The 116,474-nt window shown below is 47.1% G+C and overlaps 4 protein-coding genes and 1 long non-coding RNA gene across 9 annotated transcripts in view; 2 read left to right on the top strand and 3 right to left on the bottom strand.

The window, feature by feature from the left end:
* Nucleotides 1–25,454, top strand: part of LOC311351708 (CUB and sushi domain-containing protein 3-like) — a gene marked incomplete at its 5' end in the record, with an annotated part of 223,472 nt that extends 198,018 nt beyond the window's left edge. The window contains 9 exons of the mRNA XM_084471868.1: nt 3,159–3,232; nt 5,422–5,533; nt 15,300–15,479; nt 17,188–17,253; nt 19,236–19,394; nt 20,221–20,336; nt 21,298–21,385; nt 23,868–24,009; nt 25,217–25,454. Coding sequence (XP_084327994.1) covers nt 3,159–3,232; nt 5,422–5,533; nt 15,300–15,479; nt 17,188–17,253; nt 19,236–19,394; nt 20,221–20,336; nt 21,298–21,385; nt 23,868–24,009; nt 25,217–25,388 — 1,109 coding nt within the window. The 3' untranslated portion in view covers nt 25,389–25,454. The remainder of the gene's footprint in view (nt 1–3,158; nt 3,233–5,421; nt 5,534–15,299; nt 15,480–17,187; nt 17,254–19,235; nt 19,395–20,220; nt 20,337–21,297; nt 21,386–23,867; nt 24,010–25,216) is intronic.
* Nucleotides 25,455–44,710: 19,256 nt separating this feature from the next.
* LOC311351300 lies at nt 44,711–47,905 on the bottom strand. Of its 2 annotated transcripts, none has more exons than XR_014636727.1 (3): nt 47,767–47,905; nt 46,597–46,718; nt 44,711–45,047 (listed from the first exon to the last, which is right to left on the bottom strand). It is a non-coding gene; the product is annotated as an uncharacterized lncRNA (long non-coding RNA). The 2 variants fall into 2 exon arrangements; XR_014636728.1 differs by having other exon boundaries at nt 46,590–46,718.
* A 76-nt stretch (nt 47,906–47,981) lies between these two features.
* Nucleotides 47,982–57,595, top strand: LOC311352037 (protein lifeguard 1). 3 transcript variants are annotated; one of them, XM_084472215.1, is made up of 11 exons: nt 47,982–48,103; nt 48,911–49,044; nt 50,386–50,575; nt 51,496–51,574; nt 51,952–52,005; nt 52,455–52,545; nt 53,051–53,088; nt 53,556–53,643; nt 54,058–54,147; nt 54,647–54,694; nt 55,507–57,595. In XM_084472215.1, exons 2-11 carry the CDS (start codon nt 48,949–48,951, stop codon nt 55,657–55,659), a joined length of 927 nt encoding a protein of 308 aa, XP_084328341.1. In that variant the 5' UTR covers nt 47,982–48,103; nt 48,911–48,948; the 3' UTR covers nt 55,660–57,595. The 3 variants fall into 3 exon arrangements, with proteins under 3 accessions (XP_084328341.1, XP_084328342.1, XP_084328343.1); XM_084472216.1 differs by having other exon boundaries at nt 48,018–48,103; nt 48,933–49,044; XM_084472217.1 differs by lacking the exon at nt 47,982–48,103 and adding an exon at nt 48,266–48,330.
* A 194-nt stretch (nt 57,596–57,789) lies between these two features.
* Nucleotides 57,790–98,446, bottom strand: LOC311351591 (ankyrin repeat and IBR domain-containing protein 1-like). 2 transcript variants are annotated; one of them, XM_084471765.1, is made up of 20 exons: nt 98,068–98,446; nt 96,069–96,376; nt 93,759–94,059; nt 92,522–92,704; nt 89,188–89,305; nt 86,391–86,599; nt 84,769–84,857; nt 84,203–84,347; nt 80,265–80,434; nt 78,968–79,056; nt 77,837–77,967; nt 73,734–73,868; nt 72,549–72,635; nt 71,720–71,786; nt 69,350–69,495; nt 67,991–68,172; nt 66,834–66,885; nt 63,840–63,951; nt 62,138–62,175; nt 57,790–60,272 (listed from the first exon to the last, which is right to left on the bottom strand). In XM_084471765.1, exons 2-20 carry the CDS (start codon nt 96,254–96,256, stop codon nt 59,223–59,225), a joined length of 3,492 nt encoding a protein of 1,163 aa, XP_084327891.1. In that variant the 5' UTR covers nt 96,257–96,376; nt 98,068–98,446; the 3' UTR covers nt 57,790–59,222. The 2 variants fall into 2 exon arrangements, with proteins under 2 accessions (XP_084327891.1, XP_084327890.1); XM_084471764.1 differs by having other exon boundaries at nt 62,138–62,178; nt 98,068–98,440.
* Nucleotides 98,447–102,451: 4,005 nt separating this feature from the next.
* LOC311351709 (eomesodermin-like) lies at nt 102,452–106,389 on the bottom strand (the record flags this gene model as incomplete). The annotated part of the gene is made up of 7 exons (XM_084471869.1): nt 102,452–102,720; nt 102,769–103,382; nt 103,941–104,002; nt 104,280–104,438; nt 105,218–105,339; nt 105,530–105,684; nt 105,839–106,389. The coding sequence occupies 7 exons, from the start codon at nt 106,387–106,389 to the stop codon at nt 102,452–102,454; spliced, it is 1,932 nt and encodes a 643-aa protein (XP_084327995.1).
* Between the last annotated feature and the right edge of the window lie 10,085 nt (nt 106,390–116,474).

Here is a 116,474-nt window from a genome sequence, read left to right on the forward strand (position 1 = left end):
ACCAGAACTACAACTCAACCTTGTCAGTAACACTAGAACTACAACTCAACCTAATCAGTAAAACCAGAGCTACAAGTCAACCTAATCAGTAACACGAGAATGACAACTCAACCTAATCAGTAACACTAGGGGCCCTAGTTAGACGGTCTCAAACGCAGACGTGAAGCGCAAAGTCAAAGTAGCTTTGTGGGCGGTTCTATGGCGCTGTTGCTATTATGACGGCGAGATAAATTAGCTTTGCGCCCTACGCAAATCTAAAATCGGTTGGTCTGAAACCAATGAAAGTTTCATCTCCCATCCCCTTTAAGAGCCAGCACATTTGACTTGACAAGTTGATATTTTGACAGCTCGTTTGCATTCTCTGCTGAGACAGATGCATGCCCACAAGAATTTCAAACTTCAAATGGCTGTTTATGGCCAAATATTAGGCATAATTCACACATGGAATAGTGTTTTCTTCTCCAACTTCAGAAACACTGAGTGGTCATATAAATTGCGGCAAAGACAACTCAACACATATATGATATGCGGTGTGGGTCTATTTAATGATATGTGGCAATACATTAATAAACATTGTTTGTTACCAGTATTGTATACATTATCGTTATCGACTGTTCATAATATGCATGTGTCCCCCCGTTAATATACATCGCCATGGACTGTATTATGCGTTGTGTTTAGTTTGCGTGTGTTTAAACAGATAGGTGCGCACACACACGCGCCCCAAGCATCACCCGCATTCATTCATTCTTTTAAACACTCACTCGCGGTAAAACGAAAAAAGCCTAACCCTTATTTACATTTACATTTATATTTAGGGCATTTAGCAGATGCTTTTATCCAAAGCAACTTACAATAAGTACATCTGTCATAAGAAGTGAAACAATATATCACCATCGGTACAGTAACGACGTTCATAGAACCAAGTGCAAGTACTAACAATCGCCAGGCTAACCCCATTCCCTGTATACAGCAGTGATAGCTAGCTACTGCAGATGCTACACAACTAAGTACATGCTACACAACATGCATACACAACACAATTAAGTACATGCTACACAATTAAGTACAGTGAATGAATACAACCTGCATTAAGTGCGTTCATCAAATGCCAGGACGTACAACAAACAATAGTGCAACAGACAAATAAGGGACTGAATGGCTATGTAGAGTCTAGGTGAACTCTGAACAGGTGGGTTTTGAGTCGTTTGCGGAAGCTGGTGAGCGACTGCGGTCCTGACATCAGCAGGGAGCTCGTTCCACCACTGTGGTCCCAAGATAGAGAAGAGTTGTGATTTAGCTGATAGTGCTCTTAGTGATGGCGGGTACCAGACGTCCAGCTAAATATTCATCAATCCTGAAAGTTATGGGCTTGTATACGATGTCTGTCAAGAAAATATGTGTTTGCTGTACAGTGTTTGCAGATGCATTGATTTAAAAGTACAACTTACCGCTGTATCAGCTGTTACACGAGATTTTAAAACAAGATTTTGTTTAGGGAGGCTGGAATATACTTTGCTCGAGTTTATTATTGTTATTATTATTATTTAAACACATGGCATAGCCTACTCTACTGTGTTCATTCATGCAGCCCCTATGGAAAAAAAAAAGTTTCTAGGGTGCAAACTAGCAACGTTACATGCGTCGGTGTAGAAAGTCAATTGCGCTGGGTGCAAGATAGGGCCCCTAGAACTACAACTCAACCTAGTCAGTAACACTAGAACAACAACTCAACCTAGTCAGTAACACTAGAACTGCAACTCAACCTACGCAGTAACACTAGAACTACAACTCAACCTACGCAGTAACACCAGAACTACAACTCAACCTACGCAGTAACACTAGAACTACAACTCAACCTACGCAGTAACACTAGAACTACAACTCAACCTACGCAGTAACACCAGAACTACAACTCAACCTACGCAGTAACACTAGAACTACAACTCAACCTACGCAGTAACACCAGAACTACAACTCAACCTACGCAGTAACACTAGAACTACAACTCAACCTACGCAGTAACACTAGAACTACAACTCAACCTACGCAGTAACACTAGAACTACAACTCAACCTACGCAGTAACACCAGAACTACAACTCAACCTACGCAGTAACACCAGAACTACAACTCAACCTACGCAGTAACACCAGAACTACAACTCAACCTACGCAGTAACACTAGAACTACAACTCAACCTACGCAGTAACACTAGAACTACAACTCAACCTACGCAGTAACACCAGAACTACAACTCAACCTACGCAGTAACACTAGAACTACAACTCAACCTACGCAGTAACACTAGAACTACAACTCAACCTACGCAGTAACACCAGAACTACAACTCAACCTACGCAGTAACACTAGAACTACAACTCAACCTACGCAGTAACACCAGAACTACAACTCAACCTACGCAGTAACACTAGAACTACAACTCAACCTACGCAGTAACACTAGAACTACAACTCAACCTACGCAGTAACACTAGAACTACAACTCAACCTACGCAGTAACACCAGAACTACAACTCAACCTACGCAGTAACACCAGAACTACAACTCAACCTACGCAGTAACACCAGAACTACAACTCAACCTACGCAGTAACACCAGAACTACAACTCAACCTACGCAGTAACACCAGAACTACAACTCAACCTACGCAGTAACACCAGAACTACAACTCAACCTACGCAGTAACACCAGAACTACAACTCAACCTACGCAGTAACACCAGAACTACAACTCAACCTACGCAGTAACACCAGAACTACAACTCAACCGTATATCTTCACACTAGATCTACAACACTATAGCTACAACCAGGCCCGGGCAGCGCTGGCTGTGAGCGAGTGACACCACCGTTGACTACACATAGCCCGGCACTAGATTAGGTGTTTATTGGCTGACCCAGACTGGAATTACAGTGAGGCTAACGGGGCCATTAGGGCGGGTGGGTCTCGGCGGTGGTAATTGACAGCATGAACTATTTAGCGGGGGGGGGGCCTGTTGCAGTGGAGGGCTGGCTGAACCCCTCCCCCGGGACGCATCCCTCTGCAGCCTCCGGCGCCCCCCGGAGACGCCTTATCGCAGCCGGCTGCCCCGGCGTCCTGTTTGTGCGGGCCGTGATAAATCTGCTCTTCTTTTCCAGAGCCGTCCAGGACCAGCTGCGAGAACCCGGGCACGCCGCAGCATGGCTTCATGAATTACACCACTGGGTTCAAGGTACGTACCCCACGGTACTGTCTCCCAGGGAGAGCAGGGTCGATTAGAGGGGGGGGGGGGGGGGGATCAGCGGGCTGGTTCCTGAACTCTCATAAGCTCTATCTATCTCTTTCTGAAGGTCTATCCCACCTGTTCTCTCCTAAGCTCTCTGTCTCTCTCTCTGTCTCTCTGTCTCTCTGTCTGTCTCTCTGTCTCTGTCTGTCTCTCTGTCTCTCTGTCTCTCTGTCTCTCTGGCTCTGTCTGTCTCTCTGGCTCTGGCTCTGTCTGTCTCTCTGGCTCTGTCTCTGTCTGTCTCTCTGGCTCTGTCTCTGTCTCTCTGTCTCACTGTCTCTGTCTCTCTGACTCTCTCTCTGTCTCTCTCTCTGTCTCGCTCTGTCTCTGTCTCTCTGACTCTCTGTCTCTCTCTCTCTCTCTGTCTCTCTGTCCCTCTGTCTCTCTGTTTCTCTCTCTCTCTCTCTCTGTCTCTCTCTCTCTCTGTCTCTCTCTCTCTCTCTCTCTCTCTCTCTCTCTCTCTCTCTCTCTCTGTTTCTCTGTCTCTCTGTCTCGTTACTGATCCGGAGGGATGTATGTCTGCCTCCACGTCTGCTCTGGACGATGCTAGCCCGGTCCTGTTTGTAATGTTGAGGTTATTCTTTGGTTTTTCCATTTTTTTTTTCACTGTACACAAAGCTGTGGTCTAGTTATTTTTTACCATTCGTTCTTCCCTCCGTCAACATGTAATCCCTCCCCCTCCTGTCAACCACCAGGGGTCCCCGCTCTGAAAGCCACTTTAATCCACTCCACAGCAGGGATGTGGTGGGTGGTCTCCCCGCCCACCCGGTTTAACTAAGCACACTTCAGTGCTTACTTTCGCCATACGCTACTCTTAGTATACAACACCGATGCTGAGAGTGCCCTGTTTTTTCCAGACATACTTGGATCTCCTTGATGTTACATGCACACGTACATACACACAGACAAACACACACACGCATCTCTTTTGTGTGCAGGAAAGAAAATAATATAAATCTAAAACGGGTCGAGTGCAGAACAACCGCATATGTTTATCAGGGAGTCATTCAGTCTTCTCTTGGCGTCCACGTGCTCCAACTTCAAATAGTCCTGGTTTGAATATTCAACCGGGGTGACCAACTGGAGGTCTTTGCCCAGGGAGGGAGCAGCGTCCTGGGGGAGATGGGCACCAGGGGCCTGTAGATAGGGGGACTGCAGGCGACTGGAGACTATCTATAGCTGAGGTCCCAGGTGGCTCTCTCACGCGCAGTCATTGTTTATTCCGTTGGATGACGAGATGTGGCTGCAAGGACGTGCAGAAACACACAAAAAAAAAGTGTTCCCAAGTTTTATCCCGACCGGGTGTACAGGAGACAACAGCCTGTGTTGCTCTTTTTTATTTCACTTCCCTTGCACTTTTACTTTCACTTTTGCTTTCTCTCTGAGATCCTTTTTTTGTGTGCTTGTGTCTCTTGTCCCGATGGTCAGCAGACATGGTGGAAGCATTTCTATTTTAGAAAATAGAAGAAAAGTTGTTCGGTCGTGTGTGTATGTTTTAAAGGGTTTTTTTTATCGTTAAAAGACTGCTGGCAGTTGGGGTGAGGAAAAAGCAGTTGGGACTAGTCTTCCCATCTTGGGTGCTAACTTAAACCGTGTTTATATTATTAATCTGTGTTTAATATTATAAAAACTGTTTATTGGCAGGGAAACACAGCAGCTGTCTCATCTGATATTGACAAATAATGTCGTATCCATCTCCATCTTATTCACAAAAAAATGCTGTACTCTTGGGACATCTGGAAACAATTGCTGCACACCAAACGCACATATGCATGCACACACACACACACACACACACACACACACACACACATATTTACCAGTTTACACACATGCAAACACTGAAACACTGACATAATCACCAATTCACACACTTGCACACATATTCACAATTACCAATTCACACACATGCACACATACACCCTCACATGTTTACCAATTCATACACACACCTTCTCTCTTACGCATTCACGCATGCTTTATTTATAATATTAAAATGAAAGCACCGCGTTGACTTTTGCATTATATATATGTGCGTGCGTGTGTGTGTGTGTGTGTGTGTGTGTGTGTGTGTGTGTGTGTGTGTGTGTGTGTGTGTGTGTGTGTGTGTGTGTGTGTGTGTGTGTGTGTGTGAGCAGGTGGGCAGCAGGGTGGAGTTCCAGTGTCAACAGGGCCACCTGCTCCAGGGCTCCACCACCAGACTGTGTCTGGCAGAACTCACCTGGAGCGGTACACAGCCTACATGTGTCCGTAAGTACTCCTAGCCCTCTCTGTCCTGCTCACTCACAACCTCTCTCTCTCTCTCTCTCTCTCTCTCTCTCACAGTCTTTCTCGCACCTGCTTTCTCATAAGCTCTCTCTCTCTCTCTATGTCTCTTTCACCTGCTCTCTCCTAAGCTCTCTCTTTCATGGTACCTCTCTCTCTCACCTGCCTCTCTCTCTCTCTCTCTCTCTCTCTCTCTCTCTCTCTCTCTCTCTCTCTCTCTCTCTCTCTCTCTCTCTCTCTCTCTCTCTCTCACACAACCTCTCTCTCTCTCATGCGCTCACGCACCCTCTCTCTCATGGTCTCTCTCACTTTCTCACAGAACATCTCTCTCGCTCTCTCTCTCTCTCTCTCTTGTTCTCAAAGAACCTTTCTCTATCTCTCTCTCTCTCGCGCGCAGAACCTCACACAGACACACACTGACACACACACACACACACACAGACACACACTGACTCGCACAGACACACAAGGACACACAACTCCCCTCATCACCCACCAGCTCCTCTGCTGGAGGCATGAAACTGATACCTCTCCTTCAGGTCGATAAGTTATCGACCCCCCGGGGCCCGGGGCCCCCCTGATTAAGGGTCCCTGGGTTAGACCCCGCCCCCCCCCCTGGGTTAGACCCCTCCACAAGAGGGTTGAGATGGATGGACGGTCTTCACTCGGGCCCTCCAGGGAAATGTTTCCCCCTGCCCTGGTAATCCATCTGCCAGAGCGCTGGTCAGACACGGGGCCCCCGCCCTGGGCTCCCGCGCTACCCCTGGTGCCAGACCGGCAGGGCCTTCAACAGACAACATTTAGTTTGTTTTATTTGTATCTTTTAAATCTATTTGTTGTTTATTTAGCCAGGAAGATCCCGTTGAGATACATGATCTCTTCTTCGGGGGGGGGGGGGGGGAGGGGGGGCGGGGGGGGTTGGCTGGACCTCATCCTGGTCATGACTTGGTTCTGGTCAATACCTGGTCCACATGCATGGCTGTTTGTTTTGTGTTCTGATGATAGTGTGTGATGATATCAACATTTATGGGACTCGAATCAGAAGAACAGGCGTTAAGGCACGGTCAAACCCAGTATGCAACCGTCTCTGTGTTTTCCTCTGAGGAAGCTACAAAGCCGTTACAGGAAGGGGAGGGGCCAGGCACCAGACCGCAATGCACTGTGCCGCAGAGGGGGCTCTATCCAATGTCTACATCATTTCACCTTTGACCCCGCACACAGCATAAACGTAACGCGCAAACCAATAGCCCCAAGACGACAGCATGTTTTAAATTAAGGCTGCTGTTATATTTCAGCTTATTTCTAAACTGTTCTCTGCGTTGTGTATATTCCCAATTGTAGTAGTAATTCTTGAAGTGTAAATCAAGGAAGCTTGACAGGTTGGATCAGAGTGGATGGTTTGGTTGGATGGATGGTTTATTCCAGGATATAATACAGAAAGATACAGACTTAGGTTGAATGATCTATAGTGTAGGCAGGTGGGGAGCAGTCTCCTGACGTGCTCCTTGGCTGTCGATCCCTCTTCTCGCCGAACCAAAGGTTTGGGGCGAGTATTATAGTAAGAAAATGTGAATAACGAAAGAACAGAAGCAGTCTCTCCCTTGATAAAGTATACGGCCCTGGCTATGCCCCAGACGACCGGGTTGGTTCGTCCTCGTTGGGAGATAACAAATGGAGGAATGTTAGAAGTACCACCTGGTATCAGTTGGAGAGGCACTGGCCCGTTCATAGAAGAAAGAGAGACACTAAAATACACCAATATTCTACACTGCTTTTGTGTGTGTTTTGAACACATGTCAGTCGGCCAGTGGAGGCACCTTTACACACCCGAGCCTTCCCCGGTGTAGAGCCCAGTCTGAGGAGGAGTTGTGGGCGGTTGCCTACAGTGTGTTCTGAGAGTCTGGTCTGCCCTGCGTACAGCAGTGTTGAGGAACAACAGACTGTTGCGGGCCGCTGGAGGGAATGCAAATGATATTTAGTACAGCATGGTTCCTTATCCAGGCCCAGGATGTAATACCCAGCAGAGTTTCCTCCTGCTGAGCAGGCAGAAACACTAATACCTTAGCCTTCACAGTCCACCTGATCCCTCAAGCACTGTGCCCAGTGCGAGTGTGTGTGTGTGTGTGTGTGTGTGTGTGTGTGTGTGTGTGTGTGTGTGTGTGTGTGTGTGTGTGTGTGTGTGTGTGTGTGGGGGTGTGTGTGTGTGTGTGTGTGTGCGCTTGAAGGTGTATTTGTATGGGTGGGTGTGTGTGTGTGTGTGTCCTTCTCTGTGTGTGTTTGCGTGTATATTTACGTCTGTGTGTATTAATGTGTGGGTTATTGTACGTTGTTATTGTGGTTATTGTACGGCTGCATATTTGACTGCTGTCTCTACAAGTGTGTGTGTGTGTGTGTGTGTGTGTGTGTGTGTGTGTGTGTGTGTGTGTATGTGTGTGTGTATGAGTGTCGGGCCCTGGGGTCATCTTAGAATCCTCTCAGATTCCTTTCAGGCAGATTGACTTTGACTTTGGCTGCCATTTAAACTCTGCCTAAAGTATGAAACTCACGGCTGCTTACCGTATGAGAAAGAGCTCAGGGGGGATTACCACGGACACTGTTACACTTTAATGGAATACAATCGATCTAATGGATAAAATCACCAAAGTTCACAGGCATCGCTCCGCTCATCGCCCCGGCAACGGGCACATATTGACGTCAAAACAACCATCAAAAGCTGCATGAAATATTCAAGAAGTTTTCACTTTTTCTGCTACCCCCCCTCAGCGCCGGCGATGATACTCCCAGCGTTGCGTCATTAGCATTCCCTCAACCTTTTTCAGACCGTCTTAGCAACGCAGCCGTCAGGATTGGACAGAAGGTGTGCCACTGGACGCGCTGCACTTACAGTGGAGCCCCGGGGTGTCTGTGTTTTTGTTATTCCTATACACAGATAGTTATACGTAGATAGTTGACATGATCGGTTGTAAAAAGTTGTTGCCGGTGGACACAGTCACAGCAGGGAGCATGTTTGCGTTGACCCAGTTTCCTTCACACACACACACACACACACACACACACACACACACACACACACACACACACACACACACACCTTGTTGTGACAGGCACATGTCAAACCTAGCTGCTGTTCCCCTTCTTCCCTGCGTGCTCTACACACCGTTTGAGCGTGTGCGCTCGCGTGGTTGTTTATCTATGTTTTCAGGGGGATGTTAAAAGTAGCGCAGCAAGGTGACCCAGATTACCGGCACACAGGCGCGCGTGTCGTTCTCGCTGCCGCATTCGAACGCCGCCGTCGTCGTCGGGCAGAAACCAGCCTGCCTCGGTCGCCACCGCTGCCCCGTATGCGCCTGGCTTCGTAAAGTCTTGGTTAATGGTAAATGTACTGCGTTCATATCGTGCTTTTTTTGTAACCAGTGGCCACCTAAAGCGCTTTGCAATACTGCCTAACATTCACCCGTTCATGCACACATTCACACACCGACGGCGGTGTCAGCCACGCAGGGCGACAGCCGGCGCGTCAGGAGGCAGTCAGGGTGAGGGCGTCTCGCTCAGGGGACACCCCGACACTCAGCTAGGAGGAGCCGGGGATGGAACCAGCAACCTTGCGGTTGCCAGCCAACCCAGCTCCACCTCCTGAGCCACATGCCGCCCGATCGCTTGGTCTTCCCGTGGCGTGACTTCACTCCGGATACCGCTCTGATACCAACGCTGCCGAGCTGCCGAGCCACCGAACCTCAGGGGCATCGCGTGTTTTTTTTCTGAGCCGCAAACGGCCTCCGGTACTGCTAAAAGGGCCGATTGACCTTCCGTGTCTTCTGCGGGGCCCTTGAGAGGCGATAGATGTAGGATGCCGGTCCCCGCGGTGTCGCTTTACACGGATCTCGGCGGCTGCAGACACGAGGCTCCCGTTGAAACACATTCTCGACGCGACGCGTGGGGAGTCGGGAGTGGGTGGAAGTGTGTCCTCGCTCTTGTTTTTTTTTTTTCGATTTCTCTGCGTTGTTGTTTCGTTTCGTGCCAGTTCTTGTTGTTCTTCGCTCTACGCAACATGTATTTGTTATTCTCCATGCATGGAATGTAAACAGAGATTGCAGGCGGGAGGTCGGCATGAATAATGCGGCCAGTCATCTTCAGAAATGGTGGTGTAGGTGGGGGGTGGGGGGGGGGGGGGGGTGGGGGGGAGGGGTATCAACCAGGAAGAACACCAACTGCTCCGCTCGCACCACCTGCCCGCCCGCACGCATGCCAGCCCGCCACCTGAATCGACAACACTTTCTCAATGCAGATTACAAACCTCTTCCGAGGCTGAGCTTTTTTTCTCTCTGCATTTATTCTGGTGCTCTCTCGAAGGAAAGTCTATGCTAGGGGGCACGTTCGTCGGAACACATCAGACGAGGTTTTTCTGGGGCGACTCTCCGCCATGTTGAGGGGACTCGAGAGGGAGGGAGAGAGACAGAAAGGGAGAGAGAGGGAGAGAAAGAGAGAGAGAAGGAGAGGGAGAGAGAGAGAGAGTTGTAGTTCTGTAGGATTCAACATAGTCATCATAAATATACCATAACCGTGGCTGATGAAATTGTTGTTTTTCCCCGGGTCTCCCATGAGAAACCCTGTGGCGGTTTCTAAACACAAGAAGTTCTCCCCGTAATGATAAATCACTTCACGATTTGTTACCAAACAATGATAGAAAAGTTTACATTTACAACATCGCTACGAACAAAATAACCTGCATTCCGATGCAAGTATGCTTCCAAAATGGAGGCGGTCATGGCTTTGTGACAATGCAACAGTGGTGATTTCTGCAAGGGAAGCTCAGCTTCCTCTAAAATAAAAAAAATTAAATGGTCAAATATATACTGTTGTGTTAACATTTCATTGACTAAAAATGCGTTAGAACACGTCCATCTCGAAGACGAGTTCGTTCAGAATCAGCTGCTTATCACAGGTCGACTGACTCAATTTCCTTCTCATACATTCCCGTAGCGTCACAGTGCATTTGCCTGTTGAAGCTCAGCGTCCATCCACTTCAATGGGGCTGAATAGAACAGCTTTTTTTAGTGTGTCGAAAGTTGACGGTCATTGGATAATGCTGCGATTATGTCCCTCCCACGGACGCTCAGTGTCTCTGGGGGTGAATGGAGGAGTGGGCTGGCCTGGACGCTGGGCTTCTGCGTGATGATTGGAGGGTCTGCGAAAGACTGAGTTGCCGTTTGATTGACAACGATTTTGAACTATATAACGTTGCCGGAGCTCTCTTCAGTCCTCAGTCCTATTGCCGATTCGAAAGACGAACTGCAACCTATTTCTTGATATTTGCTTGGCGAAATTGCTAGACAATTTTCATCGTACATTTCATACACTTATACACACAATTCCTTGCTTCAGTTTAACATAATTCCCACATTTCCTTGTTCAAGTATAATATATTTTTGGTAGTTGGCCATCACTTTGATTCAGGGAGCCTGAGGTCTGAACTTCAAGTCATGTATTCAGATCAGGACTTGCAGGGTGACAGGGGAAAGCTGTGTGATTTCTTGGTGTTCCTTAAAGACATGGAGTTGGACAGTGCAATGCATCAGCTTTACAAACTGTTCTCATTAGTGGCAACAATTGTAGCTACATCTGCAGGTGTAGAAAGGAGCTTCTCCTGTTTAAAGCAGCTCAAGTCCTACACCGATAACACAATGGGCCAAGGCTGTTTAAGCAGCCTAGCTCTGCTGGCTATTGAGAGGACACTGGTCAAGTCACTGGAAAAGACGGCTAGTTGGTATGACAGAGCATTGCCTTGAAAAGAAACAGAGAGGATAATTTACATTCAATAAATTGACAATTTATATATAGATGTAGGCCGAAAATGAGCATCCCCTCTTTGAAAGACCAGCAGCCGCCACTGCAATGCAATGTACAAGCCCTATAGCCCTAGAATGCAACATGTATACAGTATATACATTCATTATAAAGGAGACGGGCAGTCAGCGGTGATAAGCTGCAGAGCAGATGAGTCTGCAGAAGGTAACTGGACTACCTGGGGTTTTAACAGTGTGTTTTACTGCACACAACTCACCTGCAGTTCCACTCAAGCCCCCTCTCTCCGGGTATGTCTCTATCTCACATACACCCACATACAAACAGATGCATGCATGCCTCCATGCATGCACATATCGTTAGCCTCATAGCATATGAGTCATATTTGTCATATTTTGGCCAAATTGTGATATCTAACCTAAATCTACTCTCCTAACACTGCTGATTCACTGTGCCTCAATGGCACACACATGCACGCACGCACGCACACACACACGCACGCACATATATATACACACGCTTTTTACATTCCATAATCACTATCTGCCTATGTCATCAATTTGATTTTTGATGCAAAAAACAAGATGAACCTTAAAATATGAGGAAATTGTGCTACGAGGCTAACGCTATGCATCATGCATACACACGCACTCACACAAACACACACACACACACACACATACACACACGCTTAATATACCTCACAGTGGCAGCATTTGGTGCCCGGGTGCAAAATAGTTTTTTTTTGATTGAGAATATTCAAAGCTGTCGCATTATTACGCATTCATTTCATCCAGAGGGCTAATGAGTGTTTCAAAGGAGAGCATCATCACACCGATTCGAGGCATTATTAGAATTAATAACGACACACTTTTAACCACTTTCTATGAAGTTGTGCGCTAGTCGTTTGAAGTGGCGAAACACACGCTTTGCGCTTTGAAATGTTGAATATAAAACCCTGGCTGTAACGGAGGCGCTCCTTGTCGACGGAGCTCGCCAAACGTCGTTTCCACGGCGGGCTTTTAACATTCTAGAAGAATTACCCCGAGACCAAAGGCTGAAAGCACCTTGCTGCCAAAACACCAGCCCCCGACTGACAACACCGGCGGCGTGTTCATGTGCGAGCGTCGACGGGCCTGCTCAGCCTAATTAAACAAGCTATCGTTGGAGCGGCAATGAAATAAACAAATGACTTGTGAACAGGGTGCGAATAAAGAGCCAGATGAGGGAGAGAGACTACACTATGCAGTGTGTGTGTGTGTGTGTGTGTGCGCGCGCGCGCGTGCGTGTGCGTGTGTGTGTGTCTATATGTGTATGCACCTGCCTGTGTGTGCGTTTGTGCCCACCTGCCTGCCTGTGTGCATGTGTGCGTGCATGTGTGTGTGCGTGCGTGTGTGAGCTTTCGGTGACAGCGAGAGAACAACCAGGGCTAAATGCGCGGCTGGTGACTGAGCCGGGTTCTGTCAGAGAGGCAGGCAGCCCGGCTGGTGACTCACCGCCACGCTAAATTGGCCTTTCATGGGCTCTTAATGACATTAGCGCGAACGCGGAGGAGAGGAGCGGGGCCAGGAGAGTGGAGTGTGGAGACTCGGGGAGTCATCTAAGACATGTTTAGGGGGGGGGGGTAAGTACTGGGAGGTGGGTGGGCAGGGATAAAGGGTCATGTGACGGCTGGGGGTGGCTTAACTCAAAAGGTGGGTGGGTGTTTGTAAGTGCGTGTGTTTGGATAAGTGTGTGTGTGTTTGTGTAAGTGTGTGTGTTTGACACGAATATGACCCTCGGCTTCCCTTTGTCATGCAGAGATCCATGGAAACACACAGCTGTCCTCCTCTAGACAGGCCTTTGATCTTTGCACATAAAGCTCTCCTCGACGCTACACACACCCACCGCTTCTTTGATATGGACTCATCTATTGTTATCTATTATTTTGATATGTTTAATTTTCCTTATGAAAGATGATTATGTTTTGCTACAATAGAAAGGCGTTCAAGTCCTGTGAGTGTCTTATGTACGTGCGCATGCATGTGCACCTTGTGTGTGTGTGTGTCTGTGTGTGTGTGTGTGTGTGTGTGTGTTTTTTTTGTAGCTCCTATAGTCCAGGTTTGTGACGTTGTGACTCTACGTCCCCCGCAGAGACTGCAGACTCTCTGCATGTATTCCCCGTATCTCCCTCACACCACATGACTGCCATACATGTTCTCATTACATTTTTAGAAGGCAGTCAGGCATGTATGACTAGTTTGCATGGAATGGGAATTCATAGTCTTCGAGTGAATAGGAATATTCTGGTGTGCCTGGTGTTAAAGCCTAGTCTTAAAGCCTGGTCTTAAAGCCTGGTCTTAAAACCTGGTCTTGAAGCCTGGTCTTCAGACCTGGTCTTGAAGCCTGGTCTTAAAGCCTGTCTTAAAGCCTGGGCTTAAAGCCTGGGCTTAAAACCTGGTCTTAAAGCCTGGGCTTAAAACCTGGGCTTAAAACCGGGTCTTAATACCCAGTCTTAAAGCCCGGTCTTGAAGCCCGGTCTTGAAGCCCGGTCTTGAAGCCTGGTCCTAATGCCTGCTGCTGCTGTTACTGTGGGAGCTGTGTGAGTGCTCCTGTGTGACTGTGCGTGACCCGGGCTCCACACCATCCACCCCCAGCTCTTCTCATCAGCCTGCACAGTGTGTGCGGGGGCCCTCTGTTTGACGCCTCATGGGGAGCTCCTGGCTATGGATTCCTAATGGGCTCTCTTATGCCTGCTGTGATGGTAACATCGGGAGCTATCGATGTCGGCTGTGGAGTCTGATTTGAGTTATTTGTGTTCAAGTGGATCTATTGTATTTTTCAATATATTTACTTGCTTGTCCTGTGCAATGCAGTAACCATTGAAGGTAGCTATACGCATACACACTGCACATACAGAGCACAGGTTCAACTGGAGGCCGGCTTCACGTTACTGAATTTTTTATGTCTGTAAAATAAGTTTGTAAATAGCTTCTGGTGTACCATAAGGTTTGTCTGTTCCTGTGGCAAGAAAGGTGTTCCTTTTCATAAGGAATATGCGTGTGTCTGTGTGTGTCTGTGCGTGTCTCTGTGTGTCTTTGTACACTGGGCCCTGTGCCTCACAGTGCCCAGTGTACAAACCTTGGTGGAGATGAGGCTGTAGCTCCTATAGTCCAGGTTTGGGACGTTACATGTTACCAGGAATGCACCTGCTGTGACTCTACGTCCCCCCGCCAGAGACTGCAGACTCTCTGCATGCATTCACCGTGTCTCCCTCACACCACATGACTGCCATACATGTTCTCATTACATTTTTATAAGGCAGTCAGGCATGTATAGAATTTGCATAGTTTGCATATTTGAGTTTGCATAGAATTGGAATTCATAGTCTTCGAGTGAATAGGAATATTCTGGTTCTCTAGGTTACTTTATTGCATAATTCCTAATTCCGTAATTGTTCTGTTTTATATTTCTAATATTTTTCTTCAAGCCTGGTCTTAAAACCTGGTTTTAACGCTCGGTGTCCCATGCCCCATGTTGGCTGTGGAGTAAGATGGAATTGAGTTATTTGTGTTCAAGTGGATCTATTGTAACCATTGAAGGTAGCTATAGCATACACACTGCGCACAGGTTCAACACAGGCCTGGAGCTGAAGGTTGGCTTCACATTACTGAATTTTTTATGTCTGTAAAAAAGCTTCCGGTGTACTGTAGGGTTTGTCTGTTCCTGTGGCAAGAAAGGTGTTCCTTTTCATAAGGAATATGTCCCTCTCATCTCTCTCTCTCTCTCTCGCTCAGTAAAATCCCCAGTTACAGGGATTCATGGACAATATAACATTATAACCTCTCTCTCTCTCTCTCTCTCTCTCTCTCTCTCTCTCTCTCTCTCTCTCTCTCTCTCTCTCTCTCTCTCTCTCTCTCTCTCTCTCTCTCTCTCTCTCTCTCTCTCTCTCTCTCTCTCTCTCTCTCAGCCCACTCCTGTAAGCAGCCGCGCAGCCCGTCCAGTGCTGACGTGGTGGGCCTGGAGCTGCCCTCCTATGGCTACACGCTGGTGTACGCCTGCCAGCCCGGATACTTCCTGGCCGGCGGCTCGGAGCACCGGGTCTGCCGCTCCGACGGCAGCTGGACCGGGAAGGTGCCCGTCTGCCGAGGTGAACCCTCCCCCCCCCCCTCTGCCTCCCTCCTCCCTCCCTCCTCACCCTCCTCATCCCTCCTCCCACTCCTCACCCTCCTCCCTTTCTCCTCACCCTGGTCCCCCTCCTCACCCTGGCCCCCCCTCCTCACCCTGGCCCCCCCTCCTCACCCTGGCCCCCCCTCCTCACCCTGGCCCCCCTCCTCACCCTGGCCCCCCCTCCTCACCCTGGTCCCCCTCCTCACCCTGGTCCCCCTCCTCACCCTGGCCCCCCCTCCTCACCCTGGCCCCCCCTCCTCACCCTGGCCCCCCCTCCTCACCCTGGCCCCCCCTCCTCACCCTGGCCCCCCTCCTCACCCTGGCCCCCCTCCTCACCCTGGCCCCCCCTCCTCACCCGCCCCCAGCTTGTCTTCCCTCTCCCTCCTCGCTGGGCTCTGGTGTAGGAGAGCGTCGCCGTAGTAACAGGCCTCATGGCTCCGCTGGCGCAGCACTCAGACTGCCGCGTGCACCGGGCCCTGAGAGGGTTGGAGGAGCGGTGTTGTGTTGTGTTGTGTTGTGTTGTGTTGTGTTGTGCTGTGCTGTGCTGTGCTGTGCTGTGCTGTGTTGTGCTGTGCTGTGTTGTGCTGTGTTGTGTTGTGCTGTGCTGTGCTGTGTTGTGTTGTGTTGTGTTGTGCTGTGTTGTGCTGTGCTGTGCTGTGCTGTGTTGTGCTGTGCTGTGCTGTGTTGTGTTGTGTTGTGCTGTGCTGTGTTGTGCTGTGTTGTGTTGTGTTGTGTTGTGCTGTGCTGTGTTGTGCTGTGTTGTGTTGTGCTGTGCTGTGCTGTGCTGTGCTGTGTTGTGTTGTGCTGTGCTGTGCTGTGCTGTGTTGTGCTGTGCTGTGCTGTGCTGTGCTGTGCTGTGCTGTGTTGTGTTGTGCTGTGTTGTGCTGTGCTGTGTTGTGCTGTGTTGTGTTGTGTTGTGCTGTGCTGTGCTGTGTTGTGTTGTGCTGTGCTGTGTTGTGCTGTGCTGTGCTGTGTTGTGCTGTGATGTGCTGTGCTGTGTTGTGCTGTGCTGTGCTGTGCTGTGTTGTGTTGTGTTGTGCTGTGTTGTGTTGTGCTGTGTTGTGTTGTGTTGTGTTGTGCTGTGTTGTGTTGTGTTGTGCTGTGTTGTGTTGTGCTGTGTTGTGTTGTGCTGTGTTGTGTTGTGTTGTGTTGTGCTGTGCTGTGGGGACAGTGCCACCGTCTCCCACCGACCACTCGGCGTCCGCCTGTGAACCGGTGCCATGTCGACGGCGGTGAAAGCTTCTTTTGTGCGTGGCTCGCGGGGTTGAAGTGTGCTCCGAACTGCGTTCATTCAAAACAACGTCTCATATGTATTCATTCAGCCGCCGGGAGAGTGACAATGAGCAACGCGGTCGCACACTCGTGCCCACCGCTCAATGATAAGACCGCACAAACAAAAGAGTTCATTAAAAGTCACTTTGCTACTCCATTGTGCGCTACATGCAAATATCGATAATTTGTTGTCGTGGTTGTAATTTTTAATGTGCGCCACCACACAGTTTTTGCTACACACGAAACCACGGAGGCCGTGTTAAAAAACGCCGAAGGTTGTGTGTGTGCGTGTGTTTGTGTGTGTTTGTGTTATCTCGCCCCTGGGTCGCTCAGCCTTTGCTGACCGTCCATTTTGTGTCTCTTATTTGCTTCTTCCGTGCGTGACATCCATTCTCTCCTTCCCTCTCCGCTCACAGCCGGCTCCAAGTCACAGGAGAAGAACACCAAACCGATGCAGGGGACGGCCAGCCCCAAGATCAACGGTGAGCGAGCGCCGTGTTCTCCTCCGCCGCCGTCGTTCTGCCAAGTTTACGCTCCCTTTCAGATTGTGACACTTCTGCACACGACACTATGGACCCGCGGGTGTAATAGTGGTGTAAAATACACATAATGTACCCCTGGAATCTCCAATAAAGACGTTATACTACAGTATCAAAATGTGCTCCCCGTATTCTGGTATAGGGCTGATTATGGTTCCACGTCGAACCCAGTCGCTTCTACGCAGTCGTGAACCTGTTTGGGTTCTGCGTCGGGTTTTAGCGAGCGGATCAATCACAGCCCTTGCTGCTGCGTCGCCTCGACGGAAGGTTACAATTTTTGGGAGGCGCGCGTCAGCCCTTTACTGTGTACCTAGTGGTGTGTGAGTACTGGTGTAACAGTACTCGCATCGGTTGATAAGAGGCAATGGGTCTGCAGATCAAATACACGCAAGGAACACTTTTTTATAGGGTAGTTGTATACATTGTTCTGCCGATGTCTGCTCCCTTGTCAGAGTCTATCGACTCATGCTACCCTATCAAAATGTGCTACCTTATGTGTTTGGTAGCGTATTTCATTATTTGATGAGTAGCATAAATTGCCAGGACACCGGCACTTGCTCCCCAGTTGCACCTCGCCGTGCCGTGAAGGGAGTCGGCGCGGTGGGGGTCTGCGTCCTGTTCTGGCCCCTCCAATGATATAATGAGCCGGCGATACGCGCCCCGCTCCAGTGATCTCTGGGCATGAAGTGGAACATCCCGTTCCACCTGAGCGTGTCACCGGGGCCGACTGTAAGCACAGACTCAACACAGGTGTCATGCCGTAACAGGGCTTGTAATCAACTGTTTACTGTACGACCCGAGCGGCCCCCGTTTGAGGACCCTTATAGCCTCGGGGACGACTCCGAATAAATTGGCCACTGCTGTCACAGGAAGTGTCTCGCTGTTGGCTTCTTCGCTTCTTCTTGGAGTTAATCAGATACACCGCGTTTACACTGTAAGTTAACTCTGCGGGGCGTAAATCACGGACACCCCGAGGAAGGTTTGCATGTTGTGGCGCGTTTGAAGCAGTTGATGCTTCTTTTGGACACGTATGAGGAAGAGAGGAGACCAACTCAGGCTAGCTCATTTAATCTTTAAGATAGCCGGACCATTCCACGTATTGCTTTATTCAGAGACAAATATGGTGGAATCATCATCATCAGCAAAAACGTAATAATTTAATAATTGGATTCCCATTAAGGTTGAAGGCCGCCATGGTTTATGTTGATGATGACATCAGGCCGTAGCTCTGAAATGATGACTGATTTCAGAGCTGTAATTCAGAGTTTGACAACCAATCTGTTTGTAACAAGTTGGAGCTTGTTTTTACAAGTTTTGAGTTGTTTTACACACCAAACAAAAGTTACAACACATTTAGTTCAATGTCTCTACTGTTGATGGGGCTTTAGGTCAAAATAGACATTTTCAATTATGATTGTCAATTATTATCACAATGAGACAATATCCTCACATCATAATCCCATGCAAAGATAATTAAAAGATGCTTATCGACAGATTGGATTTCTGAAATAAATAAGGTACTTACGAAGCATTGCTGTGTGGGTGCAACTGAAATAAATTATATATGATAATTGCAATGGTATAGATTGATGGATAGGTGTCAGATCCATAATAATCAGTTAATGAAACAACAAAGTTAGAATCTATAAGCTTAACGTGACGAAACAATTGGTGTAAAAGCATTGTATCCGACCCTAAACATGGGAAATAATGAATATACGATGGAAACCATCGTCCAGAACCCAAAGCAGAGTCATCAGTATTCAGTATGTGTATTCCTGTTGCTTCTTGAGAAGCTTCATTTGCGTCCCAGGGAGTGAACACGACGTGTCTAGGTGTGTGTTCCGGCGTCCGGCGTTCCGGCATTCCGACACAAACGGTAACCGGTAGTGATTCCTCCTGTTGTTTGATTCCACCCTTCCCAGTCCCGGACGACGTGTTCGCGCCACACTTCCTGTGGAAAGGCTCGTACGACTACAAGGGGAAGAAGCAGCCCATGAGCCTGACCGTCACCAGCTTCAACGCCTCCTCGGGCAAAGTCAACGGGACTCTGACCGACAGCAACATGGAGTTCCTCCTCTCCGGTAACGAGAGGGTTTTTAATGTTTTTTTTATAAAATCATTCCTTCCCTCCCCCTCTTCATCCGCCTATTCATTCTTCTCTTCATTCTCCTCTTCTTCATCCTGCTTCTCCTCCTCTTCCACCTCCTCCTCTTTATCCTCCTCTTCCTCCTCTTCTTCATCCTCATCCTCCTCCTCCTCCTCCTCCTCTTCCACCTCCTCCTCTTCTTCTTCCTCCTCCTCCTCCTCCCTGTCTTCCCGTTGTTGGCCACTCTCATTTGTTTTGCGCTGCACCTCCTGTCAATCCATCAACCTGCGCAGCGTCTCATGCATGAGAGGACGAGTTAACTATTGGCTCCTAAGACGGATGCATCAAGTCTCGGGCCGCCTTAAAAAGTCTGGCTCCTTCTGCCTCCCCTCTCCCTCCCCCTCCTCCTCTTCCTCACTCTGACTTCTCATCTATCCACCTTATTGCTTCTACCCTGCCCCTCCGCTCACTCAATCTTCCCTCGCTACCTTCCCTTCTCCTTCTCCTCCTCCTCCTCCTTCACTTTCCTGTTCTTATTCAATCCCTGCCACCCTCCCCTCTCCTCCTCAGCCTCTCCTCCTCTCCCCCTCAGCCTCTCCCCCTTCAGCTTCACCCCCTCTCCTCGTCTCCCCCTCAGCCCTCTCCCCCTCTCCTCGCCCCCTCTCCCCCTCCCCTCTCCTCTCCAGTTACCATTTCTCATTTATTCTCTTCGATTCCACTTTCACAGTGCCCCTGTGTTTTTGTTGTTTGTGCGCGCGTGTGTGTGTGACTGTGTGACTGTGTGTGTGTGTGTGTGTGTGTGTGTGTGTGTGTGTGTGTAGGAGTGTACAAGAGCCAGGAGTCGCGGCTGACGCTGCTGCTCAGACAGGCGCGGGCCCTGGCCCACGGCTCCTCCTTCAGCAGGATCACACACGACTCCTGGGCCATGGACGGATTTGTGAGTACACACAAATTAAGTGTGTTCCTCCACACACACACACACACGCACACGCAAACACGCACAGGCACAGGCTCACAGACGCACATGCGCGCATGCACACACACACACACACACACACACACACGCACATGCGCACACTCGAAAAAAGTTTTTTTAGGGAGGGAGACCTGATTGAAAAGTGGATTACTCTGGGAAAAAGTGAAACTGCAGTTGAATTCAGCAGTGGGGCTGCAATGTGCATGAATATAAGCGACTGATTGACACAACTCAACTTATTTTTCTCACGGTCCTTTCCCCATGTGTTTATATCAATCACAAATGAACCGTGATGATGTTACCACTTGACTCTTATGTTACACGACTCGTGTATACATGATGCACTTTGAAGACGTGAAGATGCCACAGGGGTGGAAGAAAGAGAAAAGCCTGTCCATTTTAATCATGCGTCTAATCAACGCCATTCCGCCGCCGCGCGCCTGTTACCGTACGTGCGCCCAGCCATTTCCACAGACCCCCCTTGAATCATCGGGATAATTGAATTATGCAGACGCGTCGTCCGGGATTACAACAGGAGCTCGGATGGTGTTTTACCCGGGAGATGTGCATGGTCATTGATTGCACTGAATTTAAAAAACAGTGCTTGGGATTTCATCTTCCTTTAATAAGGTAAGCGGTGCGACTGCGTTGTTCACAGGGGGTCTCTCCAACCTTCTGAGAACGATAATGATCACATACGAGTCCTTGTTCTCGTCTCCTCCTCGCTCCTCCTCGTGTGTATTCACTCCTTGTGTGAATACACACACACACACACACACACACACACACACACAGACACACAGCCAACAGAAGAGCTTACTTCCTCACAATTCTCCGTTTTGATTTTTTTACCTTTGCTGTTGTTTTTGTGCGTTTACAACAAGTGCGTATGTGTGTATGTAATGCGATGTGTGTCCTTTAGGTTTCGGCGGAGCCCGACGGTGGCAGCTACGTGCTGCAGGGCTCCATCCAGGGTAAAGACTACGGGCAGTTTGGACTGCAGAGACTGGGTACGTGACGCACACATTCCCTCCAACTCTTAAAAAGCTAACTTTGAGAAAGAGAGCAGACTGCTCGAAAAACCACTGGATACCATGTCTGTGACCTCTCCATCAGGTCAGAGATGCATCACTTTATTCCACTACCGTTTTTTCAGGCAGTTCTGATAGATGGGCAGTTCTGATAAATCTGATGGATGGAAATTTGTCGGAAGAACACTCTGTATTGTGGAGGCGAGCCGGACCTCTGGCAGGGGCTGAATCGTCAGCCTGACGTGGCCTGTCAATCATTCAACACAGACGTCCTTTTTTTTTTTTTAGGGTTAGGGTTAGCTAACCCTCTTATTAATGAAACAAAATGTTTCAAGGTCAATGCTACTGTTTGTATTTTGGGAAGGGGAAGGCCTCCGCAGAGAGCCCCAGCCTGATGAACATGTATTGACGTGGGAGGGCTGGAGATGGGGTGAAGGTTTGGAGAAGTTGGCTCCCTCTCATGCGGTTGGTGTTTCTATAACGGTATCTGGCTTCAATGCCGGAGGAATGTCTCCACGGCACGCGCCTCGCTGCATCGGCTCTAAGGAGACCCAACCGTAAAACAACCTATTTGAGGGAAAAAAAAAGTGATGAAGGGTCGACGCGAAGCTGGGAGAAGGTTTTTAAGAAAAGTTTGACAGTTTGTGGGGACTAGCTCCACACAATGTTTGGTCCGTCACCATCATCCACTCCCAATGGGATTCCCACCATATGCCTTCTATATGTTTTCTACAAGAGGATTTACCCAAGAAATAGACAGCTTTTCTAACCCTAGAATCCCTTCCCCCCCCCCCCCCCCCTACCCCACCCCAGGGATAAACTGACATACTTCCACTTTATTTGCTCTTGGAGGTGAGATATCTCCACGCAAAGGGTTAAATGTCACATGTGGTGGCAGGGTGACATATTTAAGAATCCTATCACCATCCATGAAGCCATCCCAGGGAACAGCCATAGCGCTCCACTCAGGTCCTGAGTCATCCCTCCGCTAATGAACCACTCATCATACACATTTGTGGGTGAAAAATCAAATAAACCGCAGATAAAGGAAATCAAAAAGCCTAGATCCTATAAAAGGTGACAGTTTGTTGGAACCGTTCTCGCGCCTGTTGAATGGGTGTCAAAACCAAAGTGTTTATCCCCCTCCCAACAATGTTCTCTCTCTCCGTCTCTCTCGTGTCCTTCTGTTTACTTTTGTGTGAGTGATTCATTCATCCGTTCACGTATCCTTAAGAAGTCAGAGCCAACTTTGTCAGAAGCCGAGTCTATGATGAGAATGCCAACGCTCCTCGAGTTGAAAAACCAATCAAAGTTCCAAAAGGGAAGGCAGATGTGCTCCGTATTAGCGGATAATAGATCAGCAGCTGCTCATTAGGAACAGATGCTGATATCACGCCACTGCTGCCTCCTCCTTCCCCCCCCCCCCCCCCCCCCACCCCTCGCCTCACCGCCACCACCACCGCCAATGCTGATGTCCTCTGCCGCCACACTGCTGCTCCTATCCTTCCAGGATCAGCCATCCTTAAAGTGGACACTCCCCGTCCATTTCACCCTCGCAGGCATTTTCATCATCATCATCATCATCATGGTCGTCGTCGTTAACGTCGTTATCATCATCGTCATCATATCCTCATCGTCGTTGTGTGTGTCCGTCCATCCGTAAGTGAACACTCCCCGTCCCTTTCACCCTCCCAGGCACCATCATCATCATTATCATCATCGTTATCATCACCAGCGTCATCATTATCATCATCATTATCATCATCATCATTATCATCGTGTTACGTGTCCCTCCTATTCCTATGGTGGCCAACTAGTTGCCTGACAGTGGCTTAATTGGCTACACCTTGTGGTAGCCACCGCTATTACCTGTGCCTATTATCTTTCACCTGTGTCCAGGTGGAGGTCCTGAGTGGGAGGCGGGGCCTCCACTATAAAAGCCCTACACACCTGTCATGGGGCGACTTCTTTCCCGAGAGACTTGCTGGATGCGTTGGCCTTGTTAACTGCCGGTTCACCCGTGTCCATTCTCCTCTCGCTGCCGCTACCAACGCTATTTGTCTTTTTGGCATAATTGTTTGCCTAGTTTTTGTTAAATACGACCATTTTCTGTTAATAAATCCCCTAGATTTTGAGCCCTTTGTGTTGTCTCTCTTATGTTCGGTTTCAGCCGTAACACATCGTAATTGTCATCATTATCATCATCGTCATCATTATCATCATCGTCATCATTATCATCATCGTCATCATTATCATCATCATCGTCATCATCTCCATCCTCATCTTCATTGTGTCTGTCCATCCAGGGCTGCTTCTTCTTCCTCCAAGACATCCACATCATCATCATCATCATCACCATCTTCCTCACGGCTCCCATCCCAACGGGCTTCTCCGCGCGGGCGGCGGTTTCCGGCCGCGTTGTCCGAACCCCGGTTGTGTGTGGCGCTCTTCCCCTCTGCAGGCATGAGCGTGAGGGAGAACGCCACGGCGCCCGAGCCCGAGGCCGGCGGCTCCACCAACAGCAGCTCCGTGGCCGTGGCCATCCTGGTGCCTTTCTTCGCCCTCATCTTCGCCGGCCTGGGCTTCTATCTCTACAAGCAAAGGTAACGGGCCGAGGGTTCCCCACACTGCGGTACGCGAACCACCGCCAGGGGTGCTTTGTGGGACTGTCGGGGGGGTTACCCGGGGGGGGGGGGGGGGGGGGGGGGGCGGGAGTGGGGAAAGTAGAGGAAGTAAAATAAGAATATTGGTTAAAATTTAAGTGTTACATCGGAATTCTAACCTACAAGTTCGGTAACCCGCGTTTTATATTCATGTGCACACCGAATAACATGCGCATGCATACATGATTTCTATACATTATATTCTGGTGAAAAGGGGGGTCCTTGGCTGTGGGGGGGTACTTTAGTGTTAGTTTTTGACAGCCCCCGCTTTAGGCTCTGGTTGGGGCCGCTGCCTGGCCGCTCCGGACGGGGGAGTTGAGTGTCGAGTCCTGTTGTGACGTGCCTGTCTCCACATGTGTATTCACTAGACTATATAAAGACACGAAATAGCACGCTGTCCGCGGTGCCTCGCCACAGCTCTGCTCCGCAGAAATGCACAATGACGCTTTTAATGTGGCGGCTGTGGGTGAACGCCTAGGGCTACGTGATGTGTCGAGTAAACACAGGACGGTATACAGTGGGCGCACAGTTCAGATGTATCAGTGGAATGAGTTTGACGGTTCCCCTGTAACCAGACGAAAGCACTGTAGGGGTGTGATCGTGCACGGTGTGTGTGTGCGCACACGCACACATGCATTCACCATAGGACTGCGTGCACTGCGTGTCTGTATTTGGACAACTCTCCAATTGTCTTATCATCACACTCGTCTACCAATAGATACATGCTGAGCTCTGCAGATGCAAAGCACATCGCCTCTGTCAGGTTCATTACCCAGCAAAGCCGACTTGCTGGGCTCTGTGAATAAGCAGTCCCACCGTTTAGTAGCGCAGGTACCTCGGCTTGCAACACCTCATGTCCAAGCCGAGATAAAGGCAGAGTAATTGGTCTCGGAGCTAGCTAATTTTCTTGTTTTTATTGTGTGTGTGTGTGAGAGAGTGTCTGTGTGTGTGTGTGTGTATGTTTGTGTGTCTCTGTCTGTCTGCCTGTGTGTGTGTGTGTGTGTGTGTGTGTGTGTGTGTGTGTGTGTGTGTGTGTGTGTGTGTGCGTGTGCCTGTGCATGTGCGTGTGCCTGTGTACGCGTCTGCGTGTGCGCGCGCGCGCGTGTGTGTGTGTGATTGTTTCCTTGGTCGCCGGGCGGTGCTCCAGGAAAGCGGACAAGGCGCAGTACACGGGCTGTGCGGTGCACGAGAACAACAACGGCCAGGCCACCTTCGAGAACCCCATGTACAGCAGCGGCGGCGGCGGCGGCACCAAGGCTGCCGAGGGCAAGGTGGTGCGCTTCGACCCCAACCTCAACACCGTCTGCACCATGGTCTGACGGCTGCCCACTGAACACACGCAGCACACATTCACACGCACACACACACACATACACACACACATCAAAGAAAAGAAACACAGGGCATGCATACATTTCCTGTTTCTGCCCGCACGCACGCACACATGCGCGCGCACACGCACGCGCGCACACACACACACACACACACACACACACACAAATATACACACACACACACAAGCTAGGTCCAGGCAACACAAGGCACACTTTGAGCAACAGATATGAGTTAAATTCAATCATTTGCTGAGTTAGAGAGGTAATGGAGGGCTTGAGGTCAGCCCCCTCTCCTCCTCCTCCTCCTCCTCCTCCTCCTCCTCCTCCTCCGTCGAGTGAAGAGATAGGTTTATTTATTACTTTACACTCTGTGAGTGTCAGCTTTATTAAGAAAAAGGACATAAAAACTAAAAATATATATCAAGCCCCCCCCTGCCCCCCCCAGCAGTACTTTATATTCCTGACTGGTGCGTGGGCGGGGGGGGGTTCAGGGTGGGGTTGAAGATGCCAAACTACATGTTGAGTCCCGGACGGCGTTGTTGTGTAGCGGCCATTTCCCCCGTGGTGGGCTGGGCAGGAGGGGTCTAGGCACTAGAGAAGAGACTGATGTGGGCACTGTTCTCCCTTCAAGGTTCATTTCCCCCCCCCCAATTACCTCTACATCGACGTTTACCCCCCCTCCACTTAAAAGAGAACATTTCAATTTCCAGATTTTTTGGGGTGTTTTGAGTTTTATTTATATCCGTACGGTGTGTGTACGGTTTTCAGTGTCATGGTGTCCCATGGATCTCTCTGCAGTGCTGAATCCAACTGTGAAAAAGTATGTTTTTCTACAGTCGTTTTATTAAAAAAATAACACTTTTAAGTATGTCGTACATGTACCGGGTCGCCAACTCTTATAAAACTGGCGCTCTGTTACTGATTTAAGCACATTAGTCTTAGAATAGTCTCGACTTTTCGGTTATTTTTGATTTCAACAAGGTTCTATCGCTCTCTCTCTCTTTCACTCTCTCACTTACCCTGCTCTTTGCCTCTCTGCCTCTCTGCTCCCTCTCTCTCTCTCTCTGCCTGTCTCTCTCTCTCTCTCTCTGCTCTCTCTCTCTATGCTCTCTCTCTTTGCTCTGAAGTTGTAATTAAAACCTTTATAATTAAAGCCTTTTCTAAATGGAACAGATTAAACGGTACATTACGAGAGTCCTCTGGAGTTTTTTTTTCCCGGAGTCCAAACTACCTTGAATCTGTCGCTCGGAATGACACGGTCCGACGTCGACCGGCAGTTAAGAGGCTCCGACGCTCAGAGCGGAGCGTTTTATTCGGGGAGAACTTCAAAGGGCACCGCATCCGTCCTCCAGTACACGTGTCGCTCTTTATTTAGTACGTTCACCAAGCAGGACCCGTGGTTTGTCTCCCCCCCCCGCGCGAATCACAAAGTGTATTTTACCTCCTCGCCACACCGTATGTACAGGACACACATATGGGATTTGCACACTACGCACCACCACCACCACCACCACCACCATCATCCCCCATTTCAACCACTTCTCATGGAAAACGAGTAATAAACCCACCGCTCTCATCCCATCTGAGTCATTGCAGTGCCTTGAGAAAAACACACACATAGTGAAGCGATGTCATGCGGAGAAGGACAGACGAGAAGGAGAAGGGCGGTTTGCGGTTTGTGTTCAGGTTGTGTTTTTGGTTTTGTGAGCTCATTCTTGTGCATGTCGGCCATACGTGAACCAGTGAAGCGACTGCTGCTAGCGCACTTTGTATCTATTCCCCCATCACTGCTGTTACATTTTGTACATTTATACAGTTTTGATACACTGTACCCCCTTGTTCCCCTTACCCTCCTCCCCCCCCCCCCCCCTCCCCACAGGTTTCGTTGTGTTATTGATATGTAATATATATTTTGCGAGTTCACGTTTGTTATCGAGAAACGCGGCCGTGGAAAAGAGAGCGAGGCCCACACTACAGGTTGAACTGTTTTTGAACGCGTTTAACTGTCACTCACTCTGACGGACATCCAGTTGGGAAAAAAAGGAAAAAGAAAAAGAACTGTGTTTATGTATACTGTATGTACATACGAACACACTTTTATATAGAGCTCTATTTTTATGCCAATAAAAAGATTTGTAAGTTATTAATTATATTGTGTACATTTTCACATGTAAATGTCATGTAAGATCAAAAAAAATGTTTTGTATTTTTTCTTTATCTGCATAAATGTATAAATCCTTAATTTATATATAAAATATTAACTAATGAACTTGAGTGTTGTTACTGTCTTTTTTTGTAGGACTACCTTGCACTATCTTGCACTAACACCTTGTGCAAGAGCTGATCTAACATGAACGTGTGCGTGTGCATGCCTGCATGTTTTGAGAGGAGAACTTATAAGGAGGTTGTGTGATGGCAGAAAGCCCAGTTTATTGCCCTGGACGGCTGATCAGCAGGGATTATACATCAGTTGCACAGCCCCTCTGACTTGAGTACAGTCAAACAGTAGCATAGATACATCAAAAACAACAACCGGGATCAAACGCCAGCGAGCGGTTCAAACAGCATCTCCGTGGCACAGTTACATGAGTGATATGAAAAATGTATCCAAGAATTGAAATTGTGGAAAGTGGATGAGAAACCCATCCATTTCCCATTTGATGAACTCTCTGTTGAAAGTGTTATTTGCCACATAGTTGGCTGCACATACGGATGTGCCAAAATTGAAATTATATAACATAATGAAAGAAAGAAAAAACAAATGGCAGCAATAAACGTGTGGGCAGAAATGATGAGGAGCGCAGAGTGTAGGAGAAATGAGCAAAATGTGCGTCGGAGAACAGGCATCGCCAAGCACCGTGGAAATCAAATAGCGGGCTGCGGAAATGATAGTTTGATGTACAATCCAGGTTAGGTGTAAATCCCAAAATCTTAAAAGCAAGGATTAATGTATGGATTAGTAATATTTGCCCAGGGGGATTTTCTACAGAGCTTTAAGTCTTAGCAAACACATTCAGCGATAATCTGAAAAAGTCTTTAGAATATGTATGGCTCTGGGAAATTAATTGAAGATCTGCCACAGATGGATGTACTGCATTTACCAAATACTGCGCAAGCTGCCCTCGCTTTGGAGGGTTGCGGTATTTCAAATGACTTTACAATGCATCATGAACCGCGTTTCTCTAGGAAACCAATTTTCACTGAAAGTCTGGGGATGTGATAGCCTTCAGAAGCACTGGTAAAAGCGTCGCTGAATGAAAAGGGGAAGGGCTCATGTGCAATTGCTCAGCTTCTTCCTGAGCAATCACACGGACATTGCCATGAATGAAAAAATCCATCCTCAGAAGAAAGTGAGGGTATTCGGTTCCTTAACAGGAACAACTGATCCGCTGTTCCTCTCAAACGTCAGTAGTTACACTGATACTTCTTTCAATGTTAGGTTTATGTATCGCAAAATGGATCAGATATAGTCTCACTTTTTCTTCAGACCTCAACCGTCCAAAAAACTCCTTTAAAATACTAAATCAGACTGAGCAACGTTATGTATTTTTATGTTTCCTTCAATGTTCCTTCAACGTTTTTTCCCCGATCCCTAGCCCACAGCGAACCCGCTTCCTTCCACTCTGCCAAGAGTAGTGGAACGGTGCTGGGGCCTCCGACTGTCTTACCTCATTGCCGTCAAAGTGTGACAGGTTCTGCCTCGTTTTGTGGAGCCGTGTCTTTGGGGGAATGCTAGTTGACAAACAAGTGGTCCCTCCATTTGAGCGGCACACTTTGCGCACCCCGCATGCAAAAGTGTCCTGCCGCGTAATAAAACGGACCCTAAACGGAGCTTCCACAGAGAGACATTTACATTTAGGGCATTAAGCAGATTTTTATCCAAAGCGACTTACAATAAGTACTGTACATTTGACGTAGGAAAGAGAAACAACATATCACTGTTGGTACATTAAAGATGTTCAGAGAACCAAGTGCAAAGAACTAACAATCGCTAAGTTAACTCATTCCCTGTATACAACAAAGATAGCTAGGACAAGATGCTACACAACTAAGTATTATAACTAAATACAACATCCAATAAGTGCATACATTAAGTGCCAGGACGTACAACATACAGTAAGTAGGAGGGGTGGGAGGGGGTGGCTATTAGGGCTTTGACTCCGAACTTCGTTATTCAAATATAATTTGAATATTAAAAAGAATTATAATATTCAAACGAATATTAGACAGCCCTTAATATTCTAACCTTTTATTGGCATTATTTTTTTGTAAACGGGACGTAGACCGACTAATTTCACGGATTCCTGTGAGACCAGGTTGCCTTAATTACATCTGTCGCATATGTCAGGTGAAAACTAAATGTCAAGGGAAAGAGGTGGTTGCAAGTTTTTTGATCACTTATTAAGTTCACTCGTTGCTTATAATTGTTTATTCGTTTCCCAGTATCATTACTTAATTTAGAAGACAGTTTTGTTCATTTTTGAATTGTAAAATAAATAAAATAATTTTTTCAAGTAGTTTTTGAAATTATTGGAAGCAAGTCGAGCTGACCTTGCCTGCTGTACCCACGGCCCAAAATAAAGAACAGCCGAGACAATATCCTTAATTCAAACATGCCGTTTCATTTGGCCTCAATTGGCTACGGATGCAAACTTAGAATGAACGAAAGAGATTCGTAGCAAAGAACGTTTCGGGAAACATGCAGAATGAACTTGAAGAAGAGGTTACGAATACCGGCACTTTTGTGCATGGTAAGACTATGTGTGCGGTGCGCCAACTTTTTTATGAGATAGAGAGACCCCCTTAAAGATGAAAAGATAATTCGAAACTGTCGCCTGCAATTTAGCCTACTATCACGTGTGCCTATTGTTTTACAACATTTCCACCTCCTCCATCAATCAACATATTTTTAGGCTTCAGTGAACTATGCTATTGCTTTTATAAATAAATAAACAGTTCAAGTTAGGCGCTGCGTGATACAGAACTCTGCAAACTGATTGGACGTCATAGCAGTTATGGATATGCCCATTATACAACAGTTAGGAACCAATCAGATCGCTTGATTTAAGCCACCCGTTTTATAATAATAAATATTTGAATATATTAAAATATTAATATTAATAGACAAACAAACTTTGAATATGATTTTTGGGCAAAAGTCAAAGCCCTAGTGGCTATGCAGAGTCCAGGTGAGCCTTGAGTATTTTGCAGAAGCTGGTGAGTGACTCTGTGGTCCTGACATCGGCAGGGAGCTTGTTCCACCACTGCGGTGCCTAAACAGAGAAGAGTTGTGACTTTGATGATCGACTTTTGCTTGCTCTTAGCGATGGCCGTACCAGACGAGACAGGTGTTGCGTACAGTAAAGCTCAGCAGAGTGGTGGTTTGCACAATATCAAAGCGTAGCTTGTTTAAGCTTGTTTATCACTCTGTGATGGCCAGCTGTAATTGCCTTAAACAGTAAATCAAGATGACAGCTGCCTTCAATAAGTAATCAAGAGTTGTAGTCTTAATTAACCTTGTCAGGTCTTGATGGAAAAAGTAGGCTTTGCTTCTCATTAGTACAATTAGAGTTGCAGCTGGCTTTTTTTGTGGGTGTGCTTTCACTATAATGAATTGCTTTCAATAGATTGGGATTTGGCATGCAATACCACTTTTAAATTGCAGGACCATGGAGAGTCACGTCGTTTTATATGATGTGTTTTATCCTTGGATTAATTAATAGTCTACCGTTTCCCCTAGCCAAAGTGCTGGAACATTTTTAAACAGGCAATTTAAACACAGCCATTGGGAAATTGGCATTGGAATGCCCTGTTTGATCTTGGACTGATGGATGTAGGCCCTATCGCATTTCATTTTCATTCGGAGATACGCTCTGAATATACATTGTTTGACAGGACGGTTATTTTAATATCGATCTCTTTTGCCCACTACCAGCTGTAATATTCATGAGATGGACTGGTCAATTCCTGCCCCAGTTGTGTCAAGTTATTCTCTGTTTTCACCATCAGGATGTAATGGCTTTGAGACTTCGGTTCAGAGCCCACAGCCATGCTCTTCTGCTTTTCATCCTCTTCTCTGATAAACTGGCTGCAATGGGCGGCCAACATCCCCTTGTTTGATACTTCACCCATTTGTGTTCTTTCAACATGCTTCCTATGTAATGTGCACCAGTTAGTTCCTTTTACGTCACACCCATTACTGCATGCATACTGACGTACAATACAATTTACTCTCTGAGACTTACACCATCGCTCCTGTCCAACAAACCCACACAAGCATCTTCTTTATGAGTTGGTTGGCAGTTAGCATACAGACAATGGTACCATTATGTGTTTATGTTGCCATAAGCAGGGTGTGAATGACGCTCATTATGTCATGTTCATTATTCATCCTGTCACATTCAGGGGGATCGCCAATTTGTCCCACGATTCTGACACAATGCATCTAGGGAACACAACAAGATTTCAGACAATATACCAACAAGCAAGGGGGTAGGAAGAGTTACTCAGGTGGAGATGACCGCCTCCTGGTTTTCCCCATTATTATTTTTTTTACAAAAACATCTTTTGTCATATGGTTATAGATATATACAGCTATGGTTTAATTTGGAGAAACCAGCCAGAGTAAGCTATATTTTGATATAGTGACAAAGCCACACCCCCAAAACAAATGACTAGCTCGCTAGCTGGTGAGGGAGAGTGAGTGCCTGTTCGCGGTGTCGGATTGATCTGAATTCTAATGATGTTAACTATGTTAACCATTCCTTGGCCACAGTCAGCCTTTCATCACACAAAGAGAATACGTGTGTTTGATTAGAAGTTCACAAACTGTATTCACCGAATAAATTGTGAGTTAAGGGACTCGTCTCCTGTATTGCGTAATAGGCAAGGTTTGATGTGTGATGAGACGTGGGAGAACCAAGATCAATACACAATGAGGAGAGCTCAGTCACACTCCTACCCTTTTAAACTATAGAAGTTGGGCAAATTGGAAACTCTATGAAGAACTGACTGGCGGCCCGTCCAAACCTACGGTGTATGTAGCGCAGAGCTTCTCAAACTTTCTCTTTCATTCCTCACTTTCAGCCCCACCTGTCCCTCATCGCTCGAAGGTAGTGGTAGGTCAAGCTTAAAATGGTCAAATTTATTGAAATAACGTAAAGTTCTAAATATATATCAATAACAAATAACATCGGTTCAAAAATAGAGAAAATAAAAGTGCAATAGTGTCAATTCCAAAAATAAATAAAAAGGGCTAACTATAGGCTACCATTGTGTTTTATACAGCAATGCAAATGTGTGTCCAAGTGTATGTCTCATCACTGATTTAGTGACTGCAATGAGCCTGTTTTGCACTGCACATCTTTTCACGTGGTTACGGGCTTGATAATGCCACTCTCAAGTCATGTTCAATGTTGAGCTTAGACCTGTACTTTATTTCATTGTTGCTAACAGCTGAAAAACCAATCCCACAGAGATAAGATGTGGCAAAGGGAAGAAGAATGTGCACAGCTCTCTTCCCAATTAGTGCATACTCTCTCTCTCCACTCCAAGCCAGAATTCACTCAGTGTCTGAGCTGTAAACTTCAGCCTTAGGGTTGAGTCAGAGGTCAGCTCAATAAAGTGGTCCTCTTCAGCAGAGTTGAAATCAGCTGGTGCTGCAGATAGAATATAAATAAATACATAATGTGGCACTGTAAGTTAAACACACATATTTCTGTTTTCCAGCAACATATTAGCAGGCATAGGCCAATATATTTTTTGTACAATATATTCAATAAAATACTAACCTGCTTGAATGGATCCATAATCCAGTCATACTGAGCACTGCTGGTTGGGAAATATTTTTGGAATAAACTTTGCAGGGATGTGATGTGCTGTTTAATACATTGGATCACGAGAGTGGCTCCAGAATCAGAAGTTTCAATGATTTCACTCAGATTCTCAAAGGCATCACTACTGTCACCATCGAGGCGCCTGTCCCATACCTCAAGTTTTTTGGTGAATGCAGTGATCTTCTTTGCCAGGTGAGGTAGGTGCTTGCCTTGTAGCTGAAGATTTAACTCTGAGCTTTCCAAATACGTCGCTAAGATTGGCCAGCTTCATCAAGAAATGTTCGTCTGTGAACTCGCTTGCAGATTCATACATGTGCTCTTCCTCCAAGAGGAGGCAGATCTCTACTTCGGAGCTCAAACACGCGTGACCTCGGGAAAGCCACCGTGCCTCGCTGTGAAACAGTACAGCTGTGTGGTCAGCTCCCATCTCCTTGCAAATTGTGGAGAACACTTATTTATTATTTATTATTATCTCACAACCTCGTTCAGAATCTCATTCAGGTCTAAGCTGCCTTGACGCAAGCGCTTCCCTATGAATGACACCATGAGTGCGTCCATCCGAGCAAAATCCCACACAGTTTTCCCATTAAATGTCATGTTATGCCAGGTAATTGTTGAGAATGTTGAAGAGCTCATCAGCTGTGGCCCTACTTTTGACATACTTGCAGAACAGAATATGTTCACTCAGTGTCAAAGAATTAACAAAGCGGACATAGGCAATGAATAAACCATCTTTGTTACTGTCAGTGCCCTCGTCCACTTGCAATGCAAAACGTGAGTGTTTGAGTTTGTCAATTATGCGTCAAGCAATTGTGTCATTGGACAGAGGGAGCATGATTGACACCATGTCCGGTGCTGGTGGCAGGTTGAGCTTCTCAGCTATTGTGTGTGTTTTTTTGGCCAGGGCAATTCTGTGTGCAACTTTATATGAAGCCATTTGTCCTTTGCTGGTCACTGAAACACCTTTTATCATCCGATGCTCCTGCTGATGGTATTCTGCCAATTTTCTTTTGAAGAAATCAAGTGGCTTACTTGCATGAGTGGGGTGCATAGTCTCTAGGTGTCGGCGTAATTTGTTGGGTCTCATGCTATCCCCTGCTAGTGGTTTAAGGCAAATGACACACATTGGTCCCTACAGTCGCCACTGTGAAGCCCAGCGCAAGGTATTCCTCATCATATTTTCATTTAGATTTATTTTTTGTTGGCTCAAGCAGTCTTTTTAACCACTGGTACTAAATCATCAACCTTTGTATTTCCTCTTGTCACAAATGTATTCATCTTAACTCTGCACCCACTACATTATCTGAGAAAGTTTGTTTAGTTCCGCTGCAATTAAAATGCAGACGTCAATCATTATTTTCGCACTATGGTTCCGAGTAGGGCAGACTAACATTTTCATCTAATCAATGCTAATACAAGTGTCGCAGCCGTTCAAATGAGGCTATTGATTTTCTGTTTACAAAGGTGTCTGACTTGTTTATTATTTATGAAAATATAAATTTTTAAATCAAAGCTCAATTATAGTAGTATAATAGTTTATTTTGAATATTATATAATACTGTGAAAACTAAATGTCAAGGGAAAGAGGCGGTGGTTGAAAAAAGTATTTTGATCGCTTATTAAGTTCACTTGTTGCTTCTAGTGGTTTACTTGTTTCCCAGTATCATTTCCTTAATTTAGAAGACAGTTTTGTTCATTTTTGAATTGTAAAATAAATGCAATCATTTTTTGAAGTCGCAAATTTTTTAAATAGTTGCAAGCGAGTTGGTCCAAAGTGACCAAAGTGAGACAACTTATTTTGAACTTATAACAGGATATATCCGCTGATTTTTAGTCAGCCATCAGAAGGAAGTGTATATATAGCCCACCTGCCCACAGGCACACACACACACACACACACACACACATTTGGCTACCATGTCACATCTGTCACTTTGGGGAATTCTCAGAAGCAAATCTTTGAGAAAGCCAGATCCCTTAGACATCAAATGGACACATTACGCTCCTCTCACCACAGATGGGCCCTCCCCAGACGCACGACAGCAATGCCGATGTTTCCTATTCTTTTCATCTCTCTTTTTTTTTCTTTTGTAAAACCACATATTATGCATTGTAACTCCGTTCGCCTTCGCAGACTCCTTTGCGGTCGTCGTCTCGAAACTTCGAAAAATCGGCCTCCGGAAGATTCCGGAGAACAGGAAGTCCCGGTAGCGCAGGGGGAAGTGCTTCCTTCTGACGGTGGTTGCCCGTGAGTGAGTAATTGCTTCCCTAATTGAAACGGGAGAACGTATAATATTTAATTCCAGGGCCTCCAGAACGACTGAAGAGCATCCGTGTTCTCCCTCGCTCCCTCACATACTAATTCTCTGGCTGCCTCCTTCTGGCTGCCTCTGTCTTGTTGTCTCCTACTCCTCCGTCTCGCCACTCGTTTAGTAAATCGACATTCAGGAGTCAACAGAGAAAGGATGCAACAAACGGTAAAATTGAAGACAATTAAAACAACGCACAAAATATTGTCAAAGTATTCATTTGGCACACTTCGACGCACTCCTGCTTGTTATAGCTTTTGATCGCAAACAGTCGGCAGACAGACAAGCAAATATGACAATATAATACCTGAACAATAATGTGTACTGTACATTGCAAGGTTTTCAATTGTGTTGAATTAACATTACAATCCATCTGTTCATGTGGAACTCAAACTCAGAGAGCTCAGTTTGAATCCCAGCCCAACGCTGGTTTTACAAAACCGATATATTCTCTTTTACTCCCTATAGTCATTCATTTCTACCTCAATACTGAACACCAAATCTTTTAATTTCTCTATCTTTTAGTATTGTATGATAATATAATAGGTAGGTAGATTGTGGTAGAGGTAGATTGTGTATGGTTAAGGACCCAGCACAGTTGGAGACTGTGTATTGTTGTGACCTGGATTCTGCCATAAAGCGGGAGATGCAGGAAATCATATGTAACAATGCGAAAATAAATAAATAAATGCCAGCTCACACCTCAGGACTTTGTTATCAATTATGTGATCCCCACATTCTGTTGTATATCTCAGTTTACTGTTCTGCTTTTGTCCTTGCGTCTCTAGGTTACTGCTTTGTTTGGTAGGAAGGCAAGTAGACTCAGTGTGCATGTGTATATGTGTGTACACTGTACATGAACATGTGTGTGTGTGTGTGTGTGTGTGTGTGTGTGTGTATGTGTGCGCATGTGTGATGTTCTGCTAACAAGCATGTCGCTAGGGACAGAACACCAAACACACACACCCCTGTGTGTGTGTGTGTGCCTGCATGCACATGCGTGCATGTGTGTGATGTTCGGCTAAATAGCATGTCGCTAGGAACAGAACACCTAGCACACACACCCGTTTCCATAACGACAAGAGGGCATGGTGAGGGTGTCGTTAAAACTACCATACAGTAAGTCCTTCCCGCAACACAGAGTTCCTCCTGTCCTGCTGTCCTGCCCCTCCCCCCCCCCACCACCGTAATACTGTGTTTCGGATGGCCACACTGCTAACACTACTGCCACACATTCAAAGTCACTTTCCATTCATTTTGCAACATTTTGTTCAAAGCTGCAATCAACTAATCAGACATTGAAGAGGTGACGGTGGTCTCAAATCAGCGCCAGGGCTCGTCTTAACGCCCTGAAGGAAATCAAATTGTCTTTGTTCTGAGACAGTAGATATTGATTTCTAACACATTGGAGAGCGTAACTCCACCGTGGTCAGCAAGCAAAAGGATACCCCCGGACTTCATTAGAAGGAGTGTTGATGTTTAGTGTTTTCTGTGGTGTTGTCTGGTCGGTCTGTCTACCTGCTTCCCAGCCCCTGTGTTTGTTGGACTTATTTGCCTTTAACAACCAATTCTTGTAATGTTCTGAATGTTTGTGTGTGTGTGTGTGTGTGTTTGTGTGTGTGACTGGAAATCAAATTCAGGTCCTTTCATTCGTTTAGCCCGGGACAAAGGTCTGTTTGACCGTTCTCCATGTGGCTCGCTGCCATTTGGTAATGCATTCTTGACATTTTGAATAGGGCTATTATGAGATATTCATCTTGTCGTTTTAGATATTAAAAACATTTTACAGCGAATCAAAATGTTGCCTTGTGGATATGAGGACAGCAGATAGAGCTGAACACTGCCCAAGGGGCTATGTGTTATCGCTTGCCAAGTCTGCCACAAAGTCCTTTAATGCCTCCTTGTTTCAGGGGCTGCTGGGTAATTCCCGCTCGAGTGAGTTAAGGTCAACTCTCTGTTTAAGGGTTCCCCTTGATGGTTCATGTAAATGTGGGCGTTAATGTAAATGGGGGTGCTGAACCACAATGCTATGTTGTGCCATCCCTGCAAACTGCTGTTGAGTTCAGATACTGGCCATGTGTTTCTCGTAAAGGCAGATATGACTTGTTTATGTTGTGAAGAATGTTAACTACAACCCCGAGCAGAGAAGAAGAGAAAGAGAAAGTATTTGTGGTCCAAAAAATTTTAATTTGAGGAAAGAAAGAATGTGGTGCTTTACATATTTATATCACATAATTCACCGAACATTTGCAATAACTACAAAATAAGTGTAGTTATCAGCTGTATTATAGCCAGTTTCTGCAAACGCTTCTCTTCCTTGCTTTGCGTTTGAAAGGCTCAGCTGTGTGTGTCTGTGTGTGTGTGTGTGTGTGTGTGTGTGTGTGTGTGTGTGTGTGTGTGTGTGTATGTCTTGTGTGTGTGTGTGTGTGTGTGTGTGTGTGTGTGCGTGTGCGCACACGGCTAAGCCTAATCCTAACCCTAGCTGTTAACATAGCTGCTATCACCACGGGGGGGGGCACACTCTGTACAATAAAATCCCTCTTTCCAAATTGATGGGAGAAAAAGAGTGCTGGACTTAAAACACATTAAGACATGAGAGCGAGCCCTCCTGGTGCTTTGCTCAACAGAACTCTCTACTTTACTTTTTACCCTCAAACTTTTGCAAAAAACCAAGCCAGAAGGTATAATTAAAAGCCTGTCTTATTACCACAAAGGAGCAGTAAAATAAGAATAAAATCGGGCCCTGTTCGGGCCCTGTTCGTTGACTGTTCTGTTTTTAACCGGCCTTTGACTGATTTTTCCTCATGGATTTTCACCAGCGGGCCGACTGAGCTGATCAGCCTATCCCCAGTCACAAACCCGCTCTCATTTCAGATTCTCGGATTAACAGACGAGTGAATTGTGCCCAGCATCCAAAAACAAAACTAACTAACAACCATCAACTAATTGAAACGATGGAACCAACGTGGGCCGCCGACTCGTACCGTGTACTAGAGTATTGTTCGTTTTCTAGTTGGAATGGAAGATAGATAAACAAGAAATGACTTGTTTCCTTCCTTCCAGTTTTCTGGTTTTCTATAACTGAAAAATGGACCACCAAGTTAAGAGCGGAAGGAGGAATAGAGGAATATACCCCAGATGTCATTATTCGGGTTCGTACTGCAGAGTTAATTAGTCCTTTATCGGTCAATAGTGTTCCGGGGGTGTGCAATATTTTCCAACAACGGGACACAGCTGCCTTTATCCGGGCCTGAATCAATGCGTATACTCATATCCTCAAAGCCCACGGAGGTATATTTACATTTCAGCTGACTGAGTCGATAATAAACCAACAACGTTATAGATGAAGGTAACTAAAATCGAATCATTGTTGGCAACTGTGGTATAAGTGAAATAAAGCACTCCGGGCTGTCCCGTTATTGGAAAATAATGTACTGTGCTGGTAAGCAACTTTTTAGCTTCACCCCGACCCCACCAGCACCACCATCATTTTCCAATAACTGGACACCTCATCCTGGCCTGTCCTTTACTGTAGAGTTAAGGGCAGGAGAGGGGGAGAGGGGTTAGGGGAGAAGGGAGTTATAGGGAGGGAGAGAGAGGTGAGAGGGCTAGGGGAGAAGGGAGTTATAGGGAGGGAGAGAGGGGGAGAGAGTGGGAGAGGGGGATAGGGGTTAGGGGAGAAGGGAGTTATAGGGAGGGGGAGAGAGTGGGAGAGGGGGATAGGGGTTAGGGGAGAAGGGAGTTATAGGGAGGGAGAGAGAGGTGAGAGGTGAGAGGAGAGGGGGTTAGGGGAGAAGGGAGAGATAGGTGAGAGAAGGCAGCGGGGCGTTATAGGGAGAGAGAGAGGGAGAGAGGGGGAGAGAGGGGGATAGGGGTTAGGGGAGAAGGGAGTTATAGGGAGAGAGAGGGCAGCGGGAGGTAGGGGGGAGGGCAGAGAGGAGAGAGAGGTAGCATAGGTGTGTACCTGTGTGTGTATGTCTGTGTGTAGATGTGTGTGTGTGTGTGTGTGTGTGTGTACGTGTGGGTAGGTATGTGTATTTGTGCGTGTGCGTGTATGTGTATGTGTATGTGTATGTGTGTGTGTGTGTGTGTGTGTGTGTGTGTGTGTGTGTGTGTGTGTGTGTGTGTGTGTGTGTACAGATGATAGCGGCTATCTGGTGGCACAGCAGAACACTGCTAATGGTTATCAGCCTGGAGACCCGGGTTTAAATCAGGCCAGGGCGCAATGATGTCACTTTTTAAACTTTACAATGAATCGGGAATTGTAATTGTTAGAATGTATATTATATATATTTATATATATAATTTTAATTATAACTTCTGAGCAGATAATAATCTTAACAATAATACCAATGATAAAAATAATAATTACTATTATTTGTATAGCTCCTTTCATGCAAGAAATGCAGCTCAAAGTCAGTTGAGGGGAGTCAGTAATCAGAGCACCAGAGATTAAAAACCAACCAACAACAAATAAGTCAGATACCGCTTATAATTACTTTGAAATACGTCAACTAAATATATTCAAAACAATTAAAATAACAAATAACTAAATCAGTGGATGATTCATAATGGAAATGGCACATTAAAATGATTACGACTTAAAGAATGAAATTAAAAATGGTGGTCATACTATGCTAATTAAAAATAATAATTTGAAAGTGTCCACTGAGCCTGCTTCTCTAAAGAACAACTACAATAAACACAAAACAAAACTGCAATAACATCTGAAATATCAGTTTTGTCTGGGTAAGATAACTCCGTCCTACGAATGCATTTATACCAACGTCAAAAAGAGAAACTGGAAGAACCAGTTCCAACTGCCATTACAGTTTTCTCTAAAGTCTCATATAGTCTCGTCTCGTTTAAGGGGCATAGTTAACAAACGCTGCGTCAGCCATTTTCTTTTCGGGGGGGGGGGGGGGGGGTCAGCAGCCCAGCAGTGAGGGTCTGGGGGGAGCGGACGACTGCCTGTTGATCATATCAGCCATCTCGGTGGCTGACCGGATCTCCCTTTGAAGAGGCAGGAAACGAAATATGAATTCCGATATGTGTTTGCGCCAAAGGCAAGCGCACAATGGATACAAGCCGGAATCACAATCAGATCAGATTCCCGTTGGACTTTCCATTCCGATACACAAAGGGAAGAACAGATTATAGTCGAGTACACCGGCCAGCGCGTCGTGGTTTTATTTGAAATCCATTTTCTCCATTTGGACACACTGTGGCCCGACTGTCTGTCTGGGAGAAAGAGAAAGAAGTGAACTCAAATGTTTCCCTCTGTCGCGTCTGGCAGCGAGCATCTGATGGCTGAATGCCTGTCTGCTCCCCTCTCGGATCTGTCCCTCACACCGCTCAACTGTCACTCTGCGCTTTTTTTTCCCGACCCTTCTCTTCTCACCACTCCTCATTATGCGACTTTAATCTCAAAGCGTTGGCGTGTGACATCACACTCTTTATTTTCTAAACTCCTCCTCATGTGTCACCGAAGAGGATGACACTGATGATTTATGTGATTTATTAAAAACGGTTAATGTGTAGGTTACGTTGAAGTATTTTACAATGTTCAGGCCCGAGGCCGATTGTGCTCTCTGTGCTAAGCTGCCCTTGTGGAGGTATGTGCTGTGTTTTAGTTTTCCGTCCAAAAGCAGATGAGCTCTTTCCTCTATGAATCCCTCCATTGTGCGCTGGTATGAGGACCATCGATCGGTCCCTTTGAACAGCTTTGGCTCCTCGCGCTCTGAAAACATCTCATCTGTCTGTTGATATTGATTGTTGTACAACTGTTAGTTCCAACCGAGTGATTTGACTAGACAAGAGGCTATGAGGCTCTGATATAGAGATAAACAGCCCTGGGACTTTTCACCATACATGTATCCCTGCCCTTTACAGGTGCTTCTTATAACCCGTAATGGCATGAATGATTTTTGCAGCAAAGTAGGCCTTCTGTCAGAATCAACCGTGCCACCATAGCAACTGTCAACCGACTCTTGTTTCACTGGTTGTACAATAAAGTGAAACATACAGATAAATCACTGTATAAAGTAGCTGGCCGGCAGTAAGGTGTAGTTCTACACAGCATAGCAAGCTAGTGGGCAGGGAAATGTTTATGTGTTGCTTAGCAACAGTCCAGTCCTAGCCCAGGTGCGGAACTATTTGTGTGGGCGGCGGAGTCAAATAAATGACTACATTTAGTCATTCACTACATCTGATGTTTCTTATTATTTTCAACTAAAGAAATGGCAGTTATACAGCAATATCAGTATGGCTCAAGTATAGCCTCTGCTGAAGTGTGTCATGCCTTCATTGTTAGCCCTTGTCTGTGCATTGAAACGCGTCCAGCGTTGCTCTGCAATTTAGACGGAAAAATCCACGTCCATCGCCGTTCCTGAGAAGTTGTAGTGATTTCATGTGAAACTGAGACACAGACGCATTTCACTTTCCGTTCCAGTTGAGTCGGTCTCTGCCAGAAATAGAAAGACACAACACAACTGTACTTCCGCACGGTTATTTCTGAAACAGCTCGTTCTTAAAAAAATTGTATTTATCATCAAACTGGCAATACGCGACATCCCCCCCCCCCAGCATGTCAGCCTCCCCTCCTCTCCTTTCTATTTGTAGTTCACTGCTGTTGTTTTTAAATCCCTGCCAAGCGATGTCCTGCAATGGTTACCACACAAATTTGAGCGAAACTAAAGTTTGGGTGATGACACTGCACTCCCAGGGCCAGGGGCTGCTCGCTGGTTTCTGGGGCTATATTTGAGTTGGCAGGCCTGTAGCCGACCTGTCGGGCGCGCCAGGGTCTGCGATAGGAGCGTTCGCTCACACTCCTTCAGTGGCATGAGTACATTCCCTCCTTGAGCCCAGTCATTCGCTACGGCAGCCTCTCCCTCCTCCCCCTACCCCCATCCCCATCCCCATCCCATCCACCCACCAGTACTGCAACCACCTCCACCACCACCACCACCACCACCACCCCCACCACCATCCGACTCTGTCCTCTCTGACCCAGGACCAGTCAAAGCACGCTCACGTCCATCGGTGACTGTGTGGAGAGATCTTGGGGTGAATTGTGTTGGTAGATCAACAATGTACATCCTACCCTGCCATCTGGATGCTTAAAGGTTTGACACAGTTTCGGCCCGTTTTGTATTCAATCGGTTGCTTCGGCGTGAATCTTCATTTGCATTTTTATTATGTTTTTCTTGTGTTGTATTTTTTAAAATAAATCGTGATGATGGACGATGAATTTTACACTGACGCTATGTTGGCCCGTCAAAGTTTGTCACTCGGGAGGTAGAGCGGGTTGGCTTGTATCCCGGCTCCTTCTAGCTGACACCTCACCTTAACTGTTCCCGACGAGCTGGCTGCCGCCTTGCGTGGTTGACTTTGCCATCCGTGTGTGAATGTGTATAGGAATCGTTGTCGCTTTTGATAAAAGCTTCTGGTAAATGCCCTAAATGGAAATGTTAATTTATTAGATTTAATAACTGAAGCCTGTGATACAACTTATATATAACTTATATTTAGCAGCTTTGCGAGCATGATAATTAGTTTTAAGTTGGCTAAGTAAATATATTAGCTAGTTCTCCAAAGAGAACCCAAATGTTCATGTTGACTCATGTTGACTGATGTAATTTTATGTTTTCATCCATTTAAGTTTTCTTATTTGTAGACATAGTTAAATAGACTTTACTGCATATCTTTTTAACGTTGTATCTTTTAATATAATTTGTCACTTAAGCATTCTCAACGTCGATGGAGTTTTGTTCAGAGCTTCCAGGAGATGAACAGTTCATTTGATCAAATAGATACCGGGGACAGGGCAAATGCAAGCCCCTATGAAAGATAAGCTATTGTACATTTTAATATTCTCTTTGCCAGCACTAGTTAATTAAATCGACCGCAGATAGCAATATTTCATTCACTTAATCATGGTCACTGAACTGAAACAAGATGCACAGCACTGTGTTTAGCTACATAGCCATCCACTAATCAATGTATACATTGCATGCTAACAATATAATTCCCTTAGGGTACTTTAGCATTTAGCATAATTCCCGGTTTTAAAAAAATCACATTGTTTACATTGCTAATTAAAATAATAAAATGATATACCGTGATTTGATGATGGTAGAAAATGATAGGATCAATTCATATGACCCTTGGTAAATTACACCATGTATGATTTCATATGATGGATGATTTGTTGATAAGATATCACTTATCATTATAACTCATAATGGAAGGCCCCGACGTGACATTTAATTAATATTCAATGTTGCTGCATAATGCATGTCCAATGTTGCAGTGATTCCACTTACACGTAAAACATACAGCCTAGAGTTCACCCCCAACCATTGACGCTGGGGCACAACCACCCGGGCCCATGTACAATTATGGGCCGTCAATCAATTCACCCAATCAATGCATCAAATCAATTAGTCAAGTGTCTGTCAAAGTCAGTCTGTCAAATCAATTAATCAATCAACCAATCAAGTGCTTCAGCTCCCAAAGCACCCAGAAAAACACACAGACGCAGAACTCTGCAAGACTGGAACGATATTCCACTTACTTACCCAACGACTACGGTTCTTACTGTAACAACAATTCTGTCCACGATAACTCTTCAAAACACTTATACTTCTAATCTATACTTCCGTTCCGTTTCCGTTCACACCCATAAAAAAAAGTGACCGAGGGTGAACTTCTCCCTGTGTCTTTTAAAACCAGCACCATTACCTAACAAAGTCGTGTTCCCCCTTCCCTTCAAAGAGCCGCGGTCCGTTGCCACCGGGGTCAAACCAGGCGGCTCGTTACGACCGGAGAGAACCCATCTCATTCCAAACCAATTGGGTTTTTTATTCTGTGCATGCACTAGCTCCGAGCTCTTCCGCCGCAGCCGTCCGCCACCTTTCGCCAGGCGCCCAGTGCCGTCACGCCCCCCACCCAGAGAACACTCTTGGACCCACGAATACCATCCGGGAGGGGACTTAAAAGAAACTCGCCGCCGTCTGATTGCTGATTGCCTCTGCTCCGGGGCGCCTGAGTGCCACCCCTATAGAACCCATCGAGGTAGGTGTGTGTGTGTGTGTGTGTGTGTGTGTGTGTGTGTGTGTGTGTGTGTGTGTGTGTGTGTGTGTGTGTGTGTGTGTGTGGAGGTGGACGGTAGGTTCCGGGGGTGGGTTTGCGAGTGCTGTCGACAAAACCCAGATCAGCATGTCGTGCTATGCAGTCGGGACAGAAAGGGGTGTGCTGTTGACCTCTCCTCCTCAGCCACGGCATGCAGCACACACTTCCCTCGGCTCAGCGCTCTCGTCGTCGTCGTCGTCGTCGTCATCATCATCGTCGTCTTCATCAAAACCAGCAGAGCTGTCAGAACGGCGGCCCCCAGTGTGTGTGTGTGTGTGTGTGTGGTCGGTGATGGGTTCCGGGTGGAGGCTGGGGATTGGGCGACGGGACGGAGGAGGAAATGTCAGCCGGGCGCGGAGGACACAGACCTGCGGACAGATGGGATTAAGATATGATAGTGCCACGTAAGGGGAATCGGCATCGATCCAGCCCCGTGCTTTTTGTGTGCGTCGGGACAGAGTGGCGCTGACCCTATCTGGACGAGCAGCGAGGGGGGGGGGGTCTAATAAAGCACCATCACGGGGAAGAGTTGCAGGACACGGAGGACGGACAACCCTACGTCTGCACAAAGGGGGAGATACTGAGGTTAGAGAGGAACAGGGGGCGAGTGGAGTGGCGCACAGAACACAATGTGCTGTTGGTCCATAGATGGGCATCGCTGTGGATGGTATTCTGCTGGTACGTAGATCTTCTACATAGACAGGACGCTGGGGGGGAGGGATGACCTAGGGGCCACGCAGGAGGAACCACGGCCGTGAGGTTGAATTTAGTACGCAAATATTAATATTAGTCACAACTTAACATTCATTACATTCCTTCTTACATTCAGGGCGTTTAGCAGCCGCTTTTATCCAAAGCTACGACAGCCGGCTCGCCGGGAGTAGGAAGGGGGAGGTGTCTTGCTCGCACCTCGACACTCTAGGATGAGAAAGGGATCGCACTAGCAACCTTCCGTTTACAATTCAACCCACCGTCCCTCCTGAGCTGAGCTGACCTCTGTCATACAACTTACAACTGATGGTCTCATACAGAACAGCAGCCAAGTCAACCGAAGGTTCAAACAAAGTCATTTAAAGGTAAGGTGAAGAGGTCAGGTGTGACGAGTGAAAGGCTTATAGGGTTATAGCAGAGCCATACATGATGAGAGAACAGGCTCACCACGAGTTGTGAGTTTGTTAACCACTGCCGAGTCACGCCATTTATCGTTTTTCTTCTGCGGTCTAATTCCAGCTGAGCGGAAACGACAGTAGCAACACTAATGTGCTCGGTGCTCATGTCTTTTATGTCTGCGTGCCTCGTCAAGTCTGTCTGTCTGCCTGTCAGTCTCTCTGTCCGCCTGTCTGTCACTGCCATGGAGATATCTACTAAATGGCAGGCAGTGGACTCTGAAAGCCATGTGTTTTCTTATTTGGACAGCTCAGAACTGATAGGACCGCTGTTAGCTTTGTATGGTGCTCCGCCGCAGTGACTGGAGCGTCAACACAGGATGGGTTTAAACAGCCTGCTCCAATCTGACATGGGTTGTGTACGTGAGCAATTCAAAGTTCATTTCATATTTCCCTAAATAGGGGAGAACCCCTACTACTGGACTAGTTGGACTAGTGTTCACTGGTGGTGGTCACCATGGAGATCTGGATTCAGAGTCAACAAAGCCTGCTTTTATTTCTTCTTCTTCTGCTTCTGCTACTTCTTCTTCTGCTTTTATTCCCATCCCTGTCAATGGCTTCCCCAATCACTTTGGTGTTTGTGTGTGTGTGTGTGTGTGTGTGTGTGTGTGTGTGTGTGTGTGTGTGTGTGTGTGTGCCTGTGTGTGCCTGTGTGTGTGTGTGTGTGTGTGTGTGTGTGTGTGTGTGTGTGTGTGTGTGTGTGTGTGTCCCATCCAATACATTTGCAAATGAAGAAAAGACTACCTGTCACCTGATTCCATTTTTTTGGACCCAGCAGCAAAAATTAATCTGCTGTCAGTCCATACCACTCTCTGGAGAATCCCGTAGTGCCAGAGACCAGTGCCAGAGTGGGTGAAAGGGGGATGTGGTGGGCTGTTTAAAAAAAAAAGAAAGAAAGTATAATCGGAGCAATTAGGGATGAGCACAGGAGACTAGTGCCCCCTAGTGGTGGCCGCGCCGCACCTCACGCAGTAGCCGAAACGAAAAGGCGTTAAAAAACAACAACATGGCAATGTAGTGGAAGCCGAGGTACTCGTTTCTTCGCAACTTTATGAAGTCATAAAATAATTCATAAATTATTAGCATGTGAATAATTCAGGGTATAGCCTGCGTTCCTCTGGGCTTCATGAAAGTGAAATGAGTCGTGTATAAGTACTCCCTCGTTTTCCCCATATCCCTGTTTGTTTTTTTCGCTGGAGAACAAGACAGTGTGTCTTGTTTCACAAAAGCGTAGAGACGCTGGAATGCCATCTAGAAGTCACCTCACAAGTCTGGGTTGCTATAGGCTACTGTCACATCCTCACCATGGTAGCCAAAGAGAGGTGTTAAAAGACCCCGACCTAAACAAATAAATGACTAAATATATGCTTCTGTTAATGGCTTCTCGATATGAAGCCATAGGTGTAAAATAACGTTGTTTATATATTTATATATATATATATATATATATATATATATATATATATATATATATATATATATATATGAGTTAAGCTTAATTATATTAACACAAGAAACAAGATGGACACCATTAGTCCACACATCAGAATCCTAGACCTTCCGTCTTCATTCTCAGTATTTGCCAACCGGACATGACTCATGCCAGATCATTATTTTATTACCGGTTACGTAAATTAATGAGGAATCAGTCCGTTTAGCGGACTGGGTGATGAAGGGTCCTACGTGGCCAGAGCTCCATGAATGATTAACCGTGGTAATAAATGACGCCATGGAACCACACCATTACGGCCCAAATAGCCTCTCTAACTTCCTACCATTTTCTTCCTGTTCTGTTTTGTTTTGTTGGACTACAGAAGCCAATGTTTACCCCTAAAATACATGTGTAAAGAAAATGTGTGGATTTGTAGCTAAAAGAATAAAAATAGAGAAAGAAAATAGAAAACCCCACCAGAATCCTCACGTTTAAGATGGAGTGGGAGGGGGACACTTTGCTCTGACACAACGCCGTCTTGCTCCATTTAGTTTCACGTTAAAAATGTCTTCTTAATACCCCCATTCAGCCTAATGAAGGGTACATCCTCTCTCTTCCCCGAGCAGAAGTCCTGCGTCTGTGGGAGAGGACTGATAGCGAGTAGACTTTGCTCCTGAGGCGACCTCACACACACACACACACACACACACACACACACACACACACACACACACACACACACACACACACACACACAATCACACAATCACAGACACTCTCACACTCCAGGAAGAGGAGCTAGGCTAAATTCTCTGTCAGACCGCAGGTACGTAAGTGACTTTGTGAACACATTATTAACACCCTTTTTATTCATTCATATATCATGTGACAGTTCTGCCTAAAGTGATATTTAAATATGATAAGGATGGGGTATTTTGTAACGGGTAATGGTACTTGTATTGCGTCGTTTCAGGTCCAGTGTGTGAGATACTACAGGCTTGTTTCACAGAAGGTGTATTTCCTCAGGGAAGGCCACTGTGTTAGGAGCAAAAGGTTATTTATCAGATTTATTTATCTCTGTGTGCTTTCTCTGTGGAAAGTGAAGAGCCATTACTGGCTATGTTTCACTCATCTAATGCAAATGCTTGATGTTGGCGAGTTTGTCTGCTTGACTTTGAGTTTGCAGTATATCCGTCCAGAGCTATGGTAAATTGATGGTGGTTTCTTTAGAAATGGGCTGTACAGCCGATCCAGTAATGAGATAAATCATTTTACGTGATACTTCTCCGTAGAATCCATTTTAGTGTATAATAATATATGTTGATGACATCTGCATGTCCTCAGCTCAATGGTGTACTTAAATCATGAGATAAACAATACAATATATATAAAAATATGATGCATCTCCTTTTCTGTGAACCTCAAGCCATGCTGACACTACACTAACTACCAGAGTGTTTCCTTTAGGCCATATCTTCATATCATCCGTCTTATATCTTAATTTACTAATTCGTCAATCCACAGTTAATCAAAGTCATGTCCACAATGCGCGTCACCCCAGGAAGATGCATCTCGTATAATAGGACAGTAAATAATACTGTGGTGTGGCTGTCATCATCTGTATTCATTGTAGCTCGTTTGTTGAGTATCTTCAGTGAGGATTCTGTTGGAATGGAGTCCAAGGACGGAGTTAGAAACGACTATGGATTCAATCCACCACCTTACAACGCAGGCCCCCCCACCACTCCTTACCGAATGGGCTATGAGGTGAGTGAATTCTGACCTGGCCCTCCTACTATGTTATGGCAGAACTTCTCAGGGGGAGACGTCACAGAGCCTGGGCAGGAAACCGACAAGAAAGAAACTCTCCCGAAGAGAAACTCATTCGATGGAGTGGATGAGGCTTGCACACATGGATTTCAATTGGTAGTGTATAAAGTGTATAGAGTCTATGCTTAGTTCATTTACAGATACTGTTTCACAGTTTAGGCCCGTTAATGATTTCCAAATTTGTATCCGATGTTAATAGTCAACTTCGCACTACCAGATTCTTTCCTCCAGCAGCATTGAGCCGATTGGTTGAAACAAAGTGAAATGCCTTGTTAAGATGATCTGAGCTGGTTTGCTTTCAGAATTCAGAATATTAATTTAAATCTCATTTCTAAGACCAGTGATTATGTATCTGAGAAGTCCCTGCTTTAACAAAGTCAAATACTGAAATGGTCAAAATAGAAATGCTTACAAACTGAGATTTATTTAGTTTGATATTGGTAACTGGTGATTAGTTTCATTCCAATTTGAAATCAGCTTTAGGGAAATTCAGAGCAATCCCGGGGTCGTAACCAGTTCCATCGCCTGTGTTGTTTGTCTGAACACGTTCGGAATGCTGGCAAATTACTTTATGCTCTCTCTAGGATTGCTTCCATTTATTTCCTTCGATCACAAACATACGTTACCACGACTCCCAATAAACCTGTAGATCCTATATGTTCAATTCCAGACCATAATCACTCCAGGGATGCTGATAAAATCAATAGAGCGAGAGAGAGAGAGAGAGAGAGAGAGAGAGAGATATTTAGCATGAGGGTGAGAGAGAGAGAGGGACATTGAGCGTGAGGGTGAGAGAGAGAGAGGGAGATTGAGCGTGAGGGTGAGAGTGAGCGAGAGAGGCTGGTTTGTAGTAGGGTACAAATGTCAACTAGCATTGGTGTGTGTAGGCCTACATGACCTAATGGCTGTGTTAGATAAGTTGATTGCGTAATGACAAAAACAAAAACCATGAGTCAACGTGCTATTAGTACAAAAAAAAAGCATACATGTATATCAACTCTCAAATTGGAATATATTAATTAAGAAAAAAACGAATATACTGTATATATTATATAGATATAAAACTATATATTATATTTGTCTGGTATGCATACGTTCACTGAACTTGAGACTGAACACGAGAACAGCTTCCGCGCAGAGCCTCATATATCCCGTACATTAACTCTGTTCCTATGGTCTTCCCCACATCCTCCGGCCAGCGTGGGGTCCGACCGGGGCCCCCTTACCCTAACCTCACACACGCCCTCACACAACTCTGCTCTGCGCGGCGTTTCCCAGGCTCAGTTGGAGAAGTCCAGCATCGCGGCGGTCTACCCCCCGGGGGGCTACGACAACGCGGCGTACCCCCAGGGCCAGGCGCCGTACGGGGGCACGCACTCCTTGGACAGCCCCCCCCAGTACCGGGTGGAGGAGGAGGGGGAGGAGGAGGAAGAGGAGAACTGCTTCAGCGACGCGGGCCTGAGAAGAGGTGATGGATGAGGGCGGGGGGGGGGGGGGGGGGGGGGGAGTGTATGTGGAGGGGGGGGGGGGGGGGGGGGGGTTACCCGATAGACTGCGGGGGCGGGGGAAGGGAGGGGGAGCTGGAGAGGGGGGGGGGGGGGGGGGGGGTCTCTTAGTATGGGCAGCACGCGTCCCTGAGTGTGTGACTGGACTACAGAAGCCAATGTTTACCCCTTCGTTTGTGTGGCTGTGTTTCCTCGAAATTGATTTGAAATTGAAAATGGTTCCCTGGCTCCTTACCGTCACCACCCCCAACCCCCCCCCCTCCCCTCTCTCATTCTCTGGGACTTTACCCATGAAGCTCATTTCATGAAGGGGGGGGGAAAAGGCTGTGCAATAGGGCTTTCAATACATACCCCAACAGGTTTATGGTAATAAACTGCTGCCCTAAATGGGCCGTGCGTCTCTCTTGCACCCGTTCTGTTTATCCGTTTTTCTCCATCTCTCGTGTGGGTCTCTTCTGTCTGATTCACTCTCCTCCTCACTCTGATGTTATTCTTAGTATTAGTATAGGTAGTAGTATTAATATTATGTTAGTATTATTAGTATTATTATTAGCATTTGTTTTAGTATTATTATTAGTAGTAGTAGTATTTTTATTATTATTATTATTATTATTAGTAGTAGTAGTAGTAGTAGTAATTTAGTATTATTATTATTCATATACCGATCATTAGTATTATTTATTTATTATTATAAGTATTAACAGTATTATTTGTATTGGTGTTGTGCTGATGATGTCTTATCTGTCAACCTGTCTGCCTGTCTGTCTGCCCTCCTGTCTGTCTGTCTGCCCTCCTGTCTGACTCCTCCTGTCTGTCTGCCCTCCTGTCTGACTCCTCCTGTCTGTCTGCCCTCCTGTCTGACTCCCCGTCTCTCTCTCCCCAGGGTTCATACGGAAGGTGTACCTGACCTTGATGCTTCAGCTCCTGGTTACCGTGGCGATCATCTGCGCTTTCCTCTACTGGTGAGTCATCACCGCCGGAAGCTGAGTGGAGAAGAGGCTCGCCCACTCAGGTGCCCATCAGCGCCTAACCAGCTTTGGATGGGTTTTTTCCGTTAAGTTTTAAGAGACTATTCAACTGATTGCAGCCATTATGGTTTCGAGTCATTTTTATTTGTGTCGTTATTGAAGGCCATCACGGTTTGCCAAGCGCCTCGCTGGTTATTACTCTAATACAGCGGCAGTTGGCTAGGGAGATTCACTCTCGATAATGGCTGTGACGGACTACTGGCCAATCGTAGGATGTCAAATATTTTGTATGAAATCATTGTGCTCGTTTGATATATACATATATATATAAAACCGTTTCAAATGTGTCTCTCCTCATTGTGTTTCCGTAGGGAGGCACTCAAGCAATGGACCTTGTCCACCTACTGGTTCACCTACTGCACCATGTAAGCAGTGCCCGTCCAATCAAGACGTTGGAAACCCCACTCCGCCCTGAGTCAATCAAATCCAATGTACCTCACAGGTTTTATAAAAGTGTACAGGACACATGTATACACTGTGTTTGCCCTCCTATTGATGATGGGGTTTGTGTGTGTGTGCGTGTGTGTGTGTGTGTGTGTGTGTGTGTGTGTGTGTGTGTGTGTGTGTGTGTGTGTGTGTGTGTGTGTGTGTGTGTGTGTGTGTGTGTGTGTGTGGGGGGGGGGGGGGGGGGGGGTCTGTGTGTATGTGTATGTATGCATGTGTGTGTGTGTATGTATGTGTGTGTATGTACATGTGTATTCGTGTGTGTGTGTGTGTGTGTGTGTGTGTGTGTGTGTGTGTGTAAATGTGTATTCATGTGTGTGTGTGTGTGTGTGTTCATGCATGTGTGCGTGTATGTACCTGTGTGTTGAAGGGCGGTGGTTCTAGTAATGATCTTGGCCTTCTCCTGCTGCGGTGGCCTCCGTCGGCGGGTCCCCCTCAACTTCATCGCCCTGGGGCTGTTTGTAAGCATCCTCACCACCTCCAACCCCCCACACGGCGGGGGCTGTTCTGCTGCCCCACCTCACTGGCTCTCGTCTTTGTTGTGTTTGGTTCCTTTATTTTCACTCAACATCGTCACTCTCTCCCTGTTCCCCTCCCTGTCTGTTTCACTCTATTGCTATTTCTAATTTGTTCACATTCTCTCTCCCTCTGTCTGTCTCTGTCTCTCTCTCTCTCTCTCTCGCTCGCTCTCTCTCTCTCGCTCTCACTCTCCGTCTCTCTGTATCTCTCTCTCGCTCTCCGTCTCTCTCTCACTCTCTCTCCATCTCTCTCTCTCGCTCTCCGTCTCTCTCTCTCTCTCCAATATACCTGTGTACCACCCACAGCTAGCTTGTAGTGTGCATACTTCACAGGTTTTATAAAAGTGTACAGGACACATGTATACACTGTGTTTGCCCTCCTATTGATGGTGGTGGTGTGTGTGTGTGTGTGTGTGTGTGTCTCTCTCTCCCTCTCTTTAACTCTCAGACCATTGCAGAGGGTATGATGCTGGGGTCCGTGTCAGTGTAAGTGTCCCAACATGCCGTCATGTTCACAGAGAAAGTAGCTAGGAAATAAAGTGAAATCAACAAATTACTAAACATAACGAAAGAGTTAAACTGAACCCAGTACCAACTCTTTCTTCTGGGGCTACTTCTCCAGCCAGGCTTCGATGAGCCTGGCTGTTTGATGCCTTCCGTCATCAATAATGCATTCCATATTATCATATTAATAGAAGATTGCCATAACTGATGCTTTTAGTGATATCAATTGAACAACGGTGAATGCATAATGCAACGCCTATCCAACGCATGCTCTCCAGTTCAATCACATGAAAGAGACTTGTGGATTCATAAAAATAAATGAAAGAAACATTTATGTTCTCCGGAGAAAAACTGATCTTTTTGTGCTAGTGCTAGCTAGCCGTGGGTAAGTTCATGTGTGTGTGTGTGTGTGTGTGAGTAAAAGTGTGTGTCCTCATCTCGATCAATAGCTTCTATGCAGCGGAAGCAGTTCTCTGGGCCATGGGGGCGACGGCCCTGGTGTCCTTCTTCCTCAGCGTGTTCGCCATGCAGTCCAAGGTAAGGCCCCGCTGCCCCCGCCAATACTAAAGCCAAGGTGAAGGGAAAGTGAAAACGAAAGTGAAACCCGGAGCTGTGCGTTGTGCTTTACAAATTATGTTTGAGTTGCAGTCCGCAAAGTTCTATTCAAAGCATCTGAATATTAGATCTTTGCAAACACAGACTTCAACAGAAAATAATCCAGGTCTTTGATCTGTTGTTTCTTGGTGTTGCTTTGCTTTGTTTTCTTGTGGGGTTACTGCAACGCGTCCCCGATGAGACAGTAAAGCCAGGCAGTGACGAGCACAGCTGCAATGCAGGGGTACTCAAGCACAGCCTTGTGCTGTAGGTTTCAATGTAGACTTCCAATGTTCCAGTAGCTCTTCACAATTAGTCTGAACTTCTTGTCTTTCTCATCTCCTACGTGTTTTCCAGTGGGACTTCACCGCAGGCAGGGGCTGTCTGTGGGCCTTCGGCTGGACCCTGGTGTCTTTCGCATTGCTCTGCGGGATCATGAGATCCCAGGTAGGGGATCAGCTAGGGGCCAGACTTTATTAAATTTCTTTCCGTCAGGATGTATCTATCTGCCCTTGACTGAGCTCTGGGGATGGTTGTTATTAAAAAAATATATACAGCGTGAGCAATACCACAACTATTGTTTAGCAGCTCTTCCGGTGTCATCATCACTCTCTCTCTTGAAGACGTCAAACAAGAGCTTCTGGGAGTATTTTGGCAACCGACATTTAAACTTGCACAGGCAATTAAATAAATTTGAAAAGTTAAAATACTACTTCATAGTCCTCAGCCTCAGACTTATTGAATGGGATTGTTATTGATGAACACATTATTCTAAACTGTATTGAGCGAGAACAGTGTGTAGCACTCAGATGGTTGGCTGATTAGAATCTCAGTGAAAATGGGTCCACTAGAAGAATATTGGTTACCGCCTCAAGGTGCCTTTTTGAATACAACCTGAAATATGCTGTTGTATTGAAGCTGTGTTCTTTTTCCTCTGTCTCCCCAGTACCTCTACATTATGTACGCATGTCTTGGAACCCTGCTCTTCTCAATAGTGAGTACCACTCAAAATACAAAACTAAACGGTGCTCCGAACGATTCAAGTGCATTCTAGAAGATAGATCTTCTCAGAATGCTAGATGTGACAAGCAAACCACAAAAGAGCAGCTTCAAGCCAGGCAAAGAGGTTCAGCCAGAGGTCAGAAGTGTCTGTAGGTGTTAAGAATTGAAGAGGACACTCTCCAACTCGTGTTGTTGCGTCAACTGCGCATCACCCGACGACGGCGGTGGGCTTTCATCATCATCACCCCCCCCCCCCCCCCCCCACGTGCTTTTGGCCTCCACAGAATATGTGGTGACCCAGGCTTGCGTTCTGCTGAACTGCGTGGTGACGACCGCACACAGAGCTCAACAAGCTGTCGAGGGGAAACCACAACTTGTTTGTGGACGGCCAAATGTCAGCCTTCAATCCGTACTTCACCCGCTTCAGGATTTTATTTTTTCTTAAGCTGCGATTAAGTCACACACACACACACACACACACACACTAAAGCGTATTTCCTCCAAAATACATTTACATTAAGGGTATTTAGCAGAAGCTTTTATCCAAAGCGACTTACAATAAGTTAATTTGTCAGAAGAAGAGAAACAACCAATATATCTCTGTAGGTACAGTAAGGTTGTTTACTTGTTACTTACTTACTTGTTTACTACTGTTCATAGAATCAAGCCCCAAGAACTAACTAAGTGTTAGGTTAACCCATTCCCCGTATACACCAGTGAAATCCTTACCTGCGCGGGAATACCGCACCAGTTACCAAGAGATGTCATCCCAAACCCCCGTCTCTTTCTCTCCCTGTCTGCCAGTACTTGGTGGTGGACACCCAGCAGATGGTCGGGGGGAAGAACAGGAAGTACTCGCTCTCACCCGAGGAGTACATTTTTGCCGCCCTCAACTTGTACCTGGACATCGTCACGCTGTTCCTGCTGCTGCTGCAGCTCATTGGCCTGTGCCGCTGAGGGACTCAGTCTGTCTGTCGGGGGTCTGGGTTTGAATGATGTGTTTTTTGGCAAAGGCAAAGGTCGTCCTTCATCGATCTCGCCGTACACAGATTTATTTCCGTTTAATCGCACTTTTGTGTTTAGCGACGAGCAATGCACTGACGCTGGTTTTCACTTCAATGGCACTTTTCCCCCCCGTCTGTTGGTTCTAATGGTATGGCTCCTTGTGTGATTTGATGGTATAGCTTTAATGTGTTCTGCACTCAAGTGTCTTCGTCTTTCTATATCTTAATTCCCTGGAACACTTGGCTAATGGACAGTTGTAAAGCCAAATGAGGATGTGGGCTAAACAATTCTACATGAAGTACACGGTCATCAAGAGGGGAAATGTATATAGCCATTGCGTACCGTTGTTATAATTTGCTGCCTTTTTTGTTATGTTCAAAAGCCGTTATTGGCCTGCTTGCCTGCCAAGCAGCCCTCCCCTTCCTCCACCTGTAGACACTGCGTCCAGGATTTCAACGCAGTGTCCCAATACGATCCCTCCACACTCCAACCCGCCAGAAATGTACTTCAACTGACTGACAGTTCTGATGGACAAGTTGGCCTTTCCACCCAGATATCCCTCTGCTTAATTGCAGATATTTCTGCTTAGTTGGTTGCAAGGCTGCTCTCTGTAGGAACAAAATGTATTCCGCTGGACTGGAGTAGATCGGTTTGACCAAGGCTCATTAGCAGGAAAAAGGATGTCCGCATTAGGGAACAGCTCTTTCCGCTGGAAGACAGCTGAGGGCTCTTGAATTACCATTATGTGTATCAGGGCATTTCAATGAATTTCTAATACAATTGCATAGACGCTAAAGTGACATACCCTTAGTTTAATGCAAATTGAATGAGGACACAAATATTCATCATCTTCATTCGTTCCAATTCCCGAAAAAAAAGACCACCTTCAATAAAACTTAACTCATTTTATTGGCATCAGCACACTTTTTTTTTTTCCTTTCATATAAAGAGGGAATGTATCAAGTATAAACTACGAAAGTGCAAACGGCATCTCAAGGATTAGTTACTTTACAATAGAAAATCTTAATGTGTTACAAAAAGTTTTTGACAGTTTTAAAATCATAATCACCTGAACAATCGGAAGTGCAATACACAAGAAAACACAATCCTGAAGGAGGACTCGTGGCCTTTCACTCTCGCTCACACACACACACACACACACACACACACACACACACACACACACACACACACACACACACACACACACACACACACACACACACTACAGTGGAGAAAAACTAGGAGGGGGACGCAAACACTTTGCGGCCCCACTCATCACCCCCACCACCACCCCCCCCCCGTCGACTAATGACTCACCGCGTCGTAGCGCGGACTTCAAAGACACGTTTCAAAGCGATCAACACACTGCTACGTTCCGGCGGAGGCCCCCCAGAACAAACACTATATTAGCGGGGACTTCATTTCCAGATAACGAACCCTATTTACGCCCCTCGGCTGTGACACATCTACTGTACATGGGAGCACATTACACCGTTTCGACTCGCGAACCGTTTCAACTCGCTGCGCCGCGTTGTTTTTCGTCTCAGACGCACTGCCTGGTCTTTGTCTCGACATAAATTGCCGCTTTGAAGGCTGTTCCTTCATCTTGTGGTGGAAGGGATAGGTAGTCAAGTGACGCAGTGCTCTTGTTTACCGAGTCAACCCTCCAAGTTTACGCATCAAGTCTTTACCTTCACCTCTACTTCCAAAAAAAACAACACCCAGGTCAACCATTTCAGTTCAGCACAAAAAGTAGAGGGGAGACATAAACCAGCGCATAATGTAGACTTCAATATAAACATTATGTATTTCCATAATAAAAAAAACAATGAACTCACCAGGGATCCAATTAAGTATTTTCAAAAGGGCCGTTAAAATACCAAGTCATTTAAAATATATATATATATATATATATATATTTAGTTCATTGCCAAGTGTGAGGGAAGTCAATTTTAAGGTGAACATGACTCTTATTTTATACAGTTTTATACTATATATATATATATATATATATATATATATATATATATATATATATATATATATATATATTATAAATGATGTTTTAATATGGTTTGTGAATACTGCTCAGTAGCACTCTAAAGAAGAGCATCAACAGAGTAATAATAATAATAATAATAATAATAATAATAATAATAATAATAAAAATAGCGTCGATAATATAGGAAGGCACTGTGAAAGATTGCGTCGGAAACAGTTCTTTGAAGGTGAAGGCTCCGGATGTTACTTGGAATTGGCTCAGCTAAAGCTTAAGCCGAGCACCGTGTTGCTGAGAACAAATACAAGCGACTCAGGCCTGATTGGCTAAGTCACAGAGCTTACAGTCACCCACTACATACCGTCTCAGTGGTTTGGTTACAACGGATATCTTCAGCCAATTTAACCGTTGGAGATTGCCGCCGATTCAGAACATACAGTACATTCTTTCATTAACAATAAGCTTGATTGCAATTCCTTTTTGAAGCAGTTTCTTTCAAAAATGGATCTGTACTAAATAATAAGTATACAATTATAATTCCATTGAATGAAACTAGGCGATTTGTGTTCTTAGCAGCTCACTTGTATTTATGGTATAAATTGCGCTATGGATAATATTCATGTATAGTTACTTCAAAGACAACCCCCTTTTACCATCTTAAGAGATGCACTCATGATAATAATAATAATTATAATAATAATAATAATAATATCTGAAAGACAGAATCTACAACCGAGATCCCATTTCAAGATTCTCATTTTGTTGGGTCAACAAAAATGCAAAGAGGCACAACTTGCTTTGAATAATCCACTTGGTGACGACAAACTGTGCTCTTGCTAGTCAGTGTTTGGCACCCATTTACCGGTAGGCTGATAAGGACAGGAGTGAATAGCGTTACACAGACTGTGAGATACCGATTCAAATAACATGGAAAAATCTCTGTGCTCAAATTAAGTTTAAACTCATCCCGACAACTACAGTAAGCTTTTACTCCAGTGGAAAAAAAAAAAAAAAAGGTAACAAAAGATATTCTTACTTCACACTAGCACAGATTCCAGAGACGCGACTCATTTACAAGAGCACTCAATCAACGTGAGATAACACATGGCCTCGCAAATCTATTGGTTCAGTTATTGGTCTTGTTAGTGCTAACCGTAGGGAGAACAGCCTCACCCACCCAGCCAGACAGAACTGAGTAGTGGGCTGCCGTCTCTTGCCATTACAGGAACTGATGGGTCTAGCAGAAGGTGCGTGCAAGCCACTAATTCCACTACAGTCAACCTCTGTGAACTACCGCTAGAACTACCAGTCAGAAGATGGCGACCTGTAACCCGTTCCCCGCTCTTAGTCCCCCACCCCAGGCAACCCGCCAACACCTACTCCACCACGCCTTTCTTTCCCTTCATCTTTTCCACCTGCTTATTTATTCTGGCCTTCTCCACGGAACATAAGATCTCCTCTTCCTCTCGCGCCGTCCTCCTCCTCCTCCTCCTCTCTCCTCCTCCTCTGCGAGTCACACAGTGTGGATCTGCTCCTCCCACTCCGAGGAGGAGCTGCTGGCCAGCGGGTCGGTGACCGAGGAGCACTGCGGCGTGTCCACGTGGCAGGTCCTGTCTCTGCCCGCGTCCGTGACGTTGAACGTCTCCACCGACGACAACGCCGCCGCCGCCTCCAGCCCCTTCAGGTCCAGCTGGGTGGGTCTCTCCACGGCGGGGGCGGCGGCGGGGGCGGTGGCGGGGGTGGTGGCGGCGGCGGCGGTGGCGGTGGCTTCCCTCTCGGAGTGCATCTGTCTCCCGCCGCCACCGCCGCTCTCCTCGCCTTCCCGGAGCTTCGTGTCGTCCGCGAGGGGTGCGGAGGCGGTCCTCTTCACCTCGAGGTACCCTCCCCCTCCCCCTCCTCCGCCTCCTCCTCCTCCGAGCGCGTCTACGTCCGTGTCCGAGGAGGTGGAGGACGCAATGGCCATGCCGTGCGGGTTGATGTCGTGGAACCACGCCATGATGTTACCCAACAGGTTGGCGTTGCCCACCGCCGCCGACCCGGAGGAGGACGGGTCGTGGCTGTCGCAGGTGGTGGCGGTGGTGGTGGAGGAGTCCAGCGTGTCGCTGGACAGGGAGAAGAGGCCCGTGGAGGAGCCTCCACATCCGCCGCCGCCGCCGCCCCCCCGGGAGGCCCCAGGGAAGGGCAGCGAGCCGCTGAAGCGCCGCTGTTGAGGCTGCTGCTGCTGCTGCTGCTGTTGGTGATGGTGGTGGTGGTGGTGGTGGTGCTGGTGCTGGCTGGAGGACACCGCCACGGCCGAGTACTGGCCGGTGCTGATGCTGATGCTGGCCAGCTCCAGCAGCTCCGAGCTGCTGAGGGACGAGCGGGGGAGGACCTGGGGGCCCTGGGCGCTCTGCTCCAGCCTGGAGGGGAGCGACGTGCCGATGGCGCCCAGGGAGGCCTCGTGGGCCGCGGCCGGCTGGTGCTGGTCGGCCGCCCAGCCCCCGGGCACCGCGGAGGAGTCCTGGAGCGACAGCTGGATGGCCAGCAGGATGTTGGGGTCCTCGTCGTCCAAGGAGCCGTGGTCCTGTAGCACGTGACATCAGTGAGCGTAGCGAGACACTCGGAACAACTCAGACAAACACAAGACACGACACTCTAAAAAGCCCCGCGACCGAGTGCTTTGTGAGGACAGTCCTTGAGAAGTGATCCAGCGCGTGTAATTGTGCGCCTTAAACTGTTTTTACAGTCGAAATTGACTAGAGAAGAGGCAAGGTCTTACCATCACTTTCATTAATGAATAAACCGTTGTCCCTACACTGCCAAAAAATATGCTTCTCAACGTGGTTGGACATTTTGTGCGTAAGTGTTCTCTTCTGTAGGCCAGAGGCCGTGCCCAGCGACCACAGTTGACATGTAGTCACACAAGGGCAGCTCAGCGCAGGAACCACAGGAACACAAAGTACTACAGTACTGCAGTACCACAGTACTCAGGGGCGGAGTGGCCGTCGGGACGATCGGGAGTTTTCCCGGTCAGCCACCGAGGTCAGGTGGACCAGCCCACGTTTAACGTGAGCTGCCGAGAGACGTGTGTAAGCCGGGCCTATGCGTTATACATCATTATTCTACTTCAGCGCTCGTCCGCGATCACCCCCCCCGTTAACAATCGCGATCGCTACGCCACTGGGCTGGTGGTGGGCCGGTGGTGGGCCGGGCTGGGCCGGTCAGAATTCTCCCGGTGGCTTTTAGTGCCCCACTCCGCCCCTGACAGTACTACAGTACCGCAGTACCGCAGCGGTAGAGCAGCAGACGATGCGGCTTTTCATTACGCGGTGGCTGCCCCCTCTGCGCAGCGCCGTATATATATATATATATATATATATATATAATGTATGTACGCAGAGATCCCTTTTTGTTATCTGACGAACATCAAAACCGATAAGAGACCGACCGGGGACCCGGCCGAGGAAGACCCACACCCTTGAGACACACTCTTGGTATATATTTTTCCGCTGTGTCACCGGTTTCACGCACTGCGACGCACACTCTCCCCCGCGCTGGCGCCCGGCCAGGAGTGAGCGTAGTTAAGTGGAAGGGGACCCCAGACAGCCATGAGCCTCGAGCCATCGCCAAGACGGAGCGACGGCTCTGCCCCCCCTTTGCCAAAATACTTGTTTTATCGCCGCGGCGAGCGACCTTTGAGACTTCTCTTAACAAAAAAAAAAAGAATATAAAACGCTGCATCCCGTGCTTTCTGTTTGAGGAACCGCCTCACCTTGAAACCCTGTTATGTATGTATATCAACCCCCCCACCCCCCCAGCCTGTTATGTATGTATATCGCCCCCCCCCACCCCCACCCCCACAGTCCCCCAGCCTGTTATGTATGTATATCGCCCCCCCCCACCCCCACAGTCCCCCAGCCTGTTATGTATGTATATCACCCACCCCCACCCCCACAGTCCCCCAGCCTGTTATGTATGTATATCAACCCCCCCACCCCCCCAGCCTGTTATGTATGTATATCGCCCCCCCCCACCCCCACCCCCACAGTCCCCCAGCCTGTTATGTATGTATATCGCCCCACCCCCACAGTCCCCCAGCCTGTTATGTATGTATATCACCCACCCCCACCCCCACAGTCCCCCAGCCTGTTATGTATGTATATCACCCCCCCCACCCCCCCACCCTGTTATGTATGTATATCACCCACCCCCACCCCCACAGTCCCCCAGCCCCAAAAGTGCAGAGGAAGAAAGCCGGAGGTGCACCTTGCCTCTGCCCTCCAAATGGAATAGCAATTACCCACTGAACAATGTTTTGCCTAGTGTACTCTTTCCCAGCCAGCGACTTGAATGTACACCAGGCCTGAATTACATTTGTGATTTATACGGCGACCCAATGTACGCATGGCATGCGGGGGAGGGGGGGGGGGAGGGGTGCGGCCCACTCACCGCCAGCCGACGTCTGTGTCCGGGGCCGTCCGGACCACCTGCTGGGGAGAACAAAGAGAAAGAGAAAGTGAAAGTAAAGCACAGGGTCATAATTACATCGCGGGGGCCAATTGAACAGAGGCAAAAGAAAAGGCCATTGTAACATGACATGTATTACGCGGCCCTTGAACCGATGTCCACATTTGATGAAATTATCATATTATTATCCTCCTCAAATGAGCAGGTAATGGCCGAATGACATAGGCCATTTATCAGCCTGCCCACTCAAGAGGGTTTCAGGTAAAAATGTAAGCCATTATCGCAGCATGAAATGTGACGTGGGGAAGACATGACACGTTTCTTGCCCGACACTGAATAATCTATTAGCATGCATTGGATAATAGACCCTCCATCAGCTGGCTGTAAAGAATAGCCGACGCTGAGTACACAAGTGGTTGCAAACATTGACTCATGTCCAGGGAATGGAATGTGGATCTGACCTCCATTTTGTGACCCCAACAGAGATTTCAAAACAGTTTTTCAAAAGTCATACTACAAAAGTCAAGTCGAACATCATAATGTACTTTTAAGCACATAATTGTAGCACTGTATATTCAAAGGTTAAAAATGAAAAAATATTTTTTAATTATACGTTTTAGGTGGTGTTAGGTTCTTTGCAACACTATAATTACAGTTAGCTACACATACCAGATCCCTCAAACCAACGGATCAAACAGGCGGTTTAGTTTGACAGTTCAAACTGAGACTTTGACAAGTCTCAGTTTATATTAAATGGAGGCAAAGAGGGCTCTTAAGAGGAAGTTCCCCCATCATGAATCAAACAGCATGGAACCGTCGTCTTCACAGCGGGCTCAAAACATCTTCTACATCTCCAACACTACGGAGCAAAAAGAGGACGATGCTGATCGAGGAGATTTGCTGCTCCAGTTTTTGAGCGATACCGTCTGGATAGCTAAACTCGCTCCTAGATGCTCAGGACGGAACGCCAGGAAGGGGATGCTTCGAAATGCGCGTGTCATGTTGCGCAGAAGAGGGCGGGACTTCCGCACACGTTCTGGAGGGCAGCTACACGGGGTACAAGAGAGGGAGGGACTTATGACAGCAGGATATCCTGTTTCCGCTACACGTTTAGGATATTGCCTTGTCAAATTCACGGTCAAAAATACCTCAACATTTATTCTCCTTATTGTTATTTTTCTCATCTTCGTTGGGGACGGTTTACTGACACTGTACACCGCTCACAGGAAGTAAGAACCGGAAATTGCTTCTTTTTTTTTTTCAGCAGAGCGGATCCACAATTAAAACCTCACAACCTTCTCTCGCCCGACCAACTGACAGGAGTCGGCGAGTCGGTCCTGACATACTAGGCCCCTGTTTACAGAGGACACATGACGGACTGCATTTATATGGCGCATTTTTTCATAACCAGCGGCCACCCAAAGAGCTTTACAATATTGACCAACATTCACCCGTTCATGCACACGCTCACACACCGACGGCGGTGTGGTGAACCACGCAAGGCAGACCGCCAGCTCGTCGGCGAGCAGTGAGGTGCCTTGCTCAGGGGACAACCTCGACAGCTTCGAACCAGCAACCTTGCGGTTACCAGCCTACCCGCTCTACCCCCTGAAGCTTAATGCCACCCCTGCCCACCCCCCCCCCCCCCCCCCGACGTGAGGAACGCGTGACGCGGCGACGGTACCTAGGCTGAGGTCAGCGGGGTCGTCGGCGTCGGGGCTGTTGCTGCGCATGCTGCCCATGTCTCCTCGCCGCCTCTGCCGGTGTCTCTGTCTGTACTGGAACTCGGCGTACTCCTGGAGGCCAGCAGAAACACCCTTGTCACAACAGCTGCCCTGAGCCCCCACCTCCCACCCCCCCCCGCCCACCCCCCGACACCGTGAGCAGCGCCATCATCATCATCATCATCATCATCATCATCATCATCATGCAGTCACGCCGTTGGTGTTTTCTACGTCGATTAGTCTCACGTGCTGCGTCGACAGGGGTTAGGGATGAAGCCGGCGTGCCAATCCACCACTAGCCCACATATTACGTTTCAGTGAAAAGTGAGATATGGTAGTTATGGTGCAAATTTTCGACATAAATTTGTAAAGTCATAACATGGATTCCTCATTGGAATGCATGGAGTGGGTATGCCGTCTGTGTGTTTGGGTGTGCATCTGCATGTGTGCGTGTGTGCGTGTGTATGTGTTTGTATGTGTGTGTGTGTGCGTGTGCGTGCCTGTGCCTGCCTGTGTGTGCATGGCTGTGAGTGTGTGTGTGTGCATGGCTGTGAGTGTGTGTGTGCGTGGCTGTGAGTGTGTGTGTGCGTGGCTGTGAGTGTGAGTGTGAGTGTGTGTGTGTGTGTGTGTGAAGTGTTCCAGCAGAGCACCAGAGCTCAGACTCCTCCAGTGGCTTTGATGTGCTGAACAAGCGATCCGATCATTAGGCCCAGTGTGTGGACCGGGACTGTCACAGAACCGCCTAACACCCACACAGAAAGGGACTCGGATATTAGGTAACGGGAGAATTAGGGTTCAGATGTTAATAATAATTTTTTTAAAAAGGACAGTCTACAGTCTACAGAGTTCTCAAAAAGGGGAGAGCAAAGATGATTCATCAGAAGTGAATCGTCCGCTCTGACTGACATCAGTGTAGGAGAGTTATGAGGAGGATATGCATTAGGATTTGTGATTAGTTTTAACCGCATGTCTTGCTGAGATTTTGTCAAAACAACAGGTGCATAGCTACACGTACTGGAGTGCCTTCCTTACTAAAAAGCCAGTGTGCAGTGTGTTGCTGCAGGAGAAACAGTGAGCCAGACGACATATAAGGGGCTTTAATTATTATAACGAACAAGCCCTCCTAATTCCATAATTCTTGCACACTTTCACTCTGGGGAATAGAAATGGTGTAGAAGGAAATTAAATGTTTTTCTGACAGTAAGACCCAACATGGACTACATTTGAATTTAACTAATTTTTTTTTATCTCCAAAGAATATTAATTAGACAATGAACATAGCCTGTTTGAATGTGTGTGCGCGAACACACATAGACACACACACACACATTTAAGTTAAAGGATTAAGGATGAATTGTATCACAATACTTCAATGTAGTGTGTGTGCTATGGGGTATTTAAGGTGATGACACATCACTTAACATATATCAAAGTATAGATATAGACAGCGTTAATTAAATTGTACGTCCTATTTTTGTACAGTGTGTGTGTGTGTGTGTGTGTGTGTGTGTGTGTGTGTGTGTGTGTGTGTGTATGTGTCTCACTCTGTCTGTGTGGGTCTCTGTCTGTGTGCGTCTTCTGTGTGTGTCTGTGTCTCTGTCTGTGTGTGTGTGTGTTTGTGCATCTGTCTGTCCGTGCATGCGAGGGGGGGACTTTGAAATTCAAGCATTCAAGGCATCAGGCATTAGATGATGTAATGATGACGCATGCATATTAAAGAGCAAAAACAAATCAATGCTAAAATGGGTGAAAATACATACTGAAACATTCTCAGAGTCAGACTGAAATCAATGCAGGTTAAAGGGAAAGGGTTGTTAAAAAGTTAAATAAATCACTTTGTCCATTATACTTCATGTCTCTCTCCGACCAAAATATTCTACAAATCCACACAACAATATGACAATAATAACACAACAAGGCAAAAATAACACCACAGAATCATTAAAAGCACCACAGTGACCATCCCATTGAAGCCTCACACGGCGCTAGCGGTTAGCGCTGGGGTGATAAAGCTGATAAAGAGATCAAGTTGGTCTCACGCCGCGGTTCGCCACAATACTGTGTGCAGTGACAGCAGTCACCCAACAGATATGTGCCAAGCCGACCGGCCTGTTCATCAGCCAGCAGCGGAAGGGCCCCATGGGCACGGGGGCCACACGGGTGTGGGGCAGGACTGTACCCTGTTGACACATGGCTGCAAACCCACGAGAAGAAGCCCCGAATACACAACTCTGCACTTATGATAATCTAAAAATAACTGCAGAGTTTTTTTTTTTTAATTCTATACGTCATTTTCTTTAAGTGGCTCCCACTGTGTTTCGGGGGAACTTACGGACGACCTGTTTGAGAGACCTTGGTCTGTTAATGGTTTTTCACGGAGTGGAGCTTTTCTAAAAATACACATGCAGGCGTGCAGCGGTCTGCTGGTAGCGGAGAGGGCCTGGCGAGAGGCCCATCTGTAGCCGTCCCATCTCTCCCGGCCATCAGGCTTTGATTGCGGGTCCCATTACCTGCCCTCGGCTCTCAGTGATCACCGGCAAAGAAAAGTTGCATTCTGCCTCCTATTTTCCATTTTCCGACTGAATTAGTATTTCAGTCCCTGCAGAAAGGCTTTGGGATGGCAGCCAGAGATGGGTGCTGCTGTGGACCGGCGGCGCCCTGCCTTTGTGATTTCTAACACTGTAAGAAGAGGAGACCAAGGAGATAGCGCCTTGCACCTGGATCTCCACTGACACTCTGTTGATGTAAAGCCACGTCTTTGTAGTGTACGCCCGCGTCCTTAATTAAATCCGTCCCTCAGACATGCAAAGATTTTTTTTTTTTGTGGTGTGTTTTCTTTCCCCCCCTTGCTTTTCTTCCGCCTGCCAAACTATATCGATATCTGGGGAGTTTTTAATTAGCGGTGACCGCGACGGCCAGCCTGCGTTGTTCAGACGCGTTTGAGTGGTCATTACCTCGGGTGATGCAAAGCCCAAATACTCCCAGTCCCAGGTCCCGCCAGTGAAGCTGACGGGGGGGAGGCGGGGGAGGGAGAGGGGGACAGATGGAGGGGGATAAAGAGAGGGAGGGAGGGAGATGAAGAGAGCGAGAGAAAGAGGGAGGGAGGGAGGGAGGAGAGAACAGAAAAAATATGAGCAAGACCTCACAAAATCTCATATATACGTGCATTCAGGGTTTGATACCACAAATGCTGAGGTTCTACTTCAATTACATATTTATATTTATAACACTCTTTTTACAATAAGGCTGCAATAATGACATTTATTAACATTTGTTAAGGCAGCAATAAGCATTAACTAACAAATAACTTAACTTATGTTAGCTAACTTAACTTATGTTAGTTAACTTATGGTCTAGTAATCATTCACTAATGGTGTTCATGTTAATTAAGGCAATGGTGTTCATGGTTACTTGTTACTTGTTAACTAAGGTAATAGAGTTCATGTTAACCTAGTTATTTATTAAATGTATGCATTATTTAATGGGGTTAGAGTTAACCCTCACCCACTAAATTCAACCCCTATGCAAGGCTATATAATAATATTTTATACTGCACTTATGTAAGCTAATGGTTAATAAATGTGCCCTTTCCTTTATACAATAAATTATTAAACTGCACATCATATTTTACTTGAAAGATATACAGAAGGCCGTTTGGTCAAAACTGACGGCTTAGTTGAACAAACATGCTTGTAATTTTAAACATTAGTTAAGTAGTAAGCCTAATAGTTGATGATGATTATACAAAGGAAGACATGATACTGATCAAAAACTCCCTGTGTGAGTGAGTGAGCCAGTGATTGAACCAGTGAGTGAGTGAGTGAGTGAGTGAGTGAGTGAGCCAGTGAGAATGAGCAAGTGAGCAAGTGAGTGAGCGGGATTGAGCGGGATTGAGCAGGAGTGAGCGAGTGAGTGCGAGTGAGTGAGTGAGTGAGTGCGAGTGAGTGAGTCAGAGTGAGTGAGTGAGTGAGCGAGTGAGCGAGATTGAGCGAGAGTGAGCGAATGAGCGCGAGTGAGTGAGCAAGTGAGTGAGTCAGAGTGAGTGAGAGTGAGTGAGTGAGAGAGAGCGAGCGAGCGAGCGTGTGTGTTTACGTGTGTGCGTGCTTGTCACCTGCTGCGTCTCGGGGCGTCGGGGGAGTCGTTGGGGGCCACGCCCCGCGCCACCGAGGCCAGGAACTCCTGCCTCTTCTGCTGCACCAGGCAGGCGGCGCGGATGATCTTGTGGCGCGGCGTACGCAGGTACGGCCGGTTCACCTTCTGGGCCAGATCCTCCGTCACCATCTCCAGGTCCGTCTGAGCGCGGGGTTCATAGTCACACACTCCTCATGCAATCGTAGTTTGCCAAACAGACGTGTTCATGTTTTGCTGACGAAAGGGCAGCAAAATTACACAAAACGCCTTGGAGCACAAAAGCGATTTGGAGAATGGAAAATGGTTCTGATTTTGTTCTGAAGTCGCCGAATTTGAACACTAAAAGCTGGGGCGACACCACGCGACCATCAAGGCCTGGGACCGGTTTGAAGTGGAGCAGATTTAAGAAGTCTGAAAGGCAGACGCACAGGCGAGACCGACCCTGTAATCATGGTGCGCTTATGAGTGGAAGACGCAAATATAAAAAAGGGTCCCCATTCAGTCCAACATGTTTGGATGTTATCTAGGCCAGTCCCTCGCATGAACGTTTGGTTTGTTCCCCTCAAAGACAGAGAGTGGTTTCCAGACAAAGAAGAAGCTGGAGGGAAAACGGGATGATTCAAAACACCAGCCAGCGTTCAGCCCACCCGAGCACACACCTCCCTCCTCCAATATTTACACCAAATGCTCTGTTTGCGTTTTCCACGACTTCTTTCGGAGCAAATCCCTGAACAAACACCCCACGTGGCGGGCGGTACGGCTCCCGTGTGTGTTTATCACCGTGTCAAACCACCGCGGGACAATACGGCCTGCAAGTGCAGGGGTCGCCTGAAACTGTGGCCCGTCTGTCCCTTTGTTCCCTGTCCTTAGATACACCGCCGTTGCTACGCAGACACAGACGAGACAGGGGGGAAAAAATTTGTCCCTTGTTGTGCCCTGCTCAAGCGTCAGCTTGGTGGAATCATGTAATGTGGCCCCTAGCTTCAGGGCAACATGCGGCACGAGGGCTCAACCTAGCAGGCTGTATGAATGAGGTTTACGCAAGGTGAAACCCCACTTAGAACGCCATGCATTTTGCATCCACATGGCCTTCACAACACTACATTATGGATGCCCTTCGTCTCCTTATGCCCAGCCCATGCGCGCACGCACGCACGCACGCACGCACGCACACTTCATCCTTGTAAAGAAACAGGATGTACAATTGAATCAACGCTGTTAATTTATGAGTCTCTTGCCCCTTCCTCTGTTTGGTCCACGTTGGGGGGGGGGGGGGGGGGGGGGGGGGGGAGGGGTCGGCGTTAGTTCAGAGAAGCAGAGTCGGGGTGAGCGCCCCTACCTGCATGAGCTCGTAGATCTCTTTCTTGGTGCTGCGGGGCTCCAGGAAGAAGCCGTAGGGGTAGGAGCACTTGAGGATCCGCCGGGTCTTCAGCAGCTCCAGCACCGCATCCTCGATGAAGGTGGTGTCAGGCGGGCCCCCTTCTCCTGGGGAGGGGGGGGGGGGACCAGCAGACAGTCAGGGGTCAGCAAAGACACGGACTGTGTGGGTCTCACAAGGAACCAGAGAGGGGGAGAGAGAGAGAGAGAGAGAGAGACAGGGGAGGGGAGGTGAGGGTATGAGGTGAGGTGTGGGGAGGAGGGGAGGAGAGAGAGAGGGGGAGGTGAGGTGGGAGATGGAGAGGGGAGGTGAGGATAAGAGGAGGCTGGAGAGGGGATATGAGATGAGGAGGGGAGGAGGAGAGAGGTGAGGAGGAGAGAGAGGGGGGAGGTGAGGTGGGAGATAAGAGAGGGGAGGCGAGGGGGGGAGATGGAGAGGGGAGTTGGCTGGAGAGGGGAGGTGAGGATAAGAGGAGGGTGGAGAGGGGAGGTGAGGTGAGGAGGGGAGGAGAGAGGTGAGGAGAGAGAGGGGGGAGGTGAGGTGGGAGATGGAGAGGGGAGGTGGATGGAGAGGGGAGGTGAGGATAAGATAATAGAGGGCAAGGGAGGAGCAGAGGGGAGGGCAGAGGAGAAGAGAGGTGAGAGACAGGGTAGGGGGAGGCAGAGTGAGGTTCGGAGCGGAGGTGATGTGAGGAGAAGCGGGAGGTGCGGAAAGGAGTGGAGACGGGGGCAGAAGAGATGGGAGGAGGAGGAGGAGGGAGGAGGTGAGGGGATGAGAGGGGGAAAAGGGAGGGGAGGGGAGAAGAGAGGGCGCGGGAGGTCAGGTGAGGTTAAGGGAGGAGAGGAGTGTGGAGATGGGAGCGGAGACAGGAGCGGAGGTGAGGAGAGGTGGGGGTGAGGGAGAAGACGGGGGGTGGGGAAGGAGGGGAGATGGAAGGTGGGGGGAGAGAGAAGGGAGGTGAGATGGCACCAGGACGCCAGTGTGCTACTTGGTGTGTACAGGGGTTTCTGGAAATCGTTAAATCGCCACTACTGCCTCTTGGGCAAGGCCAACCACACATCTGAGCAGAGAGGGACGAATTACTGTGCGTGTGCGCATGTCATGGCAGGTGTGTGTGTGTGGTTGGGTGTCGGTGACTGTTATTGTGTGTGTGTGTGTGTGATGGCTTTGTGTTTTTTTAGTCTGTGTGGTCCAGTGTGTTAGTCTGTGTGGTCCAGTGTATGTTTGTAGGCTGGTGTGTGTGGGGTGGCAGGTGAGTATGTGTGTCTGTCTGAGTGGGTGAGTAGTGTGTGGGCGTGGGTGTGTTTGTGTATATGTGAGTGTGTTTTGTATGTGGGGGTGGGGGGCTATTTAAGGAGATTACACTGCACTTAGCATATCAAAGTATAGTTATACAGCCTTAATTAGATTGTACATCCTGTTTCTTTACAAGTGTGTGTGTGTGTGTGTGTGTGTGTGTGTGTGTGTGTGTGTGTGTGTGTGTGTGTGTGTGTGTGTGTGTGTGTGTGTATTAAGTCAGTTTGGAAGGCCTTAACTTCAAATAGAAAAATGGGACAAGGGAAATTAAACAACCACAATAAACACACACACACACACACACACAACTGCATTGTGTGGAGATCTAAAAGGCTCATTTCCTCCCACAGAGTAGTGCATGTTGACCCAACCAGATTTGATCAAAGTGAAAAATACTGCCAGAACGGGAATGTCCCTTTAAGACCCGTTCAATTGGAATTTCAGGAGCGCCATGAGTTTTAAAACCCACCAACGCATCCTGGTCATTGGCGTATTTAAAGCGGCGAAAACATCGATTTTTCATTGAAGGCGTGGATGGAGTTTAAAAGAGGCGGCGGACTCTGTCAATGTCCCAGAAAATGAAGACCACATCAGCTAAGTGCAACAAAATTGTAAACGGCTGCAGAATAACTCAACTTGCTACGGGTGTGTGTATGTGTGAGTGTATGTGTGTGTGTGTTATGTGTATGTGTGAGCGTGTATACACATACGCGTGTGAGTATGAATGCATATGTGTGCACGCGTGTGAGTGCGTACATGTGCACGCGCGCGCATGCGTGTGTGCCAGCGTGCGTGTGTGTGCATATTCCCGTGCGTGCGTGTGCATACGTCCATGCACATTTATGCAGAATGTTATTATCAGCATGCTGCTCTAAACCAACTCTCCCCACACTCCATCAGCCCATCACCCCCATCCCAATTCACTCGCCCCTTCCTCGTCTCTCATGCCTCCAAAAGGCTCAGGTGGGGGAGAGAAGGGGGGAGGAGGGGAGCTACAGAGGGTGAGAGCCTGAGTATGAACGTTCAGCCACTCACTCACGCTCAGCGCCCGGCTAAGCTGCTCCATCTTGTCCTTCGCCGTCTTCAGCAGCCGCTGCTCCAACTATTGTGAGGAGGAGACAAACGTGATTTTACCCTTCATTGTTCTGGAAAATGGGGGGGGGGGGCGTCGAAACCACAATTGAAAGAAAAACGAAAGAAAATGCAAAAATGTCCTCAGAGAATGTGAGAAGTGTACCTTGTCAAGGTGTCCCAGAGGATTTAGTCATGAGGAACCTAGCAAGTACCAGACCGGGGAGTGTGTGTGTGTGTGTGGATGGCTGGTTTAGTGAGGCTGCTTAATGCAACTTAAACCAGCCGTCCACCACACACACACTACAGAGTCCGGACCCTAGCAAGTACCAGACTGGGGAGAGTGTGGTGGATGGCTGGTTTAGTATGGCTGCTTAAAGTGCAACTTAAACCGGCCATCACACCCACACACACACACACACACACACACACACACACACACACACACACACACACACACACCCCCACACCCCACTTTTCCTCAGCGCCAATTAGCAAGGGCCGTTTCTGAATGCCGGTTTCTAGCCCAAGCTCCCTACCAACCCTACACACACCCTTAAAGGGCGACAGTGACATCACAAGTGGGCACGTCCCCCCCTGGACGTGTGCTGGATAGATCAGTCGACCGGCCTAGTGGACCGCCCCTTGTGATGTCACTTCAACATAGGAAAAGGCCGATTTGAATGGCTAATTACACTCACACCTAGTGGCATAAGACCACCCCATTAATGCACATTTGGTGGCAAGGGAAGGGTGGGCGGGGTGGAGGGGGCGGGGCCGACCGGGGCCTCACCTGGTAGCTGTGCTCGTGGTTCTTGAAGCGGGTGAAGTAGTGCATGAAGCGGTCCAGCTCTTGAAAGCTCTTGTGCTTTTTCTCCGCCTGTGGGAACGCAAACAAAAAAACAAGAACCGGTGAACGAGGAAAAACCGCCGTAAAAGTCAGTCGCTGACGGTTTTACACCTCTGGGTTGAACAGCCGTCATAGCTACGCCCTTGACTTATGGATGTCACTCTACTCTATGTTTCCATAGCGGGGTCATGTTACTTTTTTCCGATTCCTTTGTTGAATACTGCAGCATAGAAAGGAATCAAGGTTTTTCCCCAACTTTTAATCAAATAACCCTGGAAAGCCTTGTTAAAAAAGTAGTTAACACACACACGCACGCGCACACGCACACACACACGCACACACACACGCGACCGGCGCAGCCACAAAATGGCCGTCGCGCGCGTTGCACCCCTCTCTACACACAGGCCCACGCCGGGGAGAAGCCGAGCCGCGAGAGCAGCACCTGGAGGGAGAGCCTACGGGGGGGCCAGGTGTCTGACACGAGGTGTAATTGGGCTGGCTTCTCCTCGGGGGGATTGGCTGACGAGAGGCCTGGGGAGTGAGCGCTCAACGCAGGGCTTCACACGAGCGCCGAGGATTGAGTGGCACGCGGCCCGACACGGGGCGCTCCTGCTCACCTCTGCGGTGGTGCGGGGGAGAGACTGCATGATTCATCTTGATGAGCGCGCGCGTGTGTGTGTGTGTGCGTGTGTGTGTGCGTGGGGAAAGTAGCAGGAAAATGTGCCCTGTTTGAAGCCTCCCAGACTGCATCAGTGTTAACGTGAATCAATGAAAGAGTGAGTGAGTGAGTGAGTGAGAGAGTGTTTCAGGGTATTTTTAACAAGGCTTTCCAGGGTTCTTTTATCAAGCGTTGCGGGAAAACCTTGACTATTTTCTACGTTGCATGACCAATATTTAAGGACTCAAACGAAAGGTACACAGAGTGAAATCCAAAACTTTCCTTACTTTACGAGGGGAGTTAAAAGCCTGCGTCGGTCCCAGGGCAATTCTCATTTGAAAATGTTTAGGGGGCAAACCGCCTCAATCCCCTGTTCGACTCGGACCCAAGTGTGTATACACGCAGAATCGAGGCGTGCGCTTGAACCCTGAGCCCGACTCCGTCCTCTGCACGCGGGTCTCCGGGCCTACCTCCACCGTCATGTCCTTGGACTGCTCCTCCACCTGCTGGATGACCTCGTAGCGCGTGCAGCGGTAGTAGCCGCCGGTGGACGAGCTGTGCTTCTTCCACTCCTCCAGGCAGATCCAGCAGAAGTCGTACTTGCACTGCAGGGGGGGGGGCGGGGGAGGGCGGGGGGGGGAGAGATGCATGATGGGGGGGGTTAATTCGGCATCAAAGCCACGGCTTCCGATGAAATATTCAAAAGGATTCCAGACTTTTGATTCCAGATCTCAAAGAGAAAAGTAGCATCGCCGGCCTTCAGCTCCGAGTAGTTGAACTGAATAAACAGAGGCACCACTGCATGTAGACGGGCTTCATGATGAATGGACATCGGGTGGCAGATGGTAAACCATAAATAGCTGCCATGGCATCTAAACGCTTTCAAACTAACTGGAGACCTCCCAAGGGCTGCGTAGTTCTACCGAGTTTCCACCCAGCCTGGGAGTGTGTACTTCCTCGAACACAGTTGCCTAAGTTGCCTAATGGAGTCATTAGGCTTTCAATTTTAATTAAACCTGTGGACTTTCATCTAAGGCTCCCTGCAGTCCATATAGTTAAGTTCTTAGCGGTTGGGCTCATAAATATTTATGCGCATTTTGTTGTTCTTGAGGAGGTTAGGAAAAGCACTACTCTCTTATTAAAAGGATTACACTGGTGCGATTTTGATCCATGGTCGTTATTGGGAGATTCTCCCCCCGGTCTTAAATTTAGTTTGAGTGCATAGTTTGACCAGAACTCAGATGAACACGGCCAACAAATGAACAAATGAACAAATGCCTGCATGCACTTCCTTTAATCCCTTACATCTGTTATGGAAGAAATAAAGCAAACATTAAATATGTAGATTGATTATACAACATGGGACTCCTTGTAAGCTTAACAGGAATAGCAGTAAACAAAGCTTTACATGGTAGGTAAATAGCCAGCAGGACCATGTACTCCTTCTTAGCCATGCACACAAACATAGTTAAAGTAAAGCAATAAGGAGGAGGAGTGTAGGCCTATCGTCCAGGGCCATATCAGTGTCCTTAATCCCACTAGCAGGCTGTCAGACAGTGACTAGAGAGAGCGACCCCACCAAATCCCCTGTGGGACTGTACAGCACAACGCTACAATCTGCTATCTACTCTGTTTCCACACACACACACACACACACACACACACACACACACACACACACACACACACACACACACACACACACACACACACACACACACACACACACACACACACACAGAGACACACACACACAGACAGAGAGACACACACAGAGACACACACACAGAGACAGAGAGAGACACACACACACACACAGACACACACACAGCTAAAGGCCAAGACAGTCAATGATCTTGGAAACATTGTTAACATGATAGTTGCTGGAGGAGTAATAAAAAAGTTAAATCAATACCGAAATGAGTTTGGGAGGGGGGAGGGAGACAGAGGGGATGAGTGAGAGAGACACGAGGGTGTGAAATATGAGAGGCCGAGGGTTGGGGAAAAAAAAACTAAAGAGTGAAAAAGTCCACCATGGGGATGAACACAGGGGCGGGAGAAGATGGATCCCGGAGGGAAACGTCGGGAGTCTTTCAAGGGAAATGACAGATCAAGGGCACTCTGCTCTGCATGTGGCCCGCCACACACACACACACACACACACACACAGTCAGTCAGTCAGTCAGGTTCCTATCAGCAGGGGGATGAGGGGGCGGGACATTGAGTTGTAGTGTCATATGGAAAACCACTGGGTTGCCAGATTAAACTACATCACACAAGCCCTGCTGCCGGCTGCCACGGCGCAGGGAGCATATTAACCTTCACTATTCGTTTCAAATGTTGCATTACTGTTAATGACGCCCTCATGGGGCTGTGTAGTAAGTAAGGACACACACACACACACACACACACACACACACACACACACACACACACACACAGAGAGAAAGTGGTGCCTGAACTGTGCAGTGGCTGGACTTTGTGAACCCTTGGAGCACCATGCTGAGTTCACTCAATTTGAAAAAAGACCAAATTTTGAACCAAGTTCCATCTGGTTTTTAAAAGACGGCGAACACTTTAAGAAAAGGAAGTATTGTATTAATCAAGATGGGAGGCTTCTCTTCTGTGTACCGAGCATATTGTGTACGATTTCTGTTGTGGCATAGAGAATACCACATTGAAGATATTCAACCCTTATTGTCGTTTCATCCAATCCCCCACTTTCCAGCTGTGATCCTGACCTTGTCCACCATTTCATTTCTTCGTGAGCGAACAAAGCGAATGCATGCCTGACAGCTTGGGTTTATTTGAGTTAACATTCACATGGATCGTATTAGTTTAAAAAGCAAACTCGTTTTAAAACGAACACAATCATTTGAATGATTGATTCTCGTTCCTCTTGAACCGTCGGATGTCTCCGGCGTCTACCATTCCCGCTCACGTTCCCTGAACCCGGGTCCTGGAGACCCTGAAAGCCATGGCTGCTTCCCCCCCGGTCCTCCGAGCCCTCATTAGAGCTCTTATCTGCAGGATGAAGAGAGCGTGTTCGACCTGATGCATCAGGCGTGCCTGGAGGAGGCCTTTGAGAGCCGCGCATGTCGACGGCATGCAGCTCTAAGTGGAGGAGAGACTCCTAATCCCTGTGTCGTGTTGAACCGCTTCCCAGAGGGGAGCATAGGCAGAGAGGTGCTCCTGCTCTACAGCAATAACGACAACAACGAAAGAACGGCCGGCAAGTCAACCCGGAGGGAAAACTTCTCGTTCTTTGAGATAGGGTAACGTTCCTGGACTGAAGTCTTTCTATTTACACAGTGTACAGATTTACACAGAGTAAAAAAAAAACAACAACTGCAGAGCCATTCAAACTCCAGTGGGGTGTAACAGAGTGTCTATATGGCACATAAGAGTGTATATATGGCATATAGAGTGTATACAACGCACATAGAGTGTATATAACAAACATAGAGCTAATTAATACAGGTTCAACTGACTTACAATAGACTGTATATTATACCGGTTGTTTTGACATGTGTACATCGGTGGAAACTATCGCAGACTTCTTTCACTCAAAAATAAAGCGCCTACAAAACACAAGTTCCAAGTTGAGATTTAGCCCGTGTGTTGGATGAGGGGTTTGGGGTATTTCTGGCGTCCTTAATACATATTCATGACCCCGGATTGATTCTTCTCAGGAACCTGGCCAGCAGTCTTCTCTGTGGGGACAAGCCAACAAAAATCCTCCCATTGTCGATGTGTTGGCGAGAGAGAGCGATTCGATGTGTTGCGTACGGCTCTACAGTGAAGTTCGATTTTACCCATTTTGAATGGTAAAGAAAAAGCGAACGTATGGGAGACACTATCAATCGCTGATGGAGTCCTTCGCTTGAACAGATACTAAACAAAATTCTAAAAACATGACCCACCCAAGTACAGTCTGTGTGTGGTAAAAACTATAGCTATATAAGTAACTATAGCAATAGCTTGATGGCTAGAATGAGCTACTTGTCGAAGTGGTTCAATGTAGTAAGCGAGATCAATAAGAAATATCCTGTCAATAAATTTGGTCCGACTGTTAGAGGTCAAGGACATATGACTCCATTGACCTCACGAAATGTACCCGACCGTTACCGTGAATAAAACGATGGATTTCTCAGGGATGAAAATTGTCGAGAACATTTGGGATAATGTAAGTACACGACTCAACAAAATATATAAGATAAGGTCTAGTCGTTTTTGAGATATTCTAATCTATTCTAAAGTGCAAACGCAAAACATCTTTCAAACGCGGAACATCTTTCAAAGAGAAGCGACTTTTATGCTGGTCAAGCAGGGCTGCATGCTTAACGACCAGCATAACAGGGCTTAATGTACAATACGGCGCAGCTTGTTGCATTTCTCTTTAAAGCTTTTACAAATAGGTTTGTTATGGGGCATTAAGCCTTTTCTAAGCGAAGTCGATGTGCTAAATGTTAAGCGTGTGTCGACATCCACCCCGATCGGAGCATCCCAACAGATCAGAGCCTCCCCTGATGAACCTCCGTCGGGGGGGGGGGGGGGGGGGGGGGAGCGTTACCTTGGCACACTGCATGTGGTTGCAGCCCTCGTTCTTCTGGATGGGGGACTTGCAGTTGGCGCAGGCCTTGGAGTTGGTGAGCATCCACAGGCTGTTGGCCGCGTCCTCGTAGGCCTCGCTCACCCCGGCCACTGCGGCGGCAGAGAGGAGGACCACGCGTTAAAGGCTGCTGACACTTCCGTTAAAACAGGCTGTTGGGTTTGGGTCGAGAGACGGTGTACCACCTCGCTAATGTTTATCAGCTATATATTTAACACACACACACACACACACACACACACACACACACACACACACACACACACACACACACACACACACACACACACACACACACACACACACACACACACACACACACACCTGTATGATGCCTCTTCAAACTCCGGCATACTGTGACATAACAAGAGATTTTGCAGCAAGGAATATAAAAATCCTGACGGGAATGTTTAAAAACAAAGTCATTTGATTCCACCTCGGCCACCTCTGCAGCACGGCACTTTATAGACTTCAAAGTCTTAGAGGCCATTTTCCTGACACCACTTAGCCTGTCAACACTCTGATTAAAGCTTATGCACCCCCGAAATGTGTCAATATGCGAGGGGTTCATCTAAACGAATCATTTATTATCAACATGCTCCATTTTAATTGGTTTAGCTCTAAACGGTCGGTAATTAATGTCTGCCTAGCGCTCAAACGCTCAAGCGCAAACCCTCCCCTAGATCAATCACTCAATACAAACGCTGTCAGGAGGAGAGATTGGATGAATAACAAGTCGCCGCTTCCGTGTTGCAATAACTTACATCTGCCGGATCCAACGGCGCAACGGAGCACTCTGTCAAACCAGACAATTTATCAACAGTGTCACTTTTATTCAAGGCAAGCGTCCCCAAAACGAACGTTTGAAAAACATCACAGCCGCATTAAACCACAACTCAAGTTGACTTTAAAAACAACCCCCTACCCACAACCCCCCCCCCCCTCTCTTAAATCAACCATTAAGCCAACGCCCTTAGGGGGTCACAATCCTATAGCCGCTCTTAAGCGCCTCCGTTGCGTGCGCTTAGCCGGCGGACGTCTGCGTGGGATTGCTTCGCCGTGCACGCCGAGGTGCTGCGGTGGGGTACTCACGCTCCTGCGGTCGCATCTCGCTCACTTTCTGCAGCCACATCTTCCAGACGTCACAATCACAGGGTTCATGGGCTTCTCCTTGACACTCCCTGGGGGTTGGGGCACGCACGCACACGCACACACACGCACACGCACACACACACACACACACACACACACACGTAAACAAAAAGGCAGCAGCAGCGGAGGAGGAGGAGGAGAAGACGGATGACAACGACGGATGAAACGGACAGACACGAGCATGTGAAACGAGCTCAGCAGACGGGGACCGGGAACGGGTGACCCGGCAGACAGACAGGCGGGGGAGGCCTCCAGGCAGGCGGGCAGACGGCCGGGCGGGAGGACAGATGAGACGGCGTCCACCAGATGCACGGGGGGTCATGCTTAATTGTGTTTGGCGTTCGTCCCCCCCCCCCCCCCGTTTCCCAGTAACCGTTCAAAAAACAAAAACAAAAACGACCACAATGAAGAGCCGTCGGCGGTGGCACGAGGTAAACGGGTACCGCCCGCCAACGGGGGGAGAAGAGTGGCTGGCGTGCGACAGCCGCCATCCGTTGGCCCCGTCGCCGTGCCGACCGGAGGCGTTCATTCGCTCCCCTCGTCGCAGTGGAGCGCGCTCACGCGTGCGTCTGCGTCGAGTAGACTCTGGAGCTGAGCTGACAGGTCAAAGAGCTATGGGCTGCGTTTAGGAAGCTATATATATACACTGGAGACGGAAGCATAGGAGAAGGGATATTGATATCGACAGGTCGGGGGTTGGGGGGGGGTCAGGGAGGAGGGTTATTAGAGCGTACTGATGGGCGGACGGAAATGCACAAAGCCTCAAAACACAAAACATACATGCGGGCAAATGCGTAGTGATTAGGGCGAGACGATTTGGACAAATTGCAAACCGACGATTACATTGTTGATCTCTAGACATGAGCACGGTCGCCTGCCTTTAACATGCTGCAGTATCTGGCCAAAGATACTAATATGGTCAGCACTAGTATCTTATTATGTTTCTTGTAGACTCTACTACTAGTCTCACCCACTCAATGTCATGTCAATGGGACATTTGTAATGTAACAGCACAGATTACCAAAGGGGCGCCCATTAGAAAGACATCTCCATGTTCCACAGCCCCTGCACCAACTCGGACTAGAAAAACCGGCGGCAGGACACAATCTCCATAAAGGCCGTTAGATCAACAGAGAGATCGACAATGTAACGGCATGCGGCCCTTCGCAGAGTGACGAGGGCCCCCCCCCCCCCCCCCGCTGTGGGTGTGTTAAGACGGCGTGAGCCCGGTGCTGACCAGCAGAACAGGTGGCCCTTGCCGCAGTCCACAGCAGGGGCCCGGAGCAGGGCGAAGCTGAGCGGGTTGGCGGCGGCGGACCGCCCGGTCTCCTGGGAGTTGAGGCGCACGGCCCTCTCGCAGCCCGCCCGCGGACACCAGCGGATGGCCGGGTTGTTCTCCACGAAGGCCTGCCGACGCGGGAGGAGGAGAAGAGGCGTCAGAAGGAGGACTGTAGGAGGAGGCGCGGTATAATGAAATGGTAAATGGTCCTCATTTATATAGCGCTTTTATCCAAAGCGCTTTACAGTGTTGACTGACATTCACCCATTCATGCGCACAACGGCACACCGACGGCACGAGTCAACCACGCAGGGCGACAGCCTCGACGTGGACAGATTAGGGTTGAGGCGTCTCTTGCTCAGGGACACCCCGACACTCTAGCTAGGAGGAGACCGGGGATCAAACCAGCAACCTTGCGGTTACCAGCCCACCCGCTCTACCTCCTGAGCTAATGCCGCCCCAACAATGAAGGAGGAATACAGCAGGAGACGTAGTATGATGAAGGAGATGCGGTGTAAGAAGGAGGAGTATAGGAGGAAAGGCAGCATTAAGCCGGCCACACACTGCCGCCGCCGAAGCGCAGCGGTGCACAGTTTTACGCGTGTCAAACGCCGCCCCTAGCACCAATAGGAAGAGTCGCACTGCAGCACCGTTATTATGTGGTACCGTGGTTATGTTTTGAAAGCAGCAGATCAACAAACATAGTCGGTATAGGCTACCATTACGTTATACGAGTTGTTTTATGACTACATATGTGCCCCTGATGCCCATGATCCTCTGTTTGTGCTTACAATGATCGTCACATTAATTCATATTTACTCGTGTCCTGTCGGGCACTTTGTTTACGGTTCAGTCACTTTATTTACCGTCATTGCTCATTCATTCTGCGTTGTGAAATTATTCAGCTACTGCTTCAACAATCTCCATGTGTACAGGACCTTGTATCAAGCTTTGGATCAGTTTTTTTATGCATGGCGACACTAGGGAATAGAACCGTGGCGTGAAGCTTAGAGGTGTGGGCTAGTACGTCGGAAATAATGGGAGCGTTCTTTTTGGCACTGCGCCGGCGGTGTGTGTTGGGCTTAAGAAAGAGCAATATAGGAGGAGACGCAGTAGAAGAAGGACTATAGGAGGAGATGTAGTATGAGAAGGAGGGATAATGCAGATACACAGCAGCCTTTTTACTCAAAAGATATACATTATATTACTGAATAAATATAAGCTACAAATCAACATCTACTTTTTAGTTATTTTGTGAGCGCTAATGATGCTAAGCACTATAAATCCCTTGAATGGAGCCATTCTGTTAAATAGCCCCATTCCAGCCTGAAAGCAGACTGTGAATTGGACCCTTGAAGTAATTTTCTATAAACAGACCAGCTAATAAAACAAAAATCTCAAGTTGCCAACTTCTGCACCCTAAATCCCTTTGCCTCGATGTAGTCTCTCTCAGCTCGTTATTAGAGACAAAAGCTTCCGGAAATACATGTAATATTGACACGTGAGCGGCGAAACGCATGCCACATTATAACCAGACTAAATCTCGTTTTGTTTTAGCCGTCTGGAAGTGTTCTCCACCCAAATCATTTGTCAAGGATAATTTTTACTCTTGCGTCCACAAACGTATCAATTTAAAAGTTGATGGATTTCAAAACCTTTGCAGAGGGCTAGAAGGGAGGAGACTCGTGTGTTGTTGGCATAGACATATGCACAGATGTCCGGGGCTGTTAAAGGGAAGGCTGGCCATATTCTGTTTTTCCCATTGCAGAAATCTCATTGGGATATATCTTTTTTAGTATGGCACAAAAGCTTCATCTGTTCACCATGGGGCTGTAAATAGAGTTTGGAACACCAAAAGGCCTTTAAACGAGTGGCCGAGCAGCCCTGCTGATATGCTGGTCTGAACAAGTCACTGCTAGATGGAGGCAGACCCCTAACCTAGGCTGGGTTTTCTTCCCACAAATCAATACATTTGTGTAATATTTCCTAATATTATAGGAAAAGTCAAAGACTCTTCCGATAATATTGTGTGGTGTTACTTTCCAGCTTGTGTCTTAGTATGTATTTTTGGCAGCATCTATCTGCCTATAGTTCAACTGATAATTTGGGCTTATTTCAGTTCCTTTGGGACAATATATATAACGAAAAAATAAAAAAAAGCGATAAAAAGTATGCCCACAAAAAGATATCCATAGAGCCAAAAGGCTCAAAGTTAACCATTATGAGACTTTGACGTTTTTTGGGTGCAGCTGGGTCTTAAAACATAGCTAGTAAGACCCAATTAAACCACATCTACGCTTTGCATCCAATATTAATAACGACAATAAAAAGCAAATAACAAAGAATATTTGTGCACGCAATTAAATATAAAATATAAAAGTGTTTCATGTTGTTGTTGACTGTTCTGCCCGCCTCCTTGGAGTCATTTTGATACGTGCTGAAACATTTATCAAGTGAAACAAACAGACTGACCAACTGCTTTTCACAGTTTCAGGGCTTATATGGTGGCTTTCCTCCTGTTTTGAATGATAAAAAAGAATTATGCTTTTCTTTAAGAAGGCAAGCGAATTAAACCTGCACTATGTGACTTTGCAGTTTACTCGGTTAAAGAATATCTGAATTACAAAGGTTCTCGAGTGTAAAATACATCGGGGAAAGTTTCTGTATAAGTTTTATCCTGGTCTGCTTTTGAATTAGACTTAACATAAAAAAACAACAACACACAGACAGATCTAGTTTGGGTTTTGTTCATGGTCATGTGACTATGCTGAGTACACAGCTCACCTAGCAACAGGCTTTTCAGTAAAAAACGCAACTATTGTTTCTTTATCCGACGTCAAACCCATGATAGTGAATTAAACAACGAAACAATTCAAGCATTAAATCAAGTGTTTGCAATGCAATTTCTCTGACTCCTAGTGTTCACAGGCCGCCTTCTGTGCTCCTACTGTTTCTATCCTGCAGACACACCGAACATATTCAAGAAGACGGAATACTCGACAAGCAGGATCACGACTACTGAATACTGAATGTTGGGGTTGACCTCTGAACGCACACCTCCAAATCCGAACACTGGATTTGTGGTTGGTTGTGAAACACCAACAGCTTTTAAGCAGCGCATTTGAATGATTGTACATCTCAAATCACATGGATATATTTGTTTTTTTCCATGTTCAATGGAGCAGGCTCGGTCTCACGGTTCAAATCTGTGGTTGCAAACACTTTACTGCCCCCTTGTGGTCACGCTAACGTCAGAGTGAAGGAGTGAATACAGGCACATCTTCGCTCGCACGGGGTATGCGCACAAGAGTGGATGCAGCTTAAGCCTACAACAAGTAGCCAATCTATCCAGTTCACGTGAAATCATTCACACATATATTGGGTATATTAACATTAACTAGTCTGACAGACGTTACCCTTTAATTATTTATTGACAAGCCGAAAACGTGGCTCTCCCGCATAGCAACCATACATCAACTGGCGAGCTCAGGATAGCTAGCGGTAGGTTGCTGTACAGAGCAATGGCACTACTGCCCCTAGTGGTCGGATGCAAGTATCCCACTCGACAACAACTACTTCATAAAAGGGGTGATACTGTGCCACCTTGCCTGTGTTTGAGTGACACATCACAAGTGGGCGTGTCCACCTAGACGTATGCTGGATAGATCAGTCCACCAGCCTAGCAAGTGGACTGCAGCAAACGTTGCTCATCTATCCATCACACTATCAAGGTAGACACGCCCACTAGTGATGTCACTAAGGCACAGGAAAGAGCATCGAACCTTTTATGGCGACCACCTTGACACGACAGCCCCCCCCTCCCCCCCAATCAGGCTGAGGTTCGGGGGGGCCTCCCTTGCCCCGGTGTATCGTGTCTCTCTCTCTCCCCGCCCTACCTTGATGTCAAACTGCAGGTAGCGCCGGTCCATCTCCCGGGAGACCACGCTCTCGATGACCTCCACGGGGACCAGCTGGAAGCAGTCGAAGGCGGGGCAGAAGATGTTGTGGGCGTCGCCCTCCTGGATCTTCAGGTTGAGGAATCTGTGGAGCCACCAGGTGGTCAAAATAAGACGACGACACTGTCGTTGTACCGGGAGGTCGATTAATGGAGGGCAAGTCGGACGACCCCGACCAGGTGTGGGGCTGTTGGTTTGGTCTAAGTGAGTCTTGTGCGTGATTAATGGAAAGCACAGTAGTGTCCACACCTGGAACTCCCTCCCCTCTACCTTTTTACTTTACTCTCATCTCATCTCATTCTCATCAAAGGATTTTATTTTGTGTTCACTCTGCAAAGCGCCTGAGTATTTAGAAAAGCGCCATATTATTCCAATTTATATTATAGGCTAGCCCTAACCCTATTCAAAGGCTTTCTAAGCTTTCAATGTTTCCAGATGAACGATGGAGCGGGCTCCTCCAGATGGGGAATTCAATGAGTAGTGAGCGTGTGTTGCTGTGTACTCACCCTTCCCAGCAGGCTCGGCAGAACTCGTGGCCGCAGGACATGTCGACGGGCTCTTCAAACAGCGACATGGAGCACATGCAGATGCCACACTGCCAGACACCCGGGGAAACAGCGTGACAGTCAGCAACATGCACTTAAAGGAACACGGCTTTGGAAATGCTACAAGTAAATGATGCAGTCTGATGCAGTGGACAACAAAGGGAAAGTACATTTTTCTTACACCGCTACTTCAAAATCAGTTTCTCAAACACCAAAGGGTAATAAAAGAACGCCAATGTGTGAATAATGCAAAGCTAAAATGTTCTGAAACTTTGGAGAAAGCCTACAAACACGCATGGAGAGTGTCACCCTCTACAGTGGATGAAATATTATAAAGAATAACATTATGTTTCCGATACTATACAAAGTATATAAAGTACACCAGGAAAACTTGGCGAGGTGCACGCATAATATTATCTCAAAAAGCACGTAACACAATTTATCGGTCGATCATGGCTCGGTTATAGACCAAAAAGCACCATGCCAAGAATATCCCCCCTGCTATCTTCCAAATCATATTTTACTCCCCCCACCCCCCCTCCTCTACCACCTGCCCTCACCTGGCCTGAAAAGTCTCACACACACACACACACACACACAATGGACTGGGCTTTACAAATGGACACACAGAGTGGGCCCAGTGTACTTCGACAATGTCAGTATTGACTTGCGAAAAAGGGGCTGATAGTTGTATAACCAACTGTAACCTTTAAAACAGGGCCCCCCGAGCGGCACCATCGATCAACACCGGGGGTCCGTGGCTCTTCTTCACGGCCCGCGGTGACAGGGTCCTCGCAGACAGCCCGCTGTCCGCCCCCCCCCACCGTGAAGCGCCCCCCCGATTCAGTATCCAACACAAACCTTTGAATGCGGTGATCAGCCGACGCTAGCCTGGATGATGATGATGATGATGATTAGGGGGCTTTTGAAGAGCCTTCCCCATGCTTTTGAACTGTAGCAGCCGAACACATAATTTGGGCCCAACGTAGCACAGTTGGCTTGAATTACAGCCCGTGTCCTCACCGTTTGGGCCGCGTAATATCGAGTCTACTGCGACCGCCTTAACCCTTTCACAGGCAAAAGCCGAACTCTGGACGTTGCGGCGAATACAACGTGGGAATATTTCAAAAAAACGAAACCGAGCAGAATCCAGTGAGCTCACCTCCCTTAAATACAAACCCGGTCAATGAGACACTAACTCTGGGAAAACAACAATTAGTCACTTTACCTCCGGTGCTAAGAGCAGAGCGCTATTGAGAGCCAGCATTGCTTCCCTAAACAGATAGGAAAGCAACGTGTCAGCAGGTACAAGAAACTTTTATTTCCACACAGCCAGGGTCGATGGTAATTGCCAGTTGGCTGTCGCTGCTCTTTCTCTCGCTCTGAGCCTGGCACTGAATACGTGTTTGCATTTGACAGAGACAAACGAACCAACCGACTTCGCAGTCGGCGTCGTCGTCGTCGCCTCCCAACGGTGGCGTTAGCTCACCCTCGCGGCGCCGGCGGGCTGCTTATTTTGGCGGCGCGCCGGAGCTACGTGGGCGGGAGAGAAGCGCGGGAGGGGATGCGGCGCTCCGCCTCACCAGAGCGGGCTCGTCGTCGGCCGGGGTGAGGCAGATCTGGTCCGGGGTGGTGATGGAGCCGCGGGCGGTGCGCGGCGTCCGCGGCGAGGGCAGGGTGTCCCAGGCGTTGCAGCCGCTGGGCGGCGGGTTGTGCATCTGCACCCCGGAGCGCTGGCAGCAGGCCTCGGCGTTGGTCATCCAGGCCTCCAGCAGCTTCTCTCTGTCCCAGTCTGGGGGGAGGTGAGGAACCAATGATAGGACAAGTTTGTTTTCTAAAAGTGATGGTGTGGGGGTGTTGGGGTGTGTGTGTGTGTGTGTGTGTGGATAGATTATTTTAAATAGGAAATTATAAATACTTAATTAATAGTTAATAGTTATAGTTAATAGTCCATGTTAACTCAGGTTTTTACAGCACCATTTACACTACTACTACTACTACTACTACCTGAGTTTTTAGAATAAATCTGCTAGATGCAACAGTAACCAAGGACAGAGTCCAAGCCTTCAAAGGAAAATGAGTATGAAATAAGTATGAATCGATTGAAAAACCGTCAAGAGTCTATCATAAAAGTGAACATGTTGGAATACCCAGACATCTTACTTGCAATAATGAAATGTTGGTCAAAATAGTGAAACTTGAAAATCAAAGTCACGATTGCAATGAGGTCATCATCACCTCAGGATGTTTGAACTCTAAATGGCGTTGTTTGGAACTATGACTACAGCACAAACATGTCCACAATTCAATGATAATGCCTAGAGAAAGACTAAATGAGACCGTGTAAAGCAAACTTGAATTACAGGCTTTGATACAAAGATCAAAATGTAGCCCCCGCTGTGTAAAATGAGGCCAAATAGAGGGTGTCCTGATTGCACGGGTTGGACAAAATTGTAATTATGCTTTTCCGTCTGAGGCAATATCAAAGAATCCAACTAGCGCACATCCTGGATGTGTGTAAAGACGGAAAATAAAAAAAAGGGTGAACATCTTCAGCCAGATGTCTGGCGCACTGTACGCGGTGACCTCCCTTAAGAGAGGCAGGTAAATATAGCAGCTGAGGGGTCAGTGGCTCCACTCTCAGCTCCCAGAGGCTTCGGTCATATGTAGCACACAGACACACACACACACACACACACGCTCAACCCAAACATTGAAAAATGTATTATTCCAAAAAATCCAAGGCCGTTCGTTCACCACACATTTTCGCTGCCACCTCCACACCTCATTTGAATTCCACACAACGTTTCTCTCTATGTGTTGGTTGATTTTACATTTGCGGTTGGGGGGGGGGGGGGGCGTTATTTGCATAACCATAGCCGGTTTAGCACAAATTAAAGAGGGCAACCGGTGCAAGAGGCTGAGGGTGTAATCCTCAGAGTGTAATGAGTGATGGAAGTATCCGCAGGGGGAAAATCAGAGGAGGCCGGCGCTAGATGTTCCAGGGGCCTACAGAGTGTGATCAATAGGCCTGGAGTCGCTCTCGACGTGGGCCGCCGAGGTGCCGTTCGAGCAAGGCACCAAGAACCAAAACAGAAGGGCGAGCTGTGGGAAATCAGAGGGTTACCAGCGGATTTGGAACGGCGGTGCGGTCTGAGTCAGGAATGAGTGGTAGAAAGTGCTTACTGCTCACTGATCCCGCACTGGGAGGAAGGAAAAAAAAAAAAGAAAAAAGAAGAACTCCCCAGAACTTTATCACAGAGTACTTAAGACATTAAACCCTGGGGCCATGTCCACACTCCACACCCGCTGAAAAGAGAAACTCTGCTCCCCGTATCACTTTTTCTTACAATCCTTTAGTTTCGGCCACAAAATGATGAAACCTCTGTTGCTTTCGGGGACGTATGGTGTGAAAGTTCCACGTTGCATCCAGCATTTTCAGATTCTACATTTAGCCAGCATAGTATGGACCTGAATTTACTCACACTAGGATTTATTTTACTTATGTTGTTTTTGAGCGTTGATTAATTGCACTTATACCTTTTTGATGAATCATTTATTATTTTAATGAATCATATATTTTCACAAATAATAGCAAATACATTCACAAGTTACCAGAGTCCAAAGTGATGTCTTAAATGCGCCGGCTTCATCTGACAAGCAGCCAAGAAAAAGTTAACTATTTCTTTTATAATTATCCATGAACAAAACATTTGACTTGAACTGCAACATAAAGCAGAAAAATGTTTGTTAGTCAGTACTTTTTATAATGATTAATTGATTAGCAAAATGAGGATGAATACATTTCCTTTCGATCGACTAATCAATGCATTGACCAATCGTTGCAGCCCAAGATATAAATGTCATGTTATTGACCGGAAGGTTAGCCTCTCTGCGCTCACGTACGACCTGACTCAGCACGTCATCTCATCCACCGCAAGAGAACGTGCAGCCCATCAAATGTTATGACCACAGATTAGTAGTCAGCACTTCAGGCCAGACTGAACACCCTCTGGGGGCAACCCACACGAATTACCCTGACAGACACATATGAACCAACGCTTGAGCCCGTGGCGGCAAGCAGTAAGAGGCCATTTTCTAGTACCTAATATATGTTTTTTGGGGGCATTTTGGCAAATTTCCATGGCAATTTATCAAACTTATTTCGTCTGTGTTGACACACACACACACCGATATTCAATGACCTCAGTATTTTGGCCTTTAAAAGGCACCATCATCACAATTTCGAGGGCAATTGAGATGTTTTTCAGGGGCAAAATCCCCCGAGAATAAAGTGTGTGTGTGTGTGTGTGTGTGTGTGTGTGTGTGTGTGTGTGTGTGTGTGTGTGTGTGTGTGTGTGTGTGTGTGTGTGTCCGTACCGTGGGCTCGGAGCAGGGCCTCGGCGGTGAACAGGGGGGCCTGCAGCATGTCCGCCGTCTCCACAATCAGCATGTCCTTCAGTCGTCGCAGGTCCTGAGGCCTCAGGCCCTCATAGAGCTGCAGAAGGGGGGGGAAGCAGGAGGAGGGGGAGAGGGGGAGGGAGATGGAGAGGGGGGAAAAGCAGGAGGAGGGGGAGAGGGGGAGGGAGATGGAGAGGGGGAAAAGCAGGAGGAGGGGGAGAGGGGGAGGGAGATGGAGAGGGGGAAAAGCAGGAGGAGGGGGAGAGGGGGAGGGAGATGGAGAGGGGGAAAAGCAGGAGGAGGGGGAGAGGGGGAGGGAGATGGAGAGGGGGAAAAGTAGGAGGAGGGGGAGAGGGGGAGGGAGATGGAGAGGGGGAAAAGTAGGAGGTGGAGAGGGGGAGGGAGATGGAGAGGCGGGAGAGGGGGAGGAGGGAAAGAGGGGAGGTCGAAGGAGAGGGGGAGGAGGAAGATAGAGGGGGGAGAGGAGGGAAAGGCAGGGGGAGCAGGGAGAGGGGGAGGAGGGGGGGGACGATCGAGGGGGGAGGAGAGGGGGGAGAGAACACAGTAAAAGTGTTGCTTAGGGAGCATGATGAGAGAGGAATGCTTGCTGAGGCAACGACCCGCCCGACTGACACCACCAGGGCCTGAGTAGAGGCCCAGTGAGAGTACAGCCTGCTGGTGGTGATGAGTAACAGGAGCGGCCAGTGTAAACACTGCTAATCTGTAAGTGTGTGGCTGTGTGTGTGTGTGTGTGTGTGTGTGTGTGTGTGTGTGTGTGTGTGTGTGTGTGTGTGTGTGTGTGTGTGTGTGTGTGTGTGTGTGTGTGTGTGTGTGTGTGTGTGTGTGTGTGTGTGTGTGTGTGTGTGTAGCCAGCACCACTGCACCCAAGTACAGCAGGGGTCAGCTGACCCAGTACTCCCCTCTGGCCAGTGGTCCAATAGATAGATTGGCATGTCAAACGAATGTCGCACCTTCCAACATAAAACCATTCGAAAACATCCCAATGAGTGCATAATACCGTAATAAGATCCCAGTCGACTTATGCATGAGCTTATTAGCAAACATTTGGTATGTTGTTTTCTTTGCACAGCCAATCCTTTAGGGTAAACACGGGAGGGAATCATTCACAGATTAGATTAGGTCATTAGGACAGAAGCCATATCACTTAAAACGCTGTGGGTTGTACGTGTAAAGTGAAACCTCATTCCAACTCAGATTCTCAGAGCTCAGTGGTCACGTTTCCAATCTTAAAAAGCCATGCTCGCAGGAGAAGGTCATGTCAGGTCATCCGTACAGACCGACCACCATATTAATATTGAACATATTCACGCATCTCGACTGCATCATAAATAAAATGGATGCTGTGCCCTCCTCCTCCAGCCTCCAGCAGCCTCCTAACTACCCCCTTCCTGAAACATTTCACGCAGTCAATAACTTTTCCCGAATTTAACATGGGCAACACATCAAATGCGCAGATGCACTGGCAGGCCAAATAAAGTGTTTATCTCCCCTCCATCGATTTCCATATTGATATAATAATATTTATAAAACGCGCAGAAACAATTGACTTTACCGAAGCAGTAAAAGCCCAAGAGTTTAAACCCTAGCAAGAAGTCATTTCATAGCAGACAGTCGGTTTTCTGAAACAATATTATGTTTAACAATGACTTCCTCGAGCCAGGGGGGACTTTCTCACACAAATAAAGACTTATACCCCAGTAAGCCTTTGAGTAAATGTAACACGACGACAAAAACAGACCCTGCACAAGCCCAGTGGCAAGGAATCCTAAGGTTGTGTGGTAGTTAAACAAACTGCAGTCTGTTCAAGAAACTTTATACATTTGTTAAATCTCCCCTGTTCTCCCGAGATGAGGGGCCATATAATACACAACCGCACTCTGTGAGTCTCTGTGTCGGGTCGGGTTCCTGTACGAGAGACGTAGAGTTGTGTTGGTCCGTTGTCAACCTCTTTGGTTGGGAGCTGCACAGTCTCAGGTTTCTGATTGACTCTTAGGTTCTTTGAGCCGTTTTGCTAAGTGCTTGGCGTTCTGATGCTGTTCAGCTGCTCAGAGTATGAAGGTCCTCTTTTGGTTTCGATATGAGGAGGTCCTCTATGCTGCTTGTCCAAGTCTGTCCCGATCGGTATGCAGCCAGTCAGAAAGGGGCAGGGTTCAAGGGTCCAGGGTTAGTGTTCCAAGTTACTCAAGCTCTCTCTCTCTGTTTGCCTGTGTTTGTGTGTCCCTCTGCGAGTGCGTTTCTCTCTGTGAGTGAGTGACGTGTGCGTGTGTGCGTGTGTGCGCATCTGTTTCAGCCGTTTCCCGGATTTCACCATCCTGTCTGAGTCACTCTTAGCCTTCTACTCGGCATCCCACTCAGTCACTGCAATCCTTACTGATAACCTCCGTGCAGTCACACACGGATTTGCTGTGTTTTGTTTATTGAGGATCCAGTTGTCACGGTGACTCGGTTTGTCACGGGTCTCTCTAGGGGAGCGTTGGTTTGGTGAGGACAAGCTAGATCTTGAAAAAGCTGAAAATGTGCTCAGAGTCTTTGTTGTTCTCCATATATGCTTAACTGCCTACTTACCTGTGTGTCAGTCTGTCTGTCTACCTACATGTCTGTCTGTCTGTCTACCTACCCTCCTTCCTATTGGTGCGGCAGTGGCTCAGGATGTAGAGCGGGGTGACTTGTAACCGGAAGGTTGCTGGTTGGATCCCCGGCTCCTCCTAGCTGAGTGTCGAGGTGTCCCTGAGCGAGATGCCTCTCACCCTAACTGCTCCCGACGAGCTGGCTGTCGCCTTGCATGGTTGACACCGCCGTCGGTGAGTGAATGTGTATATGAATGGGTGAATAATTTAAAGCGCTTTGAATGGCCACTGGATAGAAAGCGCTATTATGAATGCACTCCATCTACCTGCATTCCCTCTGCCTGTGCACTCATTGCATATCAACGGAATCTTCCAGAAGGCTAGGCAGACATATTGCTGAAGCTATCAAGCTAGTCATGTGTTTAGGGAGTGTGGCTTTGGGGGGGAGCCTGGAGAAACGGGTGTTTTCATTTCATACTCTGATGCTAACTCTTGCTGGTTTCTCCAAATTATCTTCCCTGGCTTTAAGAGCTCAAAACAGTATTCCGATTCCCATTCGGAAGCGCCTTACTCCAAGTGGAAGGACACGCAAGGCCATTCATTACGCCCCGAGAAACATATTCATCCCACATGGTTTTTTACGCATCACAAACTCTGAACGGTAATAATACAGACTCTTTTTTTTTTTGAACGCATCGGAGGATTGGAGGGGTGTTGATCCGTACCTCTCTGTGGTCCAGCGCGGCGTACTCAGCCTCCGCGCCCTCGGCCTCGGGGGCCAGGGAGAACACCATCTGGGACTCCAGGCTGAGGGCCAGCTCCGTGTGGCGGTGCTGCTCGGCACAGTCGCACGGGGTCTCCCGGCTCTCGTTCTCCGCAAACAGGTCAGCCTCCCTCTGTACCAGGTACTGCCCGCGGCAGACATAGAGAGAAATAGATTTTTGAACATCATTTTTTCCTTCCTTCCACATACATACATATACATATATATATATATATATATATATATATATATATATATATATATATATATATATATATATATATATATATAAAAAACAAAAATTAAAAAAAAAAAATATATATATATATATTATATTTATTATACATAAACTATCTAAAGGTTGATGCTCAATGCTTATGTACTGTTCACGGTTGTTCAGCTTGACATTAACATTTCACTTTTAGACGTACCAACCACTCCGGTTGGTATTCATGAAAGTCGATAACGTCATCAATTCTGAATTATGGTTTCAGACCAGTTCAGACTATCGACAGCCATAAACTAACCGCGGCATACATTCAAACACGTTTATAAGGCCGATTGCAGCGTGCCGGTCTCCCAGAGACCCATAAAGACGCAGCGACTGGTGGATCTTAAACCAAAGGGCTCCGCCGGGGGAGTGCTTGGCTTCACCGTCACCGCGGGGGGGGGGGAGTTTGGACATTGTTCTGCCTTGGCAGTGAACAAACCGGGACACACCTGACCGGAGACCAACTCCCATTCAAACGGCCTCGGCCAGCAAACACAAGCAGCCCCCTTTTTCTCCCTTCTCCGGAGAACTTCCTGGCCCGCCGACCGCCCCCCGGCCTTGTGACCTCACCTCCACACAGGCCTCACCTCCACCTCCACACAGGCCTCACCACCTCCACACAGGCCTCACCTCCACCTCCACACAGGCCTCACCTCCACCTCCACACAGGCCTCACCTCCACACAGGCCTCACCTCCACCTAGGCCTCACCTCCACCTCCACACAGGCCTCACCTCCACCTCCACACAGACCTCACCTCCACCTCCACACAGACCTCACCTCCACCTCCACACAGGCCTCACCTCCACCTCCACACAGGCCTCACCTCCACACAGACCTCACCTCCACCTCCACACAGGCCTCACCTCCACCTCCACACAGGCCTCTCCTCCACACAGGCCTCACCTCCACCTCCACACAGGCCTCACCTCCACACAGGTCTTCATGCCGGAGGCGGCGGCGTAGTGCAGGCAGGTGTTCTTCCGGTTGTCGGTGGCGTTGATGTCTGCGCTCTCGTACTCGCCCTGGTCCAGCTTGGCGCCGGTCCACGCCAGGATGACCTGCAGGCAGTCGGCGCGCCGCCGCTCGTCCTCGTAGGGCCGCGTGATGCGGGGGTGCAGGGACCCCTCCCCGCTGAGGATGTGGGGGCCCATGCACAGCAGGTGCAGGGCCGTCTCGTTGTGCACGTTGCGCTTGTTGGGGTTGCCGTCCTTGCTGAAGATGAAAGACCTGTTGGAGAGAGAGGGGGGGGGGGGGGGCGGGGGGCGGCAGTGGAGGGTCAATAGGGGGATGCATGTACAGTCTTGGTTCTGCTTATGGTTTGGAATAAGCATTCTTGTCTGAGAGCGCTCCCTATGGTCTCGAGTGTCCTTTGGGATCTGACGCCTGGCAAATAAACGATGCGAACGCGGAAAGAACGTGACATTGTCTGTTTTGACTGCACTTGAGATGAGTGATCAATACATATAACAGATAGTCTATGGGTTTAGTTTACCACTGAGGACGCATTAAGAGGGCTTGTGTGTTGAGAAACGTGATTGGGCGGTTCCCTCTGCAACATGTACTGTTACCATGGCGACTTTGACAAAGGTACCCGATTGTGATTGGTTAAACTTGGTTTATTTACAGGCTAAAGCCCTAAACAAAATAATGGAACCTGAAATGAATAAAAATATAAAGCTGCTTTTTCGCTCCATGATTTGTTATCATTTTATTGAGATGCAACAAAACAGTCAGTTTTAACATAAAAGGACCTTCAGAGTGGAATTGACAGTTGGCACTATTGGCTTTACAGGCTGTTTAGTCCTCATGATTGCAACATTCCTAGCGAATAGTCAACATGAAACCGTATCGACGACTGCAACGTCATATTCCAAATGTTGTCTCAAGTACTCAAGTAATCATGTAACGCTCTTCCTTCCTTTTATTTACCTGCCCGTCAAATGTTGGACTTAAGAGTGCTGGTTGGTATTGGAGGATTCTAATATACTGGTAGGCTTGAGGGCATATTGACAAACTGCCTGACCCGTAAGGGCCAGCAACTTATTGGACACCCAGAACCGCATCTCCCAGTGCGCCATCGATCTACCTTCTCAGTAGTCCAGTCGGTTTCCATGCCATTCTACCTCCGAAATACCCTGGGAAGTTCACAATTTGAATTTGCTCAGTAAGTCACTCTGGGCACAAGCAATATAATCCATCCACGATGCCGCTCTCCCAGCACATTAAACAATCACATCAGTGTATCTGATATAGACAGGCCAAAAGCGTTGCCGTTTTACCGATCGGATACGGCAAGAGTCTTATCTATTGGTTAGCTCCGCTGGTCTGGATACGTCACCCCTTGTATTCTTCTGATTGGTCGTAGTGTTATCCAATTGCGCGCAGTGATAAATGCATGCTTGGTGCTGCCCCTCGAGTTGGGCCTTTTTCATTACTCGTTGCCAGACCCTACAGCTTTCTAGATGTGGGTCTGGATTTCCAGGCTACCTCCGAAAGTTAATTCTGCCTTAACCTACATTTAGTGCGGGAATTGGAACGATGGCAAGGAGCCCATCGGAGGGAAGAGGAAGGAGAGGGGTAAACAAGAGTACAAGCGAGGAGGGAGGGGAGTCTGTGTGTGTGTGTGTGTGTGTGTGTGTGTGTGTGTGTGTGTGTGTGTGTGTGTGTGTGTGTGTGTGTGTGTGTGTGTGTGTGTGTGTGTGTGTGTGTGTGTGTGTGTGTAGGAACTGGAAGCTCTTGGAACACCTTCCTGTTCCGTCCCAGCGTGCCGTGCATTCCTCAGTGACGCTAGCAGATGGCAGTGTACAGGAGTGCCAGATGGAACGTATGCGGGCATATATTGTGAACGGCTTTTGTTGTATTTATTTGACCTGACAGCAACTAGGTCCTTGTGTTACTGCAAGGAGACAGTGGGCTCTCAACAATAGTAAAACAGCTGAGATACATTACAGATGAACATAACAACCTTAAATCAGTTCGGGAATAGAAACACTTACCTAACCCTAAATATGAGGGGCCAAAATAATCAATCTAGGGCCGAAAGAATCAATCAATGAGGGGCAAAAATAATCAATGAAGGGCCAACATAATCAATCAATGAGGGGCAAAAATAATCAATGATGGGTGAAAAATAGATCAAAAGAAATTATGAGCATGGACTTTTGAATGATTTTCATAATCATTAAAAACAACGCACATGCACTGTATTTCCGGCGGCCTTTCGCCCCCCCCCTCACCTGAGCAGGCGCGTCATGGCGTGGCGTGCGGCGTAGTGCAGCGCCGTGTTGTGCTGGTACTGCTCTCCGTAGCTGGTGTTGGGGTCCATCGCCTCCTTGAACTGGGGGTTGCCCTCGTACAGCTGGCAGGACAGCAGCTCATCGCCGTTGACAACCGCCTTGCGGAACTTGGTGGCCGTGTTCCCCATTTTCCCCCCGCCACGGGAAAAAATAAAAAAAAAAAAGGTCCAGACTATCAAAATATAAAAGCCTCCCGGGTCGACTTCAAGGTCCCCACGTGCAAGGAGTCGACATGGTTGTGTGTGCCCCTGAAGAGAAAGGGGGCAGAGAGAGAGGTTTTGTACGCTTTTAAATGGCAGCTGGTCGAATCGAAAAAGAAAAAAAAATAGAAGTCCAGCAGTTTTCCTTCAGGTAAACATTTTAAAAAAGGGCTAGCTTATCTGGGAGGCTCGCCGAACGATCCTGACCTTCAAGGTCAAACCACCTGGGTAATCATCACCACCACCACACACAAATCCTCCAATCCCGTGACAGCTTGAAATCGTCCTCTTAAAAACAAGTTAGTGCCTCTTTGGTTAAAAGCTAAAAAAACAACATCTTTGTCTCCTCATCCCCTCGACGCTAATGAGTCCCAGTGTCAGCTCACTGTGCAACACCTTCTCTCCCTTGTGTTTTTTTCCGCCGTTTGTCAAGTGACTCAATGCTGTAACGAACAGAAGCCACGCAGCGAGAGGGACAATGCTTCCTCCGGCTCCACCGGGAGCTTTCCGTTGCTCCCTGCCAGAGCCGTCCGCTACGGCGAGGGCTATGGCTCGCTGGTACGAGAGGCACCACCGGAATAACACAGAAACGCCATGCAGAGAGTCAACACATGGCCTACAGTAGGACCATATGTCACGACTGTATGAGCCACAGAGGGCTCAGACTGAGGCATTTTCGGTTTGTTTGTTTTTGTTGATCTACAGTACACTACAGGCTATTGAGGATATGATGTTGTTGTTGTTGTTGTTGTTGTTGTTGAAAGAAGACCCTCAACCCTCATTGTCCATTGTTGAATCAACATCAGTATGTGTACATTCATTAACTGAAAGTTACACCAAGGATGGCTCAGGTTACAAAGTGCAGCTCAGTGAACCTGAATACATTAATTCCAGTAACCAGTCCAGAAATGCTTGGACTGGTTTACACAGTAAACTGAAACACATTAGACAACCAAACTAATATTTATTTATTAATATTTTTGAGGAAATGTATCTTTCATTTAAAAAAAAAAGAGGATCCATTCCATGTAACGATACGTGCATATTTCAAAACAGGTTTTTCACATTATCAAGCCTCATTAATCAAACCTAACACACAAGGAGTGGCCAAATCAAACTCCTCCGTCTACCGACTCCCAACTTCTCAGGGCTGCCCAACTACAAAAACAGCAGACATTAAACAGAAGTAGTTCACCAAACTGCGATGACTGGTTCAGAGCCCAGTCGGAGCACATTGTTCACCACTTAGTAAACAAACAACACTAACTGCAAACTAAAACAAGCCAAAGTCTGGCCGTGGCGCACACTGACGAGGGGGGGGGGGGGGAACCCATCAGTATACGAACCCACACGTCATGTGGGTGTGTGAACACACATAACGGTGATAAAGTACTATAAAGTCCAGTCGTCCCGAGTGTTGTCCTGATCTCAGATCCCAACGTGTTGAGTCAGACCAGCATGCTAGCGCTCCAGGCTAGCGTTCACTAGCCCCCTTTGAGAGCTGTCAAAACAACAAAGCCGGGATTGGGATCGCTTCGAAACAGGAAGACCCGATGTTGTCAACAAGTTCATGGTTGTGTGTGTGTTTGTTTGTTGTTTTAATCGCATTTCGGAAAAACCACCACCACGACATCTGCGTCGGCTAGCGCCCGATGCGTGTGATGATCACGAACCAGCCTGGTGGCGAAGCTACAAAGGCTAGGCGACTTAGCCGAGTGAACTATTAAAAGTTTACTTACGAGGGCTGTGCGTCCGCCTGGCGTTATTTGGCGTTATTCGGGTTGTTTTGGCCGTTGGTTACCACAACAACAATGTGTGTTTCGCTTCTTGTTACGGGAGGCAATGCTTTCCCATAAATTACGTGCTGGGCGCTGTGATGATGATGATGCCCCTTCCTGTCAACTCTGTAGGCTTGGGAGAGAGTCATGAGTTGTGGCGTTATCCGAGTCTACCACTGCGCAACGTCCGGTTTCTGCTTCCTATGAGATGTGTATGCCGGTTAACAGTCCCCACTCCCCGCAGCAAGAATAACACGAATGTGATACAATAGCAACAACAGCAAAGACGTTTTTTTTATTTATAATTGGACAAAGCAATATCTAAAACGTGTAAGGGAACGGATAACACTCTACCGAAAGTCCATCCTCTGAGTCTAAACCATGTAAGGGAAAGTCCCTCCCTCTCTCGCCAATAACGCTCAATTGGAGCATCGCGTTCCAGGCGTTCCTTCGTGAGATGAGAATCCATGGGAAACGGGTTGACTCTCTGTGATTTGGACTACAATAAATCACATCAAATGTCAAAATATGCTCTCGTCTTTAAACCAAAATACTTATCTTTGAACGATCAATACTTGTGTGTAATAGAAAATAAATAAAACTATTTATACTCAAATGTACCTTCAAGGACCTTGGTTATTAAGATATATTACTGATTTCAATGTGTGTGTGTGTGTGTGTGTGTGTGTGTGTGTGTGTGTGTGTGTGTGTGTGTGTGTGTGTGTGTGTGTGTGTGTGTGTCCGTGCGTGCGTGCGTGCGTGCGTGCGTGCGTGCGTGCGTGTGTGTGTGTGTGTGTGTGTGTGTGTGTGTGTGTGCGTGCGTGTGTGTTTGTTCTCTTATATCATAAATCAAACCAGAGCCAGAATGACTGGTCCATTGAGTAAAATAGTCAACAGTGAGTTAAATGTAGGACAAATCACACAGCGTGGAATCTTTTCTCAATTGTGAAATTGTTATATTTAACCACACGATGGCGACAGCGCCCACATAAACAACATCAGCAACCAGGAACACAGTTAAAAGTTGAGAGGGGATATTCTCTTGATGAAAAAGGCCCTTGCTGAATTGGAGATGTTCCTCCCGAGGGCACTGCTGGGTCTTGTTATGGTAATGACTAAAGAACAGAGGTTCTTCATGTTCTCTGCTCAGCAGAATAAATAACAGAGATTATCCATGTCAGCAGACTAAAGAACAGAGGTTCTCCATGTCAGCAGACTAAAGAACAAAGGTTCTCCATGTCCTCCAACTGGTCAGCAGTCTAAAGAACAGAGGTTCATGTTCTCCACCGGGTCAGCAGCAGACTAATGAACAGGTCGCTGCGTTCTCGCCAAAGGGGGTCTCAGCTTCTTCCTGACAATTATTGTCACAGTTCCAGGTTTTGTCGCTAGGGGGTACTGTTCAGTAGTTTTCAGTTATAGCACCTGTGTTTATTGACTCTTTTGCTTGTGTGTATTCAAGTTCATTGTTGGCCACTGAGTCTACACCATGTATTCGATACCGGTGTGCCTAGTGTTTGGATATCAAGAAAGAAAGTCAAGTTTATTTATTTTTTATTATATATTTTTTGAGTTATTCAAAGCCTTGGTTTTTGAGTTCCCCCCCCACACACACTTTGTTTAGTCACTGCCAGGGTTAATGGGTGACCTACTGCGAATAAGGAAAGGAAAAAAAACAACATGGATTTTCCATTACAGTCTGAGTGAATGAGTCAAAGCTGCAACAAAGATTATTTGTTGTCAGGTGGATTTTTGTGACAAGTCACTTTCCTCTCTATTTCACCGATACTGTTGCTCAGCAGTAGGCTGTCACATGCATCACTGGCAACTTTAACACCCTGCTACACACACACACACACACACACACACACACACACACACACACACGCACACGCACACGCACACTCACACGCACACGCACACGCACACACACACACACACACACGCACACGCAGTTGAATTGCACGGTTTGAGAAACAACTCAAATGGTTAAGTACATAACAGTAAGTTAATAATTTAAAGCAATTGAATCTGAATAAAATGAATCAAATCTATCATTAACAAACGCCCCTTAGGCCTACATAGAGTGATGAATGGTACCCTATAACATTGCTGTTAAGTATACTTATTCCGAGTAGAATAAATGAACATATTTGGGGTGGTAACACTGGTTAATTGCGCATGAAGTTTGTAAGAATCAGAAACGCATCAGATTTATAATCTGCTTTGGTTCGTCATGTATAGTTCTCCATACGAACACCAGATGGCGCCAGAGGTATGTGTCGACAAATGAATAAATTCCAATTTGCTTGGAATTAAACGTGCCAGTAACTATGCGTCATTATCTCAGCTCGTTCCTCGACTCGTCCTCATACCGAAAGAGTGTTGTGTCACTATTTGGAGGTGCAGGCCCACATGATATTTTAATGTCATCCATTTATGGTAAAGGCTTACAATGATCCCAACGACATTTGGTTCCTAAATGGCTTTGGAATGGAACATATGCCAATAGTGATGCAGGGAAAGCCCATATTTACAGTTTAACTGTACAAACTAAACTCAGAACATAACAGAACATTTCAGAACATACTCAATTTTTGTGTGCAGAACCCCAGGAGCAGTCGAGTTGTGTTGATTCGTCAAGTCATTAAGTAGATCCTTTTATCCAATTTAAATCCGAATAGGAACTCAAAATTGCTTCATTGTGGATAAAAGTGTAATTATGATCTCATACTCAAATGTTTATCACAATTAATAGAGTGGAAACTGAAGATAATGACAACGAAAAAAAAGACAATGGTGTATTTATTATCTCAAACACAAGGGTTTATCACAATACGCACAGGGGATTAGACCAATGACTCCACTGAAAGACGGGTCCTCCTCTCTAGACACCGTCCTATAGGATCATGGATCATGGTCAACCAGGGGAGCACCAGGGGTAGAGACGACACAGTCCCATTTCTCTCCCCTTAACAAGAACACTTTGCTTTGAGTGCCCTTAGCTGCAAGTCAGCTACCGAGCTGGCTAGTGTTCAAGGGTTGATTTTAAGGGAAAAACAGCACTCCCGCTTGCTCCCCCAAGTATTGGGACACCCTACCCCTTTGCAGGCACACGCAAAATCTAGGGTTAGGGCTCAAATCTAGGGGAAGGGGGAGAATTGGGACAGGACCTTAGCTTGGCTGAAACAATGGGGTGTAGTCTCCATCCTCAAGGAAATTCGATGGAGTTTTTCTTCTAACAAATGTACTCGTTGTAAGTTGCTTTGGACAAAGCTTCTGCTAAATGCCCTAAATGTAAATGTTAAGGGTTGATTCCTTCCACCTGGTTGACCTGGAAATCCCAGTGGTTTGGGTCCATCCTGTGCCCCTTTAGCTGGTCTTATCCAGCCCCCGATGTGGTCCAATAACACCAACGATGGACACTTCCGGCCTCCCAGCACCCTCTAGAGATTTCCGGATATGGTCCAGGCATCTCCTTATTTTTGCAACATAATCCACTTACTTTGTTTAATTCGGTCTGGAAAGCGATGAAGAAGCTTTGTGAAAGTACACATTTTGTGAAAGTACTTTCACACATTTTGTGAAAGAAGAACACCAAGTATCGCGATTCCGGTTTCATAATAATGTTCGCTGTGTGAGGCTATTTATGAGCATCATTAGCCTTGTTAGCAAACTAGTTACCAGATAAACACAGACAGAGCTGCTTCCGTTAAATGGATACCATATAACTTTATCAGCACCCACAAGCCTAGACCTTTGACAAAGAAAAACAACATTTAAAAATGTTAAACCCTCTTCTAATTTTTTGCAAATAAATTAAACTGAAAATGCAACTGGAAACCATTCCTCATCAGGAGAGGGGCATTTACATTTACCACAGATGGACAGACTCTGGATCTGCTTATAACACATGGCACTTTATTAACAAATCTCTGAACATTTAAATGCAGCTATTTACAAACATCACAGGATGCCAAATGCTATACAAAGAAGCCTCAAAATAAATAACGTATCACAAATCTTTACTGTACATAAGAAGAAGAAAAAGATAGCACAGCAGAGGAAATAAGCAAATGTCTTTGAATGTTTAAATATGCAAATACAGACCAAAAATATATAGTGATAGAGTTCATTTGGATCTTTACATTTAAAGTGTTGTCTGTAGTTCTCTGAGATACCTTGCGACGCCAACCATTGTTAACTCTGTTTTCTTTCAAATCACATTTCATTATCTTTCCGTATCACCACAAATTGCAAAAACAGTGAGTGAAAATTCATGAAAATTCATGAAATTTCATGAAAAGCATTAGAATCATTTAAAACAACTGTTTGTGTGTGCGGACCATCAGGGGCTTGTGTAAAAGGAGTAGTACGCCGGCAGGACTCTGGGGGGCCCGTCCTTGCTGTAGGGCCCACTGTGAATGGTCGCAGAGGGGCCCAAATCCTCACACTTGACCTCTGTGGGCGAGTGGCCCTCGGCACTCGAGCCCTCCAGGGACAGACGCCTGCGTTTGCAGCCCGCCGTGTACGTCCCCCCGTCGGGCTTGTCCAGGGCCAGCCCCGGGGCGGGCGTGTCCGTCCAGGCCGAGATCAACCCACCGCCGCCGCCGCCACCTCCACCGCCGCCACCGCCGCCGCCGCCGCCGCCGCCACCGCTGCCACCGCCGCCACCGCCGCTCCCGCTCTCAGTCGCGTCCTCCCTGGCCTGGGCCTTGTCCTTGCCCTCCAGGTCCTCCGGGAAGCCCGCCGCGGCCGTGGGGCTGGGCCTCGGGGACCAGGGCAGGCCGGGGGCCGGCCCCTTCCTCTGGTAGGGCCCCCGGCCGCTGCCCCAACCCGCGGCCCCCACACCGCCGAAGGGGGAGTCCGGGTAGTAGCCCAAGGCGTGGGCCGAGGTCTGCATGGAGAGGGACTTGAGGCCGTAGGGAAGCAGGGGCCCCGGGTACTCGCCCTCGTAAGGGGTCAGCTCCAGCTTGTTGGGGGCCGCCCCTCCGTTGGGGGCCCCCTGCTGCATGGAGGCCACGAACCAGCGCTGGGAGGCGGCGTCCTCGGGCGGGGAGGCCGTCAGGAAGCCGCTGGTCTGGGGGACGGCCCTCTCGTCGCCGGCGTGGCAGCCGCCGGCGCCGCCGCCGTAGAAGCGGTTCGGGGGCAGGTTGTTGACGAACTGGTCCTGGAAGAAGGGCTGCATGGCGTAGCGGGCCCCTGGCACGATCTGGTGCGAGCACGGGGAGTCGCTGGGGGACGGCGTCAGGCGATCGCCGTCGGGGGCCGTGTACATCCTGCGTGCAGAGGGGCGGGACGGCGTGGACGACGTTGGGGTTTATTTGGGTTGTGTTTGTGTTTCAGTTGGGCTGTGGTGCAGATTTTTGGTGCAGTTTTAAAACATGCTCTCATGCTTTACACGTTTTCACGTGATCATTCTTGTAGGGTTTTTCTTCATAGCTACAAAATTGGGCGTGGCTATTTCATGAAACTTCCTGGATGCACAGGAATTCAAAATGGTTATCAATCAATATCAATAACCATTTGCCTATAGGTTTTCAATGAGTTTAGCCTATATTTTGCCTATATATATTGTTATATATATTGTTGACTTTATATAGTCAACTATGTTATTATATATAGTTGACTATATCAACTATGTTATCTTATATATATATATATATATATATATATATATATATATATATACATAGTTGATGGGTAGGGCCTGTGTTGGGCAGTGTTGAACAGTGTTTCATTACTTTAAAAATTACATTACATTACACAAATAATGTGTATGTTTTAATGTTTCATATAAAATGTGTTATTCATTGAAAATAATTCATGGTACTCACGAATCGTAGTTATCCCTGAATCCTTTGGCAAAGGGGTTGTGGTCGATTTTCAGCTGTGTTATCTAAAAAGAATTAAAAAAAACATAAACAATATAAGGTTTTTTAGAAGCACATTCCCCCACCACTACTGAAATATTATAAAAAATAATCCTATATAATAATAATAATAATCCTACCCTTTATCCTTAAAAAAAAGAATAATAAGGGGTAATAATAATAGGCCGGTATATAGCCTAAGCCTATACAACAGGACATCTTTAAGATAAACGGCTGTATCATGTCATGTATTATGCAGAACGTGGTTAAAATAACGTGTAGGTCCATTCCCGCAGTGCTTACGTCTGTGTTCTGGTAGGCAGTGACGGCTATGAACTGGGTCTCCGGGAAGGTGAAGGTCTGGGTCTTCAGGCTGCTGCTGGGGTCCTCCGCCCCGTCCTCAGCCACCTCCACGATGTGCAGCCGGGGCTGGTACTTGTGCAGAGACTGCAGCACGATCATCTGCACGGGATCACGGGGTGCACAGGAGGATTTGAGTGAAAAGGAACAAATAATAGGTCATAATAAAATACCCATAATAAACAAATAAGGACTCACGCCTTTATGGGGGGGGCGTTTATTTATTTTATTTATTTATTAAAAACACCGCTATAGACGATAGCCATATATCGTATTTGAAAATGAACCCGTTTCAATGAAGATAAGCCCCCCTCCCCTTGATCATTTAAAAGAACAATGCTGTTCCTCACGATTATGTTAAGGAACAAAACGTGTAGACGCTAATTAATGGCTCTGCTAACCACTTGAATCACTAATTGAATATTCTAAAGGCCCCCGACTGCTGAGGCCTGGACAAACAGACACGACCATTACCACGGCTCTAACGGATGATACTGAAGGCATTTAATGCATTTAACTAAACAACATCCACTGATCCAAAGAACGAGCATGCAGTCCTACATCTAAAAGTTCACAGAATATATTGTGAATATATATGTGAAGTAGGCATATAGGCCTATATACTGTGAATATTCACAACATTTTGTGAACCTTTGGATATTGGACTGCAGGCTCGTGAATACATTTTGATAAATTATGAATATATTGTGAAGTAGGCCTACTTCTACTCGTTGGTTATTATCTTTTTTCCTACGTTTGTTATTATTGCTATATGATAATTACTAGAACAATAATGAAACTATTATTTTTATTATTATTATTATTATTATTATTATTATTATTATTATTATTATTTATGTATTTTTGTATTGTTACATTACCTGTGAGGTGCTGGTGTTGATTCCTTTGTTGTTCGTGACCTTAAGTTTCCCAAACGAGATCTCTTGCCTCATCCAGTGGGCCCCAGTGTTGGGGGACTCGGGATGGATGTACACCTTATTACCTTCAGAGAAAACCACACATTCATGGTTTACACTACGTAAACAATACATAGATTAATTAATCAAACATAATAATGAATAATAACACATTTACTAACCAATTAAGAAATAAAAACCCGTAAAAAAGAGGCAAAATAACATTTTTTTTTAAGTATGACCCAAGCCAATGAGAGGCCCTTCAGGGTAACACACCCTGCATGTTGTTGTCCGCCTTCCCGCAGGTGACCCACTTCCCGCCCTGGAAGCGCCAGTGGTTGGGGTCTGCCAGCACGACCTCCACGAACACGTTGTAGTGCCTCGTCAGGTTCAGACCCGCCATGTTGAAGCTCAGGAACGGGAACATCCGTCTGCAGCAACGAGCGGGACCACGAACAGCCGATCAATGCGTGAAATCAGAACCGTTTTTGATTATATTTTATCATTTATTTTATTTTTATCTTTAATCAATCAGGGGGGAGGCGAAATTCCATTAAATAAAGTCAGAAACCACAAGGTGCCCACCTGCCCTGCTTGGTGATGATCATCTCGGTCTGGTGCCGGTGGAACTTGAGCCACAGCGGCCGGTTGCAGAGGTAGACCTGGGCCCGGGCACCGGGGCCGCCGGGGTGCAGCGGCATGGGGCTGAGGCCCGCTCCCGGACCGCCGTACGGTGGGTAGATACAGTTGGGACCCTGTCCGAACTGGTACGCAGGGCTGAACTGGGAGCGGCCCCCCGGGGGGCACACGGCCGGGGGGAACACCGCAGGGGGCGGCAGCACGGAGCCGAAGTGGAGCGAAGAGGAATACCTGGAGGCCCCGGACCCCGGTGGATAGGGGGGCACCGGGCCCGCCTGGCAGGTGTAGGGGAGGAAGGAGCAGGGATTCGCGGCCTCTTCTGCGCTTAGTTTAGCCGTGGTGGAGGACGGGGTTGTGAGGAAGTATCTCTCTGTGTGGAGTCCGTGCTCCGCGTACCGAGCGGTGGAGGTGTCGTCGGAGGCGGGGGATTTGTCCCTCTCTTCCGCCGCGTCTTTGGGGGGGTGGAAGCTGCTGCTCTCGGCCTCGCTGCCGAGCATCCTGCCTGCAGCTCCCGGCCTCACGGGCGGGTATGGGGGTCTGGATCCCGGGGTGGGGGGTGGAGTTAGTGTGGTTCTAAAGCGAGTCTCTGAGGAAATATGTTAAAAAGCACATTATGTTTTAAAGGCCACTCTAGGATGCAAATGGTCACATTTGGTGATTGTTAGATTGTTTTTTTAAACACAATTTGCCATTATGTCCCTCTCTATTTCAGCTAGGCTAAATGTTCTGATATGTTTGAGATTGACGGCTGTCCCTTCAGACTTTTTCCAGTTTTTCTCTTTGCATTGCAAGATATCGCAAAGAAAAAAACATTTAGCCCAATAAAATATAGAACAGCCATTGGTAACGAATGGGCCTAATATAAAATAAATAATTATATATAGGTCTAAGGCCTGTCATTAATGACCTGCTGTGTGGACAGAACTATTTGATTTTAACTTTCTTCCAGAATAGTGGATTTATCTGAAATTAAAAATAAAGAAGTAAATAATAAGTCAATAAATAAAATAAAATAAGTTAGAAAATAATTTGCAACTTATTAGAAGAATGGCTAATCTATCGTATTTTAATGCAGTTATTAGGATTAATAATAATCCTAATAATTATGAATATAAATATATTCTTTGTGGTTCTGGGTAATGCTCAAATTCTGCCTAAACATGGACCTAATGTTTCCTAAACACATTTAGCCTATCTCAAGCGCGCATTGAGCTATTTAACTCACATTTATTATTTATTACACCCTAACCCTATATGATAGGCTATGTTTGAATATATTATAGCTTATGTCCTGTTTTATTACATCAAAGGTCTATTTAGCCATTTTGAAAGATTGAATCTGGCCTATATTAATCCATTCTATAGATGTATGCAGAGTGAATGAATTAAGCGTGTGATTCCGTGTCCCTCAGGGACGACAAATGCAAAGATCAAGAACTGACGATTAATTTTCCGTGTGAAGAAGCCCGAGATGTGATGAGATGTTCCTCGTTGCAGACAGACGGGAGAAAACAAACACATGGAGCGTCTTCCACACAGGAGGCGACCCGAATCACACAAACACACACCGTCAAATAACCATTTCCCCCAAATCCATCCACGTATAATCATCATAAAATATGACAAAATGTAAACGTACATTTTTTGCACAGGCATCCTCACCTGATTTCACAGTTTCAATTAACAACGATTAAACAATAAAAAAAAATGTGCAAACTCACCCAACGATCCTCCTCTGCGTCTGTGATTATTACTATTATTCTAATATATATATAAACCCGGGTCGTCTTCATTGAAAATGCGCCCCAGAATCAAACGGAAGGCGTTGGAGTCTCCTCATGTTGCCGCGGGTAGATCAAAGAGAACACCGCGGAGCGCGAGCTGTGGTGTGGAGCGTCTCGAGACTGGAGTTCACAAGTGTTCTCCCGCGGCGATGACGCAGAGATTGCAGCCTATTATCAAACTTCATCCTGGTCCCCGGGGACGCGCGGCGGGCGCGTGCTCGTGTGTTGCACTCACAGGTATGAGCCGAGTAAAGTATCATCATCAGACATATGGGAGAATATTATGACTATAGACCTGCAGGTACAACTACATCGAGTATCCTGCGATAGTATATTTAAACATAAAATGCATGGTACAAAATTAATAGAATTTGCTGATACTTTATCATTTTTTTTCAGTGGATGTCATGGAGAAAGATAAGTTATTGGTTCACAAATAGCAGGCATTCAGTCATTTCTCTGGTCAACATAAACAATACAAACTGTACTGTGATCAACACAACATATCCATGTGGTCCATGTTTGTGGATTGATACAAAACCCCCAAAAAGATAGCACAAAGGAAAAGTATTGGTTTTTCATTGAAGTAATAATTCCAGGGTCTTGTTATAAATGTGGTCTTAAAGACGTCTGTGTTTAATTTCTGCTACAAACAGCTCAAATACAACCCAGACAGGCAGAATAAGGATAATTTACATCTATTCAACATTTTCCCAGATTTATGACTACTTACTACGCTGCAAAATACTGTAATATATACGCAGCAATGCATAATAATGTGCAACCCTACCTATACGATAGTTCACATACCATTTTAATCAAATGTATTTCATACTTTTGACGGTTTCTCCTGACCTGACAAAATTCCACAAAATCCCACCAAAACCAAAGAAGAAAGCAGGAAGAAACCAAGATGTCCGCCCATCTGTTTCAGGGTCCTGGGTCCGTGTATTCAGCCCTTAACGGCCCCCATCTTAGTTCAAACACCAGCATATTGATATCAAACTGCCCCCCATTAGCATGCTAATGCTCCATGCTAATGCTGCATGCTTTATTGGCGTGTACTAGCTTAAATACCCACTGAACTGTCCTGCTCACTTCCGCCCCGCGAGTTGTTTTAAAGCCAGACGGTGACAGACAGCTGCTGCTTATTGGCAGCAGGTTTACATGTAAAAGAGAAAGTCTAGAGTGGGAAGATTTGTGTAGTAGGTTGACAGCGTTCAGATAAACAGCGCGTGCCTCAGACGACTGGGCCCTGGAAGGGAAAACAAACAGTTGATGGAATTGGAACCTTTGCGTTTGGCACAAGCCGCAGTAGTAGAGCATGTTGTCAGTTGGACAAGGAAACACGCTCAGTTTAGCACCTCATGGGGATTTGTATTTTTAATATCGGTCCCTTTCTGTCCACAGCTTGTCATCAAGTAAAAAAAAAACTTTTTTTAAATTTTGGATCAGGTCCTCACTTGTCGTTAAGGCCTTAATCATGTGTCCTTATTTATACTCAAGTGTACCTTAAAGGACCTTGATTATTAAGATATATTACTGATTTCAATGTGTGTGTGTGTGTGTGTGTGTGTGTGTGTGTGTGTGTGTGTGTGCATGTGTGTGTGTGTGTGTGTGTGTGTGTGTGTGTGTGTGTGTGTGTGCGTGCGTGCGTGCGTGTGTGTGTGTGTGTGTGTGTGTGTGTGTGTGGTGTGTGTGCTGGTGTGTGTGTGTGTGTGTGTGTGCGTGTGTGTGCATGCTTGCTTGTGTGTGTGTGTGCGTGTGTGTGCATGCTTGCTTGTGTGTGTGTGTGTGCGTGTGCGTGTGTGAATGTGTTTGGTACTTTAGCATGTAAAAACAAAGCAAAAAACGCTAACATTTGGAGTAGGGGGTTTGAGTTAAGGTCAGGACTCTCTCTCTCTTGTTGTTTGGGTTGGACCTCTGGATAAAACAACCAACCGGAGTTCACTGAACACGTTGATGACGTTGTGGAGCTGTAACAGGGACTACCTACCCCAGGTGACTCTGGAGGACCCTCCTCCCAACATCTCCTCTCCTTGTGTACTTTGGGCCGAGCGGGACACGGCCTGGTCTCCAGTCAGGGAGACCGGGGGGTTTGGATCCAGGTTTTGGTTTATGAAAGATGGCGCACAGCTTAATCGAGTTACATTAACTGCAGTGCTTCAGTAGCTGTGCTCTCCAGCTACGGGTTGGTGTCTGTCCTTCAGCAGAACATCTTGGCTGATACTTTCCCCCCGACAGAAGTCCCTCTGTCACCGTGAATGGCAAATGATTTGTCACTATTCTCAATTAGACTCACGCTGTGATATGGCAAAAAAAAAACGGTCAAAAAGACTAGAATAGGGCATGTTGACATTTTTATCTTTATCCAACACAGAAGTCCACACAGCTTCCCCGTTCTTCATCATCACATATGTATTCTCCCATTATAACCAGGAATTATTATAAATACCCCCATCTTTTTTTTGGGGGGGGGGGGGGGGACAGACGGTATGTCTGTGTGCGTGTCTGTGTGTGTCTTTGTCTGTGTGTGTGTGTGTGGGTCTGTGTGTGTGTGGGTCTGTGTGTGTGTGTGTGTGCGAGCTTCCCTCTCTTCTCTTTATATCATGCTCAATGAACAGCTTCCTCTAGCTGTGCCTGCTTTTTGACACGTCTAAAGGGCTGTTCCTGACATCCTGCCACGCCGTCCCGCCGCGCCCCATGTCAGGCGGGAGGAAAGGGCCGGTGACCTGGCCAACCCCCACCCTGCTCCCCACCCTGGTGGGGAGCAGAAGGTCGGTTGGCCACGCAGCCGTGCCAGCGCTCCCCCCCCCCCCCACACACACACACACACACCCGTGTGGAGCGCAGTGCCTGCCATACCTCGCCGTGGCCACGGTAGATAGATAGGGCTGATACAGCGGCCATCTTGGTTCTAAATGGTAGCTGGGGGAGGGTTCGCTTCCCCCCCCCCCCTCCCAGCTATCGTTTAGAACCAAGATGGCGGCTGTAAGGGGGATAGCGTGGCTGATAACCCGTAGCATTGCTGTAGGTACACGGACGCTCATCACGGATATCATGCTCTATTACCTTCTCTTGTCCATTTACAGAATAACTAACAATAATTCACAGTTGTACAAATTTAAAAAAGATGGCATGAAAAAAATGTATGAACACATTATGAAGAACATTGACGCATTTCTGAAGGAACGGAGAGAAGCAGCAATGCCACTTTTGACTCAGTTCTTGGCACTCGATCGACAACGACACCAACAACAGGGAAAAGTCCCTGTTTGACTATTATCAGGATTATTGTTACAGGGAAACTAGTGGTGTCTGACTAGTTGCCTTCCTGGGGTTTCCAAGGGACAGAAATTGGTGGGGGGGGGGGGGGGGGGGGGGGCGTTGGGGAGGGGGGGCCACGGTAGCGGTCTCCTCCAGCTCCGGGGCACCCATTGGTCGGGTCCTCGGTCCTGTAAAGTGCAGCAGCAGGAGCAGGCCGTCACATTTGGTGCCCAGCATGGGGCCGCTTGGTGAGCTGCTGTCATGTCCCAGCTATCCCACGGAGATCCACCGCCGCCTCTCTGCCAAGATTTGGTGTTTTCCTCATTTGCATTCGCTAATGAGATATCCTGAAAGACACTTATCTTCCTGGGATATCTCCCCTTCCGCTCAGATAAGTGGAGAAGAGATGAGATGGCCGGAGAGTTGGGAGATAAGGGAGATAAGGGTATCAGGGAGGTATCAGGGACGTATATCAGAGAGGGGTCTGGATCTCACAAAGCACTGCCTACAAGCAAACACATTTATTAACCAGGCGGCTCATTCAGACATTTGGTTAATCAGGTTATGTAGCCCTTGCCTTTATCACGTGTCAAAGGCCTTTGCAACACTATGAAAGCACTAGATGCAAGGTCGGCAAATACATCAACATTTGACACTTAATCCCCAGAAAAATCAAAAATCAAAAATCAATCTTTTCAAAATACCTATCACTGTACTGTGTCCTGTACTGTCTGCTCCGACACCCTAATGTTTCATACGACCCCTGCAGATAAAGTACATCCTATTTTATCTTTAGAAAGTTACAACATAATGATGGCAAAGGAGGGTTTTGCTCTCTAAAGGCAGCCTCAAGTTGGCCAGCAGCAAGCAAGCCATCACTGTAAAATAGAGCCCACACCAAACGCTCCAACCTAATTATCTGTGTAGCTCTACAGGCTAGACTAACGGGAGCAAACCCCACATAACTGACACCAGAGTCGAGGTAGGGGGTTAAAGCCAAGGTGGTTAGGACCACCCCCTCATTATCACCCAATCAACACCCAATCTGAACCGCTAGGAGTTCCTGTCTGCCAGAGATGGAAGCCCCACATCTCCCATGAAAATAGTTTTAATTGTAGATCGTTCTTTATTTACTTGTTTTATTCTAGACTCATTTCATCGTTTGACCATAGCATAGGGCATGGTTGTGTTTTTGGCATGGTTGTGAATTGGCCTGAAACCCCCCCTTTTTCAAGACTAGCCCTGTTTGTGTCAGCACGTGTTTTACATTCAAAGCAACTACAGTGAATTCTGATGCACGCATGTCTCCAGGAGAAGGGTACTGGTTGTGTATCTTTCTCAAGGACGCCAGGTAGCAGACATGACAGGAATCAAACCCGGGTGGTTATGGCTAGGAGTGGAACAGGCACGCAACCAAGTTACCAAGGATGACATATTAATGCTGGGTGGTATTAACGCTGCCCAACAAGATCCTGTTTGTGTTTTTATCTCTGCTCGTTTTAACTTTTCTTGGACTTACTCTTCTCAGACCCAAAAAACAACGTCTTTATGTGGGTCATAGTGGCTCTAAAATCTCCCCCACATAAAAAAACTATTAAAACAAAGCACTGCATTCATACATTACACTTTTAAATGTAATTTAATACTTTGTTTAAAAAGCAATCATTTAGAAGGAAGAAATCATTAAAAATTCCCATTCTAAGATCAGGGTTTCAACAAATCATTTCTAGTAGGTTTGCTTTTTTTACATCCCACTTCAGAAATTACTGTTTGGACGAGGTAATGAACTCAAGCTGAATACCTTAAGGCTTAAGCCACATGCATAAGACAGACATGTCTTTTTTTTCCCAGTATTAAAAGCATTTTAGACAAGTATATCTAATGCGTTCGGCTTTTGAACAAAGAAAAAAACGACACTATTCAAACAACATATTAAGGCGTATTACAATGTTTGATAAAACAGCCCTTCCTCAAGCGACATTTCCTGCACTTCCTCCACTTCTTCCTTCTCGCGCTACAGACGACAAGTCACCGGGCCTGGTGCTGCCACAGACAATCTGCTGACTGTGGTATCACCTCATGATTAACAATTTAACAGCCAAGCCATTGTCCCTACCCATTGTTATTCCACAGATGACTGATAATCACAATGGAATTTCTGAGGACACGCTGGCTTCATTAGACCCATTGATAGATTTATTGTTTCCCATGTTTCTAATCACACTAAGGTAATTTGTAAGCTCTTGGTTCAGAGGTATAAGCCAAGGAGAGTTAATTAATCTGCCTTGCTCAGAAGTCTGGCAGTGGAAATGGCTCCTTTCTGAATCAGTGATGAGGGTTTGTGTGTGCATGTGCATGTGTGTGTGTGTGTGTGTGTGTCTGAGTGTGCGTGTGCGTGTGCAGATACGCTTGTATCATACACACAGATACAAGCGTATCTGCGTGTATGATTGTGTGTGTGTGTGTGTGTGTGTGTGTGTATCTGCGTGTATGATTGTGTGTGTGTGTGTGTGTGTGTGTGTGTGTGTGTGTGTGTGTGTGTGTGTGTGTGTATCTGCGGGTATGATTGATTGTGTGGGTATGCGTGTGCATGTGTGTGTGTGTGTGTGTGTGTATTTGTGTGTGTGTGTATGTGTGTGTGTGTGTGTGTATATCTGTGTGTATGATTGTGTATGTGTGGGTATGTGTGTGCGCATATGTGTGTGTGTGTGTGTGTGTGTGTGTGTGTATGTGTGTGTGTGTGTCTATGATTGTGTGTGTGGATATGTGTGTGCATGTGTGTATGTGTGTGTGTGTGTGTGTGTCTATGATTGTGTGTGTGGGTATGTGTGTATGCATGTGTGTGTAACACTAACCTTTGTTCCCCAAAGAGCAACATGAGGTCAACACATTTCAGTGTGTGCCAATTCTATGCTTTGAATCTACATCATATACATTTCTCTTTGTCTGTTATAAATGGTAGTAATTGATTAAGTGGTAATTATCTCACCCATGGGGAGTAAGTAAGTTTATAGTTTTGGGTTGCGCGGAAAATAATGGGAGAAAAATGTAACCACAAGAAATTCCTCAAAATGAATATGTGGATAAATATAGTATGTGTATACAATATTTTGGTGATCCAAGTCGAATATATTTATGAATATTAATTAATATTATTTTCAGCCGTGTCCCGCTGTAAATTAGACTGTAATTAAGAAACATCAGAATATAAGTCTATAAAAAAATGTAAACCAGTTTCATTTCAATTTCATTATCTCCTCCCACACCACACTATCATACAGAAACACTATCACACACACACACACACACACACACACACACACACACACACACACACACACACACACACACACACACACACACACACACACGCACACACACACATACTCAAACCTTCCTCGACCTTAGTGATTAGGTCTCTTAACCCATGATACACACTGCCCTTTGTCACTCCTAATTGAAGCTCCAGTTTGCAGTTAATTGGGTTTCTCGGTCCTATGCAAATGTGGGGCTGGTGTGTGTGTAGGTTAAATGCATCTTAATCAGAGCTTTAATCCAGTCATTAGCAGAGAAACATGAGGTGTTGAGTGCAGCGAGGAGAGCCTGATAATTGAGGGGCGGCTCACATTCCCTGTGCGCTATAGGATGTGTGTGTGTCAGTTGTGTGTGTGTGTGTGTGTGTGTGTGTGTGTGTGTGTGTGTGTGTGTGTGTGTGTGTGTGTGTGTGTGTGTGTGTGTGTGTGTGTGTGTGTGTGTGTGTGTGTGTGTGTGTGTGTGTGTGTGAGAGTGCGCGTGCATCTGTATGTCTGTTCATGTGGACATAACTTCAAATGATTCAAAATCGACTTTATGGTTTGTTTGTATGTTTTTCTTTTGAGCACAATTTGGGCACATTTTGTCAAGTTAGTGTTTTATTTATTTATTATTATTTATTGAAAAATCAGGTAATTAAAAAATGATTAATACAAACCTTACACCTTTTTCGTTCTCTTTCAAACAAAACTGAAATGAAAAAGGAAAAGCAAAACAACAAACATAAAACAAGCTTTCTCTAAACTTGTGAACAACATTTAATGAAGTAATCATATACTTTAAGGTATCAATTAACTTAAGTTACATAATTAACATAATATGCACAATTGTTGCGATCAACTAAATGTCGATAGATCCGCCAGTGATTCGAAAAATTTAATCTGCCGCAGAATTAAAATTAAGAAATCTAGACGACTTGTGGTCATATTACAATTAATACAAAACTAAAAATTTTATTCCATTGATATTGACCTTTTCTACATAGAAACGGAACAAAGGGATTAGTAATGGGTGGATTTTCCTATCTTTAGATATAGAATAGAGTAGAATAGAGTCCTGTTGGTATTGTATGCAGCCCAGATCGTTTCCAAGCAGCCTCTCCCCTCTCCGCTGCACTGCTGTCAAATTCTCACTGTTTTTCTCACTGTATATTTTAGCACCTTTCCCCGGCGTGAGGCTTGTGTTCTTCCGCCCCCCCCCCCTCCCTCAATACCCATCTTTCACACTCACACACACATACCCGCACACACACACACACACACACACACACACACACACAAATGCACGCATAAACACACACTCAGACACATGCGCACACACGCACACACACGCACACACACACACAACTGACACACACGCATGCACACACACACAGAAACACACATACACACAAACACAACACACACACACACACATAAACACACACACACACACATGCGCACACAGATATTTGTGTGCACACACACACTTGCGTGTGCACACACACACACACACGCACACAAATACACGCACAGACGCAGTCACGCACACACACACACACACACACGCACGCACGCACGCACGCACACACACACACACACACACACACACACACACACACACACACACACACACACACACACACACACACACTACGTGAAGGCAAAGACCTATGGGCTCAAGGAGGAATACGTTCAAAAGACCCCTTTGAATAAACATGTTGCTATCAGACAGGTAGTTGCTGTGCGTTGTTGTGGCTGTGTGTGTCGATTTGCATCGTCCTCCCTTATGTGTGTTCTTCACCTCTTTTTGTGTGTGTATTATTAATCATCGCCGCGCCCACACCTCTGATCCTCGAAAAGAACTGTCAATTGGTCACACACACCTTCGTACCTCGTCTGCGAGAATCTTCTCACAAAATGAGACACAGACAAAATTATCCAATTCATAATCTGTTTGTGTCGCCGAGGCAAATTAAAAGGGCTAGAGGTAAACACGTAATCACACACGTAAATCTATGCACGCATGTGTTTGTGTGCAGTGTGGTCGCGGGTGTGTGTGTGTGTGTGTGTGTGTGTGTGTGTGTGTGTGTGTGTGTGTGTATGTGTGTGTTAATGTAACACAGTGCAGGGTGAGAAGAGGCCGTTGATAAGATAAAAGAACAGGCTAATCCTGACCTCTCACAGCACCTTGCTAAACGCCTCATGCACACACACACACACGCGCGCACAAACACACAC

Source organism: Micromesistius poutassou (genome assembly GCF_964030765.1).
Source record: "Micromesistius poutassou genome assembly, chromosome: 8".
NCBI lineage: Eukaryota > Metazoa > Chordata > Actinopteri > Gadiformes > Gadidae > Micromesistius > Micromesistius poutassou.

Excerpts from the sequence above, each read along its gene's own strand:
- LOC311351591 (XM_084471764.1), bottom strand. The coding sequence starts at position 96,256 with ATGGGGAACACGGCCACCAAGTTCCGCAAGGCGGTTGTCAACGGCGAT. Across the intron at positions 66,886-67,990 it reads GACGCCCCGAGACGCAGCAG|CTTCACTGGCGGGACCTGGG; the intron begins GTGACAAGCACG and ends CCCCCCCGTCAG. Across the intron at positions 63,952-66,833 it reads TGGGCTTTGCATCACCCGAG|GAGTACGCCGAGTTCCAGTA; the intron begins GTAATGACCACT and ends GCTGGCCTCCAG.
- LOC311352037 (XM_084472215.1), top strand. The coding sequence starts at position 48,949 with ATGGAGTCCAAGGACGGAGTTAGAAACGACTATGGATTCAATCCACCA. Across the intron at positions 53,089-53,555 it reads ATGCTGGGGTCCGTGTCAGT|CTTCTATGCAGCGGAAGCAG; the intron begins GTAAGTGTCCCA and ends CTCGATCAATAG. Across the intron at positions 54,695-55,506 it reads GAACCCTGCTCTTCTCAATA|TACTTGGTGGTGGACACCCA; the intron begins GTGAGTACCACT and ends CCTGTCTGCCAG.